We start from the raw sequence: 144,179 nt of genomic DNA on the forward strand, positions 1-144,179 counted from the left end.
GTACGCAGGAGCTTCAGATATACGCAGCCAGCCAACACGCTGCGTGCGGAGGCTATCTGCTCGGAGTCGGGCCAGAAGAAAGAGGGTAAGACTTTATTTGGTGACTATTTTTCAGGTGCATTAATAGATGTGTTGTGTCCATACGCAGTGCGCTGATTCATTGTTTTTTTTTTCAGCTGCTGAAAGCGAGGCAGAGTGTGCTAGCAGATGAGGAAGTGGAACTCTGGAAGTCCGCCTTCCTCGGCGGTGTCTCTGGATGGATTGTACGGTCGCCGCCATTTCGTAGGCCGGATCTCACTGAACTCTGTGTTAAGCTGCAGTCCCGGTTAGAAGCGATGCCGAAGTACAGTGCCACGCACAGTAGGCGTCTGCACATAGGAGCTGCCTCGGAGGGAATGCTGCCAGTTACCTCCAACCCCGAGGAAGCAAACGGACCGTTCACGGACTTGTAATTTTTAGATACGCATGTGTTTGGATACGCGTTGTATATAGTTGTGTGTGTTTTAATAAAGCTCTTTCTTTGCATAAACAGCTTCCTGCAAATGTTCATTTCCTGTATAAATTCATTCATGTCCTTGATGGTAGCATAATAATTGTGTAGTAGTGTAGGATAACATAAATACACACCATATGAGTGAATAAATATATGAATGAATATATATATGAATTAATAAATAAATATATATATATATGAATAAATATATATATGTAAATTTATATGTAAATATATATATATGCCAACCAATCACGAGCGACTTTACTTGTTTAAAAAGAAGTGGAAAATTAAAGCCTGGCGTGGCCACGTGTGGTTTTGCTGCCAATCACGAGCGATTTCATTTGTTTGAGAATAGTGGTTTCAGCCAATACTGAGTAGGTTATTCAAGCCAGACCTGGCCAGCCGCGCGGGTTTGCTGCATTCATATGCTAATTAGGGCCATTAGTACAGCTGATCGCTCTCCACATACGTCATGGTACGTTTCCGACAATTTGTGGCACGACAAACGTGGACAAGCACGGGTTGCAAATTGTCTGAAACTGACGAAAATCAGGCAGATCTGCGGGAGTTTACAGGGGTTTACGGGGACGAAAATCTCACTTTTCATGCAGTGTGGGGTACATACTGCATACTATTCCGTAGAATCGTGAGCGCACATGGGGGCGCTATTAGGAAATCCTATACACTACTGTGTAGGCTCTAAAACGTTCTAAATGACTTCGTTTCGAGTAAATTCTGGATATTACCCACTCAGGACACTTGGATTACATTGGACGAGCAGTATGGAGGAATATTGACACGTTTTTGTGGACTTTTGTGGACCTTTCTGTCTCGGGCATAAGCGTCGTTAGACCTATTTAAGGGTGGCTTCAGCCACCCTTTCTTTGGCATTAGCCACCCTATAATTATTTTGCGATTTTAAAAAATATATTTTTTTTTTCTGTATTTATTTTTTCCTCATATTTTCCCAAAACAAATGCAGTAAAGGACCGAATAAAAGCCATAAAGAAGACAAGTTAATCTGAACAATCATAGGCGTAACTTCCTTAAGGACTGGTGTGGACATGTCCCCACCAATATTTTGTACACGTATTTTGCTTTCGGTGCTGTGTATATCTGATTAAAAAAACCCATTCATGCCGCTCCTCAGAAAGAAAATAAAAAAAAAAGTTCTCCCCGCTGCTCACCGTCCACAAAACCCGACAAAAAAACTCAGAAAAAATAATCTGTTGCCTCTCGCTTTCTCCCCATCACCCCCCTCCAACCTCTCCCCATAACATTTGAATTGAAGATATCCGCGGGTGACGGGTCGGGTTCGGTCGTCATCCTAACGGGTTCGGGCGGGTGCGGGTTGGTAAAACTCGACCCATGCAGGTCTCTAAGCTACACTACATTCAGTATCGTTGCCATAGAAACAGACAGCAGCGCCAATATATCAGAATTATACTAAAACACACGCAAATAATTTCCCACATAAAAACAGGACTTTCAGTCCATTACAGTTTTCCGTTTTTAGAGGGTTGTTTATTTTGCGTTTATTAAGTGATGGCTGTGGTATATTAGCTTTCACTGCTATAAGCTTTCGCAGCAGTGATTGATTAATTTAAACACCTGCTCTACTGATGGTCTATCGGAGTTGGTGTTTAGGTTGAACATAAAGAACACCTTTTATTTGAAGCTTCTTGTAGCTACTGTTTTAATCCCGGCTTTACTTAAAACTTTTTCCTGACTTTGATAGTGTTGCCATTCAGTAGCAAGCACTGCGCCCCTTTTTCTTTTATATGTCCACGTACATTTAAGATTTAGCGTGTTAAGTTGACAACTCATGAGCAAGCTGCTTTTTGCAATCTAGCAGGAAGGTAAGGATAGGATCTTGCAGGTGTGACGTCACTCTGCAGGGGGGTCCAAAGATAAAAGCTTTAAACAATTTTGGCATTGGAATTTCAGATTTAAGGGAGTTAGAAAGTTCACTTAGTAAAAGTGCAAATAATAAATCTGATTACCGATTACTTTTAAGCTGGTTGAACATACTGCGACAGACTGGTGACCTGTCCAGGGTGATCCCACCTCTCACCCAGAACCTGGCTGGAGATATGCACCAGCACCTCCTGATCCCACTGAGGGATAAGGTTAAAGAAAATGGATGGTTGAACATAGTCCGCTCTCCCAGATTCTATCAAATCAGTATTGATACCCTAAGGGGCGGATTTAGGAAATTTGGGGCCCTAGGCAAAGACAGGCAGGGGGCCCCCCTGAGAAGTAAACCCATAAAACAGACCCATTCTACAGATAGAGAAATGTTAATAGAATAGACATCCATTATTTGTTCTAGGTTTTGTCCCTCTCTTCTTGTCCCTTTTTCCTCTCTATTTATCAGCGTTCTGATGGCATTTTAGCCAAAGGATTTTTATCAAAAACATAATTAATGTGCACAAATAAGGATTAGTTGTATTAACCATACATGGAAACAGAGTTTTATGGGGCCCCCAGAACTTGGGGCCCTGGGCAACTGCCTAGTATTGCCTAATGGTAAATCCCCCCCTGGATACCCTGCTAGTGGATGTTCTTGACAGAAAGACGGAGTTGCTTAATCATATTCTGCTTAAGGTCCCATAAGATCTTGTCCGAGTCCTGGTTTAAAAGTAAATTAATTTTAAAAAGTGACCCAAAATTGACTGTCAATAAATGTTCTACAAAATTTATATATTTATTTGATTTCTTTTATTTGTACTGTCTGTTTAGATTTATGTGATATTTTTTGCACAAAATATATAAGTGAATATTGTAACAGTTATGTTTTCAACTGTAAGCATTAAATTGATAAATGTTATTCGCATTTTTTTGGCTTTATCCTTTCCAACAAAAAAAAAAAGGCGTCGCGCAGGTAGCTCCCTTTCCTTATGAGCCGTCCCCACCAACTTTCAACACAAAGTTACACCCTTGTCTTAGACAACGCCTTAGCAGGTGCACTGAAAAAATTCGGCGCGCGCTACGCGCGCGCATTATCTTCTAGGGGCTAAGCCACCCTTGTCTCTTAAACCTAGAGACGCCCCTGGTCTCGGGCACCATAAACCTCCATTATTTGAATGTCAGCAGACAGCAAGAAGCCTCCCAGATCTCCAGATGCATTTGAGATATCAAAAAAGTACTCCAGAGTGTTGTTCAGCATGGGGGTGAGTAGAAAATGAAGGCTAATCATGTTTTGGGTGTACTATTCCTTTAAGGAGGTCCAGAGCCACCTCCACCTCCTAAAGAGGCTGAGGTCCTTTGCAGTGAGCAGGCCCCTGCTTTAAACCTTCTATGACTCTATGGTGGCATCAGCCCTTCTCTACGCTGTTTTCTTATTGCCCCATGGCAGCACAGAGTGGGACAGAATGTGACTAAACAAACTACTAAGAAAGGCTGCTTCTGTCCTCCGCTGCACTCTGGACTCAGTGGAGGAAGTGGCAGAGAGGACCCTAACCCTAACCATCACGGAAAACACCTCTCACCCTCTGCACCAGACTGCAGAGGAGCTGAGCAGCTCCTTTAGTGAAAGACTTTCACACCATGTTTGTAATAAGGTGCGCTACCTCATCCTGCTGCAACCAGACGCTACAATGCAACACTACAACAGCAATAACTCGTTTCTCTACATTTCACACTCAGTGCAAAACAATATATATATAAATATAAATATCCATCTATATAAATGATCATGTAAGCACCGTGTGCCCTGTACACCCATTTGTTATGTATACTGTGTATACAAAATGACAAAAGGAAAATGATAAAAGTTGTCTAATAAAAGTTGTCTAAGTCTAACTTAGATAAAGAAAACATCTTGCCAGTACTTACAGTTGATATGCAGAGTTGTATTCGAATGTGTCTAAACTGAGGACTCACTTCTTTAAAAACCAACAAAAGGGAAGCTGCGTTACTTAATCTGGACCACTAATTTTCTTCCTGTAACACAAAAAAACTTTGATAAGGTAGTGTTACTTTACCAAATTTTGGTCCATCAATTGCTGGTTTAAACTTGATAAATTAGAATATAAATGCTGGGGAATGTTATTATGCGTGACACCTCTAGCTGGCTTAGTGTTTCTTTTCTTCCTCTCGATAACCCCCGTGATTCTCTATCAACTTTATGTCTGTATGTGGTTGTGCCAAGCCCTACAGGAAAATGACATCACAGTCCTTGTCACCACTAGTCCTACAACAGGCTCCAGCAGCTTGTGATATGCTGCCTAAAAATTAAATTAAGAGCCTTATTAAATCAAAGAATACATTCTCTAACTCCAATGTAAAAAATAATGCTAAAATAAATTACAAATAGATTCCAGCAACACAAGGTTATCAGTAAATGCAAAACAATAGGTATTTCAAAAACTAAGTTTAACCATTTTGAAGTAAGATGATGACTTAAAGGGGAACACAGTCTTTTTTTTTTTTTTTTTACATTGGCACCCTTGATTTTATGTTATTACATCATGTTCTACTCACTCATATAAGTTTTATGTCATTTGGAGCTGTTCTGAAGATATTCGGTTTTGTTATATCCAAGTAACGTCTTCCTATGGACAAGGAGTTAAAGGCACAAACAAAACTGCTCATAATTTATTCTTATGGTACGCCAGCATTCATAATATGTAGACGAATCACTATCCCCCAGACATCCACTGTTATATGTTTTATATTTATATATTTTTTAAAACAAAGCGGACTGTGTATGTCCTCTTCCGTGCCTTCAAGTCGTTTGACCATAGGATTTTCCAAAGCGGAATATCTTCAGACAGCTTCAAGTGACACAAAACTCATATGGGTGAGTAGAACATCATGTAATAACATAAAATCAAGGGGCCAGCGTAAAAAAAAAAAAAAAAAAAAAAAAAAAAAAAAAAAAAAAAAAAACGGTGTTCCCCTTTAAGCTTCATTACCCTGCATGAGAAGCAACCCTACACTGCCGACTAGTGGACAGAATACAAAGCTAACCAGGAGGAGGACTTGCATGTTTAATAAATGTATGATTCTGCAAGATGCACAGGGATGTCTTGTAATATTTCTGTGTAGTTTTACTTGTGCATAAAATCACTAACAAAATGGTTTGCTTAATTTTGCTTATTTACACACAGAGATTGAGGAGATACCAACCAGCATTGAAGGAATTCATAAAGATATGACCAGGAACTGTGGAGATTGGACTCATTCCAGTAATGCAAACCTACATACAATAATGTCTTTATTTACAGAAATTTCTGACTGTCTTTTACCAAATTTGTGTGTTCAATAAAAAAAAAAATTGGAATCGCTTCTATTGGCCTTGTCTGTAAGCAAAAATTATGAATTTGAATTGAATTATATGCTAATTGGAATACTTTATATTTATTTAATTTCAAAGTAAATGTAGATCAAAACTGATTCGAAACCTTACAGTATATGTTGCACTCTTAACTGACCCAATAAACAGATTTTAAACATAATAAAGTTTTAATCAATTGTTTTAGTTTGTCTGGAAATGTTTAATCAGCTTTGGTATATTTGATTATTGGAATGAGATAACCTAATGTAACTATGGCTTTCATGTCAAGTAAATCTTATATTGATTTCAACAACTAAAACATAGCTGAAACACATTTTAAAGAATAACACAAGTAAATGTTTTCAAGTCTTTATTTTTGCTAAGTAGAATGATTTTCCAATTACATATAAAAAAGTACATTTGATATTAGAATAGCACATCAGATTCAAAAAAATAAAATATATTTTAATACAGTAATATGTGGTCAATGAAAAGTAAGTGTAATACCTTTTTGCAAAGGTACTTTTAATTAAATGACATTAAATGACAAATTCCAAAATATTGATATGTACCTGTATCCCAGAAAAGGATAAATAACAATATTAAATGCTTCAGTAATTTGGGATTTTTGAATCATCCTGATCCAGCAATTCTTACACAATTGAAAAAGTTTGAAAAAAAATTTATACTTCTATTAACATAAAAAAAACAACTTTTAAATGCTACAATATATATTCGTAATAAACATGTATTAAAAAAGCATATAAATACAAATTTTTTGGTCTTTCCGTTTAGTGATAGTGAGGCACTCTAAGGTGAAGATCCTAATTAGCTCAGTTACTGTATCTTCAAGAACCAAAATTGTTACAGTATATATATTAATTAAATTAATTTTCTTTCTAAAGATTTCACTTCTTCGAATTTTTTTTAAGAATTAGAGTTCTGTGATAATTTTCAGCATCCTATCGGAATCTATGGATTCTATGCCAAAATACCCCTGTGGGTTGGACAACCATGTGTCCGTTCAGGTAGGTACATTTCCTCTTCAGCTTCCTCATGAGGTAAAATGGAGACAGGTGATGAAAGATCTCCTCCAAAAACTTAGGAATTAATTTATTCTTTGCTCATCAAACAGAAAAAAGCTGGATAAGGTCAGACAAGGTAAAAACACAAATTCTATTAAAGACAGATTTACCAATTGCAATGTGCTGTCCAAGCAATACACCCTAAGCAATATATTCTATTATAGTGCAGCATGTCATTTAATCTTAAATAGACACACTGAATGAGGTCAGTTTGTAGATCACAAGTACAAACCAATGAGTTTTTGAGCCTGGTTAACTCAGTTAGTAGAGCATGAGACTTTTAATCTCAGGGTCAGGGGCTCGAGTCCCATGTAGGCAAGCCGATATTAGGGAAGTGTCAGTCTAGTGGTTAGGGCATTGCACTTGGACTCCAGAGGTTTTGAGTTTAACAGTCTGCCACTCTGGCACAATGGCAGCCAACTGCTCTCCAAGGCGATGGGTTAAATGCAGAGAGTTCATTTTGTTGCTTTGTACTTGTGACAGTGTGGTGACAATAAAGTTGAATTCTGTTCTATTCTATTCTTATATAGTGGAACATCTTATATGTTGTAACACTGCTCTTAAATTAAATGATTAATAAACCCATGTTATCCAAATCAGGATATTCTTAACTTAGCCAACTCTACTCATGATAATCCTTTAAATAAACTAATTGTGTTTTACAGTAAAAGTTTTCTTAATTTCTTTTTAACGTGTATAAATTGGTTTTAAAATAAACCTTGGAAGTAAAAAAGTGAATAAAACTCCAGATTTCGAACAATATAAGTATAACATCTCTTACATCTTTATTTATATCTGATGGCTGAAAAGGATCATTTGTGACCTTTAATCTCCTCCTTTTTAAGTCGCTCCAAGCAAGTTATTATGATTTGTTACAAATTTGGAACAATTTTCCACTAGATATCCTTTCTGATGCTAGCAGGATTTAAAACAGATCCCCTTAGATTACAGCCAGTCTTTTACCACTAAACCATAGGAATGATGGAACATTTTGAGAAAATTAAATATTCAAGAGCCTATGCACCTGAAATTGGATAACAATCATACATGGCCTAAAACTGTCTAAGACGGGTAGAAACTGGATGTAAAAAACACATTTACAGCAATCAGATTTTTAGCACATCAGCACTACATTTATCGGACCTGTAGAAATCAAAATTAGTGGTTAGTGCAGATGATCTTGGGAAACAAAGGAAAACTAAGGAAAGGAAACCTAGAAAAGATGTCATAAAGACATTTTTTGTCTATATGCATGTAAGTTCTTCTATTCTTTATAGTTCTCTTTTAAAGGTATAGTGGAGGATTTTCGTGAATTTTTTAAAAGACCCACCCTCTCCACTTTCAAAACGAAATGCACATACACAAAACTGTGCCAGAGCATGCATGAGCCCATTTCTCCTCGAGCACACTCTGTTTAAAAGCTGCTGTTTGCATCACTAATACAAGCTTACTTTCCAAAAAAGAATTTGCAGTTTTTCCACTATGTCAGACTCACCACTGATAAGTGAAAGTGGGTACGAGCACATAGGGCAGCCTTATGTAAATATATTACTAAAATGATTGACAGTTATTAGGACCACTTATTTTGACGATCCTTCTGGAAAAAGAACATCCTCCACTATACCTTTAAGCTTTTTTACAGCTCTGTTAGATATCTCTGTGTCCTTCTGGTCCAGTCAGCAGGTCTGTGTTCTCAGTGACAGCATCTCCTGCCGGCAGTGCTCTCCTGACGTTCTGCCAGAAAACCCCTGGGTGTTGTGCAGCCTGAGGCCAGCTAAGGTAGGTACGTTCCTTCACCAGCTTCCTCATTCGGTAAAATGGAGAGAGATGATGAGGAGGGATATCCTCCAAAAACAGCAGAATCAGCACATCCTTCTTCTCATCAAAGAGACGAAAGCTACAAGAAGACATACAGAGGAGAACTCATGTTGATACACCTTAATTTATGCTTTTTCCCATTTGTGCAGGAACTAGATAAGATATATGGAAACTGTCATTCATTGACTGAATGACTAATTAATATTTCAAATAATAAAACAATGCAGTTTCTCTAAACTGCATTTTTTTTTTCAAAAAGAATCCCACTATCATAAAGTTTAATAAGTCCTCTGGATGGTTTCTTCTTGTTGGAATGTTTAATCTTTTCTCCTCTTTTTCACTCTTTGGAGTAAAGGTCAAATACATCTCTTTGAAATTCATATGGGTGGCCTGACCATTCAGGATTCCCTGCAAGGGTGCCTGATTACAGTAGTTCCGACCAAGGTAGATATTTGGCCTTATTCCTATGGTCTCAAATTACAGATTTCACCATGACTGCCAAAGCCTAATTAAGAATATCCACATCAGTGAATGACTTTTTGCACTTAGTCAGAATGTGCACCAATTAAAATTTGTCAGCCTTCTTTATGGGTTTTATTTACGGTACTAAGGTTGTTGTTTCTGTAGGGCACACTTCAGCTCTTATATTTTAACTTTACGAAGGGGCTTTTGTCAATAAATCCAGAAGTTGCTGTACACTCCAGAAAAATGTTGGTCAACATCTATATTCTACAGTAGGAGGAGACTTCCACTGCATTCTCAAAATTTTAATTCACATAAAGATATTTATTTATTTGAATTGAATGGAATTGTATATAAAAGTGATACCTTGCCATTTGGATCTCTCTGGAGCACCATTCACTCTGCAAGTAGTTTCGGCTGATGACACAGATAGTCTTCCTGCTGCCATAAATGGCATCAGTAATGTTCTCGATGATAGGTTTACCTGTGCGAACCAGAAAATGTCGGACATTAGTATTTCTTTTTTTTTTTTTTCCCGTATACACACTTTGGTGGTACAATTGTGTTGCTAAAATAAATGTATTACTGTTTTACTTAAAGGATATTAAAGTATTTTATTTTATACAAAAATAATAGTGTAAAGTAACTCTCAGAATTGAACAAATTAGTTAGAAAGATAGATAGAAAGTAGTAAGTGCTCAACATGTTGCTCCAAAATAGATAATTTTTATAAATCTGATTGATGAGAACAATATTTAACCTAGTAATTTCAGGCTTTATTGATATAAAAAAACAAGTAAGTTTAGACCAAAGTTTACCTGGTTGGAAGTCTCTGTGGTGCAGACAGAGTTTCCAGCCCTGCTCTTCCTCCAACACTGGAAGCAACTCTCTGTAAACCCAGTGCTCATCATGGATGTTGTACGACACAAAGGCGTCAAAATTATGATTGTTCTGCTTCTTTTTTTTGTTCTCATAGAGATAGGCTAGGAACAGGTGGAAGGTGTAGATTAAATGCCATCTCAGGAAGTTATATATAAAAGATGTAAGAAGAGTAAGAACAACCAGAGAAGTGCTAGAAATGAAGTAGACAAAGCTGAAATCCTTCCAACAAGACTGGATGTCAAAGTCTAGCAATAAGTTTCCCTGCTTGTTTAATGGATAGGAACATTTATACTGATGTGCGTTTACCACCTGTGTTTGCTTGTTGTTCATTAACCATTGAATGAAACCTATGTTCGAGCAGTCGCATGTGAATGGGTTGTTGCTAAGGTTCAGGTATGTTAGAGAAGGGAGAAATTGGAAGACTGCATCATCAATCACATTGATATCATTGCCAGTCATTTTCAGATATCTAAGTGCAGAAAGATTGGCAAGTTTCAAGAAATCCAAAGACTTTATATTTGTCTCTGAGAGATCAAGAGTCTTTAGATGTGGGATTGGGTGAAAGAGGTCAGAATCCAAATTTGACAAATCAGTCATTGTTAGAGCCAAGCTCTCGAGGTGTTTGTTGAACCTAAATGTGTCATTATTTGGATCCTTTAAATTAACATTCACAGCCCTAAAACCCTGTAAATATTTCATAGTCTTAAGCAGTCTAACTGGTAAACTGCACAAAATGGGATATTTGTTGCCTTTGCAGATCATACTGAGTGATTTCAAAGACTTTATGTTGAAAAAAAATCTATTCCCATTTGATTGAAGAGTTTCATCACCAGCAAATAAATGGATTGTCATATTTTCCAAATGGTTTAGTCCCCTAAATGTGGGTTCAATTTGAAAAAGAGATACATTAAGAGTTTCCAGGTTTTTCAGCTCCTGAAATGATCTATGTTTCACTCTCCCCATTGTATCTGTAACCACATTTAAAACTTTTAGATTACCCAACGCTTGAAAATAACCATAGTCAATATAAGATAGTTTGTTGTCACTTATATCCAAGATCTCTAGGTTAAAGAGGGAAAATTGAAAGGTCTCTCCAACAGCCTTCAGCTGATTGTTACTTAGATTTAGAAGCTTTAGTTCATTAAGATTCTCTAAGACGCATCTTTCAAGTTTGCCAATGCGGTTACTGTGAAGGTAAAGCTCGATAAGTTGTGTTGTGTTTAAAAAATCATCGCAATTCAAATCTGAAATAATATTGTTATCTAATTTTAAGATTTGAAGTGAAGAGAGGCTTCTTATGTCATATGGCACTTTGCTGAGCTGGTTGGTGCTCACATTTAGGGAACGCAGTTGCCTCATTGATCGTACCGAGCCTTCTGACAGTTCATCTATTTCTGTAAAAAACAGATCAAGCTCTGTAAGCTGTGAGCATGGGGCAAGTTTTGATGTGGAACCATGTAGAATGCTGTAAATATCAAGCTTCCTCAGAGTTGGTATTTTGCAAACTGCGGACAATAATCCATCCCTAATCCACTCATGCAAGAATTGCAGTCTGAGATGTCTCAGTGACTGGAAGCTCTTTAGGACCTTGTGCACTCCTTTAAAGGAAAGCACAGGTTCAACAAGAAACAGTGTGTTTACATGTCTGAGTATAGTTTTGTCAGGTATGTTCCATTTAAGGACATCATATTGTCCAGCAGCAGAAAGGTTGATCTTTTCAAGGTAAGGAAAAACTGGAGTTGTGATACTGAACATTTTTAGGTTACAACCAGAAATAGCAAACTCTTTCAGACTTGAGGAGAAGTTTAGGGTGAGGTCTTTGGTCTCAAAGGTAAAATTCATATATCCTTTTAAGCTAAGTATCTGTAATTGTGGTAGCTGTAGGATGGGCTGAATATAAATAACTTGACCAATGAAGTTGTTTTGCAAATCCAGAGTTTGTAACCTGGTCAGAAACTGGAAGGAACAGTTGTGAATGAACTCAATTAAATTGTTACTGAGGTCAAGCACTGTAAGGTTGGACAGCCCCTGGAACATGTTAGCCTCTAGGTTGACTAATTTGTTATCGCCCATGGTAAGTGTTTCAAGTGAAACTAAGTCATTGAATGAACCATCTTCCACAGAGGAAATCTGATTGTGTCCCAGATTTAAAATTCTTAGCTTTGACATCTCAGATAAATCCTCTTTGTTAATTTTCTGAATCAAATTATTTGATAGTTGGACTGAAACTGCATCTTTGGGAATGCTAGTAGGAATGGTCACTAGTTCCTGGTAGGCACAATCAAAGTAAACATCAGAAGAGGGGCTCTCCTTGTAAAGTATAGTACAATTTCTCAGTGTATATCCGAATGAAGGGTCAGTAGGAAATAATAAACAAAGAAGTATTGGAATAAATTGTGAAGGCAGGCCATGCGTAATGAACATCCTTAATGGCGTAGTGAGGATGCTGTTGAAGTGGTATCTGTTTCACTGGTGATCTGCGTAAGACATAAATAAAAACACATTAATAACATATATACAGTCATATTCAATAAACGACAAAACTATGTAAATGATTTCTTGCTCTACAACATAAATAACTGTATAGATTAGCTACATCTAGAATAATGTTGGTGATGTTTTCAGGCTTTTTTTCTGTAAATTAAGATGATTTCACTCGTCTTTCAAATAAAAAAAAAATATATATAGGTAGATAGATAGAATACTACAGTATATATCAAATAAAAATATTTTCTTAATTCATAAAATTTGGTTGAAAGAGAAGTTTTTAATCCACTGTGAATTTCTGAACATGGTCTAAGACAGTCATCTGTTGAGGTGTGGGTGGGGCTAATTAACTACCAACCAGCTAGGCCAATCAAATTGACAGAACATTTCAAAATGCAGGACACAGAGTTTTGGGAAGCGGGAGAGGCAAAGAGAGAAGAAGTGGACCTATAAGCAAAAAAGGAAGAGGATTATGTGGAACTGAGACGACTTGCATAACATGGTGTTGATCCCCAAGGTTGTGAGATGTTAAGTAAAAACTTTTCCTTTTCATCCCCTGCTGGATTGTTTTAAATTAAACATATTTCAAGGAATACGAATACTCTTTTGGACTTTTAGGTGAAGAATCTGTTTTTATTATAAAGAGCCCTATCACTTGACATGCCTTTCTATGCCAATAGCAATAGCTACATTGAGCTGGTGGCTGCACGGAATGGTAGGGGAGCAGGGGAGTCCTCCATGTTGGCGTTGCATGGTCTAGCTGCTGGGGATTAGACATGGAGATCAGTTTCCAGGCTTGGCCTGTCTGACTAAATCCGGTCAGGGTAGTTCATTTCTCCACAACTTATTCTGTGCTTCTGTCCTGAGGGCTGCCACTTCTGTGTGTCTACCATGAACTACCTCTGTACTAGAGACTGACACGGGAGTGGATTTTCACTCCTGTCCTGTCCCACTCCCACAGAAAAAAATGGTGTCCCGTCCCGGGCCAGAGTAGAAATCTAAATCCTGTCCCGTCCCACTCCTGGTGAAATTACTCCCACTCCCATCCTGCTCCCATCCAGAATGACTCCCGCTCCCGCACAACTCCCATTCTTGTTGTTTTTGAGCGCGGGTGAAAAACTCAGAGCGGAAGTTACTATTGGTTTGCTCCCGCTCTCGTCTGCTCCCGTTAATGTTTAATCCTGTACCATCCCAATCCCGTGATCGTTACTAATACTGACTCCCATCCCACGGGAATCCCACGGGAATCCCGTGACCCGTGGGATTCCCAAAAAAATGTCAGTCTCTACTCTGTACAGGGCATAGGGCTGGCTTTGGGTAATTCCTTGTGTCTGGCAGCCTGGGGCTGAAGCATCCTTTAACGAATAGATCTACCTGCTCCTTGCTGCTCTTAGGTGGTGTGGATTACAAGTGTAGCACCATGATTTATGATCAGTCAGTTTCTTTTCAATAAAAGCATTGCCTATCTGTGTTTCATCGACTCTGCCTATGTCATGGAGCATCTCTTTTTTCCACTTCTTATAACTCTTCCTTAAGCAGTAGTGCTAATATATATTACTGCTTAGTTTTAGGGGTGTGTAAAAAAACAAACAATTAATAAAAAGATTTTCCAATTCTAAATCAATTCTGATAAAATTCCTGAAGATCAACAAATTCAACCAGGATAAAAAAAAAAAGATTTTTCCATCATCCTTACAGCTGCCATTAGCTAAAATGACTGATTAATTTGTTGTTGGATGTCCATACTAGTAGTATCAATATTTTGCATAAAACACAGTCATGAAATTTGGCTGAAAGCTGAAAATATCCAATTTGAGATTAGATGGGATTGGATCTGATTGAAACATTTAGAAAAAAAATTCTATATCTATCGATTTAACTGATAAGATTTGAATCTATATTGATTTAATGACTTTAGTGATCTTACAGTGGAGAAATGTACTCGTTACATCAGCTCAAATCGTCAAAAGATAAGAAGAATATGCCAAAGAAAGAAAAAGGTGCATGGGATATATCTAGTAGCCAGCTTTTTTTCAATAGCAGGATTATATTGCACAGGGTGTTTACATGGGTGTTTTTATAGATGTATATATATATAGTGTTATCACACTGGGTTTAACATTTAGAAAAACGGGTTATTTCACAGGGTATCACATAGTAATTATACAATAAATCTGGCATAAACCAGATTGAGACATGTAGTTCAATCAAATTCTAATTGGTATCAATCTGGAAAGCCTCATGCAGGAAGTGTTCGCAAAAGGGAATCCCATTCAGTACAATTCTTCAAGCTTATTGTGTACCTGCCTCCAATGTTGAGGTTTTAGCCAATCAGAGCAGGAGTAACAGCTGAGATGTATCACATTCTTTATTAGTTTCATAAGTAGGGAAGTTAACTGATAAATCAAACTCTTTCTAAATCCAGTCAGGAGCAATGCACAGACATATTACCATCCACAAAGACACAAATCGTGTCCTTTTCCTCAGTAAAAAAAAAAAAGAAATAGTATTGTCTGAACCATTTCTATATCGAGCATAATGATCTAGTTGGGCTCTGACAAGGTTTATTTTAAGAGGTTTGTGATTGAAATCTTGTGAGAATTAATTTTGCTTCCAAGGAAATCTGTACACAGCCCTGCTTAGTTTGTCCTAAAAGCCAATAGTAGTTTAACTTGTATGTAACTGTATTAAATCTAGCATATTGGCCAAAACTGCCCTGGAATATTTTGGCAACCATTAGTGAATTTATTACTGGAAACACCATGGTAGGATATAAAAAAAATTTGTAACAATAAATATTGAATTCATTAGCGAATATAAATTTATGTGATGAAGACTTTTTGTCTCACAATAAGGTCTACTTTCCAGGTCAAAAGTTATTGGGCAGTAGCACGGAATGGAACTGTGAAGAGTGGAAACATGCTATTTAAGCTACTTGGTAATCATAAATATAGTTTAGTTGCTGTAATAATATGTTTCGTGTTGTGTTAAGGCATTCCTTCATAAACAGTGTTTCTATTGATAATAAAGAAGGACATAAATTATTTCCCTCATTCTATTTTTGAATTAAAATAGAATAAGAAAATCAATAAATTCTATGTTTAACTGTATTGTTTTTTTTTGTTTTTTTTTACAATATTTTCTTATCTTTCAAAAGGTACCAGGTTTCCATGAAAAAAAAGAAAAACTTGAAAAATGTTTCAGTTAAAATAATAATTTAAATCCACCAGGAGGGGAAATAATTTAGCTTTTAAAAGTTTCTAATTAAAAGCTTTCCATACAAGGGTTAACAATAGAATTTTATGACATTTCAAAGAAGACTTCATTCTTTAATTCTGTCAATCCCGTCAACTTTGCCAGGGGACAGAAACCCCCTCAGGTCTATTCAAGATGGGTAAGCATATCAGAAAAAAATCTATTCAGACATAATTGGTAAATTAACTGTAATCAAACACTGCAGGGTGAAAGGGCAAAATAATGTTACTGAAGGACAAGAAAAGTAGGAAGAAATATTTTGTTTAAATTATTTCAAACACAGAATCATTGCAGTTTATTAAATCATCTAATCTGTATATCTTCAGTTGCTTACAATTAGTGTTGGAGAGAAACTAACTTAATGAAGAAGCTGTAGGAGTCTTTGAAAAAGTATGCATTAACAGATAAGCAAATGTTTCCAATACTTACTGTAGGACATCAGATCTGCATCTTCTTCCAAGCCAGTTTGATCAGTGATGTCCTAAGTTCAGTTGTTTTGAACTTGGAAAAAAACCCTAAAAGCCGTTGTCGTCTTGTTCCTCATCATTGTAATTACTTCAGTTTTTTGGGGTCAACACATAGAAGGCATTTTAACAAAAAATGTATTGTCACATGAAAGTACATGGCTTGAGGTGTTTTATGAAATAAGTTCCTTTGTCTTTAAAACGGATCAGCTATGTTGTTCCCCTCGGGACAATCTGGTATTTCATTGGCAGATTTCAGTAATAAATATTGGTTAAAATATGGTTAAAACTAAAATACATTATGGTGTTATTTTTTCCCTCATGTCTTAAAGCATTATTGTTGTCTACTTTTGATTTAAGTACAAAATAATGCAGAACAAAATTTTCAAGGTGTGGTGTCATCAGTGACTTGGATCTGATAAAGTATTTGATGAGGAGTAAAAAAAATGAATAACTTAAGAGGGGCAGCAAATCTGTTTACCACCTTAGCACATCTTATGAGGTATCCTGAGCTATATTTACTGTTTTAAGACAAAATGTGAGCATCATATTATAACATGAATAGATGTTTCTCAAACTGGCTGTTTATCTAGCATTATCCCGAGTGTAAATGTAACCTTTATCAAGGTTTCTAATAGTTATCTAAAAGAAAAATGTATGGCAGTTGTGGAGAATCTGGGGCTGAATTTGTTAAATCTCAGTTCATCTAATCTCTCAAAATTTCAAGTGTTCAATCTTTGCTTTACACATACCAGCCACATCCAAATCTACATTAATAAGGTTATGATTTTAATTTCTTTCACAATTAGCATGGTAGTTATCACCTAGTACTGCAACATATCATGTGATATGCCCTGGCTTCCCCTTTAATTTAAAACACAAGATTTAAATGCACCATATATTAATGTGCTTCATTGTTCTGTCTGTGGTTTTCTCTTAATTGTATTGATTAGTTCCTCAAAAAAAAAAAAAAAAAAAAAACTTGGCCAACATGAGTTGGTAAAAATACAAACTTCCTACCTATGTATGAGTTTGTGAAGCAATTGTTTTTCAACTGAAATATATGCAAAGCATCCATAATTCAGAGATGAGGAAGATAAAGATACAAAAGCTATAGTAAAGGTAACTTTGTTGATTTTTGTTGTTTTTTCTTAGAAACTTTATTCCAATCAGATTTTATGATCTGATTGAATAGTCTCTGTAAAGTGTATTGAGATGATGTGTTGGAAATTGGCATTATATTTAAAAACTCTGTTTAATTAAATTTAGTATTTTATGTATCACAAACCATCTTTCATCTTAACGACTCACTGAATCAATGTAGTGATGGGCCGTGGAGTTATTAGTGTGGCATCTGAGCTGGATTACTTGAATGAACTAAAAAAAAAATTTTGTGTGTAAAGATTCATTTATCAAATCATTAAAACTAAATTTTTGGTTTTACAGTTAAACTGGGCAATAAGCTTAGTTTCTTCAGGCAAACTGAATGTGCCACTGAGCTTAAACTATTTTCTGTTGCTTTAAATTTAAAACAAGCAATAAGCATAGGTTTATTGACATTAGGTGTGCTAATCATAAAAACTTCAGCCTTTTACATTCCTTACAGGTAACAATGTAACAAAGATCACAAAGATTTTTTTCTCAAATGATCTTATTTTTAACATCTGGCAACTGCAATTTTGTTAACTCAAGTGAAAATGACAATCGAATTTCAGATCTTAAAGATACATTTCCAGATATCTATAGCATGAATCATTCTATTTTCTATTCCAGACCATGTCTATCCATCTCATTTAATTGGAGTCGTGTAATAGTAAGTGACACAGCATTGGTTTCAGTGTGATTCACTCACTGCACGAATCAGGGCATTATTTGTTCCTCCACTGACTTGTTCTAGCACACAGCTTTAGCTTAAGGACAAGCAAAACAGCGCGATTCGTACAATAGGTGAGCCAGACAGTGAAACTCCACTCAGCACCAGTCTAAATGAATCAGCACTTAAATTGTGCAACTGAATCATCACTGTCTTAAAATAAAGCAACAAATCATTACTGATCAGTGCAGTAAAAGACTGAGTAAATCAGCACCATTACATGTAAATATTACTAGGCAAATCACTATTTTCCCCTGTGTCCAGTAGGTCGGCTTGCTGAATCTTGGGTTAGGCCGATAAAATGTTGTATGTTGACTTGGAGTAACAAATGTCATGTTGTGATATGCTGATTATCAAAGTTTCACTCACTTTGACATACCTAACCTGAAAAAGTAATGTATCAGTAAATGACAGTGATTCAGATCATTTTTCTCACAAAAATTATTTTATGTTTAAACATCTTATTAATGGATTGTCACACACTAAAATCTTTATCCATTTATAGGTAGATTTTTGCAGCAGTGACTTATTTTGGTCCTAAGACTTTTATGGTCCTAATTCAGTTGAATGCCTTTAAGATTTTATTTCAGTTCATATATAAAATTGGATGCAATGCACTGGCCACCTGACAGTGTCAGGTTTGGTAGAAGTCAGTTGAAAACCCAAATGCATAGATAAGAAGGCAGATTAAATTTAGATGCAGATGGCAACAGAAGCACAAATCTCACTGCTCAAAAGGGCGCAAAAGCACATGTACTTCCTGTGGAGGATTAGGAGAGCCAAACTTCCCCACCCATCCTCACAACCTTCTACAGAAGCTCCATAGAGAGAGTTCTGACCAGCTATATCTATGAGGCTGTAGCGTCCCAGCGCCGCGTGCCCAGAGCCCGGAACATCATCATTCCCTCACACCCCCACCATGGACTGTTCTCCCTGCTGCCCTCTGGGAAGAGGCCTCGCAGCATTCGATGCAGGTCCAGCAGATTTTGAAACTTCTTCCCCACCGCCATTAAACATTTGAACTGATGAGAAAACTCTAAATCATGTCACAGACTCTGCATCACACTGACAACACCAAACCACAACACTGCATATTTGCAACATATATATTTAATGCTCTGAACTTCCATGTCAATGCGTTTTGTGTTTTTTCCCCCACACTGTTTACTTTTGATCACTGCTGCACTTTAAGAAATGGAAATGTCATCAAAAATTTTGTTTTGTATACAATCTGTATATACAAAATGACAATAAAAGTTGTCTAAGTCAAGAAATATTGTAGCTATCTCCCGAATTCTACAATAGTGTCCTCTGTATTGTTTACATTGAAAAAGTGAACTTTTTGTTATATTTACCAAATGAAAATGTGTGAAAAGGATAATCACTCTATAAAAAAATTTAAAAAAGAAGATCTGTTTAGTGTTCATTTATTTTGTAAATATGCCTTAATAACAAAATGAACTGCTTAAATTACCTACTTACGGTTTACTACTTAATGACACTTTAAATTCTCAGGTTGTTTTGTGTAAATCGGGAAGCTTTTTTAATATGATTTAAAATGAAAGTAAAAATTTAAAATAGTTTTTCAGGTTTCATGAAATCTATGGAAAACTGTTTAGGACACAGAGATCATAAATCAGAAAGTAGCAGGTCTGTCTAGTGGGACTCAAGGAACCGGTTAGAAAAACCAAATGAATGGTTTGCAGTCATTTTTTATTTTAACACTACATTTCTTTCAAAACATTACATTAAGAAAATAAGTACACAAAAACTTAGAAAACTTGGTACTTTAAAAAAGTTTTGATATTGACATGAATGATTTCATAATATCCATGAAATATCATCTGTTTATTAGAAAATGCAAAATTCTGTTCCTTGAAAGAGTAGAATAGTCAGAATGGATGCTCAAAAGCTTAACAAATCATGTAGAATAATTATATATAGTACACATTATATAAACATGAGAAAAAGAAAAAAAAACATTTAAACAAGATGACACAAATCTTTACTAAATTGTACATAGATTTCGGTCAAATTAGCCTAAATTATGCCCAAGTCAATAATTAACTGCTGTTCAATGACAAAAAGCAAGATGTTCTGCACTTCCTTGTTAAGCCAAACCTGTTGAATATTTTCAATTGAAGTTATAATTAGATCAAAGCATTTTTTCATTTAAATGTGAATTTTACCTTGTGGTTCTTCCATATATATATCAAAGCAAAACAACCTTCTTCTCTTGATCTCTCACTATGAAAATCTTTTTTTTTTTTGCTGCAAACTATTACGATTGGCTTTTAATAACCTTTCAGGTTTGCTGCTGTTCTTAGCAAATCGTCGGTCTACGCAGCAAATCTGAGCCCTAGGTAACCCTGTCCCCTGCTTGCAGCGCTCTCATGACGTTCTGCCAGAAGACTCCTGGGTGCTGCACAGTCTTAGGCCAGCTTAGGTAGGTGCATTTCTTTACCAGCTGTCTCACACCATAATACAGAGACAGATGATTAGAAGGGATGTCCTCCAAAAACAGCAGGATCAGCACATTCTTCTGCTCATCAAACAGTCGAAAACTTGAATTGGAAGAAAGAGAAACTTTATTTGTACTACAGATGACTCAATGCTTATAGTTTTTTTTATAATGTAAGACCTCTAAACAGAAAACCTCTGACAGATGTTTTCTTTATGCATGTTACCAAGTTGTTGAAATCTATCAGTCTATAGAGGGTACACAGTTCCTGAGTTTTTTCTATGGCTTTGCAACAATAAGAGGACACAGTATCAATATATTATATACATAAACATATAATTATTAATGGAAGAAACATGAAAAAGGGGCAAACCATGTGAAAAGTGGCTGACCTGTCATGATAACTCCAAGCCTACATCAACTAAGTGAAGAGGTCACCAAAGAACCCAGAGCAATGTCTTAATGCACTGATTAATGTTGACCAAAACTGAGGCCAAAATCATCAAACACTTGAATAAAAACGCCTTTAAGGCGGATATGCAAAGCTAACACTTCTGTTGACCACAAAAACAGTTTTTCTCCATCCACTACCGGCCTTATCAACAAGGCCCAGAGACCCCCGTGACACTGACACTGCCTCTCTCCCTCCCCTGTTCAGGACTTAGAAGCTACACCAATATATTGTACATAGTGTATTGTATGTTTTATATTGTATATAACTATAGATTTTGTATTCTGTATACATATCTAACTTGTCTGCACCATAATTCTGATTCTGACAAAACAGATGTATTAATTTTTCTTAGGCAAGGCAGCTTAGTACAGTCAGTGAAATCAAAACTGCTCTATAAAATCCTAAAGAAGACTGACTTGCAATTGGTTTGTGATTTTTAGCAGAAGCATAAAGGACAAGGGATCCCAGCAAATCTTCCACTTGCAAACTCTAAAGATTATAGAGTGACAATGACTAAGTCAAATCACCCCAATCAGCACTTTAGGCTGTCCTCCTTGTGTTTGCCTTTTTATGTCAACTTACCTCCTTAGTAGTGAAATAAGGCTTTCATTATATGAACTCCCAATAACATGAACTTTGATGGAAAAAAAAAAATCAGGCCCAAGCTTTAACTTTGCTGTTCATGTCTAGAGCTTCAATGTCTTTACAAAATGTTGTCTTTTTGCTGCCATGTATTTTGAAAAGTGCACCCTCATACCATCAGAATTTATGTCACTGACCCCAAGGCAGTGTTTTTAAAACCTGAAGTAGTCATTTCTAAGAGTTTTGTTGAAAAACAGGAATGTGCACTTTTTTAAACATATAAATGTTATCTGAAGGCAGTAGCCTAACCTTGCCATTTGAATCTCACTTGAGCACCATTCACTCTTGAGGTAGTGGCGGCTGATCACACAGATGGTCTTCCTGCTGCCATAGATTGCATCTGTGATGTTTTCTATGATAGGTTTACCTGTGAAAACAACCGCTACAGTAAATTTGCTGTCTTTTAAAATAGCATTCATTGTCTTATGTTAAAAAACAAACATATGTTAAAAAAGAGTGATTTAAGTTTGTATCTATATTTACCCCACAATGAGAGGTATTATTCTCCCTATTTAAGAAAGTACTTATTAACAAAAAAAAAAAAAAATCACATCAACTTTAAAAGAATATCTTTTGAGATCAAGGGTAGCTATTTACACTTTGCTGATAGATAAAGATATTTTTTTCATTGCAAAGCTGTGCTTTGCAATCTGTTACATTTGCTATAGGAAGTCCCTCCGATTCGCAGTGAGTTTGAGGTTTTATATAGACTCACTGCGAATCCAGACATTTGAATTGAGTGAGCTTCCTGGACGGGAAGCGAAATGTCTTCAAACCTTGGAAACCAAGTCCAGTGTATTGTTTTTTAAACTTTTACACAATGACTATGACCTGGATGACTGAGAATCTTGATCAGCATATTGCTATAGGAAGGTTTTAGCACACAAAGGCTTATAGCTCCTGTCCATGTGTCTCTCCATTATTTACTTCAGATCTCCATCTCACTGCTGACAGCAGCAAAGCTCACCCAGTGTGATGTCATCATCAGACATGCAGTGGTGGGGGACAGTGGCCATGCAGCTTGCCATCAGGGGGTTAGACACTTGGCTTTTCACTCAAATGGGAAAAGAGCCAAAAGCCCATTGTTAGCGGCTTAATCCGATAAAAAAAAGGTATGAAAGAAGATTTGTCTTAGAGATTAAGTGTTCAGATTCATCGAAAATTATTTAATTGATGGCTGGCATTCTTGCACAAAAAATATTAAAATCAATAGACCCTGGCCAGAAATTAAGTTTAATTCACTAGTAAGTACTGTTTAAATTTTTTTAATTCTAAAATATGTACAGTCAAAAACATAAAGGCAGGGACATCTTGTTTGGACACTTTACGGCTTCTCTAGGTGAAATGTAAAATTATCGGTGGAGGCATTTTCTGCATAGATTTTTATTTTTATTTTTTATTTAACCTTTATTTAACCAGGAAAGTCCCATTGAGTTAAAGTAACTCTTCTTCCAGGGAGTCCTGGCCAAGAAGGCGGCTTAAAAAGTTACATTAACATAAAACCACAGGAGACAAGACAACCACAGATACATATCATCTAGGCAAAATTAAACACAACACAAGATTGGGCATACACATACAACCAAAAAGCAAACAGCAAACAAGGCATCCAATCAAAAACAGTTGCATCTGTCAGTTAATGATGATTTTAACAGGTCTTTAAAAGAATTTATGGATGGAAGTACTTCAAGATTTAAAGTGGCTTGAAGTTCATTCCATGCTTTAGGTGCAAATGATGAAAATGCTGTTTTTCCTAGTTCAGTTCTTGTAAATGGAGTATGTAAAAGTATTTTTTCTGATGACCTAGTCCTGTAAATACTATCTTGAATGGAAAGTAAATTAAAAATTTATAAAGGTAGTTTACCCATAAGGGCTTTGGCAATAAAAGTCAGTACATGAATTTTTGTCCTCATGTAAAGAGAAGACCACTGTACAGTTTCATAGAGAGTGCAGTGGTGAGTCCTAGCTGATGCACCTGTGATAAAACGTAAGGCAGAGTGGTACAGTACATCCAGTTTTTTAAGTAAGAATAAACTGGAGTGAATATACAGTGTATCGCCATAGTCAAGCACTGACAGGAATGTGCTCTGAACTAGCCTTTTCCTCGCAAGATAGGGAAAGCACTTCCTCATTCTAAAGAAAAAACCCAACTTTGGTCTAAGTTTCTTACAGAGGCTCTCAATATGGACACCAAAGGACATCTTATCATCCAACCAGATGCCTAAATACTTGTAAGATGATACTCCTTCTATTTTAGTGCCATCTTGTGTTGAAACACTAATGTTAGGTGAGGATCGTGAATGTGTAAATGTCATTGTTTTAGTTTTTTAGCATTCAGTACCAACTTTAATTCAATAAGAAATGTTTGTACATGATTAAAAGTAGACTGCAATTGTGCAAATGCAGCACAAACAGCCGTTGGACATCTTCCACCACATAATCCACTTTCCTGCCTTTAAGCCCTAAACTCAATTAGAACATCCACAATGCTTCACTCTTGCCTGCAGGCATGTATTGTACCACTCTCCAGCCAGTTGGCAAGCAGCCTTGCTTCTTTTACACATAAATACTTCCAATTTTTACTCATTAGTTGAGAGAAACTGCTGCTATCTTTCTTCATCGCAGTTCTTATGTACTTTGTTTCCATTTTGACATTTTGCTTCCCACTGAAGAAGCTTTTTCAATTCTAAATGTCTGGAATAGCGTTGAGTACGTGGTTTTATACAGTAGCCCAACAATGTTTCTGTGCATAGTTAAGTCCCCTTTCCTCGTTTAACTGTCCAATATTTGGCTTTTTGGCTTCAACTCCTCTATGAAGACTACCTCTTGCTGGACATACTCAGACAGTAGATGAATGTACTTGAGTCCAACTGAATTATTCCTGTTGTAAGTTGATGGCCTTATACTGGACATCATAAGACTTTGAAGGAAAAACACATTACATGGTTTTGATGTAACTTTCATCTGTTTAGTCTTGTAGACATCTGTTTCCTTGTCTTATCACTATGTTCTATGTTCCTTTGTGCATTTTTAAAAATGTTACAGTAAACATTATATCTTAAAACATTCTACTTTGAAAAACTTTTCTGGGAGAGACTTCTTTGTTGATGCAGTGTGACTGGCTTGTGTTTTGTTGTCTTCCTATACTGCACTGAGCCACCTAACATTGGTAATGCAGTTTTGCTGTTCAACAACTTGATTTAATCTTCATACACAGCTTTTTTCGGTTTCAGTAAATACCTTTGCTTTAACTTTCATGTCACTTTCATGAGCATTAGCACTTGATTGGTGTCAATGGATGATCATAGACCTGACAAATATCCTGAAGTAGCGCAGAGTATATTACTTTACAAGCATAGGGTAGTAACATAAGCTATCAGTTTAATTTAGATTTAATTAGTATGTCTGGAATAAATTATCAGCATGTCTTCAAGCATGCCTTAAACCTTTGCACAGTACTTTTAATCTAGTCATTCTAGTGTCATATCTGTAAATTACAGTGAACTTAAACAGGATCCATTCATGATACATGAAGCCTTGTATAAGAAGTACAAATGACAGATAATTAATTTGAAATCTTATCACCTTAACTCATTTCCCCTTGTATTTTTGTTTCCCTTAAAAAAATTAAATATTCACCAAAACTAAAAGAAAATGTGAATTAGATTTTTTTTTTCTTACATGTTTATTTGGACTTATTAGACAAGACAAGAAAGACCAGAGATAAATCCAGAGCTTACCTGGTTGGAAGTCTCTGTGATGTAGGCAAAGTTTCCAGCCCTGCTCTCCCTCCAACACCGGAAGCATCTCTTTGTAAACCCATTCCTCATTGTGAGCATTGTAAGACACAAAGGCATCGTATTGATAAGAGTCTCTATTCGTTCTCTTCCTGGTGTCGTAGAGGAAGGCCAGGAAGCGTTGAAATGTGTAGATCAGTCGCTGCCTCAGGAAGCGGTAGAGCAAGGATGCAAGGAGAGTTAGAACAACGAGACAAGTGCTGAAGATGAAGCAGAAAAAGCCGGGTTCCTCCCAGCACGATTGAACCTGAAAATCTAGCAACAATGTGCCTTGTTTATTTGGAGGAAAGGAGCATTCATACTGATGAGCATTTACTACCTGTGTTTGCTTGTTGTCCTTTACCCATATAATAAAAAGTGCATTTGAGCAGTCACAGGTGAACTGGTTATTGCTCAAGTCCAAGTATGTTAGAGAGGTTAGAGAAGTGAAGAAAGTCTCATTGATTGTAAGAATCTCATTGTCGGTCAGTTTCAGATATCTGAGTGCAGAAAGATTAGCATGCGCCAGAAAATTTAGAGACTTCAGCTTCGAGTAAGAAAGATCTAAGCTCTGCAGTTTTTGGATTGGTCGAAGAAGCTCAGGTTTCAAATCAGACATATCGGTGTTTGATAATGTCAGACTTTTGAGCTGGGGGTTGAATTGAAATGTATCAACATCTGGAGCTTGCTGATAGACATTAACAGCCTTGAATATTTCCAAATAAGTCATTGTGTGTAGCATTTTCATAGCTTCTTTGAGGTAAGTGCTGTAATATTGGCTGCTAGTCACTGTAAGACGTTTTAACAATGTTAGATTCTTTATATTGCCATTTTTATTTGGATAAGCATCTCTAAAAGTAAACCCTTTTCCAAAGTAAGCAGTAAGGTTTTCCAAGTGCTGCAGTCCTTGGAGGTCAGGTTTGTGCCCCAATGGAAATGATACATTTAGGTCCTCCAGGTTTCTCATTTCAGGAAATGTGTTATTTTGCATTAATAGTACATTATCAGATGCCATCTTTAAATGTCTTAAGGACCGTAAACCTTCAAAAGAATTTTCCTCTAGTGCATTTATGTCATTTTCACTAATGTCCAAAAACTCAAGCTTATGCAGGGAAACTTTAAATGTATCTCCAAATGACCGCAGTTCATTATAACTCAGATCTAAATGTTTTAGTTCAGCAAGATGCTCAAAGACACATTTATCCAGATTTGCAATTTGGTTTGTGTTCAGATTAAGCTCTGTAAGACGTGTTGTGTTCTCAAAATCCTCACAGTTCAACTTTGAGATGTAATTGTTATCCAAGTGCAAGATTCTAAGGAATGTCAGGCTCCTAATGTCATATGAAACCCTGTTGAGGTTAATGCTGCTTAATTTTAAGACCATCAGCATTTTCAAAGAATGTATAGTGCCTTCTGGCAGTTCCTTTAATTTAGTTTCCTGCAGGTAAAGCTCTGTAAGCTGAGAGCATGGCCCAAGTTTTAAAGTCAGGTCTTCCAGACTGTTCTGGAACAAATCGAGCCTCCTCAGTGATTTCAGTTTGCAGCCAGAGGGGAACAATCCTTCCCTTATCCATTCAAATACCATATTAATTCTCAGATGTCTCAATGAGATCAGATTTTTTAGGACTTTTAGCATGTCTTTGAAGGAAAGCACACCCTCCTCAACAAAAAGTTGTGTTACATTCTCCAGTAACATTTTGTCAGATATTTCCCATTTTAGCTCATTCAATCCAATCCCACAATGTGATAGATCTATCATCTGAAGGTAAGGAAAGATTGGTGTTGTGATGCTGAACTTTTTCAGGTACTGACCAGAAATAATAAGCTGTTCTAAATTGGAGGTTTCATTTAGCAGCAACATTTTGGTTTCAAAGGAAGACAGGTCATTACATCTAAGACTGAGGGTCTGTATTTGTGGTAGTTGAATCAGGGGCCGAATGTAAGCAATGTTTTTGAGCATATTGTGATCTAAATCCAAATATTTTAAGCTTGTAAGGAACTGGAAAGTTGAGTTGTGGATAAATCCAATACCATTATAACTTAGATCAAGAATCATGATATTAGACAAGCCCTGAAACATGTTTCTTGTCAGGGAGAAGAGCTCATTATGTCTCATGATAAGCGTTTTCAAAGAAACCAAATCAATAAAAGATCCATCATCCACGTAACTAATGACATTATTCTGCAGACCCAGGTATTTCAACCTATACATGTAATGGAATTCCTCTTTAATTTTCTGAAGCAGATTACCTCGGAATTCTATTGAAACAGCGTCTTTTGGGATTTTTTCAGGAAGAGTCTCAAGTTTTCCGTTAGTGCAGTCCACAGAAACACCAGAGGAGGGGTTTGCCTGATAAAGTATTACACAGTTTTTTAGTGAAAAAGTCAGAGAGGGGTTAATATGAAGAAAGAAACAGAAAAGTCCTAGAATAAAGTGTAAACACCAACTTCCTGCAGCAGCCATATTATCCAGTTTATGAAAGCCTCATGAAGTTGTTCTGTGAAAATCATCTGTAGAGAACAATAAACAATACATTTTAATTATCAATCAATATAATAATAAGTTACAACAGAAGAGCAACCGGGAATTAGGGTTTGAAGGCAAATCCTGAAAGGGTAATAAAATGTCTTGAAAGATTCTGACTAACCTTTTAATTTACAAAGGGAAGGTATGACTGCCTTTATTAAAAAAGGTTTTAATGCTTTTTGCAAAAGTAAATGAGAATAACAGCACAGAAATAGAGACATAAATTACCAGGAGCAGATACTTAAAAATGTGAAAACACCACATGGTGTGACAACACCAATTAAATTTCTTGACTAAAAAGACACAAATCCAAAATACAATTTAGCAATGACATTTGCGTATATCTGATATAACACAAACTAAATAATTGCTAGCGTATTTGGTCACTTTACAGATTTGATCGTATACAATCTAAATATTCTTTTTTTGTGAAAGAATATTTTAACTTGCACTAGGGTATTAATACTTTCAAATACTTCGCATTAATTATATTCCTCATGGCTCAGTGCCCTCCACCTTGTGTAGTGATCATGGGAGCTGTCCGTCATGCTAGTAATATGTAGAAATACGTAATGCTACAACACGACAAGGTAAACAGGCCTGGACATGGTTGAGTTCTGCTGTGGCAGAAATCTGAACTGGTGAAAGTTCACTAATGGGATGATCAGTCATCCACGAGAAAGTATAAACAATTTGGTGTACGGTAGCTATGATATTCCATCAAAAAGATGTAGCTGCCTAAATTTTCTAGGAAACACAGTTGATCCAAATTCCAATTCATTTCAAATTGAACTTTTGAAAGGTTGCCAGAGATGATTTAATAAACAGAGCTCTGCAACTAAAATGTATGATATCAAAGCTTACTGCTAAGCCATTCAGTATGGCCAACATAACTTTTCAGAAACTGATTAAACATCACAAATTAGTAACAAATTTTATTTCAGACATACAAGTATATAATAAGGACAGTATATGTCCATATAACATAAACTAAAACTGTCTGAAAAAAGGTGTATTGGCAGAAGCAAGAAGCTTATAATGCCCACCCTCCAAAGCCAATTTACATTGGACTTGAAAGCAAAAGAAAAAATAAATAAAAAGATAGCTACTGTTTATAATACATACATGATTTATCGAAAAAATGTTATTCTACGATAATAACAACACCACAACAGTTTAAAACATGTATAAGGGAAAGAAGAATAAAGGGAAATCCCCAAGCAAAACAAGTCACTCTGCTGCTGCTCACTTCTTCCTTCTTTAAAGTTGCAGTGTCAAAGAACTCATACTGTTCTGGGAGCATACTGTTACCTTTTCTAAAACTGAAAGCATTTCTGGATCAGTGCTTCTTGTTCCTCTTGCATTTCCACTTCTCATTTCTTGAACCCCAGAAGCCCTTTGAACAGGGCCACTCACACCGAGCCTGGTTCAGCTAGAGGTTTCTTCCTATAAAGTTTTAATTCCTGTATGCTTGGTGTCAGGGGCTCGTCAATAAGTCAATCACCTAATGCAAGCAAATATATACGTACTTTCACCACATGCTCATCCAGGAGCAGTTTGTCCTGCAAAGTCAATGACTCGATGCAATCACTTGGTTTTCCTTAGATAGAAAACCTTTTACCGATCTGACCGTATGATCTGATTGTCTCCGTACATTACCTTGATTGGTTAATTGGTGAGATATAAATTAACAAAAGAAGCCAAACGATCCACATTCCAAAGTGGTGGACCCCTTCCTGTGTTTCTATTTGCATGTTTTTAAAACAAAAGCAAGGTTTTTATTGGCTACTCAATGGAGCCTGGAACTTGACAAAATTTCTGACATTTTGAATTGAAATAGCTTCCTTGATGGAAAGTGAAACATCTTCAAACTTGGAAACAAAGTCCAGTGGATTGTTTTTTATTTTTTATTTTTTGGAATGACTATGAGCTGGATGACTAAGAATCTTAACCAGCATATATAAATTAACTGAACTAAAATGTTTCCAAACCAAACAGACTCAATTGAATTATACATAAATCATTTTTGAATTTTCTTACAGTTTAAATTCAAGACTAACAAGAAGCTTTACAATCAAAAAAACTTTTTTCTTTAAAGAAACAGAAACAATATACTTTTATTAGATTTTTCAGTTTATCTGAAATTAAGAAATGTAATTGATACTCACAGATGTTCCTCGTGTTTTTTTTTTACGTTCAATCTCTGTAGCCTAAATGGAGAAATGAAAACTGACAGAACAGTTCTATTCACTTTAGACTTCCCTGTAAAAAAATAAAAATAAGAAGACGTGGAGTTCACGATGGTGATCAACTTCAGGAGAAGACCCCCACCTCACAAAAATATGCTTAGTTTTCCTTTCCTTGCTCCGCTAGATTTCTGTGTGACAGGAAGCGGATAAAAGACCAAAGAGGAACAACACAGGCTGCTGTTAGTAACAATGCACTTTGAAAAGGAATGATAAAAACAAAAGCATCATTTTCAAACAATTATTAATCTAATAAGTAATGTGAGTCGAACGTCTGAGGTTTTACTCTTTTTTTATCACCCTATTTACAAAATGGATGACATTTCACCCGCATGAAATCCCAACAGCTGACACACTGCTGTAAAATACCAGGTTTTCGCAGATGTTATGTTTGTAGTTTTTTTTTAATCAAATGCACGAATAATCTATGAGTTTTAACGTTTTATTTACAAAGCAACAAAAATATGGAAGCAGTGAACTGCAGGAAGTGAGTTGAACTTTGTAATTGGTCTGAGGGGAGAAGGCAGGCTGATCAGGAAGGATTTGGTTCATGACAACTGATGACTGATGGATTTGCTTACGTGAGAGATAAAGGGGAGGTAGCATCGACCGGTATGCGTTTGATTCACTGGGCTTTGCAGACTGAACCCCAGAGGTGCAGCAGAATGTGAGGGAGATCCAAAAACTTTGGTACTTGCAAGAGAGGTCATGCTGGAGAGTTGGGAGAGAGGTGATGAAGACTGAGGACTGCTGGACACAGTTGAGACCTTTTCCATGAAGATCAGAGACAGACTGAAGTTTACAGGTTGTCCGGAAAAATAACGTAATCCACATTAACAAGATTTACATGAGGACAAATTTCAACAAGAAAGATATTCCTGGTTTAGATCTTCGGCTGGAATAACAAAAGGGGTAATCATCCTGCGAAGAGAGATGATCCCTCACCTCATATGTTTCTTTGTGTCCCGCTCTGCACTGCCAGGGGCCCATCAGACAACAGCGTAGAGGAGGGTGCTTGCAAGGATACTTTTAAACGTTTAAGACTAGCAGCTCATCAACAAATACAATTTGAAAAAGCAGTGGAAAGACACTCAAACAACTCAAATTTAACAATAATATATATATATATATATATATATATATATATATATATATATATATATATATATATATATATATATACCGGTACTAAAGAAAAAAAAGCTTTATTAAATGAAACACAGTGTGATTTTTTAATGAAGTGACTCATATCAGAATTACACAAACTTAACTGATAAGAAGAAGGGTAAGAATCCAATACGTTCACATTATAGCTAATATATCTTGTTCCTTATGCTGATGAAGATTCTCAGTCATCCAGGTCATAGTCATTCCGTAAAAGTTCAAAAAATAATTTTTTTGAATATCTTGTTCCTTCTTTTTATCTTGTCATCAGGAACTATATATAATCAATTTCATACTTTTTTTCAGTAAATGTTTATTTTCAGATTCATTTATTCTGTTGCTTCAACAAATTTCACTTCTGCTTCCGAAGTCAAAAAGACAGAGCAGGTTTCAGCCATGGTCAGAGGTTAGGAGGTGGTGACCACAAAGCATTTACTGTTTTAAACAAATACAATGTTGATGCAATCGTATACTCGGACACTTTAGATCTATACGGTAAAAAAAAAAGTTACATTTGTTATAATTATATGTTCATAAACCAGTCAGAACTATAAGCTTAAAGGTAAAGTGAAGGGTTTTCTTTTTTTGGTGGATCTTTAAAATAAGTGGTCCTCCTATTTGTCAATCATTCTGGTGATATGTTTACGTAAGGCCATCCAACGTGCTCGTCTCCGTTTACACTTACCAGTGGTGAGTCTGACATAGTGAAAAAAATTGCAGATCTTCTTTTGCAAAGTAAGCTTGTATAAGTGATGCAAACAGCAACTTTTAAACAGAGCATGCATGAGGAGAAATGGGCTTGTGCACACTCTCAGACGCGTTTAATATGCGTTCCCTTTTGGGAAGGGTATAGGGTTGTGCATTTGCAGGGGAGAGGCCAGGTCTTTTCAAAAATCCTCCAGTTGAAAGCACTGAGTTAAAATTTTGGCCATTGAGAAATCTTTTGCATAAAATGAAGAACCAGGTGGTTTCTGTATCTTTCTTGATAATATTTATTATGACTCAACATTACAATTATTCGACACACTTAAAGAATAAAGAACAATTGCAAAACACAGCGATCACTGAAACCAATAATTCAATTTAACTCAAATCTAACAATGATTAATTTAAAAAGCTATACAAAATATTGATTAAGCATCATAAACTAGGCTACAACCTGACAACTAAAGGTAAAATTCAATAAAAGTTTACCACTGATTTAAACTAAAGGTTTATCAAGAGCAGGCCAGTTTCTAGAGCTCCAACATACTGTAGCTTCAGATAAAATAACAGACATGACTCCTAAGTGGCACTGTTTCTACAGGATAAAGCGATACTTTTATAATTTTGTTTTACAAAATTAAATTCAGTAGTATTAAAGTTTCCCAGATGCAACTTGAATGGTTAGTTGGAAAATGTATAAAACAAAGAGAAGAATTTAAATCAACGTGCATAAGAGCAGGACTTCATGTTGAATAGTAAATTCTAAAATTTTCAAATTGAGCAGTGATGGCTGTTCAGGTCTCACTTCTTTACACAGCTATTTCTTTTACTGTCACATTGGTTTCCAATAATAAAGGAACTTTTTAATGTAAAGTAACAGTACAGACTATCATACATGATCATTTCTGAAATACACATCTTAAACTGTGTCAGTAAAGGAAAACAAAGTTCTATTTCATTGATATGAACATTGCAAGAAACAGGGTTCGGTTTTTTTGACATCTCTATATTAAGAATATCTCACCAGCATAATTTGTGAGCCAATTCTGCACATGCCCTGTGTTGGTAAGAAATAAACACTGGGAGGAGCTGTTGATCCTTCACTGGTACTTTGGAGAGGAACAGAAAGAAAATCCAACATCCGTTTTTTTTTGTGTGTTTTTTTTTTAAATAGTTAAAAAGTATGTTATAAATATTATATGTCTTTTTTATTTTTATAAAAAATATATAAAAACACTCAATGAGATATAATATTTATCCTCAAGATGTTGAGGCTACCTAACTGTTTGGATTAAGGGTTCTAATAGCAAAGCAAGCCCTGAATCAGAAAGGTTTCTATATTAATGAATCCCAACTGGTGGCATTATTGCTCCTCTACAAATTTGATATTCAATCTTTATATTTTTTTTTCAAACTCTACAACTTAGCTTTCTGTTTTGCTTATGAAACAAATACTTGTTTAAAGCTAATATAATCTAAAAGGCTAATAATAAACATGTGCAATCATTGGCATGGTTTTCTTAACTAATATTATCTGCTTTAAATACTGTAGGTTTCTTCAAATTGACAGTGGGATTATTTCCTCATTTACTTCAGTTATTTTTGTTTCTCATGATACACTGTTGGTCCTTTATTTCTCTCAGCAGCCTCCTGGTCCGGGCAGCAGGTCATTGTTCTCAGTGAGAACATCCCCTGTTTGCAGAGCTCTCTGGACATTTTGCCAGAAGACTCCTGGGTGTTGCACAGCCTGAGGCCAGCTCAGATAGGTGCATCTTTTCACCAGCTTCCTCATTCGGTAATACGGAGACAGATGATGGCTAGGGATCTCCTCCAAAAACAGCAGGATAAGCACATCCTTCTGCTCATCAAAGAGACGGAAGCTACGGAAAAAAACAGGTGAAAGAAAGTAGATGTTGAATTATTCACACCTTATTACAATGATTTTAAGCATGACAAGCAGTTTCAGTCTATAATTCAGCATCTTTTTATGGCTGTAAAAGCAAGCAGTTTGGCGGATGTAGGAAGACGTTCCACATGTAATTTTACAGTCAGTGAATGTACTAACCAAGAAAATCCATATAAGCCATTGAATCCTATAGTATAGCATGTAGAGTAACATTAGTCTGACTATCTTGGACTGACTCGAAGATATTGACAAAATTAGCCATTGACATTTTTTCTCAAGTAAGAAAATACAAAGTAGAGAAAATAGAAAGTAATTCACTGTGAAATGTCAATGTAGTAATCCCTTATTAAGTGGATGATGCTGTCGTTTTGAAGTGTTTGTGGTATTTCTCATTTGAAAAAGTCATGTGCTGACATGTATTGCATGCCATTACCGTAACAATATATTAAATACATGTATAATATATGTACATCACCAATTTAGCACTTTTGGCACATCTGTATTATTGTACTCTATTAACACATTGATTTTATTGTGATGGATTTGTATAACATGTTGTATTACATGATATAAAGCCTTCATTGAGTTCATAATGAGTATGCGATCTGATGTGCCTATTTTTTATTATAAGTTAAACACATGAATATAAGGTTAAGTTGGGGAAAAAGTATGGTGGAGACAATTCTTGCAATCATGCTCCATGTTAAATCTATCTAAAAATTATGCATGTATGACTTTTGAAAAATAATCAAAAATATTGAAATGCAGTGACGTGCGGTGAGGTTCATAGCTGGTGAGGCACTGACGTCATCAGAATCAGATTTGCAAATAGATGCATAGATTGACAGCAGTTTACATGTTATGTTTCACTTCTGCATCCTTACACATACAAACTGTAGCTCACAAAACACACATTTCCTTAAAAAACAAAACAAAATAAATGTTATTACTGTCTTACCTTTACTTATAAATGAATAGAAGTCCTCCTTATCTTCCTTCAGTTTTAAAAGTCTCTCTGTCTCAATGGAGATCACTGCCAGGGAAGAAAGCCTTCCTTGATCCGTCCTGTTCCTGCCTTATGTTTTCAGTCTCTTGAGCACCCCCTGCCATGAGGCAAGAGAACTGCCTGCCTCACCTCGAACTTGTTCTCTGCCGTTTATAATCGCTCATTACACGAAACACGTTACACAAACACAGTTGGTGACAAAAAGCTCTGTACATTATATACATAAGCCAAATTATTAGAAATAAGTTCACATATTACATTTGTTTAAACCATTTTATTGACGCCGTACAGCAACATGCTCTCTCCGCTTTGCAGCCAGCGCAGAGCCAGGGGTTGCGCAATCCAAGGTGAGGCAGAGCTCGCTGCTGCCTCACCGGCATCGCTTCCAAGCATTTGAATGGGAAAATAAGAAAATTCAGCGATTTTGAACAAATAAAAATCGAAATTGGTGAAGCTACATGAAAAATGAATATTTTTTAGTACAAACCACCGGATGAATATAACAATTTAAATTACTTTATGATTATATATTTTCTTTCTTTCCATGATGGCTGGTGAGGCACTGCCTCACCTGCCTCCCCTGACCGCACGTCACTGTTGAAATGCATCTTTAAATGAGTCAGTATTGGAAACATAGAGACAGTGTTGGCCATAAAAAATGTGTTTTAATTTATTACAGTATAAGATGCTAATGGTGTTTAAAGGAATAGTACACCCAAAACATGATTAGCCTTCATTTTCTACTCACCCCCATGCTGAACAACACTCTGGAGTACTTTTTTGATATCTCAAATGCATCTGGAGATCTGGGAGGCTTCTTGCTGTCTGCTGACATTCAAATAATGGAGGTCTATTGTGCCCGAGACAGAAAGGTCCATAAAAGTCCACAAAAACGTGTCAATATTCCTCCATACTGCTCGTCCAATGTATTCCAAGTGTCCTGAGTGGGTAGCATCCAGAATTTACTCGAAACGAAGTCATTTAGAATGTTTTTAGAGCATAAACAGTAGTGTATAGGATTTCCTGAAAGCGCGCACATGCGCGTTCATGACGCTAGGGAAGCCGACAGACCAAACCAGATGAAAGTGCGCATTCAGCATCTGCTCTGCCAATAATGCAAGCGTAGAAGAAGAAATGTGCTGTTTACCTGTGCAAAGAAAGAAACAACGAAAGAAAAATGTCTGAGGACTTCAGTGTTGAGGAAGAGCATGAGTTCTTTGCCGAGCTGAATGCGCTGGTTTGGTCTGCCGGCTTCCGTAGCGTCGTGAGCGCGCTTTCAGGAAATCCTAAACACTACTGTTTATGCTCTAAAAACATTCTAAATGACTTCGTTTCGAGTAAATTCTGGATGCTACCCACTCAGGACACTTGGAATACATTGGACGAGCAGTATGGAGGAATATTGACACGTTTTTGTGGACTTTTATGGACCTTTCTGTCTCGGGCGCCATAGACCTCCATTATTTGAATGTCAGCAGACAGCAAGAAGCCTCCCAGATCTCCAGATGCATTTGAGATATCAAAAAAGTACTCCAGAGTGTTGTTCAGCATGGGGGTGAGTAGAAAATGAAGGCTAATCATGTTTTGGGTGTACTATTCCGTTAACTCCTGTTGACCTCCTTAAAATACTGTATTGAAGAACAGCACCCCCACCTGGCCATTTGAATCTCACTGGAGCACCATTCACTCTGAAGGTACTGTCGACTGATCACGCAGATGGTCTTCCTGCTGCCATATATGGCTTCTGTGATGTTATCTAAGATGGGTTTGCCTGCAGATATGAAACATACAGAAATTTAGCTGTTTGCTGGAGATAATTTTCTTGTTTTCAATTAAACACCAACATACAAAAAAGATGATTATCAAGACTATGTTTAGAAAAACTACCCTTGCTGATGAGATCTGAAAGAATCTGTCTGCCCAAAATCAACACTTAACTAAAAGTCATAAAACAGAAGTTCTTGCTCTTAAAAAAGCAACACAAATTCATTAATAAAACACTATTTGCTTTGTACAAAAGGAAGACACAGAACCATGATTGTATACAGTTAACTCTTTATGTAAAGTTGATTGTTCCTTTACCTATCTTTAAAAATGCCCTAATTACATCTGATTTAGACTTCAAGTTGACTGTTCTGCAATTTGTATTGACTTAGTCAGAGGTCAGGATAAAGCAAATTGTAGAAGGCCACAATCATGGCAGAAAAACATCTATAGCACATGAGCTGGTAGGGACCAAACATCAATGTTAAGCTTTAGGTCCTTTCCCAATCAGTGGGTACCCCCTTCCCCTACTCACTATGCTCTACACTTTTTGTGAAGCACCCTCAACGCTAATCTGAGTCCCTTTGATGGCTCTAGAGGGTATGAATGCATCCTTTGCTTTTGAGATGGCCTTTCCTCACATAACCGGAATAGGAAGCTGTCGTCACCATTGCAAAGGTCCAAGCTCTGGCTGTGACTATTGCCATGATACACCAGCTGCTGCAGACCAAACCCTTAAGATTGTAACGATGGTCATGCTGTGAAATGTGAAATTAGATTTGTTGGTGAGGTGTTTCTTTACTTTGTGAATGTGTACAACACATCACAGAACATACATTTATATCTCATGTCCTTCACGATGAACACAATTTCGTGCTCCACATGCTGCTTGAGTGACCAACAGGTCCTCATTCACTGTAGAGGGCCTTATAAGCCACTTGCACATGATCGGTTTCAGATGGGATTTAATTTTGTCAGCCCTCTGTGGGCATGCACAAATGTAGTGAAGAGTGAGTAGGGGGAGGGAGTAGTCACTGATTAGGAAAGGCCCTTGCATTGGCACACAGGTGCACTGCTGCAGCACATCAGCCAACAATCTTGAGCTTTAGTAATGTTATGCACTGTGCAGGGTAGGGATGTGAGCACTGTTGCAAATTCATCAGCAAGAGAAATAACTTGAAGTTTCCAGACTACATCATGACCAAATTTAGCCAAGCTTCGATCTAGCTGAAGGACGGAGGAATGTCAACATCCGCAAGACAGAGTGATTAAACATTCTTACTATTGAGTAGACAAAATAATATATAATATAGTTTATTAATTCAATTAATTTTTCATCTATTCAATAGTATCTTACCTGAACCAAAACTAAATCAATCTTGTCTTAAAATCAAATTTGACTTAAAGACGATTAACAGAGGCACACAGTGGATGAGGGTTTGTATGAAGTAAAAGCAGATAGAATCTATTTTACTTCAACAGTTTAAAAAAAAAAGCCCCAAAACAACAACATATCATGTTAGCTGTTATATTTACACAACTTTCAACGGGGGAAACAGAGTGAAGTCATTCTTCTCTCTTTCACTGCAGGCGCGAATTGCTGCTGTCTCTGACTACCTACTAGGGCTTTGGAGTTGCTTGCAGCAGCCTTCACTACTTACTGAACACGATAAGAGCTCCGTGATTTCACATTGCCGCCAAATGTTCAGCAACACTGATTGTTGGCACAGCTGCTGAGTCTGACTGCCTGTCATTGCTTTGGAGGAGGGATTTGCACACTTGTTGCTCACTGCAGTCAGTAAACTTGTTGGTTGGTTCTGATCAGGAGTGGTGTATTCTTGCAAAAGTCAGTAGAATCTGAGAAGAGGTTGAGGGGCCTTATTTCTTTCCACAGATTTTCTATCTTATATTCTACGTTTAGGACATGCTGACAATTATTTAAAACATAAATATTTTCAAAAGTTACCTACTGCACCTTTAACTGGCCATTAATACACATTCATCCTAAAATCTACATATTTATACTAATATGCAGGACTCTTGGAATATCCCCATCCTCTGTTTGAACTATCTTCTGCATACAACACTCGCTTTACAATTTTTACTTTGCTGGTGATTTAAAAAACACATTTCATTACCTGAATAAAACTTCCTAAAACTTGACTCTTTCACTTCCAAAATGAAAAAATATGGGTAATATTTTGGAACATTCAATGGAAAAAAAAAATTCTGCATGTCTATCTAAATTACTTTTAGTGTCAAAGTGGTTTTGTTAGTTTATTTATATTTAGTTAGCTTTTTATTTCCCTCTTCCTAATTCCTCCACATCATTTTACTATAAAAGGCCCTGTCTTCACTCATGTGGCAGTTGTAGGTTGTTCTTTTATGTTCTGTTTTAGTCAAGGTTAAATAGAAAAAAAGATTATGTATGTTAATGATGTTTTTGCATTCTCTGCTTAACACCGATACAGGAAGTAGACAAATGGCAGGAAGCAGATAAGAATCCAAAAAGAGAACAGAGAAGCTGAGCATGTGGAACAGCACAGTTGAAAACAGGCAATGAGAGAGAATCATGCTATAACTTTGATACATTTCTTTAAGTTATGTTGTATTGGTCAAGTCATTAATGTCATTGGTGTTAAAATGTCAATGAAAAAGCATTTCAAGTTGACTTGTCCTCTGATTCTGTTTCTGAAGCAAAAGTCTTTACTGTTGCTCAATGGTTCACATAACATACAAATAGATATGAAAGAAAAGCAGGTTATATTGCTATTATATGCTCTTCTTTAATTATTATCAGACATTAATCAGATTTTTTTTTTAAAGCAAGGTATTACTTTATTCAAATATTAAAAAGTGGTTTCAAGTTTTGTGTAAAATATGTGGAATTCTAATTTATAATACTATCTAATATAAATATAGTATTTATTTCAATAAAAAGTATTTTTGAAAGTGTAAACATGTTAAAATACAGCTTCACCAACATGTCTATTTCTCCATACATGTGTAAACTGATGAGAACACACAGTGTTAGCAAACAAAAAAGAAAAAAAAAATCACTGTGGATTCTTTAATAAGTAGTAGTGGGACTTTGTTGGTGAATAGTGTGAAATAATTACATTTAATCATTTTTTAAGCAATTATTAATGCTGTAAAAGATGCAGGAGTTATTAGTTTGTTGTGACAGTTGAAAAATAAAGTTGCAGATTATTGGTAATTCTACATTCACATTCTGAAAACCATGAAAACAACAGAAAAGCTTTTCAAAGTTCTCCTTTCTTTGAGCATCAACAGCAAGTTAAATTCTAAAGACAAAATGCAACCAGCAAACTCTTGAATCTAGCCCGCAACACTTTTCCATATGCTGATATCCACTCATCAACTATCAACTATCCAATAAGCTGAGCTTCATGCAGTCATACAAACCTAAGGATGAACAACAACGTCTTCCTAGAGTTAGTTACCTGAGCCTCTTGTCCGCCCCATCCTTCTTTCTACACCTCAATCGCATCCATTGGACACCAGATACTGGACAAGCTATTTGGAAACATTGACGCAACTCCATACACTTTAAGAATGTTAAGGTTTGGATCAAAAGTGACCTCCTTGCAACTTTCATTCAGAAGAAGGTCTTTAACAAGAACAATCTTTAGAATCAATCCTTGCAGCACACCAGCCCATCAGTAAAATCACACTTAGTATTAAAGGTATCAATTATAAATTGTTTCTCAAATTAAATGATCAACACTTAGATCATTCAACCTGATCCAAGTCAGCAGAATAGTTTGCTGGTTCAATTTATTTATGTTTTTCTTTGGGTAACTAATATTTTTTGGTATATATAATTTAATATGGGCTACAAAATGGCCAGTTACTAATTAGTAATTAGCTTGAGAAGCACAATTCAGTACAAAGACTATTCAAAATGCTTTACATGAATTCAACAATAAAATAGATGTAAATAAAAGCAGAATAAATGCTTGTAAGATACAACATAAAATTGCAGTTTTAAACAAATGCATTTTTACATTGATTTAAAAGAACTACTTTCAGCACATTAACAGTCTTCTGGAAGTTATTTTCAGATAAGTGGAGCATAGGAAATAAATGCTGCTTCTCTATGTTTAGTTCTAGTTCTGGGGTACAGAGCAGCCTGGAACTAGAAGATCTGAGTGTTCTGGGAGGTCGACACACGGACTTAGTAACTACCTTTATGCAGTGTTGGGAAAGTTCTCTTTCTACGTGAACTAGTTCAAAGTTCAGTTCACACATTTTAAAATGAACTAGTTCAGTTCATAGTTCACAATTCCAAAAAACGAACTAGTTCATAGTTCTTTTTTTTCTTTTTCTTTTTTTTCATATATTGCTCAATTACACCATAGCCTATTGTAGAACCACAGACAGCAATTATTTTATCAGTTGTAACACTGAAACTGTGCGTCAGATTTAATCTTCATATCCAGCTTTGAATCCTTATCCAACCAGGGTTTACATTAGCATTGAGGGGACAGCATTTCCCCATTGTTGCTTTAATGCTTTGTTGCTGTCCATTCACTTCACACTAGTAGCAGCTGCAGCTTTCACCCCTACAGTATATTCTCAAAAACATCAGGAAAAATGTGCTGCTTGAATGGTCTTTTTTATGAGTAATTATTAAAAGAAAAATAGGAAAGTAGTCTTTAAGGTGCAAATGTTTTTTTTTTTTTTTTTTATAATTTTTTCCATTTGAAATTCCATTTCAATACATACTAAAAAGGAATACTGGAATCCTGGAAAATTATACCAGGCAGGTTTAACAAACAAGTTACATGGATAGTAAAACCCTCAAGAACAGGGGTCTTCTATGTTTTCCAGACCAAGGACCCCCAAACTGATGGCGAGATGGAGCGGGGACCCCCTAACTATATATATTGTATGAAATTGTGTCCTATAGTCACTCTATTACAGATGGAGTAATGTAAAGAAATTAATTTCTCTCTGGGATTATTAAAGTTTTTCTGATTCTGATTCCTGGTTGATGGGACAGGTGTTGTGAAGGAAACGGTGCCCAGCTTGAAAGAGCTCCTGTGTGTCTCTGAATGTGAGCATTGATGACTGAAAGACATCTTCTGCCTCCATTTATCTGTTTACTACAGTGTGTTGATTTCATGTTAATGAGTATTTAAAGACATTTCAATTAATGGGGAAAAAAAATGCAGGGGGGAATATAAAAATATCAACTAACCATGCAGACCCTCATGCAGTACCTCCATAGACCCCCTAGGGGTCGCGGATCCCCTGTTGAAGACCTCCGCTCAAGAAGATTTTACTAACACAAACTGAGGGACCAGGCTGAGGTAGGAATTTAAGGTTACTGAAGTGCGGATTTTTTTACTGAAAGCCGGCGGGCAAACTTGTTGCCATCATCCTCACCGACCACCTGGTCATAAAACTGTTTTAAGTCGCCTCCATGCTGCTGTGGCTTCCACGCTGAATTTTGTTTTGATGACGCACGCGGCTGTAGGCTACGACGCTGGTAGCTGGTGTTGCCAGATTGGGTGTTTTTCCCGCTACATATTAAGGCCTGTTTACGGTGTGATTTAGCCGGGGTTTCGCCTGGAGGGCTTTATAGAAATCTGGCAACCTATTGAACGGAGTTGAACTGAGAGAGCGTGCCGTTCACAGACGCCAGAATGAACGAGTTCACAATAACGTTCATCAGGCAATAATGCAGTACGTTCAGTTCACGTTCGCCCAAAATATGAACGAGTTCATGAACTTTCGTTCAATGAACGCGTTCAGGCACAACACTGCCTTTATGCACCAAGGAATGTTAAGGTCTGAATACATCATGACACATAGATTTTGGCCATAGTCAATGATTTCTAGCTTTTGTAGCTGAAGCTGTGAGCTAACTCTGGATTTCACCTCCTTTGCTCCAAAATGTCCTCAGTTTTGTTTTTATTAATTTGGGGAAAATTATGGCACATATTGATCTGTTCTTGTTACATCATGTAGATTAAGCACTTCTGTTATTTTCCATATAATTTTTTTTGTAGCACATAGTGTTGGTTGTCATTTATTTGGCTCTTATTTTTCCATGTGATACCATCTACGAAATGTGTCTTTCTCACATACAGTTGGTTTATAACACAAACAAAAGAAATAAAGTATGAGTTTACCTGGTTGGAAGTCTCTGTGATGCAGACAAAGTCTCCAGCCCTGCTCTCCCTCTAGCACTGGAACCATCTTGCTGTAAACCCAGTCCTCATCATGGGCATTGTAGGAAATAAAGGCATCAAATTTATGAGGGCCTTCCTTCATCCTCTTCCTACTGTCATACAGATAGGCCTTGAATAGGTAGAATGCATAGACTAGGTGCGACTTCAGGAAGTGGTGGATGAAGGATATAAGGAGAGTAAGAACAACCAGAAAAGTGCTGGAAATGAAGTAAAAAAAGCTGCCATTGTTCAAACAGTAGTGAATGTCAAAATCTAGTAAAAAATGTCCTTGCTCGTTGACAGGGAAGGAACATATGTACTGATGCGTGTTTGCCACTTGTGTTTGCTTGTTGCTTTTTGCCCATCTGATAAAACCTGCATTTGAACAATCACAAGTAAACGGGTTTTTGCTCAGGTCCAAGTACGTTAGAGAGGGGAGAGACTGGAAGACAGTCTCATTAATCACAGTAAGCTCATTGTTGCTCAGTTTTAGGAATCTGAGAGCAGAAAGATTGGCCTTTACAAGGAAATCCAAAGATATCAACTTAGAATTGGAAAGATCCAAAGCCTGTAAGTTCTGGATTGGATGAAATAACTCAGGATTCATTTTTGACAGATCCGTTTCGGCAAATGATAGACTCTTGAGTTTTGTATTAAACATAAACATATCAACATATGGAGGGAAAGCATAGATATTCACAGCTGTAAAAGTCTCCAAATTTTCCATTCCATTAAGCATTTCTGTTGGTATGTTGAAGGGAAGGCCGGTATGATCCCCGAAACAAGCAGCTGTCAGTCTTTTCATTGACTTGAAAGGAATATTTTCAGCCTTATAACTGCTTAAATTGGGAACTGTCAAAGCGTCTTCATAGGTGAATTCTATTGTAAAGTTTTCTAGCTGCTGTAATCCACGAATGACAGGTTCTTTTTGTAAAAGAGCTTTTTTAGGTTTCGTCTTAGTAAAAAAGTATGTAGCAACATTTAACTGCTTAAGTGACTCCAAACTCTGAAAGTCCTTTGTCTTTAAAGACAATATATGGCTATCTGTCAAATCCAAGAACTCCAGTTTTTTTAAAGCAACTTTAAATGTGTCTCCAAATTTCCGGAGCAGATTATTACTCAAATCTAAACGCTTTAAATCTGTGAGATTTTGAACAACACACTTATCAAGTTTGACAATACGGTTTTCGTTTAGGTAAAGCTCTGTAAGATTTGTTGCGTTCATAAAATCTTCGCAGGTTAACTCCAAGATGCGATTGGAATTCAAGTCTAAGATTTTAAGGCAGGCAAGGCTTCGGACATCGTGGGGAACTTTGGAAAGAAGGTTGTGACTCACGTTTAAGGACTGCAGTAGCTCCATTTGTTGTATCGACCCTTTTGGTAATTCAGCTATCCTGTTCTTTGACAGATCCAGTGTTGTGAGCTGATAGCATGTTGAAAGCTCAGTGGAGAAATTGTCAAGATCATTGTCAAACAAATCCAGTCTCTTAACTTTTGTTATTTTGCAGACTTTTGACAGCAGTCCTTTTCTAATATATTCCTCCATTTTACTTAACTGCAAATGATGCAAAGATAAAAGATTTGTGAGGAGTTGTTCAATGCATTCATAGGACACTGCTTTTAAGATAAGCTGTGTGATATTTTTAACTAAAGCTTTGTCAGGTACATCACACTTTGCTGGTACTGGGCACCCACATCTGGAAACATCGAACTTCTGGAGGAAGGGAAAGATTGATGTTGTTATGCTGAAAAAATCTAGGCTAGAACTAGAAACCTTCAACTCATTTAGGCTTGAAGACAGATTCATCGGTAGGTCCTGGGTCTCAAAAGTAGAAAAATGATTACAATCTAGGCTAAGCCTCCTTATTTGCGGTAGCTGTAGGATAGGTATAATGTCGGTGATTTTGCAAAGCTGATTGTCACTCAAATCTAAGAACTCTAAGCTGATTAGAAACTTTAAAGCAGAGTTTTCAATAAGATTAATTTGGTTTTCATGAAGGTCAAGTACAGTGAGGTTGAACAGGCCCTGAAACATATTGTTTGTCAGGTTGGTTAGTCTATTACTACGAATGGAGAGAATTTTCAATGAGGTCAAGTCATTAAAAGATCTATCATCCACATGAGAAATTTCATTACTTCTTAGATTCAGGTTTTTCAGATTAGACATCTCACTTAAATCTTCCCTGTTAATTCTTTTAACGTCATTGTATAAGAGATCTAATGAAGTAGCATATTTAGGGATATCATCAGGAAAAGTTATAAGTTTCCTGTTTGCACAATCCACCAAAACATCAGCGGATGAATTCTCCTGATATATTATGGTGCATTTTTTCAGCGAATATGTGATAGAGGGATTAACGTATAGCAAAAGCCAAAAAAATCTCCAAAGCAAAAAGAAAGTTCCTTTGACAGTCATGTTTTTTCCAGCTGCAGTTAATGTTCCTCAAAATTGATCATCTGCAAGTGACAGACATACACACAAATTAGTTATTTTTAGCAATCATTTATACAACTATCCAAGAAGATTTTTGTTTCTGAATTCTGCAATTAACTGTACCCTATGGAAGTAACTATTTTAAGTACATAGGTAACCAGAAAAATGTAACTTAGTAGGGTCACATATATTTTTTTTTGGACATTTTCAAGGTTGATTTCAGCTTTCCCCTGTCTCTGCAGACTGAAATGGAAATGAGGTGTGTCAGCTTGGCATAAATGGTAGTACACAGAATTTCATTTAAACAATTAGCTTTTTATTGAGATGAAAATAAAGGGATGATGAGGTATTTCAAAACTCAAAGTGTTTTTGCCTGTACTTGTATTTTTCTATATACAATCCAAACCCCTTATATATGAATTCTGCCTTAAAACAAGGAAAATTAATTATTAAACAGGGGGTCTACACATATATTTAAATAGTGCAAATCATGTTATTTATATCATTGAAGTGTAAAAATCTTTGAAGTAATATTTCTGAAGTCATAACCTACTTTCCATACATATTTCAGAAAACATTAGGATGAAATAATTTACATGACTACATTACTTTCAGCAGACAAAAATAATATAAAAATAATTTGCTAATAAATTACTGCATCATTGAGAAGGACTGTAAAATGTTAAAACATGGAGACCCACGTAATGCTGAAATTAAGTTTAAAAACATTTTGGCATTTATTCTTAATTGTTGTAAAGATATAGAAAACTGATTTCAAGGAAAGCATAAAAATTGTTGCCTTCAGGAAATGTCATCAGTTCATTTACCCTTCACGCACATAGGCGACTTATCTCACAGTCTCACAATTTGTCAAAACTCGAAGCTTTTAATGAAAAACAAAATATATATTAGTTAGTATTCCTTTAGTATATCTTTTTCAATCAAAGATATACTAAAAGTAATAAATACATATTTCTGATACTTACAGTTATCAGATCTTCGTTTTTTCCAGTTGACTATGAACGTCCTTCTGAGTTGTTTTCACTTCTCTAAAACTCTAAGAGTGTAACTACAACCCCCTACTAGCTGTTACAGCAGAAGGATGTTCACAGTTTAAAAACACTCAAAGAAAATCATTTGAAAACTGATGGCAGTATAAAAGCAATAGGAACTGTAATAAAAACATATTGAAAGTCGGCATTGATATAGAATTTGAATTGACCTGGATCCTTTAAATAACACAATATATTTAAATAAATATATTCAATTTCTTTAAATTTAAAGACCGAATAAGTTTTTCTGTCATCATTTAATCAAAAATTATACTTTAACACATGCCATTGAAGCCACCATTTTTGAATGCTAATTTTTCTTATTGTGATCTTTGGTATTTTAGTTATTTTTGGTGACAGACCCCAATAGGGTTATTCTAAATCTGCAACTTTACAATGCCAGAATCAACAAACTAGTCTTCACTCATTTTCTGCTAGAGCGTTTCTCTGTTCCTCTTTGTTGGCACATGCTGGCTCACAATTTGCAATTGCTGTGTTCCCCAGTGCAGTCACCACTTTATTAATTAGTATTAAAAGGTCCAATGAAATCTACTGTATACATTGGATATAATCCAACTGTATGAATGTTGTGTATGTTGTGAATAACCGGATTTATTTGACTGTTGTTTTTAGTGCTGCAACAAACTTGTTGATTATTTTTCTGATTAATCGAATAATAATCGGATAACCATTAAGAAAGGGAAGTTGTTTTCAAATATTTAAAGCTGGATGGAGGAACCTAGAGGTCACTGGAGGTCACTCTGTGCACGCTAAAGAGAAAAGGTAAGAGGATTTTAGTAGATGCATATTCCAAAAAAGTAGAAAAAAAAAAAAAGCCAATCCACTGGACTTTGTTTCCAAGTTTGAAGACGATGCACTTCTCATCTAGGAAGCTTTTTCAATTCAAAATCTCATTTTGAATTGAAAAAGCTTCCATGATTTTAAGCTGGATTTATGAGCTTATTGTTTGAAAGACAAAGTTATATTCAGGAAAGGACCTGGCTTCTCTCTGTTGGGATATATTGCCAAAATGGAGCTAAATCAGTGGGGTGTGCCATCTGAACCATCCCCCTTTGTTAGCCACCTGGAACCCATCCCCCTTCTCTTCTCCACAAGGGAGAACAAAGGATTCCCTCCAAAACAAGAACAAAGAAGACCCGGCCCACTGCGGGAGGCGGCCACCTCAAATGGACCAATCAGCCGAATACTCCAACAGGAAGTTCCACCATGTCACTCATGGCACAGACAAATCAGCCGTTACTTCCACAGGAAGTGCTCCCGTGTCACACATGGTTTAAAAGCCGGCTCGAGAAGACTTTCTTCCTCTTTTTCCATGGGTTTGCAGCCCGTCAGGAGAGGCCCATTTCACGTGAAATATCAGAAGAAAGCTGACTGGAAGTAGCTTTCGTTTTCCTGCATCGAAAGTCACGGATCGCAGTGTTCCATCGTGCATAGCAACAGCGCTGACTGGGAGATAGAAAGCCTTTGAAGCTGACCGCGGAGTTTCGTTCTCCCCTTCCTTGGACCAATCGGCTAAGAGGACGCTCTTTGCCGATCACCTCCTAAGATCACCTCCTAAGATCACCTCCTGAAATCCCTCCCTTCCAACTCGTGAGCAGATCAACCCCTCTGCTGCGGCCCGAGCTGACTGAACTTTCCCGAGGGGCGGACCGGTGGCAGAGAAGCGCTGCCCGACAGAAACCAAGCTGCGGTTGCCGTGGAAACGCCAACCTCCCTCGGACGACGCATCTCACAGTAAAATCAATTTACTTTCTTTTGATGCATCAGAATTGCTGTGCTCAGGCGAGAGAAAGGCAGTTTAGGGTTTTTTTTAATTAATGCTGATGTTCTTTTTTTTTTCTGTGCTGATTAAGGGTTTGTTTATTTGGTTAAAATAAGTGTGTGCTTTTTCTTTCTTTCTTGGCTTTCCTGTCCCCTCCGTTGTTTTTGCTTTGAGATAGAGATAAAGTTATCACATTCAGCCACGTGGGGTCCCGTGGTCGCCGCCATCTTGATCACAGGTCGCCCCCCCCCCCATTTCTCTTTGTTCCCCTCACCGCGTGGAGAACAAAGGGGGGTGGTCCCCATTTAGCCACAACCATTCACACACATCACTACATTGAACGCTGCTATTGTTAATACATGTTCAATAATTTACCAATACTAAGCTGGATGTATTAATGTTCATGATCGATTGCACTGTTATCATTACATCTGCTGCTTGTTAATGCATTTAATCTACCTCGTGTTTATTTTTCTAGTAGTGTGTAGTGTTTGCATAGATGTTAGATTTCTGTAATCCTGAATTATTAGAATAAAGACATCATTGGTTAATCTGTAGTGGTTTTGGTCGTTCATATAACGGAGGGTTAATCACTCAGAGCAAACTCAATCCCTTTTGGTAATAGTGCGAATAAACAGAGATAGAAGGTTCTTTATTGATAATTTAATAGCTTTGCTGATAACTTAACCGGGGCCACTAGACTGGTGGATACCTGGATTTTAACAGCCGGTCCCGGAACCCTCCAGTTGTGGATCAACAACCGGTAAGTAGATAACTCAGGGCTATAGTTATCCACCTAAGAACACTAAATTGATTTTGCCTTTGATGCTGAATAGGATAATAATTAACTATAACTCCAGTTCTAGTTAACCATCTATTCATTATCTGCAGGACATTATTTTTGCACAACATATTGGCGTTGTCCCTGGGTGGGCCTGAGACTGAAACTTCCGTTATATGAATAACAGATAAATCATCCAGAAATTAAAAACAGCTAAAAGCGCTACTACTGCTAAAATAGACCGGGTGTATTTGTGGTGTTGCAGTGACGGAGTCCAGCGGGTTTGAGTAGATTTAACGGCCAGTTATTTGAATCTCAGACTTATAATCCAATAGAGAATTGGTGATTTGGGACTTCAGCTGCGTTGTTTGTTGGTTGCTGCTATTCTGAAGCCGTGAGATCAAATTGTGGATTGGTGCAGCACAAAAGGGTTCTTAAAGTCACAGCGACTGGGTCAGTGTAGGCCACGTTGGCAGAGATTGTCATCTCCCCCTAGTGGTAGCTTATGTAATTACAATTACTCAGCTGGTTCCAGTGGTTGAGACCCAAATTGTGTAGTGCTCTCTTTGGCGCCATCTGGTGGCGTAAGCGTGATATTGCAACAACAGTTTGAAAATTCCCAGGCGAAGGCACCTTGTCTCCCCCTGGTGGTGGCTTCTGAAATTGCAGCTGAATGGTGTAGAGAAGGAGTGACTTGTTTTTCCTTTTTTTTTTTCTTCTTAAATTTTATTTTTCTTTCTTTCATGCTGTTTCACTATTGCTTTCTGTGCTGTGGACAAACAGTGTTTTAACAATTGGAGAGTGGTTAAACTTAAACTGCAGGTATAAAGAAACAAAACCTCAGGTTTAATTGTGCAGCTGCTGCCACCTTTTACCACTTCTGCCAGGTTTTCTAACACTGCGTTATCCATTTTGTGTGCAAGAGTGGTTTGTTAACAGTGTTCTACACATATATACATACACACGCACACATCTATACACATATACACACTTTCGAACCAGCCAATCTTACTTACTGAAAGGTGAGTGACTCAAACCATTAGAAACCCACAGATTTAAAAGCAAATCGGCAACCTGTCAAATTAAAGAGGAGGTCGCACGTTGAAAGCAACCTGCGTATTGTTTTATCCGCACGTTCTACACCTGCCGTATAGGTAACGAACCTATAGTAAACGGAGCGTGTTTGTTTAGTGCGTGTAGTGCTAACACGGTTAGCGATTTGTAGCCAGTGCGCTGCGTTTCCTGCTTTGTGTTCCCCCCCTAGCGAATCAAATGGATAGGGATCAGGATCAGCAAGCAGTGGATGCTTCTGCGGCCTCCATCGAAATGGACGCCCAGAACTTAATAAGTTCATTGATTTCGTTGTCAGAAGACGAACACAGAGCCCTTGGCAGTTTGGATCTAGAGGCTTGTGAAAGCGAGATTGAGAAGCTAATGGAGTCAACTAAAAAGCCAGGGAAAGAGATGCTTATTGCAAACGTGCTTGGTCAACTTGCGTTGCTGTATCAGAGGAAGTCCCAGTTAGAAACAGAACTGCGCGTGAAGGCCGAAAAACTGCGTGCAGAAGCCGAAAAACTGCGTGCAGAAGCTGAAGAAATGCGTGCAGAAGCTGAAGAAATGCGTGCGGAAGCTGAAGGAAGGGCAAGAAGAGCAAAAGAGGATAGGATGGTGACCTCTAACTTCCTGGAAGAACGGCAAAGGGGGGTTGCTCCCTGCCCACAGGATGAAGGGTCAGACGAGGGGTCAGACGAAGAGTCAGACGAAAGATCAGAAGAAAGAACAGAAGGTTCTCTTAAGAGAGAAGAAAGTGAACCCATCCCTGCTTTAGATACGTTGGATAAATGGGGTACCAGGGGAGATCCTCCTCTGGCAGCCACAGAGCAGAGAGCTAGCATGAGGGAGCAGGGAAGGTTCGGTTGTGTAGTGCGTAGTTCCACAGAGCAGAACAGCTTTAGACCGCAGAGGATGCCGGACCTGAGCGGCATGCCAGGTCCTAGTTATAGAGCGACAAGCAGGTCAGACCAAACGCGAAGCACGATCTGCTATGACACACCCTTGCCACAAAGGCAGCTGTACGACCAACCATGGGACACTGATGAGCGACCCCGCACTGAGCCGCGGCCATGGCCTAGCGGCTATGGAGCAACAGGCCCACCAGTGTACCATGAGCGGTCTCACCCGCCTCCAAGGAGGTCAGAGCAGAGCTTTCCACCCTACCGCGACCGTAGCTGGCTAGAGCTCTCAGATGAGGATTCAGATGGTCCAGCCCCAGTCCCAGAACAGGGATTACGGATGCGACAACTCGAATCCCTCGCCCACGACATAGAACGTTTTGACCCCAGCAACACGGAATCCACCATTGAGGACTACCTTAGAGAGGTAGAACGCTGTCTTTTAGACTTACCTCGTCCCTCCGCCCGGGAAAAGTTAAAGCTAATATGGAAGACGACCTCAAGGAGCGTGCATGTGTTCATAGAAAGCCTTAGGCCCGCGATCCGAGACACTTATTCCTCTCTTTGTCAAGCACTGAGAGAGGAATACTCTGTACACACTGATCCAGGCTCCGCGATGTTCAGTGCTTTCGGCATACAACAGAAAAGAAATGAGTCGCCGAGAGATTATTCCCGTCGATTGCGAGCCGCATATTTTCAGGGGCGCAGCGCCCCTGGGCTGGAGGAAGACCACTCGCTGAAATATCTTTTCCTCCACAATCTTCATGACAGCATAAGATATGAGGAAATATGCACAGATTGCACAGATTGCATGGGAAACGCGCGTCCGCACCAGCAAGGGTACAGATAGCGAACACAGGGTCCTACAGGTTCAGGCAGAATCAGGGAGAAAGTTAGAGTTGGAGGGACAAGAGGTTCCTCCTTCCAAAGCCAGACTTAAGAAGGGACCACGCAACCGTGATCCCGGCCCACAAGAAAGGAGAGCTTTCCAGGATTGGAGGAGTTCACAGAATAGAGAGGACAGTGGGTTCCAAACGAGGTACAGATCAGAGATGAGCCGATATGACAGACAGCCTGACCAGAGGAAGCTTAAGAAGGAGTATGAAGGAAGAGATCAGGATGAGAAGCTAGAGCAGTCAGCCATGAAGGAGATGGAAGCTAACCTCCGTAGGTTGTTAACAGAAATGGTTCGTCAGATCAACAACCCCTCTCAAGACCCAGTTGGACATGAAAATCCTCCAGGAAAACCTGACCCGAAGCCTCCATCAGCATGACTAGCCGGGGACTTACCTTCCACAGCTTCCTTATTACACTTAGTGGAAAAGGAAGGTCCAGGTGGTGAGCCCCCAGAATCCCCTCAGATCTCCTCAGGAAGAACCTTTATTTTGGTCCACCTCTTTTCAGAAGAGACCAATCCCCACTCAGAAAAACATCCCTACCAGGAAGTCAGTAACATTTATCAGGATGTAAGATCAGGAAATGGATCTTACTTAGACTGTAGAACCGGTTCTGGCCTGTTCCGGTCAGCTGCTGCCCATGGCTCACCTGCAGAGGTCCAGGGAGGCTGCAAAGCAACCCGACACGCTCTCCAGCAGGTGACCCATCAATCGTCTCCATCATTTGACAACAAACAGGGGTGTTCCTCAGAACATTCCACCTGTTGTCAGCTCCAATCATCAGCCCTTTTGGAACTAACTCCTCCTAAGCAAAGGGGGGTTACATCCATTTGGCCCAATTTACAGATGAACTGGATCGGACCAGTTCTCATCCCGATAGAACGTACTCAACATCTTGCATTTGTAGCATTCTTCTCCATAGAACAGGTAGACAGAATGAAATGCAACCCAGAATCCACTTCCGCCCGTGGAATGGAGTGCACCTCCATTCTTAAGAACACATGTGCATAGTACCAGTCAGATTGAGTGTATGTTAACACACAGGAAAACATGCACTGATCTCATAAGGTTTCATTTCCACATTTCAAAATTTCACAGCTTTTGAACTAGCCTCCTTCTTAAGGGAAGGACTACAATGTCATAATATCCATAAACCATTTGTGAGCATAATGCACTGGACAGATCCAACAGAAGTGGTAAAACTTGACATGATATCCTCTGAAGTTGTCAGAAATGTATGCAGATTAGACGGCTCATCTGGAACCAGCTTGCTAAAAGGAGTGATCACACGCATCTGATTCCCTTTCTAGTTTGGTAAAGATTTAAAGTTGAACAGTCTCTAATGTCTGCAACACCTGCAAATTCACCTGGCTTATGACTTAGTCGTTCCAGTTTTTGTAAACTCTGATAGCTTAGAAATTGGATTCATGCTAAATCTCCTTATCATTCAGAGAGCTAATGCATATAGGCTTATTCCGCGTTTAACATGAGTTTTGAAAGATAAACCCATGTCCACCTAAACCTCCTCAATATTTGCCTATATTGACATCGATCACAAGCTCAATCTAATGCATAGAAATGACCGCACAGATGCTATGCAATGTCCATTCCATGGTTCTTATTCCCAGGATCATCACAACGGCGATGGCACACACAGCGTGCTAGGGAATAAGAACTAGAAACTAGACACCTTCACCCTTTTCCCCTGGATTCATAGCGCCACGGATTCAGAACCCCTGAAAGAAAGAGCTATGAATCATAGTTAGCATTTTTCACCTATCTCTGTCCTCTTTGCATGCTTCTTTCCTTTCTTCTCTTGTTTAACACTAGATGTCCCAGAGATTTTCAGTTTTCCTGCAAGCCCCCCTCCCCTCTGCAAGTTTGTGTATTCACTCTGCCTTGCTAAATGTCCCTAGTGTAATGCAAATAACCTGTGATATGACCAGCCCTTCTACATTAAGACTGGATAAAGGCTGAAACAAACTGGCATCAAGACCATGTTCCAAGCACTTTTCAGTACCTGCCCCTGCAACATCATACCTTTTTGCAGGAATATATTTATATGTCATATCTAAATTTTTATTTAGGCAAACCTATTGAACAACCAGATATCATAGTGGTCCTAGTTCCTGAGCTGAGAACAAGTCATAACCAGCTTTTCCAACAAGGCAAGACAGAGCCTATTTCTATTGTCCATTCACCAACAGACTCATTTATATTGCAAAGCTCAAAGAATAATTGTATTTTGTCTTGTCTCACCTTTTTATGTCATTCAAAATTTAATCTTAGAGAATGACAAACAGTATGCCTTTAGTATTGGAGTAACATTTATGTCACAAAAGGAACAGCCGTAGTCTCTTCTCACAATGCTGTCTCATGCGTTCTTCCTTTATTGCCTTTTCTTGCATACAAATGTTACGAAGTTCATTTACAAGTAGCAGAATTAACGGGTTTCCAGCACAAAACCGGCTTTCCGCTGGAAATCGTGAGCGGATGATGTTTGTTTGTTTGCCCTCTAGTAAATAGGGCAGATGGTCATTGTTGTATAAATATTCTTGTCAGCTGATGGAGATGTTTTCATTGTACAGATCAGTTGGGGGGACTGGAGCCCAATTCCCACCCCAAACAGCTCAATTTTGAAAAACAACAGACAGAAGGTATAGCCTCAGAAAGTTTTTTTTTTTTTTATTTCAGATAAAGAAAAACAGTCTACATATGGATAAAGCACTAAATATAATGTGGAAAAATGTAAAAAATGCAATTGTCCCTTCTAGCAGTTTCCACATTCCCATGGTGAGCCTTTCCTACATTTGCCACAGGTAAATTTGCCGCAGTGGACACAACGTTCAGTACTTCTGTTGTTATTGCAGAGTATGCGCACATGGCATTGAGTCTTTTTCTGCTGGGAAACTCTCATCTCACGACGTAGCTGTTTTTGCTCTTCCTCTTGTGTCTTTTCCTACAGGAGCCTGTTTTTGAGTTCCTCTGAAAGCTCCAGCATGAACAGTCGACAACTTTCTTTGGATCCTGTACACGCTGTGTACAAAACATGTGCATTTGTGGTGGCCATGTCAAGCAGGTTATAAAACACAGCCATAGGCCACCCCCGTGTTCCTGCACGCACAGAGTAGTTGCACAGTTTCTGGTCCATAGTATCAACACCACATTTGAGATGGTTGTAATCAACCACAGTGTTTGGTTTTTGTTTTTGAATGTCCACAATTTCCACTCTGTGATTTATGGTACTCAGAAGACAGACAGATTTCTTTTTTTTTTGTCGCATACACCGTCAGCAAGGCACTTCCAGATTTGAGGACCTGCGTGGAGTGCAACTGGCGCCCCGAGGTTTCCTTTGCAGTTGTTGGTAGCTCCCGACGAATTTTGTTGATGGTGCCAAGCAGAGTTGTATTTCGCTGAAGGAGCCTGTTAGCCAAAGACAGAGAGGTGAAGAAATTGTCTATAGCTACAGTCCTCCCCTTGTCCAAAAATGGTTCCATCAATTTCAGAACAATGTTCTCTGACAACCTCTCTCCTTTTGGACGAGTGGGATCCTTTCCCAAGTAAGGGATGGCATTACACATGTATTTTGTGTCCAGATCTGCTGCAATCCAAAACTTGATTCCAAACTTGTCAGGCTTGGATGCAATGTACTGCAAAAAGGGGCACCGAACCTTGGACGGAAACAGCTGCTCATCCACAGTAACATGCTGTCCTGGACTGTAGGACGACACACAGTTCTGAACAAACCGCACCCAGATGTCAGACATTGCTGCAAATTTGTCATTGTGTATGCGTTCCTTGCGGGTGTCCTTGTTGTCAAAACGAAGGTACCGTCTTATTAAAAAAAAACGGTTACGAGGCATTATGGGTTTGATATCTGCGTTTCCGAATTTATTGGCCCACATGTGTCGCATGGGACCAATGTAACCCATGGCAGCCCTTCGAAAAAGGATTGCGAGGAAAGCCATCAGCTCGTAGACACTCATCTGCCAGCTGGGGTTTGTTCTGCGGGCCTCGTGGACTGTGCAGTCTCTGATGGTCAGCAACATGTTCATATCCAACAAACACAGGAAGCTGCGAAGGCGGCTTGTGATTTTGCGTTTCGCAGAATCTGTTGGCCCTCCTGATCCATTGAAGGCAGTCTGTGGGGTTTCAGGAACAGAAAAGTCTTCAACTTTCCAGTGGGACCAAACAGTGTTATCTTTCGCCTTCTCTGTGGATCCAGGCATTGTGCCAACATCAGCAGTTTTTTGTTTTTTGCAAGGGGGGGAGTTGCCGCGCACTGTGTCTTCCTCTTCATCTGATGTAGCCTCAGTGTTTGAACTGTCCCGCTCAATCATATAATTGACCACTCGGCCCCTGGTGCGTCTTTGGAGGGGAGGATTTGCTGGTGCAAAAGCAGTCGCATTCTCATATGAATCATCCTCTTCACTTGAAGAATCGGTTGCGCCGTTTTCATTCTGAAATGCTAAGTCTCCAATAGATCCACCATCAGATTCGTAGTCTGGCATGCTCTGAAGCATGGCTAAAGCCTCTTGAGCGTTCATCCTTCTTGGTCGCCTTGGTTGTGCCATGGTGAATTCCGGGTGAATTCTGAGTCGGTGTGCTGTGCCTGCTCTATTTATCCCCACAGAAATTCTGTAAATTACTCAACTCCTTGAAAAAGCTCATTTACAACACAAAGGGAGGCAACTTTAACAAAGGAACCCCAGCACAGCAGCTGAAGTCACCAAACCACATTCCTACATTTGCATTTGATTTGAAAATGGAGCACCAGAGGAGAGCCGTTAACACCTTTGGGGGGATACTTGATACAAACTAGGTGCAGACTAAAGTCTGCACTTTGGGACTTCTAGTGTTAAGCATAAACGCTGAACCAAGAATGCTACGTGGTTGCTAATGTACAACAAATGTCTGTGTTTCAATGTTTGGTAACATTGCAATGAGGTTAGTTAGCTAGCTAGCAATACACTCGCCGAGCACCTGCCTCCTCTCCCTGAGCTAGCACCCACCTCTAACGAACGGCCAACTACACATTGGACATCTAAACGCAACCTTGTTGGCAATATGGATTAATGAACCTGGTTAGCTTTAAAGACTGAGACGGATACCCAATCTTCAAAGCTAAAAGGGGGGAATATGTTGGGATATATTGCCAAAATGGAGCTAAATCAGTGGGGTGTGCCATCTGAACCATCCCCCTTTGTTAGCCACCTGGAACCCATCCCCCTTCTCTTCTCCACAAGGGAGAACAAAGGATTCCCTCCAAAACAAGAACAAAGAAGACCCGGCCCACTGCGGGAGGGGCCACCTCAAATGGACCAATCAGCCGAATACTCCAACAGGAAGTTCCACCATGTCACTCATGGCACAGACAAATCAGCCGTTACTTCCACAGGAAGTGCTCCCGTGTCACACATGGTTTAAAAGCCGGCTCGAGAAGACTTTCTTCCTCTTTTTCCATGGGTTTGCAGCCCGTCAGGAGAGGCCCATTTCACGTGAAATATCAGAAGAAAGCTGACTGGAAGTAGCTTTCGTTTTCCTGCATCGAAAGTCACGGATCGCAGTGTTCCATCGTGCATAGCAACAGCGCTGACTGGGAGATAGAAAGCCTTTGAAGCTGACCGCGGAGTTTCGTTCTCCCCTTCCTTGGACCAATCGGCTAAGAGGACGCTCTTTGCCGATCACCTCCTAAGATCACCTCCTAAGATCACCTCCTGAAATCCCTCCCTTCCAACTCGTGAGCAGATCAACCCCTCTGCTGCGGCCCGAGCTGACTGAACTTTCCCGAGGGGCGGACCGGTGGCAGAGAAGCGCTGCCCGACAGAAACCAAGCTGCGGTTGCCGTGGAAACGCCAACCTCCCTCGGACGACGCATCTCACAGTAAAATCAATTTACTTTCTTTTGATGCATCAGAATTGCTGTGCTCAGGCGAGAGAAAGGCAGTTTAGGGTTTTTTTTAATTAATGCTGATGTTCTTTTTTTTTTTCTGTGCTGATTAAGGGTTTGTTTATTTGGTTAAAATAAGTGTGTGCTTTTTCTTTCTTTCTTGGCTTTCCTGTCCCCTCCGTTGTTTCTGCTTTGAGATAGAGATAAAGTTATCACATTCAGCCACGTGGGGTCCCGTGGTCGCCGCCATCTTGATCACAGGTCGCCCCCCCCCCCCCCATTTCTCTTTGTTCCCCTCACCGCGTGGAGAACAAAGGGGGGTGGTCCCCATTTAGCCACAACCATTCACACACATCACTACATTGAACGCTGCTATTGTTAATACATGTTCAATAATTTACCAATACTAAGCTGGATGTATTAATGTTCATGATCGATTGCACTGTTATCATTACATCTGCTGCTTGTTAATGCATTTAATCTACCTCGTGTTTATTTTTCTAGTAGTGTGTAGTGTTTGCATAGATGTTAGATTTCTGTAATCCTGAATTATTAGAATAAAGACATCATTGGTTAATCTGTAGTGATTTTGCTCGTTCATATAACGGAGGGTTAATCACTCAGAGCAAACTCAATCCCTTTTGGTAATAGTGCGAATAAACAGAGATAGAAGGTTCTTTATTGATAATTTAATAGCTTTGCTGATAACTTAACCGGGGCCACTAGACTGGTGGATACCTGGATTTTAACAGCCGGTCCCGGAACCCTCCAGTTGTGGATCAACAACCGGTAAGTAGATAACTCAGGGCTATAGTTATCCACCTAAGAACACTAAATTGATTTTGCCTTTGATGCTGAATAGGATAATAATTAACTATAACTCCAGTTAACTATAACTCTAGTTAACCATCTATTCATTATCTGCAGGACATTATTTTTGCACAACATCTCTAAAGAAAGCTCAGATAAAGGAATTAGATTGGAAAGGCAGGCAATGGGTAGTGATGGTAAATCTGAAGCCAGCCTTCTAGGCTTGTATCGAGTAAAATAGGGGCGTGTCTAATAAAGCCCCCACTTCCATGCTTGTCTTTTCTTGTGTGAAAGGCACAATGAATTGTCCTGCTTTAGAGACCTGTACTGTAGGTAGTTTGTACAATTAGGACACCACATCAATGCTTAGACATTACAGAACCATACATGAGAAATCATACACTACAAACAGACACCACCCTATTTATCTTTCTTATTTGAATTCTGTTGGGTTTAAATGTCGATTATGTAACTGGAATTACTCCCCTATGAAGGCACAACCCTCCAGCAGAGTTTTTAAAAATTACTACTTCCCCTTCAACTTCTTCTTGGTGGCTTGTGGCTGCTGAAGTCTATGTTGAGTAGCTACCCACTCCTTCCGGAGAGGTCTGTGCTCACTGGACTAGCTCAGACTACCTTTTTTTAAGATTCAGAAGGAGCTGATTGTAGTGGCTGTTTTTTTTTTTTTTTCCTGAGATTCAAACTGCGGGCCGAATTGCTGTTTGTAGAGTAGCTGTTAGAAGCAGATGACCGGTGCTATACTGATCCTGCCTGAGAGGAACCAACCCTAACCCACGGGTACCAGCTAACCGCTGTAGCTAAAGGGAGATGATACTGTGAGTTGTGAAATTAACCCCTACAAGTTGTCTCTTGACATTGCATCGGATTAATCCAAATCTTTCCGAGAACTGCAATTAGATGAACGAACTGAAATGAAGACAGGGCCTGCAAGGACAGAGGGGAGGGCCTTCCATTCCACCAAACCAAAACAGTAACAGCCAACCATCCCTCTTTCCATCAGATGCTTAAAAGATGCTCTGATTGAGTGAATTAAGTAGAGTAGACAGTTGTGTTTCTGTTTTATTTGAAAAAAGCTTTCTGGTTCAACTGCATTTAAGAATTTTAACTGAATGCTAATGCTCAGTGAACAAACTGAACGAGCAACCAGGGTCTGAAGATTTCTACAGCATTGTTAACCTTTCCTTTGTTTCAATTTTTTCCCCCCCCACCTTTTTTATTGTCACTACACTGTCACAAGTACAGAGCAACGAAATTAACTCTCTGCATTTAACCCATCCCCATTGGGGAGATGTGGGCTGCCATTAAGCGATGCCCGGAGAGTGGTGTGGGGTTAAGGGTCTTTGCTCGAGGAGTGGCAGTTGGTGGGAGTTGGGCTCAAATTCAGAACCACTGGATTCCATGCACAATGCCCTAACAGCGAAGCCGCCACTCCTCTTGATCCACCCAGACCAGCTCCCCTTGGCCAAGCAAAGCTAACCCATTCTCTTTTGGCCTTCTCAAATTTTAATGCATTCCTGAGTCATTATTAATTTTTCACTATAACACCGAATGAAACTGCACTGTTTTGACTCCATGTAACAAACTCTAAAGGACACTTTTAAAGCATTAAGCCATAAAATTTGACCATTCCGCAGAAACTCTTGGACAGACTCTTAAACCCCTCTTATTTGTGTATTTGTGCTTAATTTTAGTAGTGTCTGCGTAGTTAATAGATATTGATACTACGTTATTAGTAGCTAATAAAGGTACCATTGTATTTTAAACCTTGGTTTTTTGTATTAATTTTACACAGTGAACGATTTATCTCCCAGGCTGGATTCACTCTTCTTTCAATAGCATCCCAGTGAAAAGAGACAGATGTATTTGGTTGGGGGAAATTAAGTATGCTGATAGCGACAGTCTAAATTAATAAATTTGTTAAAGACAACTGAATTTAAACAGATTCAGGAACCCTACCTTTATAAAAGAGACTCAGAACCCTGGTCACTAAGCAAATTACACTTATAATAATTCAGCTGAAAATAAATTATTAGATTTACCATTGAATTGAATAACCAATTAACTATAACTTCCAGTTATAGTTATTTGATATATACATAAACGTCTGGTAAACTTTCAATAAGCAGAGGAAGAAACCGCCTTAAACAAGACACTGAAAAATGTCCCATTCTTTGATAAAACTAACCAAATACCACCCAAATACTCATCCACTAGAAAGTTGACTTTTTGTTGTTTGACCAGCTATCACATAGTAGAAACAGATTTAATGCTGTTGGAAGAATGAAATGTTGTTTTTCAGAAATAGAAAGCATATAGTCCAAATTCTTTGCAAAAACTACTCCATGACATAAACTAAAACAATTGCAACATACAGTTAACATGCTAGAAGAATTATTTTGGTATAAATCATTTTAATAGACAGTAATGACAAGTGTGTTAGAAAAAAAATTGATTTTTGACTCTGATTTTTGCAATATGAGGGCTGTCACTGCATCTGTGCTGCAGCAGATGTCACTGGTGAGCGATGAATAAAGCATAAAGTAATGAGCCTTCAGGCAAAGCATAGGTTTGGAAGGCCTCATTGCTTTGTGAGGCTTTATTTGGCCATCACTTGCAATGGGACTAGACTCAGGAACTCGAGAAAACCTGAATAACTTTAGGACATTCGAGGAAAATTCAAAGAAGGAGGAAAAACTCAAGAACTATAAGAACTATAAGAACTCAAGAACTACTCTGATGCTAGTCCTGTCCTGCTAACAAGGAGTTGACAAGGAACACCTGCCCACTTGCATCTGCCAATTACGCCCTACAGAGAGAGGTGGGGGGAGCAGACACAATGAAAACTGCACTCTCTTCAAACCCAATACACATGTACATAGAGGAGAATAGGTGTAACCACAAATATTTTTAATTTTTTAAGCCGTAAATCCAAACTTAGTAAGGTTTTGCACCCAAAGAAGGAATAATCAATATACAGCTGTGGACATTTTTACAGTGTTGATATGGGAAATAGCAGCAACACCAGTGAGGTGCATAATGACAGCAGCATGTTATGTAGGTGACAAAGACAGAAATTGTGCAAAAAATCAGCATGAATGCAACTTATGGTTTAGAAAAGTGATGGTTATATAGTCATACAGCTGGTGGTAGGAGGGATCTTTGATAACCTAGCCAAATAGCACAGCAATAACAGCAGATCTTTACCCTGCATTGGACTTCTTTGTTATCTCCTATCATGGTTTTAGTTTTCATGGTTTTAGTTTTCACATGTTATACCTTTGTGTTTATCTCATCTAAACATCCTGCACCAATTATGTGAAGTGGCTCATATCTAGAGTATCTAATATCCTCACTCAGTTTATTTTGTTGTTATTGCACTATGTTAGGAATAAAAGTTGGTTTGAGTCTCACTTGTTGCACGAGTGCTGCTATTGTTAGCCATCACTGTATCACTTACATGCTTGTTTCTTTTTTAATTACTGTTTTAAAATGGATTCCATTATTCAACAGGTTGAAGATTTCTTGTCAATTGAGGCAAGGAATGAACAATATCTAATTTTCCTGCTGCCCGATAGGCACCTACTGCTGCTTGGTGTTATTGCCACTGCTTTCAAATGGCCCAGCCTTGTGTTAAAGGGGATATTCTGTGAAGAGGCTGATAAAATGTATCAATTCAGTTCAGTACAGTTGATGTATATAGCGCCAATTCACAACATATGTCATCTCAAGGCACTTTACAGTTCACCAGATCATACAGTCAAATTGATTCAAAGTTTTCTAAGGAAAACCAGTTGATTGCATCTGTCATGATCTGGCCTGTTTGCTCTCCCCTAATAAGTAATTCCTCTCACCTGCCCTCTTCCTTCCCAGCCTCAATTATAATTTATTCCCCTCACCTGATTCCTCTGGTTTATATTCAGTTCGGCCTGAGCATTCAGTGCCAGATCATTACTTGTCTTTCTGTTAGTCTGTCTGTTTGGTTTTTTGTCATGGTTCCTGTCCTGGATCCTAGCTGCCAGTGGAAAGAGGGTTTTGGTGTTTGTCTCGTCTCCTGATCGTCCACTGTTCCTCCCCCGCGGAGTCCTCTGGGTTTTTGGCTCATTATGGGGGGAGGTTCAGTTTTTATCAAAGTAAGCCTGGCTCCAGGGAGGAGACCAGTTTAAAGTCCAGCTTCAAGTTCCGGTTCCTATGTCCTGTCTCGGCTACCCTCTTCCACTGAGCTTGTCTGTCTTCACCCGATCCTGTCTGCTCCTGTGCGTGACCACCTAGTCATGCTTCTGGTCCCAGTGTGACTCTGAACCCTCCTGGAAGCCTGTGCATGCCTGGAAGTGTGGATCCTGCCACCTGTCTCTGTTCCTGTCTGATCTGGATCCTGCCTGTTCCTGTCTGTTCTGGATCCCTCACCAGGATCAGCTTCCAGCATAACCTCTGGGACTGCAGCACTGGGGACACTCATGGTCTGGAGTGTTAAACCAGGTAAGTGACCAACCCAGATAATCATATATCAGTTTATCATGGTCACTTACCTGTGTTTCCTCCCCTAGAGTGTCTGAGATTGGGCGGTGCCCCCCCCCCCGCCTGCAGTGTCCGCAAACCACAGCTCCGTTTTTGTTTTGTTTTTATTTTAATTAACCTTTTGAACTTTCCTACTGACTGTCTCTCCTGAATACTGGGTCCATCTGTCCGCGATTCATGACACCATCGGCTCAATGAAGGCACAATTGTCACACACAGGCTGATATGTGACTATGTTCAATGCACAAGGGTTATACACTTGTCATCTCACTGAGGGAGGTCTCTATACAGTAGTAAGTGCTGTCCTGTCATCATTCAGATTCTCCTGATCCGCAAAAGAAGCTGGCTAAGAGGGCTCTGGAGAACTTTAGCCATTCCAAAAAAGTTAAAAAACAATCCATTGGACTTTGTTTCCAAGTTTGAAGATGTTTTGCTTCCCATTGATGACCCTTTTCTATTCAAAATGTCAAAAATAGCGCAATTTCTGACATTTTGAATTGAAAAAACTTAGTGCATAGGAAGCAAAATATCTTCATACTCGGAAAAAAAGTGCAGGGGAAAGTTTTTTATCTTTTCTGGAATTTGAAAGAGGTGCTTCCCTCTCGTCAGGGCAACAGATACCATACAGTATATTGTAGAAGGAGCTGAAAACAAGGATGGCTCAGCTCAAGAGAAGGGCATACAAAGAGAAACTTGTACAGTTTGGAATATTTCTTACGTAAAAAGGTTTATAATTTTTTTGTTTATTTAATGAAATTAAATCTTCTTTGACACCTATCGAGAAGTGTCTGATGAGTCTGGGAGCTCACACTAGCACAACCTGTAGTTGGAGGGCTCTTATTTATAAGCACATGGAGTCATACTGTTTCGCCTTAGGTACACTCCAGGTCACTCACGGATCTTTGACCCATCTGTTGTTCTCCTAGTTCATTGCAGTCTGTTTTTTGGTGTGAGTTTGAACTGTTTATGTAAGTTCTTTGGAATCATTTAAGAAAGGGTTAAATATGTTTGGAAGTTGATGCTGCAATCCCCTCCCTCTATCTTTTGACAAAGATGGCTTCCTTCACCTCTCTTTTAAACTGTCTTTCCTCTCTGTCCAACATTTGGATCATAATATTTGTCAAGAAGTGTTTCCTTTGACAACCATAATGTTCAACTCATTCCTAAGAAACCATATAATGCAGTAATCGGTCATTGGCAAACCTTTTGTCTCTGAGACCAGGCTCTTTCTGCAAGCCTTTTTTAAATGTGTCTGTTTGTGTGAAAGCCACATCAAAATGTGTGGCAGCATAAGGGTCAAGAGAGCTGGCTATGTCTACACAGAGCGAAAGAGAGCAGCTACAGTACAGAGTGCAGACACAGCAAAGTACAATTCTTCCCTCCCCACCTTTTGACACACTGAGTGCTTAAAAGAACCTGCTGTTTTTAGTGAGCTGATCCAAAAGAACCAGCTCTTTTAAAATAGCTGAAATTCCCAACATTTATAAGATTCAACTCACAACAAACAACAGACTCCATTGACCCAAGAGAAAAAAAATACCCCAATGGCAATTTAAACATCTAAGCAAGAAAACAACTAAAGGAAATAAGAAAATGAAAAGGTGATCTTTCAAAAACTATACAACAAATTTGGAAGTGTTAATTCAGCTCCCACAAAGTTGAATTAAACATTCTTAGAGTGTTTATATAGTTCCACATGACTTCATATTCTAAATTCAACATTTATCAGGGTTGGATTTATGTAAAAATCTGACTGTATTATCTGATTGAACTGCCTGTGTCATCTTCCACACCCATCCAACCTTCTTCCACACCCTACAGTACTTCACAACTCCAAAAGCCACCAATGTTGTTGTTAGCACATGTATTTTAAGAAATAAGCATATATAGAGAGGTTGGCATTCTGAAAGAAACTCTGCCAATTACTTATTTTTAAATAAACCCTAATAAGAATGGTTTGAAGTTAACTTAAAATAACACTGATTTTTGAGGAACCAACTCTGGGTGGTGTGCAGAAACCACAAAAATACAGAAAATCAGAAAACTCACTTGAAGGGAAAGAAATTATGACAAACCAGCAAACAGTGACTGAGCAGGAGATGTATGGATGGGAAACTGAAACAAAGACCAGGCTAATCAGCAGATTGGGAGCAGGTTTTGGACAGAGAAGTCTAGAAGGGAGCAAGGGAAAAGGAGACTGAACCAAGAGGTCAACAAAGGGCAAACAAGAAATACCCAAGAACTCAAATACAATTAAAAATAACTAGAATAACACAAAATGGAATAGAACCAATATCATTACACTTAACACCATACTCTCAGCAGATAGCACCAACAAGCAATTTAACTTATTTGATTTTGCTGTATAAAAAAAATACTTTTCCATAGTTTTCTCCATAGTCTTGACATGTTCTTATCTGATGCTCTAATTTTGAATATGTCCACAACCCTTTAATAAAGTATTAGAGCATCTGGTAACGTGATCCTTCCAAATGTGTCCCACCTTTCTTTTTCTCTGCTTTCAATACCTTCTGCTAGGCTGAAACCTTGGATGTATTAATTAAATGAACTGGTAACCTTTAAGATATCCATATCAACAAAAGGTCCTGTGAGACTGTGGCTGGCAGCAAAACACGTTTGTAAGCAACTTGTTAAAAATCCCCCTAAGAGGAAAGTCTGTGATCAAGAACAAGAACGTTAAACCAGTTTACTGACTGGTGTCTATCAAAATTGTATAAATTGAAATTTATGTATTGGGTCTCTTTGGTAGACCTGATGCCAGGTAGACCACGTCAGAGCAGGGGCATTTTGGTTTTTAATGACCTTTTGAGACAAAGGAGTCAGAAATTGTTGAGATCTGTGTAAATTGTCCTTAAAAAATATAAATAAATTATAAACAATTAAAGAAATTTAGTAATTCAAAACTTATAACTAAAAGGTCTTCAGTTCTCTGCAAAGATTTCTACACTTGACAGATACTCAACACTCTTGAGTGACCAAAGAATGGCTGCTTTCGGTCAGGTTCGGTGGTGACTTTGAGGACCCAATGCAGAGAGGAGTAGGCATATATGAGTTTGATTAATATAACGAAAATCCAAGGGGATCAGAGGCAAAAATCTACTGATGTTATGAGATGAGTTGAGGCTTCGAGGCACATGTCGATTAATGGAGGGGGTGTTTCCCCGGAGCTCGTGTCAAGGTGTGATTCATTTAGGGGAGGGGCCAAAGCTGATGATGTCCAAAGCCTCCCCACCGTGATACCACGTGACCACTTTGGGAAGTAGTTCAGAAAGCGCAAGAACTTCTGCAGGCATTTAAATAACCTCACTACTCAGTCAAGATGTGTCTTAGACAGATTTGTCATTTTATTTACAAAAGTGTAAAACAAAAAGAAATTTAATTTGGAACAGCTCTCTGGAAAATGTCATCTTTTTAAAAGTGCAGCATTAAAAAATAGTTAAAATATATATATAAAAACAGTAATATAAACATACGACTGTAAATTTACAGTTCTAACATTTTCATTTTTTTAAATATATAATGATAAAATATAATAAATATTATAAAATACAATACAATAACCCATTTTACCAAACATTCAGCAGTCTAATGGCAGTGGGGAAGAAACTGTTGTGAAATCTGCTCTCTTCCCCGAGGGCAGCAGGGACAACAGTCCATGGTGGGGGTGTCAGGGGTCATTTATGATGTTACAGGCTTGGGACACGCAGCGCTGGGATGAATTGTCTTTTATGGAGAGAAGAGGAGCCCCGATGATGATCTCTGTTCTCACCACTCTCCTCACCTTCATCCAGCCTGAGGCGCTGCAGTCTCCACACCACACAGTGAGACAGCTGGTCAGAACGCTCTCCATGGTGCTTCTGTAGAAGGTGGTGAGGATGGGTGGGGGCAGGTGGGCTTTCCTCATCCACCGCAAGAAGTACATGGGCTCTGTTCGAAAACCTGGGCTGCATCCTCCAAGGACGCGGTCTACCTAGACTGGATCCTTCGAATCCACCAGGATCAGGCTGTTATCTTTGCACCAGTCCACCAGCTGCTCCACCTCCTCGCTGTAGTCTAGGTCGTTGTAATTTCTGATGAGGACCACCACCATGGTGTCGTCTGCAAACTTCACGATGGGCTTGGTGGTGAACCTGAGGATGCAGTCATGTGTCATCAGGATGAACAGCACGGGGCTCAGGACGCAGCCGTGAGGGGAGCCTGTGCTTAGACTGATGACATCAGAGGTGTTCTGTCCGACTGACTGAGGTCTGTTTGTGAGGAAGTCTACTGTAGCAGCCAATTGCGGAGGGGTGTATTGAATCCCAGCTGTTTCAGTTTGCCCATCAGATGCTGTGGGATGATGGTGTTGAAAGCTGAACTGAAGTCCAGAAGCAGAATCCGCATGTGGGTGTTCTTCTCCTCCAGGTGTGCCAGGCTCAGGTGGAGAGCAGCAGAGATGGCGTCCTCATTGGAGCTGTTTCGTCGGTAGGCAAACTGGAACGGGCAGACTGGAGATTATGTGTTCTTTAACCAGCCTTTCAAAGCACTTCATCATTCATGATGTGGGCGTTTGTAGGAGTGTTGCTGTTAGTTGGATAGATTCTAAAATAGATTGGTTGTTTTTCCAACCAATCTAGTTGCTTAAAACCGTTTTAGTTAGATTGAAAAATGTAAGATCAAAATCTTAGCAAGCCACAGGACACAGCTGTAACTTTAGTGTTAAGTACTATTGCTGTGAGTATAACAGTTATTAATGCCGGTGGCGTCAGCTGTAAGACATTGTCTTTCACTTCTGAGGTTGTTGGTTCAAGACCCACCTTAGAGTTTTGAAAGTTGCAATTATACTTACGTATTTTGGCTAATGAGACTGAATTCTATTGGTTCGCCTTAGTGAAAATATAGATATAGACATAATTACCAACCCGATTAGAACCAAAAACTATGGAAAAAAATATGTTTGAATAAAAATGACTAACACCTTTCAGTTGCTCATCATTGCCCAATTTTCACAAACACTTTTACTGTCTGCTTGAGCTTATTTCACCAAAATGGCAGAAAAATAGTGTACCTAAAATGATTATTCTCTTCTAAGACGTTTTACACCAAAAAAAACTTACAAAAGATTTCATTATACAAACCAATCATTAACAATGCAAAGGAACTTAAATGGGGGGAAAAAAACAAGAAAAACCAACTGCAAAAAATTGCAGTTTTTATAACTAACTGTAGTTCGGCACTCCACCAGTAGGTGATGAAATGTTTACATGAAGCTTCATGAACTGTGGGGATCTTGAAGCAATTTAGCCAAATGGTTCAAACGCCTAATGAGGTTTATCTCACATCACTACAAAAATCCCAAATCCCAAAATACGGAAAACCAAACAAAAACCAATAAACATCAGGGAAAACAATCAGGGGAAGCGAGACACTAGAAAGCAATGAAACAACATCAACAACACACGAAACCAACACTGAGTGAAGGCTCTTCTGCTCTTTTAAGCCCAGCACTCTGATGAGAAAGATTATATTCACCTGTGTAGGCTACCCAGATTCTCCACAAAGATCCTCTCTGGACGAGATGCATAACTCGCACTCACTCACACATGCAAAGGCTGCCGATGCTCTTTCTAAGACTTTTACTTTGACATTAAAACAGATACACTTGCGAACTAGATTTTTTTTTTACAGTTAATACTGTATAAGAGATAAAAGGAATTGTATAGAAAAAATATATATATAGTTCTCAATTACCTCAGCTAGATTAAATAATTTCTTAACAATCAAGCGGTAACTGATTTAATTTCCCATTTTTCAAATTATAGTTCACATACATATCCACAAACATCCACAAAACAGTTAAAGCAGTAACCTCTATATGATAATTTTTTTTAGCACAGACCAACTATTTTTATGTTAATATGCTCATTTTAAAGATATGCACAAATTTAGAAAGAGGAACAGAGAATAAAAGTAGTAACATATGATAAAACTGATTAACTCATTATTTAATTTGGGAGAATATTATGATTCCCCTATGGATTACTGTATGCAATTTAACAGCTTTGTGATCTCTCTCAGTGTCCTGTTGGTCCGGTCAGCCTGTTTGTGTTCTCAGTAAGGGCGTTCCTTGTGTGCAGAGCTCTCTGGACCATCTGCCAGAAGACTCCTGGGTGGTGTGCAGCCTGTGGCCAGCTCAGGTAAGTGCGTTTCTTTACCAGTTTCCTCATGCGGAAATACGGAGATAGAAGATAACCAGGAATCTCCTCCAAAAACAGCAGGATCAGCACATCCCTTTTTTCGTCAAACAGCCGAAAGCTGCAAAATTAGTCAAAAAAGTAAAAAGAGTGTTGGTACTGTACTACATCTTGACACAAACCCATTTGAATTAGTTAATTAGCGTTATGGTTACTTTGAATAAAACTAAAAGATGTTGTATTCTTATATACATGTTTTGCCAAAATATTTGAAATACATCAGCCCTTTTATCAACATTCTTTGTAATTTCTTTAATCAGAATAGAAAGTAATCAGAATACTTGGTCCTTCGTTGGAGTAGTGCCAGTAAGCTGTGCATGCATCATAATATACCTACTCTAAATGCTGTGATCAGAAACCTTGTGTATCAATTTAGATTGCTTTTAGAGGACTCAAATGATACAGTAGGGTTGATAATTGTTGTTTTACTTACATTAGGCTTTAAAATCCAGATTGAGACACTTCTTGCTATCAGAAACTCTGAAGGATGTGCCTACATGGATTGTAGTGTATTTTTTAGGTGTAGTTGTCTGTTTTTGTATTTTTGATTCTGTGTTTTGGTATTGATATTATATTGAAGCATTAATAAAGCCTTTTCCATTCCTCCCATATGTATTAAAAAAAATAGATATAATAAGAGATTTCACCTGTACCTTGCCATCTGGATCTCCCTGGAGCACCATTCACTTTGTAGGTAGCTGCGACTGATCACACAGATGGTCTTCCTGCTACTATAAATGGCGTCAGTGATGTTTTCTATGATGGGTTTACCTGTGGACGGCATACATGTGGTTTACTATCTGTATATTACACTGCGATCTTTCACAGAGCAAACAATAATAAAATTACTTCCTTTGCCAAAATATAATACTCGCTAATATTTTTTATATTCATTGCCAGAAAATAGAGATTACCTGGAAGACCAATTTCTTATAGTTTACCTGGTTGGAAATCTCTGTGGTGTAGACAAAGTCTCCAGCCCTGTTTCTCCTCCAACATGGGAAGCATCTCTCTATAAACCCAGTCTTCATCATTGATGTTGTAGGACACAAAAGCATCAAACCTGTATGAGTCTCCCTTCTTCCTTTTCTTGCTATCATAGAGAAAGGCCAAGAAGAGGTGAAAGGTGTAGCCAAGTTTCCACCTTAGGTAATGGTGGATGAAGGGAATAAGAAGAGTTAGAACGACAAGACAGGTGCTGGAAATGAAGCAGAAAAAGAAGCCATCATCCCGACAGGACAGGATATCAAAGTCTAACAGCAAGCTTCCTTGTTTGGCCAAAGGAAATTCACATATATACTGAGATGTGTTTGCTACTTGTGTTTGCTTGTTGTCTTTTGCCCAGCGGATAAAACCTGCATTTGAGCATTCACAGGAAAACGGGTTATTGCTCAGGTCCAAGTATGTTAGAGAGGGCAGGTACTGGAAGACAGTTTCATTAATGACAGTGATTTTATTCTCAGTCAGTTTTAGATATCTGAGTGCAGAAAGATTGCTTTGTGCAATAAAATCCAAATCCTTGATCTTACATTTAGAGAGATCAAGAGCCTGCAGTTTTGGGACATCTTGAAAAAGGTTTGGATTTAAATTGGACATATCAGTCTCAACAAATGTCATACTCTTGAGTTGAGGGTTAAATTGAAATATGTTGGCAAATACAGCATTTATATGTACATTTACAGCTGTAAAATGCTGCAGTTGTTTCATAGGCTGGAGCAACTGAATTGGTACACTAGGAAGGGAGCCAGAGGGATCTACTCTGGAGATGAATGTAATCCTTTTCACAGACTTTAGATGATATGAAACTGTGTAATTATCTGTCTGATTAATTTCTGAAGCATATTTAGTCACTAGATAGATTGTTATATTTTCTAAGTGCTCTAATCCGTTAACATTTAGTTCACAATTACGTGTAAGTGATACCACAAGAACCTGTATGTAGCTTAGGCCTTTAAATGTTTCACGTTTGATTGTTGTATCAATATTTGATGCCGTATTTAAATGCCTCAGAGATTGTAAAACTTGAAAGCAACCTGTTTCTAGAATCATTATTTTGTTGTCACTTATGTCCAAGACCTCAAGTCTGTGAAGGGAAACATTAAAGGTGCCTCTGATTGTCCGCAGTTGATTTTTGCTAATGTTTAAAAGCTTTAGATTTTTAACATTTTCAAATACGCATCTTTTCAGCTTAGTAATACAATTACTGTAAAGGGAAAGCTCTCTAAGACTGGTTGTATTGATAAAATCCTCACAGCTAAGATGGGAGATGAGGTTAAATTCAATGTTTAGGATCTGAAGATTTGAGAGTGTCCTAATATCATATGGAACTTCTACAAGAGTGTTGGTACTCAAACTTAATGTTACTAGATTCTTCATTGTCTGTATTGAGCCATTTGGAAGTTCATTTATATATGTTTGAGTCAGGTTTAGTTCTGTGAGCTGTGAGCAAGGTGCAAGTTTCAAAGTCATGCTATTTAGATATGTGTGAAATAAATCCAGCTTTCTTAGTTTTGGTAATTTGCAAACAGTAGATAGCAAATCTTTAATGTATTTGTCCAAGTAATTAAGTCTGAGATTACTTAATGACTCGAGATTCTGGAGGACTTGTTTGAACCTTTTCAAGGAAAGTACAGGCTGACTAATGTATAAATGCGTTATGTTCCTGAGTAAGGTTTTGTCAGGTGTTTTCCACCTCAGGGCAGAATGACTTCTATAGAGAACTAGCTTTTTGAGGTTAGGAAACACTGGTGTAGAGATACTAAAAGTTTTCATCTTATGTGTGGAAAGAATTAACTCTTCAAGATTTGAGGACAAATTTCTGAACAGTTGTGTCGTATTAAAGCATAAAAATGAATTGTGACTGAGGTTAACCCTTTGTATGTGGGGTAGCTGGAAGATCGGCTGAAAGTGAACAATTTGCTGGAGTTTATTATAATCTAAATCCAGAGTTTTTAGGCTTGTCAAATCTTGGAAAGCTAATTCATGAATGAACTGAATTCTGTTATGACCGAGGTCAAGAGAAATCAGGTTGGAAAGGCCCTGAAATATGTTTTTAGGCAGGTTGGTGAGGGTATTTGATGCTATTCTAAGTGTTGCCAGTATGACTAAATCCTTGAAGGAACCTTCATCGACATCAGAAATGTTATTTTCTCCTACATCCAGAATTTTCAGCTTTGACATGTCAAGAAAATCTCCTTTGTTAATCTTTTTTAGCTGATTGCTGTTGAGTTTAACCAAAACCGCATCTTTTGGAATTTCATCGGGAATAGTTACAAGCTTCTTGTTTGCACAGTCCAAAGAAAGATCATTAGAGAGATTATCCTGATAAAGTATTGTGCACTTTTTCAGGGCAAAAGCCAGTGAAGGGTTAAAGCAAAGCAGAAGACAAAAAATTTGCAGAATCAGGTATGAAGAGTAACTTTCGGCTGCAGCCTTGTTTTTTTTCATGGTTGTGAAGCTGTTTCTGTTTTTCATGGGTGTTAATCTGAAAAAGAAAGGGATATACAAATCAATAAAATCTAGTCCGTGCTAAAGTTCAAAAAGCAACTTTTCAGTGTTTGATATGGATGAAATATATTTAAGGAGAGGAGTAAGGGAAGACATCTCTCAGCGAACAAGGCTAACCAGAATGCGATGCGCTTTTGATAGAGGGAGTTCAGTCTGCATTAGAATTTAGATCTGCATCACAGCCCTTCTCAAGTTTCAAACCAGTTGGGTTGTTTGGTATTGTTTTTTGGAATCTTAATAAATACACATCACCAAAACTGTGTCTGTGACTAAATCAAAGCAAACTCTTCTTCAAAAATTTTCATTGGAAATTTTAATTAATAAAATCTCCAGAAGTTTGTGAAAGTCAAAAGCGATTTGTAAGTATAAATTTTATTTACACAGTTCTGAAAAAGCTGAGTGACAGACTTTCCATAAATTGCAGTCTCAATCGCAAATTCAATAAAGTATAATAAATCTAAATCAATAGAACTTTTTATTATGATTATTATTATTATGTTGCTAATGCTAAATTTTAAGTTAAATATATAGACAGTTGTGAAAATTTAGTCAGCAATTTTTCTATATTACTTTTTTCTTCTAGTACCCTTTAATAGATATTTTCACTAATATTTGTTTCCCATATTTTATTTAAGATCTGGTTCAAGCAAGAACAATAGCTTTTGCATGATGCAGCTAGATCCTCTATTTCAAATACAGCATGATGCATCTTAACTAATGAAAATGTACCTCATAACTCTAAACATGTACAGAGTTTGTTCAATTTTACATTAGAATTGAGTCTTCACTTTTTATTTTTTAATTTTTTTATTTTTTTATTTTTATCAAGTGAAACCTTAGTCAAGAAGTCTGAAAAGACACATTGTAATATAAAATATCCAAACAGAGAGGAAAAATATATGTTTGGACCATTGTTAGACCATGGCAAATGTTGCCTATCAGTGTCCGCTGCACTGTTCTGGGTCAATTTCTTCACACGCTGATCCATCTTTTTCCTGTATACTAACCAAAATGAAATATCTTCAAACCTGTACTAAAACATCAAAGAAATAGACCATTTATGTTGTGGAGCATCTTCAGGCATGTATGGACTGTATAAACTGGGGTATTGTCATATCAACCAGATACCTAATCCAGATGAGCCTAAAGAGGCTGCAGAATCTTATATCAACTCCTTTGCACACAGCTGTATTCCAAAGTAAACAATGGAGAGCAACATGAAAGGGAGCCAGGCCGTCGTCATTGTGCTTCGTTTCACTCCTTTGTCCGACAGGATGTCTCTTTGCTAGTTAATCGAATGCCCGCAGAGTTGTTTTAGGTTGTTTTATCAGATGCGTCTGACACAATGTTGTGACTTACGTTCTTCGTGCTCAATGGTATTACGTAAGTTAGCGAGTCGACCTGGGTCTGATGTTCCCACTGTTCGTGATCGGGGGCCAGGCCGTTTGAAGTTGATTTTTACCCATGTTGTTTGCAGAGGTGTTTGACACCGGTTTCCACTCCCACTAAAAGCCGATTGTTTGTAGGTTTATATGGATTTCTTGGCAAGTGGAAAAGGGGTATTTGAAAGCTCATGGAGAGATCAGCACACAAAAACATGATAGATAAGTCACAGCTTCTACTGGGGTTCTGGGGTACACCCACAGATATCTAATAATTTGACTAATAAATATCACTCCGAACAATAGGTTTCTACATCTCCATGTTGTGTTGTGTTGCAACCTTGCAGCCTATAAATAAAAGCTCCAGACATGTCTGCACAACCCCACAAAAATCAACAAACAAAAATTAACAACAAAAAGCAGACATCCTTATATGTGTATATGTATAATGTGTATATGCTCTGATTTAATATTGTGGTTCATGTTCAACTACTGCCACTGTGCTCCTATGCTGTAAAGCTTGCATTTCTTAATTCTAAAATGTTATATTTTGGTATTTAATTATGTTAACTTTTAAGCACCTCATCATAATAACAAATTCCTTGTATGTGTAAACAATACTACTTGGCAATAAAATAAAGTATTTTTGATTCTGATTGGCTGAGAGCCCTGATAAGGAATGCTAGAATAACTAAGAAAAGAATGACAGGATTAGGAGTAAAAATGAGAAACTTGCTTTGTGAATGCTGATATTAACTTTTAAACAAAAATAGTTTTACTGATTATGGTGACCATAAACAAGTATTCAGTATAAACAGCTTTCAACGTAATGTTGCCAGAGTGGTCTAGACTGTGTATACTTTGTATTTAACAAGATGCTTTAAACATATAGGACAAGAAAACATTTTCATATCAATAAGCACATACTAGTCAGGTTGGTCAGCTGAGATACGAAAAAACACAATTGAAAAGTCAGTGTCTTTTTTCTAACCGCCTTATGATGTTAAAAAAAAATACTTCCCTTCTTTGCTTGGTTAGTTTATGCCCTTACATTTATATTATTGCTGGTTATGCTAACCTTAATACACTGACAAAGTTAGTAAAATGTATTATGAAAAAGATGCATTTCTGCAACTTACTGTCAATGATGATATCTTCATGCTTCATCTTTCATGGCAAAAGCACAAACTGTTTCAGTTCTTCATTTTTTCCTTCAGAGAGATGATCTGTGGGCTGCAGCCTTACACATTTGCGTTAAATACGCAGAAAGCAAACAGGAAACTGTCATTTAGCTTCCAGTTATAGCCTACTGACTTGTACTGTTGTTCAACCTGAACAATTCTGAGAACTTTTTAGTGTATGTGGGTGTGTAGCCACGATTGTGTTACCCTGGGGGATATGGTCACAGATACACTATATTGCCAAAAGTATTTGCTCACCTGCCTTGACTCACATATGAGCTTAAGTGACATCCCGTTCCTAATCCATAGGGTTCAATATGACGTCGGTCCACCCTTTGCAGCTAGAACAGCTTCAACTCTTCTGGGAAGGCTGTCCACAAGGTTTAGGAGTGTGTTTATGGGAATTTTTGACCATTCTTCCAGAAGCGCATTTGTGAGGTCGCACACTGATGTTGGACGAGAAGGCCTGGCTCTCAGTCTCCGCTCTAATTCATCCCAAAGGTGTTCTATCGGGTTGAGGTCAGGACTCTGTGCAGGCCAGTCAAGTTCATCCACACCAGACTCTGTCATCCATGTCTTTATGGACCTTGCTTTGTGCACTGGTGCACAGTCATGTTGGAAGAGGAAGGGGCCAGCTCCAAACTGTTCCCACAAAGTTGGGAGCATGGAATTGTCCAAAATGTCTTGGTATGCTGAAGCATTCAGAGTTCCTTTCACTGGAACTAAGGGGCCAAGCCCAGCTCCTGAAAAACAACCCCACACCATAATCCCCCCTCCACCAAACTTTACACTTGGCACAATGCAGTCAGACAAGTACCGTTCTCCTGGCAACCGCCAAACCCAGACCCGTCCATCAGATTGCCAGATGGAGAAGCGCGATTCGTCACTCCAGAGAACGCGTCTCCACTGCTCTAGAGTCCAGTGGCGGCGTGCTTTACACCACCGCATCCGACGCTTTGCATTGCACTTGGTGATGTATGGCTTGGATGCAGCTGCTCGACCATGGAAACCCATTCCATGAAGCTCTCTGCGCACTGTTCTTGAGCTAATCTGAAGGCCACATGAAGTTTGGAGGTCTGTAGTGATTGACTCTGCAGAAAGTTGGCGACCTCTTCGCACTATGCGCGTCAGCATCCGCTGACCCCGCTCCGTCAGTTTACGTGGCCTACCACTTCGTGGCTGAGTTGCTGTCGTTCCCAAACACTTCCATTTTCTTATAATACAGCTGACAGTTGACTGTGGAATATTTAGGAGCGAGGAAATTTCACGACTGGATTTGTTGCACAGGTGGCATCCTATCACAGTTCCACGCTGGAATTCACTGAGCTCCTGAGAGCGACCCATTCTTTCACAAATGTTTGTAAAAACAGTCTGCATGCCTAGGTGCTTGAATTTATACACCTGTGGCCATGGAAGTGATTGGAACACCTGATTCCAATAATTTGGATGGGTGAGCAAATACTTTTGGCAATATAGTGTATATGCTACATTTCTTGGTAAAGCCATAGAAATAAATGCAATATGAATTGAAGTCAATAGAAAATCCCTACAAGAATAGTATTACACAACTGTGTGTTTGTGTATGTGTACTTGTCAAGGCAACAGAACGAGGACAATTTTTACAATTTCACCATCACAATCAGGAACAGTTGTTGTAAAGTGAGGACATTTTGCTGGTCCTTACAAGCTATTTTGCTAATGGTTAGGTTTAGGGCTAAGGTGTCAATTAGGTTAGGGTTAGGGTGAGGTATGCATTGGTGATGGTTAGGTTTAGAGTTAGTTTCAGGGTTAGGGCTAGAAAGGGATAACCTGACAACAGCCTGATGCATGTCTCGCTCCGCCCAGCTCCACTCACATACATCTGGGAACCCGCTCATTGAAAGTGATTTCCCCAACCAAATTTATGGTCTGTCCAATCAGGACGCAGGGTGGGTGTGTCCTGGAGTGGAGAAGCGACCGTGAGATTCCAACAACAATGGCGGCTCGCATTGAGGAAGCAAGCGTTAGCATTGATGCTGCTATTTCTTCTGTGTTGTCCAATCTATCTGATATTGTTTCATTAAAAGAACATCAGAGAACGGCTTTGAAGGCTTTTGTTGGTGGAAACAATGTTTTCGCCCTTCTCCCGACCGGATTTGGCAAGAGCTTGATCTACCAAATGGCTCCTCCTCTCACAGCGTCACGGGTTAGCTTCGGTGTGAGTGGTTGAAATAGCAAGTCAATAAAGATGACAGACAAGTGGCTTATCCAATCATATGCAAGGAGTTTTTATAAGGCCCAGCCTTCAGTAAAGGCAATTCCTATGGCGGGTTCCCAGATGTATGTGAGTGGAGCTAGGCGGAGCGAGACATGCATCTGGCTGTTGTCAGGTTAAGAAAGGGATAGAAAGAGTTGAAAATGACTGAAAATCAATGGAAGTCTAAACTATTTAATATTATTTTCCATGTGAATCCCAGATTGTTCATGCATCTTTGGCTTTTCTAAAAAGTCCTTAAAATCAGTCCTATCTGTCTTTATCCATGCTGGGTCAGATCCTGATGTTTGAAAAAGAAGGCAGGCAGTCAAGACAGCAGAATAAAGTGTTAGCCTCACTGCATGCTGTTAGCCAGGCCAATTTTGATGTCCGGCTGATTAGGTCCAAACAATTTCACCTCCAGCTTCTCTTGCTTCTTATGAAGTCAAAATTGGTGTCAATCACCTCCAGCATGTTTGTGCAGCAAATTTTTTCAGCTGTGATCCTGTAATTCTGAAAATATAAAGAAAAATGATATCCAGGGGTCTTCAGAGGTCAACCACTCCAGTTGAACGTGGAGTGACGGGATAAAAAGTATTTTACGGAGGGGAGTGGAGCCCCGATGATCCTCTGTGCTATTCTTACCATTCTTCTCGCATTCTTCCAGTCTGAGGCGCTGCAGCCTCCACACCAAACAGTGAGACAGCTGGTCAGAACGCTCTCTATGGTGCTTCTGTAGAAGGTGGTGAGGATGGGTGGGAGCAGGTAGAATCTTCTCATCCTCCGCAGGAAGTACAGTTAGGGCCAGAAATATTTGGACAGTGACACAAGTTTTGTTATTTTAGCTGTTTACAAAAACATGTTCAGAAATACAATTATATATATAATATGGGCTAAAAGTGCATACTCCTAGCTGCAATATGAGAGTTTCCACATCCAAATCAGGGAAAGGGTTTAGGAATCATAGCTCTGTAATGCATAGCCTCCTCTTTTTCAAGGGACCAAAAGTAATTGGACAATGGACTCTAAAGGCTGCAATTAACTCAGAAGGCGTCTCCCTCGTTAACCTGATATCAATTAAGTAGTTAAAAGGTCTGGGGTTGATTCCAGGTGTGGGGTTTTGCATTTGGAAGCTGTTGCTGTGACCAGACAACATGCAGTCAAAGGAACTCTCAATTGAGGTGAAGCAGAACATCCTGAGGCTGAAAAAAAGAAAAAATCCATCAGAGAGATAGCAGAGATGATTGGAGTGGCAAAATCAACAGTCGGGTACATTCTGAGAAAAAAGGAATTCACTGGTGAGCTTGGGAACTCAAAAAGGCCTGGGCGTCCACGGAAGACAACGGTGGTGGATGATCGCCGCATACTTTCTTTGGTGAAGAAGTTCCCATTCACAACATCAAATGAAGTCCAGAACACTCTCAGGGAAGTAGGTGTATCTGTCTCTAAGTCAACAGTAAAGAGAAAACTCCATGAAAGTAAATACAAAGGGTTCACATCTAAATGCAAACCATTCATTAATTCCAAAAATAGACAGGCCAGAGTTAAATTTGCCAAAAACACCTCAAGAAGCCAGCCCAGTTCTGGAAAAGTATTCTATGGACAGATGAGACAAAGATCAACCTGTACCAGAATGATGAGAAAGAAAAAGTTGGGAGAAGAAAGGGAACGGCGCATGATCCAAGGCACACCACATCCTCTGTAAAACATGGTGGAGGCAAAGTAATGGCATGGGCATGCATGGCTTTCAATGGCACTGGGTCACTTGTGATTATTGATGACATAACAACAGACAAGAGTAGCCGGATGAATTCTGAAGTGTACCGCAATATACTTTCAGCCCAGGTTCAGCCAAATGCTGCAAAGTTGATCGGACGGCGTTTCACAGTACAGATGGACAATGACCCCAAGCATAAAGCCAAAGCTACCCAGGAGTTCATGAGTGCAAAAAAGTGGAACATTCTGCAATGACCAAGTCAATCACCAAATCTTAACCCAATTGAGCATGCATTTCACTTACACAAATCCAGACTTCAAACGGAAAGACCCACAAACAAGCAAGACCTGAAGGCTGCGGCTGTAAAGGCCTGGCAAAGCATTAAGAAGGAGGAAACCCAGCGTTTGGTGATGTCCATGGGTTCCAGACTAAAGGCAGTGATTGGATCCAAAGGATTCGCCACAAAATATTGAAAAAAACTATTTTGTTTTGGTTATGTTTATTTGTCCAATTACTTTTGAGCTCCTAAAATGTGAAGTGTTTGTAAAGAAATGTGTACAATTCCCACATTTTCTATCAGATATTTTTGTTTAACCCTTTAAATTAAACGTTACAATATGCACTTGAATTCTGCTGTAGAGGTTTCATTTCAAATCCAATGCGGTGGCATGCAGAGCCCAGCTCGCGAAAATTGTGTTACTGTCCAAATATTTCTGACCCTAACTGTACAAGCACTTCTGTGCCCTTTTGAGGTTGTGTTCATAGACCAAGTGAGGTCTGAGATGTGCACCCCCAGGAATTTGGTGCTGCTGAACATCTCTACAGCTGAGCTGTTGATAAGAAGTGGAGCGTGGTTAAGCTGGTTCTTCCTGAAGTCGACGATGATCTCCTTCTTCTTCTCCACGTTCAGGATCAGGCTGTCATCTCTGCACAAACCCATCGGTTGCTTAACTTCCTCACTGTAGTCCTGGTTGTTGTCTTCTCTGATGAGGCCCACCACTGTAGTGTCATCAGCAAACTTCACAATTTCTGGACTGGATTTCGGCTTTGGATTATCCCCAACGGACATTGTTGCTTGCTATGTGTCGGCTGGTGCCAGCTCCCCCACACGCTGTGCTCTGAAGCGGTAATGGCCGCAAGCAGCGGTCCCTGGGTTTCTCCTCTTTTTGAATCAGGCTGAACTCTCAACCAGGTCAATGACTTTTTGTAGTCTTTTTCCACTCAGAATTCTTGTTACTGACCCAAGATTCCTGTCTCAGCAGAGAATCCAAGAACCCACTCCAATGAGTCTCTGTCGCTCTCTTTTTGTTTGTTTTTCAATTGACTTGTTTGAAACATTCAGTTTGACTGCTGAATATTGGGTCCAAGGTTCAGTGTCCATTACAATGTGTCCTTTCTGTAGGCAATGCAGACACCTGACCTGCAGGTTGTTTATGAGTTGGTGCTGGGACTTCTTCGGGAGAAGTGTTCACGTTGTGATAACCTACTGTGTGGTACTGCAAACACAGAGGGAGTTTTCTGACACATCAGGGCAATAAACTGGCTTCAGACCTTCCCTTGACTGAAGCAGGACACATGTGCAGCTACAGCTTAATCCAATGCAGGTCTTTTATACTGAGCAGACAGTGGAGGAGGCAATGGAATATTCTTAGCATCATCCGAGAACGGCCAGGGTACAGAGAACCTGGACAAACACCAGATCAGTCAAGTTGCAGACATTGTCTGATGTCTGTAATAACAGAACTTTATTACACATTTGCTCTGTATGACTTTGTAAATTTAATAGATTATTTTTACAGTATAAGTCAATAGAAACATCAATTTAAACTTACAAATTGTTGATTCTGTCTTTGCTCTTTTTAATGTATGCCTAAAAGACTGTACACCATTTTGCCCTATGATGTTTTTTTATGTGTGCGAGATACAATCTGTAAAAGTACAAAGGGGAAGTGGGGTGTGGAGAAAAAAATACTTGACATGACCAAAGTGCAGACATGATAATGACTGTGAGTTTAAAGAGGTGCAAAAGAAAAATCCCAGGTCTAGACTGGAAGAGTAACCTGAAAGATGATTTTGTATCATTTAAGTTACAAATGCAAATCTAATGAACTTAGATATAATCAAGCAAAGTTACAGGGCAGTATGAATCTATAAACTTAAAAGTATTTATACATAATCAGGATTGAAAGTATTTTTTAATTCTTGCCAACATTCTCAAAATGAAAGTAAGACTCATTATTTTCTAACTCCCGTTAAAGGCTTAGACATTATCTAAAAAACAATCCTCATCAATCCTCATTATGCTAGCAATTCCCAGTTGACACCCATCTTTTTATATTTAACAGTAAATGCCCCATAACAAATTTCAGAACTTTTTAAGATAATATTTTTAAAAGTCTTCATTTGGTATTATAGTAATAAAACTTGCCATGGATTTAATTACATTTTTTTTTTATCTAAACGACAATACCTACAGTACAGTACTGTTTTTAAAAGATATGTACACATTTAGCAGTTATTTTATTCTGAATTAAAAAGCTAAACTGATATGGTTCTTGCATTCTGGCTCTTGTTGAAATCTTTCGATGACCTCAGAGAGACTGATACAAATTAGTTGCAAAGACTGTCTCATAATGTCAAGAATATTCAGAATTTCATTTAGAAAATATAAATTAAAATACTTTTAACAACAATAAAAATAAAACACAGCTATTACCAGAAATAAACACAAAGGAACTATGAAAGAGAAGTAGTTACAGAGAGTCTTTGTGCCTTTTTGTCTGGGTCTATATCATAAAGTCGACAATCAAATAATTAAATAATTTTTTTCTGGATATAGTATGGGGGTGAATGGGATTATTACTTTAAATCTTGAAGAAAGAAAAAAATGTCTGAAATAAATGCATTTTAATACTTGGCTGTTGTGTGTGTTTTTTTCTTTTAGTTTATTTATCTCATTTTTATTTTTTAAATGTATTTAAATATTTAGCTACTTCTTCATTTTTTTTCTGTTTGTTAGAGTTTAAAGAACAACCTGCTTCTATTGATAATTAAACTGCACACGAAAGACATTCCAGATCCACTTTATTGTTAAAATTACCATTACAGAAGGAAACTGCATGTTTGGTTGTGCATATACCTGCATAGCATTGCAATGTAGGTGAAAATTACATTCTTGGAAACAAAATGCAAAAAGACACTGCGGAAGGACTGCAAGGCAGATGTCTGGTAGGGTAAAGACCCTCTCCAGTCAGTTTAATGCAGCATGACCTAAGCCAAACACCAGAAGTAAAATTAAACTGAAAATCTGAATATATATTACAAGATCATTAACCCCTAGCTTCTACAGTTCAGCATACTGACCTATTTCAACCAATTGCTGGAATCCTTTCATAATTTTGTCCTATGCAAACACTTGGGGTAAGCAGGATCTGAATGAAGGTGTACGTATATCTTGAACCATGAGATTTCCAGTTTATGGTTTTCTCATCCCCAGAAGAACAACCAACGGCACTCCTGTGAAGGTGGTTGACAATGCTCTAATGCCACTTCTTTATCTGGCCACAGTCCTTGTTTTTGCCTAACTGGTCCAGGTTTTTTGATAAACCTAAAGAATTGACAATAGCATAGCAAAACAAAAATACATTATTGGTGGGCTGCAAGAAAACTATAGTCTAACGGATAAGATGAATGCCAAAAAAAGGTTTACAGTACATAATTCTAAGTATTCATATTCAGAATGCAAATTTTGTAAACAAAGTTCTGATGTCATATACTATACTGTATGAGAAATGTTGTAGGTGATTTAATTTTTGACATAATTTACTAACATGTTGATAAAACAGTATTTTTATACAAAAATATACTTATGGATGTATATATATAGCCAAATGGTGAACAATAAAAAAGCCACATATTTTGACCAATAAAACTACTCTTTGTGTAATCTCTGGCTGAGTTGCCTATAATAGCCAGTTTCACACTGCACTATTTATGCGTTGATCCGTTGTTGCTTGTTATGACGCGCTGTAAAGGAAGAAAATATTCTAACATAGTTAACTTTGGAAAAAGATTGGCTTCTGATTCTTCCCTTCCCCAGGTCCACTCGGCGAGCTGCGTTTGGTAATAAAACCAACATTGCGTGTTGACGTCACAGAATTACAGAGTTTAATCCAATATAAGACAATGCATACACTTTAGAAATAAGACAATGCACAAACCTACACCAGAAACTGCAGAACAACAGAGACATACATTCCATTACCTGACATAGGAGGAAAGAAAGCAAAGAGTACAGAGACATCTTTGGAGAGTTGCAAGGGCAAATCTGATCTTTTTCTTCTATGTAGAAAGCTTTATCCTCTTGTATCTAATCCATTCAAAAAGGGCTGGCCCTCGGTCCTCCAACCAAACGCCATCTCTGACACTGCTAGGGCTTCCCCTTATTTACTGCAAACATCTGGGGTCATTTGCTTCTTTGTTTTAACAAGAAAAGGCGGAAAGCTTGTCCTGGCATCTAGAATTCCTAAAGTCATAAAACACAAGATAAGCTCTCACAGACAGCTTGTGGAATGCGGGGGGCCTCACCATAAATTCTCAGGAACAACCTTAAATTTAGTAATCTGGTTCAAGGAAAGGTTATCTTCACAAACTTGTTCAAAATAAGAAATATGAGAAAAGGAGAGTATACAACATACCTTTTACACATGCCATAAGATTAACTGTATTAAAGTCTAAAAAATAATCATTTTTCTTTAACAGTCCCCGTTTTGAGGTCTGAGACATACAGACCTCACAAATAAAATGATTAAGCCTTCTAATAGAGGAACCAAAAAATTATTTAGTATACTAAAAAACTAAAACATTAGCCCAATTTTATAACAGTCCCCTTTTTAAACAACACCTCCTAGGTCCCCTGCCAGGCCATGTGTCTAAAGCTGAACTCCATAATCTAAACTTATCAAATGTATCTTGCGCTGTCCAACAATTTAATACTCACCTGATGAACCACAAAATTTTAACCAGTAAAAACTAAACTAAAAATACATTTCACTTATCAAATATGAAAAATCATAAAACTCAGTTATCTGAAAGAGAAGCAAACACACAATAGGAATATCAGCCCAGAATATGAAATAAAAAATAAAAAATAAAAGTAAGATATCTCAAAATTACTAAAAAATGCTCAGCAGACTTAAAAGACAATATTCACCACAAAAACTACAATTTGTCAATAAAAAACAATAACAACATCAAGAAATACATCATAAACACATAAAAATTACAAAATAGCATAAACACATAAAAATTACAAAATAGTTTTTTTTTTTTTTTTCACAATTCAATAATAAGAAGTTAGAGTTCGTCTCTATGCTCCTTCGATAGTCTTTCAAAAATGAATATGAATTCTTCGTCAGGAAACGATCCAAAAATACGCGCAAAAAGAAACGAATGTTCTTGAAGAGTTCGCAAAAACGAAAACACGCAATAAAAAGAAGATAAGTTAATGATGATCTTGTAGCTGGATCCTTCACGTGTTCCTCCTCGGTTGTAAACCTCAGGTTTTCCACCTGAGTGTCCGTTGCTCACTGAAAATTGGAGTATTATGCCAATTTAACAGTGAGTTTAAGGAGAGGGTGCAATCTCCTTTTCTCAATGGAAGGACACCGGAACAGGATTATTGTGCCTGTCTGGGCCTTTTAAGCCTTGTAATTCAGGAAAATGAAGTGGTTTTGGCAGACTTCTGCCCGGAAATGCAGATCCTCCTCCGCGCTGTGATGGCCCTCAGACACTCCTCGACCGCAGGTTGAGACTGTAGATTCTCCTGTATGCCCTGCAGCTTGCGCCGTGGCTCCTCAGCTGATGTGCACTGACTCCAATGGAACCACGTGTCTCTTTCTCTCTTGTAGACGGACAGCCTGAGATGTACTCTCCACGACTCGGTATGGTCTGGCGAAGCGAGGTTCAGACCACTTTCTTTTGATGACCATCAGGCGCACCCAGTCGATTCCCCGAACTGATCCCGAGCCTGGACGTTCCTGTGACGTCTGGTATTTTGTAAATTCTGCTGCCAGGACCTGTAACTCATTGAAGAAATCTTTATGAGATAAATGTGCAAGCTTACCTTTCCATCCTGGAATGCGGGTAGCAGGTCCTGGAAACATCCGTCCTGTCTGGAGCTCATATGGAGAGAACCCTGTTGATTGGTTAATGATTGATCCTACACTTTATGACAGCTTCACTGTCTTCTTTTTGTATTATAAATCTGCTACTTTGGAGTTGTATTTTATCAATCCTTTGACCCTCTTTTTATATAAGGCCTACATGAGAAATGAAAGTTTCCTATCATGTTAAACCCAAAACTTAACTGTATTTTAGAAGCAGTTCCATAACTGTTAATTTGTAAATCTCCAATTTAGACCAATTTAATTTCAATCATCATATTTTCTATTTTTTAAAACCTTAAAGAATGATCAGCCTGCTTTACATGAGTCACTAAATATAAAAATGACCTACTTTATTCCAATCATATTTTAAATCCCAAAAATTTCAACCATTTTTACCTTTGATCCATTTATTCATTTTGAAAACCTATTTATAAAATATTTAATTGAATAATGTATTACCCTTTTTATATTGTTTATCAATTATCAATGCCTTTTCAGTTTTGGAGAGAGATTCAATACAGCTAAATTTATTAAATGATGTAAATCTTTAGTTTAGACCTTCCTGGATGTCTTAGTTAAACAACTTATTTTAAAACATATGAATAGCGATACAACAATCCAATGATCACCTTCCTTAGTTTAAGAACACTATTTTATGTAAATTATTTGATAGTCAATATTTTGTTTAGTATATTCAATTTATACATTTTACTTATTTCATATCCAAATAGTTAGCTCATCTTTAATGCTGGTAATACACCATAAAACATTTAATGTATTTTGATTTAACTTCAATAACCTCTTTTTCCGAAAAGTAAATGCAGAGATCCAAACTAAAAATTTGCCTATCAGATCAATTCCATTCATGTCCCCCTGTTTCTATAACAGAACAAATGTTCTGTCATAGAATACAATAAAAATCCTATACAACTCATTGAGATGAAATCCGCTATCACCACTAACTTTAGTCTCATGTAACACAGTTGGATGCAATTCAAACATGGTGTCCCAGTTACTGTTACAATCTGCACACCTCAATCAAAGAATTTAATGTTTGATTAAATTTATGAAATCAACACAGAACTTGGTGTCATTTGCTCAGTAAGTCAGTCTATAGACACCCAATCCACTTTAACACCTTAATTGTAAATTCAATTTAAATTTAAATTTAGTTTTACTGAATGATAGCCACTATACTATGTAAATAAAATTTAGATCATCTTCCTTAGTAGATGAAGCGTAACACACAATGCAATTCAGCTATAGTTAAAAAAAATGTAATTGCAATCGTTAGTCCCTGCCCATTCTTTTCAGGCAGGAAAGGAAAAAAACACACTAGCATTTTGTGAGACAAACAGAGTGAATCATGGAGGAATGCAGTGTCGTAACAGTTGGTGCACACCAACCCCTAACTGCATCGTAAAACCTCTGACCCCAGGAGATGGGGTTGTCCTCAACACCTAGAATTACACTGCAGGGCTGCAGGACGTGAAGAAAACAGGGCGCCTCAGTGCTATATCTAAAATAAGAAGAGAACAATGGCATCACACACTACAAAAATTTAAAGAAAAGAACTTATTCACCACTACCAAGTTGTGTTGGCACCCATTTCGTCTCCAACCTGCAGACTGAAGGGAACCCCAGGAGTGGGCCTTGGCGCCCAGGTCACATGATCAGAGGTGAGAATCCAGGATCAAACATGAGAACACACAACAGGACCACCGCTGAGCGACTTGCCATGCCCCAATTCTGTATCTGCTGAATCAGAACGTGTCTAGAGAAGCAGTCATTCCAGCAGTGCAGAAACATCTGGATACAGTCCCGCTTTGATGAACTTTGGTCAGCCTTTCGTGGTCGACAGAGCAGGACATAGAAACCAGCAGACCAGTCATCTACTGAAGCCCCCGTCCGGGTTTGTCTATGATCTTTGTGGTTCCGACTCACTGCTGATCTCCAGCCATAGAAGACTCCCACAGATAACGCCTGAGTCCCTTTTGTTATCAGCCAGGCATGAAAAGCAACAGTCAAAGGAGACATCTGTTGCCAGGTAACAGTTCGCCTTCACTGACCTTCGTAATCGCTCAACAGCGTTTGGCTTTCATACAGCAGTCCAGCAGAAGATGGGCACAGTTCAGCATCATCATGTCTTTGTTCAGCAACAACAGCGGCCTGATGCGGTAATCAAGAAGATCCCTTCAAATACATCTTCCCATGATCTCTGAGCTCAAAAGACCCTTCCCCCAAGATTGCCATCAAGTCAGAAGGAAGGAGAACTGCCAGAGAAAAAATAATACAAAGTAATTAAAAAGCAAAACTTATATTTGCCACATTTTGTTACTTTCACTACTATAAATAAAATTTATCTTGTGATGCCTCCTCCCGTGTGGCGCTAGATTTGTTGTTGTTATAGCACAAACGACCAACTGCCCCAAATCCTGAACTGCAAAAAGAATAGATAGAAATTTGTTAAAATAGTCCACGATCGGATGTGCCAGAATTAAGAAAATAATGACACTTACTGTTCAAAATCAATAAACGTCAATACCTCGATGACATTCACTCTGCTTGTGCCAAATATCAACTACAAATTCTAAAATCACAACCTCACAAACTCATTAAAGAATTAGAACAAACTCTAGAATGTCCAAGTACTGATACTTATAAAAGTTGTGATGGAATTGCCCTTGGTCAAATAATTATGAATTGCATATTGTTCTACTAAATACCAAACATCCTTATCATTGTCCCACGCTTCAAGACAAAGTCCTATTTCAAAATTTCAGAAATCCTTTACATTTTATCTGAATTTCATAGCAGTTTTAACCAAAATTTTCCTCAAAATTAACAATTTACACCCAACTGTATATAATCAAAGTCAGCAGTGATTCAGAAATCTATCAACAATTTTAAATGTAAATAGACATGGCATAGATGTTATTTGAAACCGTTCAATTTGAGATGATCAAATCTAATTTAGTAGAAGCTTCTATATCACATACACCATATTGTAGTAAAGCAGGAAGGCCATATGACTTAACTAATTTACCATTAACCATATCCAAAAATTTACCAGGAATTAGGGTCTACTTCTGCTTCTCCCCCTGTTGATATAATAAAATTACCATTTTGAAAACAATTTGGAATCTATGTCACTTTTATATAATAATTTGCTGAAAAACCAAAATATCATAAGATGTTCCACCATTTCTCCAAATCTTCCATCTAGTATTCAAACTAGACTGAGATTATGTAAATTTCAAAGTTCCATCTGTAATGTCTTATCTTTATAACATCCCCCTGTGTTTTCTTATTTCCAAAAGAAAAACAATTTAGAGGTGGAAAAACAAAAATGGAAGAACTTACCCCCATTATGCTAAAATTTCAACATGTCCAATCAGTCACCCATATGAAATATAAACCAAGTTTATTTAGTTAGAATTTAGGTTAGTTTGTTAGTGTTGTTAGTCAAAGTGGATAACACAATTTCCTAATAACTACATCTATCTGCTTTAAGCCAAGGCTGAATTCTCGTTTCATATTAATTTCACTGCACAAGCAGAAGATTCAGCTTCAACCAGATTGTGACACCAAAATTTGAAATCGTCATTACCTTAAAATTGTCCCTTAAAGCAGTAATAAAAACATATTTATGAAACAAAACCTTCAGTGTACCTAAATAGTTTAAAATAAGAAAAATATCACACAGCTACACACTAAACTGAGGTCATATTTACATAGAGCATCCTAAAACCCATCAAAGGCCATCAGCCTACACATTCACTCTCATTCACACTCAAGCACTCATCAACACCCCATTGTAAGAAAGATGCAGGATGTTACCCCAGATTTCAAACCAAAATTCATCCTGTAAAAGTCTTAAACACAAATATTATAACACCATGGTTGAAAAAAATAATAAAAAAAAACCCTTATTTTTTCCAATATTTTTTTAATATTGTTCAGTTTTGAAATGAAAACCTTTTTTTAAAAAAAACCAAAAAATTTAAAACCCCCTTTCCTCAAAAGCCCACTGGTTTAAATTAAAAAGGCTAAACCCTTTTCCCCCCTGTAGGAAAACCCAAAAAACCGGGTTTATTGGTCCCTTTTAAAAATGCGAAATGGGGGGTTCAAAAAAAAATCCCTCCCAAAAAGAAACAAAGTCATTCATTAGCGTTTCAAAAAAGTCCCACATTAACGTGGGAAAAAAAAACTGGTTTTCGCAAAAAACATCCATATGTTCTCTTTTTGGGTTTTCCCTTTCAATCAGTGAAAAGGGGGATCCATCCTGTCAGGAAACCTAGAAAATTTTAAATGATTGTCAATTTTTTACAATATTATAATAAACAATTGGGGTCCTTCCAGGCTCAAGCCTTAACCCGATGGGAAACACATTTTTACGCCCCCTGAAAAGTTAAAAAAAATCTGTAAATCTGTTATTTTGAAATTTTCATTTCAACACCCAAAAAACATTTCCCAAAAACAAATTTACCCCTCAAAAACCAAGAATCCGGGAAAACGGGCTTAAGGGAACCCCCAAAATGCAAATAAGGGGGGGCAATCAGTCCCCCCGCTGTGAAACAAAACTTGCATCCAAAACGGAGACAACCCCCGCCCCCAGAAGCACATTTTAACAGAAAGTTAGTAATACAACATCCAGCAAAAATAATTTTAAAAATAATTTTAGAACACAATCTTGAAACCAAAACACTTCCGCACAACTCAGCACCAAATTTAGACACAGCCCAAAAGAATGACAGCAGCGCGTTGGGGGGGAAATAGGGAAAAAAAAACGGGGGGAAAACAAACACCCCGCCCCACAAAACTAAAAAACCCTACAAACCCCAGGGAAACACCCCCAACCCCAAAATTCTTTTAGTAGGGAAAAACCAGAAAAAAAGAGAAAAAAAACACCCCAACCGGGTTGTTTTTTTAGCTCAAAATTGTCCCCCCCCCAACCCCAAACCCTTTAACCCAATCAACCCCTTTTCCCAGTCCCTACAACCCCCTTTTAAAACTTCCCAAAACTTTAGGGGAAAAAAAGTTAAATTTAAAATTTTTTTCAAAAATCCTAAAGGGCCATACAAAAGGGGGTTTTTTTTTTATGGGATTAGGAATTTAACCCGTTTAAAAAAAAAAAATTTATTTTAGGGGGTTTTTTAATTTTAAGAATTTTGGGGGGGAAAGGGATGGGTTAAAACCTCTTTTGGCCCCTTTAAATTTCCAGAATTTAAACCAAAACCCCCCAAAAAATTAATTTTTGAAGGGGTTTATTTTTAGGTGGGTGAAATTTGGTTTAAAAAGGGAAAATTTAAAATTAAAAATTTTTAAAAATTTTAAATTTTTTTGGGGGATTTTATTGGGGTTTTAAAAAAGGTTTTTTAATTTTTTTAAAAAATTTTTGGGGGGGGAATTAAGAAAGGTTTTTTTTGAATGGGGGTTTTTAAAATTGGATTTTATTTTTTAAATTTTAAACAATTGGGTTTTTTAGGAAGGGAGGGGTTTTTTTATTAAAATTTAATTGTGAGGGGGAAAGAAATAGGGGGAATAAAGGTGTAAAATAAAAAATTTTTTTTAATTTTTTGTTTAAAAAGAGAGGGGGAAAGGTTAATTTTGGAAAAAAGGGGCCGAGAATCCAAAACCCCACGAGCCCCCAAAAGGGTTAAAAAAAAAATATTCTAAAATTTTTTAACTTTTTAAAAAGTTTGGGTTTTGATTCTTTTCCCCTTTCCCCCGGTCCCCTCGGCGAGCTGCGTTTGTAATAAAAACCCAAAATTGGGGTGGGTTTACCCTCAAGAATTACAGGGGTTTAATCCAATTAAGACCCAAAGCATACACTTTTGAAATTTAAACAATGCACAAACCTACACCAGAAACCGCAGAACCAAAAGAGACATACATTCCATTACCTGACAAAGGAGGGAAAAAAAGAAAGAGTACAGAGACATCTTTTTGGGGAGTTCAAAAGGGGAAAAACTTGATCTTTTTCTTCTATGTAGAAAGCTTTATCCTCTTGTATCTAATCCATTCAAAAAGGGCTGGCCCTCGGTCCTCCAACCAAACGCCATCTCTGACACTGCTAGGGCTTCCCCTTATTTACTGCAAACATCTGGGGTCATTTGCTTCTTTGTTTTAACAAGAAAAGGCGGAAAGCTTGTCCTGGCATCTAGAATTCCTAAAGTCATAAAACACAAGATAAGCTCTCACAGACAGCTTGTGGAATGCGGGGGGCCTCACCATAAATTCTCAGGAACAACCTTAAATTTAGTAATCTGGTTCAAGGAAAGGTTATCTTCACAAACTTGTTCAAAATAAGAAATATGAGAAAAGGAGAGTATACAACATACCTTTTACACATGCCATAAGATTAACTGTATTAAAGTCTAAAAAATAATAATTTTTCTTTAACAGCGCCTAGCTGATTACGTTGTACCTGTTGATCGAGTGTAAACGATCAACAGGTACAAAGATTTCCTCGTAGTATAAAAGTTGTTCCAGCCAGATGAACCATTTGTGAAGAAAAATCATTTATTCCACGATGCACAGCTACAGGGATAACAATGACTCTGCCATAGCAGTCAAAAACTTGTATGCCCTTCCGTACTCAACACCTGTCAACTACCTGTCACCGCTTGGTTGATATACTGGAGCCGACAGCCCCATCTAGTGATCACAAAAAAAAGTAAGAAACAAAAACACACATATTTGGCTCCAATATAGCCATTAGCACCCATGGTTCTGTTTTCAAATATAAGTCCGTTTGTGATTATTTTTAGTGTGTAAAACTTAATTCAAATGCTACCTGTAGTATGGCAAACTAGAGCAGCTGCACTTGGCAGGGGTAAATTATTAGGTTTTTATATATTTGATGATTCTCATTAAAATAAAACTTACAGATGTTGTTTCACAGTCAGTGGAAATAGCTCATCTCAGGCTCAGAACAAGAGGACCCAGTTTTTGAGGCAGAGTGACAGTTAAGTTTCCCAAAATGTTTATTTAAGATGGAACTGTAGAGAATGGCGTCGGTTTCTGAGGTACAACAGAGGCTAGTGACTTATTGGGTGGAGGATAATAATAACCGTGTGAGTCACTAACCTGGTCTTAAAATTCAGTCGTTGCTCGGAGGATGAAGCCCGCTTCGGTGGATTGTTTTCTAAGTACAGGGTTGGGTAGTTTGATGGGTGCTGTCTCATCCTTATGTCTGCCCTCTGTGTGTCCCTCAGATCCTGGGCCCTGTAGGGGATCACACCTGCTACTGAGCATATTTTGTTTTTGAGGAGCTTTGTAAATCTTTTTTTTTTAAACACAGACATGGCCATGCATACACATCATTGGATTTTGGTGCCAGTTGTTCAGAGATACAGACGAATACTAAATACCAAGTTGCAGGTACAGATATATATTACCCTGTATAAGATTGTTTAATCACCGCTTTTGCCTTCTGCATGGATATCTAAGGGATATCCCCTGCTCTTAAAGCTTTTTTTATGTTTACTTCGGTTGATTGTTGCTTTCTTTTTGCTGTTGTTATGTTCTCTGATTTATGTCCCTCTTGTCTCATGCAGTAACTGTTTATCTTCTTTGTTGTCTATTTATGCTTTTTTGTTTTACAGTATTTCCTTCATTGGGCTACTATCTATATCTATCCATGCGATATTCCCAGAGCAATATTGGAAAAACAGGATACAAAAAACAAAATCAAGTCTTCCATTACTGTAAACAAAGTGCTTGATTTTGTGGTGCTTAAGCCTCAATTAGTTGAGGTCCTGATGGAGTGGCCTGGACCTGCTCACAAAATACTTGAAATGCAAAACAAAGACGGAGATTTCTTCACTCCAAAACATCACAACACTTCAGATATCTAAGGGCTGCTTCAGCTTTTTTTTTAATTAGGAAGTTTCAACTCCTCTTAGCAAAAAAGGATATATTTTCTGTCTGATGTGAACAAAGACCTAGAATGCTCCTTAAAAGAATGGCATATAACTTGAAAACATGCTTATCTTATTAAAGTTTTAATTTTATTTGAATTTGTAAATTGTTGGTTTGTATGAATTTGTTAAGGAGTAATGCACATGTTACCCCGAATACATTATAACAGTTCTAAGCAAGGCAAAGAAGGGGAAGTTTGTTAATATAGCAAAATTCAATACCAAGACAATAATTTTTTTTTTTACATAAATTAAACTGTAAAATAGAACCCAAATAAAATTACAATAAAAGCAAATAAAGATAAAAAGATTGTAGAGCAGGTAGTTAAGCAAACAAAACAGTTGGACCAAAAACTTAAACTAATGATACCTCAGTTAAAAGTTTACTATAGTACATTAGAGTCTTTGTAGCTAATGTTATCTGAATTTTGAGTTTGATTATGTACATGTCACTTTTGATAGCTATTTTATGAGTATGTAAAGTCTATAAAAATCTGACTTTGTCTTATATAGATACAAATGAAATACAAATAAAATAGGATCTATCAAAAAGAAGAAGGCTTTATATTTTGTGAGAGTTACTGCATATATAAAGTGCCAAAAGGGGGCAACACATGTGTCATTTCCAAGGACTTTGTAGAGCTAATTCAATGACATTACATTGAATACTAGGTTGTTTTCATGATGTACTGGTCACCCACAGAAACACCTTCAGTCAGAGACTTATTTCATCACTCTGCACCAAAGAGCACCTCAGGAAGTAATTCTTGTTTGTGGCCATCAAACTGTTCAATTCATCTGAAAGTCATTTTATTTCATTACTTCTTATTTATTTCATTACTTCAATATGTGCAATAACCCAGTCATGTGCAATAAATGTAATATGGTACAGAGCAGCATTATAAATTGTTAATGGTTTTGATTGTATATATTGTGATAAATATCTTTTCGTATTTTATCCTTATCTTATTTTATTATTACATCTTGTTTGTGCTTACAATCTTATTTTTATCACATTTGTAAATGGTTGCACTGCAAAAAAAGAATTTCCTGCAAGGGATTGATAAAATGATTCTAAGGAAACCCAGCTGACTACATTTAGTACTCCTCTTATTTGATTAGGAAAATGACAGAGCTTGTGGCTAACTGTCATGAATCACTTTCCTTTGGTAGTTTAATATTAAAGATTTTATCTCAAGGAATGTATCTAAATAATTTCAACTTAGCTCTAGTCCTTTTACCTTTGCTCATGATCTAACAGAAGATAACATAATTCCGTATGCTGTGTATCTCTGTTTCTTTAATATCTTTTTTTTGGTTTTGTGGTTCTGTCTGCATTCAGTCTGGATCAGATTAGCATTTCCTCCTAATCTACAGTAGTCATGCTGCACCTCCTCCATTTCTCACTGCTAATATGTATGTTTATCACCACTAAAGCAATGTAAACGAAGTATGGTATTATAGCAAATTTTCTAACCAAAAACACTCTACTTTATAAAAACAGAGTGATAAAGAAAACACAATTACTGTCAGAGAAAGTAAAACTCTGTAGTCCTACACATCAAATATCTGACAGTGAAGGCATGAAAGGGCTCCACAGGTAAAGATCCTGCATAACTATAAATAAAGAGCTTGTTTTTTTATGGCGATGTAGCCTCAAATAGTTAAGATTCTGATGGAGTCATGTGGGCCTGCTCAAATAAATATTTGAAATACAAAAAAAATTGTGATGGTCCTTCTCTACATAAAAATCACAACATAAGATATTCAAGAGATGCTTAAGGTGAAAAAAAAAAGTTTTAGGAAGTTTCTAATTTCATTTATGTAATTAATTTCATTTTTGTAATTTGAGCAAAAGACTTCGACATCTAATTTTACAACCTGTTGCCCATTTAAAAAAAAAAAAAAAGAATGCAAATGTATGCGGGAAAATCTCTTCCAAACTTTTGAGACGGCTATGGTATCTCTTGTAAGGGCGTATATAGCCCTTTCATAAGTAAGTTCAACAATAATTATGTAGTGTAGGTGTTACACTACATAATTATCTACGGTGTAGATGCCTCTGTTTACCAAGCACCTAGTTCTACCTCATTCCTTCCCTTGGACCTTACATTGGATGCTTCTTTAGCAAAACTATCAAGTAAATAGTCTTTTCCATCATTCAGCAGACCATAAAACGCCTATAACAGAATCAAAAATAATTTTTTAGTTGGTTAAACCTTGGTGATATCATGTCCTCTGAGTGGTGCACATGTTTTGTTGTGCTCTTCTCTGCAGGCACAAAAGCAGGTCCCTCTCCAACGTTGTCCCCAACCAGAACCTCATTAGCAGATCTTCTGAAGGGGCTTAGATTGGCTTCTTCCAGCAAATTAGCCAAACCACGTGTTCTTGCCACTGTTTTCTAAATCAGCTCCTGCTTTCAACTTCTGAGTCTGACTGCCAAACTGTTTCACTGTTTGCACTCATTAGTAGTCTTCCTTCCAGCCTGTGTGCTCTTCTGTAGGAAGCCTGGTCCACCTCTGCCCGCACCTGCCTGTCCTCCCTCCATCCCTCCCTGAATTCTCTACACGCCAACCCTCTCTGTATTCGTAACCACCTATTGTCAACAGCCCCATTGCTAACATTCAGAACATTTCCTGACAACCCCACAGTACACGAGGAAGTGGAAAACAACACTATTTAACAATCTGTTGATAGTGGTGAGATTTATGAGCTAAATCACAGGATGTGACCCGTTAATGTTAACTTTTCTGAACCCTCGCCATCAGGAGCTGCCGCTTGCTTGCAGTGTCTTCTGCACAGATCTGTCTGCTTAGTTACACCTAGTTGCATGATGTGCAGAAATTCTATCTTCACGGAAGCCACTAAGAGGGGGTTGGAAGCCCAGAGTGACGTACTGTAGGCCGCTTCTCATTTCACAAGAACGTGAGTACGGACTCATATCCTCGCCAAGTATGTTGTTGAGTATGTTGTTGACTAGAACACAGAAAAGTATGGACTTGGGAAGAACAGGAGCATGCAGAATAAATATGGGTCAATTGGAATAGAAGCATACCCGTGATGTCACCACACACTAGGCTCGTCTAGAGCTGCATTTCACCTTCTGTTATTATTAGTCTCTTGGTAATATAAAATTCTTACTTTTTTCATTTAGTGGCGGAATAATAATGAACACAGTCAGATAAACACAATCAAATGAAAATTTTGCCAAATAAAACCAAAAAATCTCCATCACAGCTAGCAGTCCTTCATACACGGCTATGCGGAGAGAGGGGTGCTGCAGACCGGCTAAGGTTAGCCCTGGTTGCCATGGTCCTCTCAACATCTGAACTTTTTTTTTTTTTATTAGGCACTAAATCAGTATTTGGGCCATACAGTAAAGCTTAAAACTATTTATATCTTAAAACATACTATGATAGAACAACAGCAACAGAAAAGAAAAATGTGAACTTTTCTGAGCAATGCCAGCACTCCTCTGGAAGCTGTTGCAGAGGAGTGCACACTGGTAAAGCTGTCAATCCTGCAAATGGACAAGTCAGCTTTGATGCATACTCGGTAAAGAGGGAGGGGCGACAGCAACATCTGGGGACTTTGTTCGTTCTCAGTCTTGTGTTCTTTTGAATTGGAACAGTATAGGCCTGAGGCTGATGATGTTTCACGAGCACATGAGAACGCACATAGTACATATCTTGAGAAACGGACGTAATTTGGCCACACAGGTCGCGCATAAACCAAGCTTTAAATGGGTCAGCCCTCCATCATACTAGAAAAACTTACATTAAATGTGTGAAGTGACAGTCAGTTTTTGACAGTTGTAGCTGAGTAAAGTGAAGTTTTTTTTTCTTTTTTGGTAAAATTTTCTGTCCATCACCTGATTAAAACATCATGAGCTCAGAACTTAGGACCCAATATTCAAGGCGAAACAGACAGTGGGAAGATTTAAAGCATTTATTAAAAAGAAGATAGAAAGAGCAGTGGATCTGCAGCAGCTGTGGGGGAAGGCGGGGCCCTTCCTATCATGGGCAACTCTGGTTTAGAGAGAAACACAAATCGGTGACCATGATAATCTGACGGAAGATGATTATCCATTTGAGACGTGGTTTATCAGTTCAGTCCAACTCTTAAGAACTAGGCAGCATCCAGCCAATCGACTGCCAACGAGATGCGGTGGATGCTGCCCAGAGTGAAACCAGATGCAGCAGCCCCAGTGAACAGGGAGCACTCCAAGCAAGGTCAGGGAAACAGTTCAGAACAGGAAGGTTCTGAGACCCAGGAGTCCGTAACACGGTCAAGTGTTCCAATCAGAACAGGAATAGACAGGTCCAGGAATCCACCGAGACTTCAGGCATGTTCAGTTCAACAGAAAGTTCAGGCTGGGACACAATGATCTGACTCCGACAGCTGGGCTGAGCTGTATATAAAGCAGGAGCAGGTGGATAAGATGAGTGACAATTAGAGACCAGGCAGAGTTAGGAAGGTGAATGAAATGAGCAACGAGGTCAGCAATCAGGGTAGTGATCATGACATAAAACTCTAACAGATGTTTATTTATTTATACTTTGTTGAATCCTACTTGTTAGCTTGCTTGCTAGCTCCTATTTTTCTCTTTTAATTTCTGAAGCTCATCTACTAACCTGATAAAGATCCACCAAATCAATCCTTGCTCTTAAGATTATGATAAGGAGTCTTTTTAATATTCATTTAATACAATTTTTATGAAAAAAGTAAAGATTTCATTCACTTTAATCAATAGCATAATAGAGAGAGATAACCCTCAGTTTGCAACATATTACATGAAATATATAAATTTCAATTTTCAACATCTCCCAAATTTACCAAAATAATCTAATTAATTTTTTTAGAATTTCTTTGTTGACATCTTAAAGCCCTTCCAAGTCTATTGTCAGAGAAAGCATTAATAATACTTATACACATTAATTTTGCAACAGATCTATGACAGTCTTGGAAAATCTGGAACATATTTAAATAAATCCATAGCCTTAAGCTTTTTGATAACAATTGTCTGTTCAGCAAAAATAAAACAGGCTTTTTTTTAAGCTTCCTGCTGATAATGAGATCACATCCCAATAGGCACTACCTTGTTCAGTTTGGTGCTGTTGAAACATGAGTTATTCAAGTTTCATTAGATAGCAAAGACTCGAAGGATTAAAAGATTAGGGAACTGCATGAAACATCAATGTTACAAATACATGAATTGTAAATTGTTCAATCCCATGAGGTAAAACAGCAGGGAGTATTGGCTACTCAGTCCGCTTTCTACTTCTTTTTAAACTCAAGGTTAGGCCAAGGATGGAATCATCCGTCTCTGATCCATATTTAATTTAATTGAACTTTCAGTGCGTATCAGTTCACACAGACAGATATTCTCTCAACATTAAGTCCTCTTTGCCCTTAATCGCCTTTTCTCAGACCACTTTCTCATAATCTCCCTCAGAAATAGACCAGGATCTGTGCAACACCCCTTTACTCTGCCATAAAGTCATCCTCTTTCTTGACCCACATTTCCTGTGAGTCCCTGGTTATCAGTTATCAATGAGGAGCACATTTCAGGATCCTCACCTTGTCAGCAGTCTGCTGCTGGCCTGCTGACACTAACAAAATCATTTTGCTCAAATCCTCTTTGACTCTTACAGTGCAAGCCAATGAGGGCTGCATAGACACGAAATAGGAGCCTATTGGGTTGCAGGCCCTTTTTCATACAAATATTTAACACATCATCTACCTGCCTACTCTTTGTCTTATAAAAAACATCATTGTCTGCAACAACAGACAAAGATTTTAAAATAAAATAGGTATTTTCTCATATATAATACACTCTTAAAAGAAAATGTCATTCCAAATTAAATGAATTGCTTCAATTGGTGACAAGTAAATGAATCAAGTTGATCCAACTTAATTTATTAAGTTTATGAGTTAGGATCTGCAATAACTTATTAACTTAATTCAATAACTTTTTAACAATAAAGCCTTTTGTCTATGTTAGAGTGCAAATAAACTTGGGCAATTCAAGAGTTTACATTTTGTAATTCTTTCTGTAAAATCTTTAAAGCAAGTATTTTTTTAAACAGATTTGTAATAATATAATATTTTGTCTCTTTAAAAAAGAGGCTTAACCGAAACCTAGACTCACTGCAAAACAAAAGGTTTCAGGGTTAATATCAGAAGTTGTTAGCATTTCATCTCAATATTTTTTCTATATAACAGAGAACAGTAGAAAAACATCACTTGCTCCAAATTAGACAGACCAGAAAATAGAAAAAAGCAAAGAAAGTGTTAAAAAGTTAAATTAGGATGCAAGGTCCTCTGAGTTACCCATGTGCCTTAAAGAGAAAATGAAACAACTACTGTAATGACACTTGAGGCTTTCTTTTGACAGTTCTGAAGTATCTAGTTCCCAGATCACACTGTTAGTTGAAACATTTGGCATATTGGATATGAATAGGTGACTTTATTCTGCTTCAGTGACCTGCTAACCGAGTGAATGTCAGGGCATAAGGTTTCCAAACTGAACTTTATGATCAGTATTATTCCCTTTACTTGTTCTAGAGGGAGGGACAGAACTGTTCCAACACTGTCTTGCATTATAAGCAGAAAGAATCTCTGGTCCCAATTCACTTCCTTCATGTATCGTACTTCATTTTATGTTTTCATCCTCCTGGCCCTTGCTTTCATTTCTTATTAATCCTGTTTCTGCCTTTGATTCTGGTCCCCTTTGATTTTGGCATTAATCATGATGGACGGCAGAGGCTGGAGCAGATGACCTCAGAAGATGCAGCACTCACTCTCCTCAAGTACTCAAGCCTGCAGTTCAGTTCAGAAAGAGCTGAGCTCCATTTTTACCAACAAGAGATGTATTGAGACTTCAAGTGTTTTACATCTTGTTGCCTTATGATCATGCAAACCTTAAAGTATTCTCATTGTTTCAAAATGGTTTTCCAAAGACAAGATTTCTTTTTCAGTTCTGTTAATTTATTTTTTTGTCAGTATATTGTGAAAATAGTAGTTGAGTTGCACCATTTCACAATTTATACTTTAACTCTTCCCAGAGATTCTCGTTTTAGTTAAGGCCTGGAGTCTTTTATGGCCAATGCATATGTAAAAGAGATGATTTACCGTACTGTATGCAACTCGAAACACTCTTGTCTAACGAGCTTGTGATTCCTCACATTGTAATCAATGAATAATATGAACTGATTGAATAATCTGGTCATTCTGTACATTAAGGTGGTTAGTTGGCCTTTTTTATTTCTTTGGACACATAGCTCTACTATGCCTTTACTGAAATTAATGCTAAACAGCCTACAAAGGCCTGTGACACTAGAGATGCTGGGAGCATTTCTTTATGCACCTTATTACCCTATGAATTCCTTTATTTGTTTATTACTCTAGGAAAGCTGCACAATGTGGACTCATCAGTCTGCATAACCGTTTGCTTCCCATCTGCTGAATTTTAACTGCCTTCCAGTTAATCTGAGTGGGTTCATTAACAGGTTGAGTCTGGGCAGAGAAAATTAGTTTAGGATAAAAGAAAAACAACATTTTGTTAATTTCATTGTGCATTTCTTAATCCTGATTCATAAACTGCGTAAGGCCAAAGCAGACCTAACGCAAGTCTGCAGACCTGATTGCTTAAAGGACAGGTGACTTACCACATGAGCTAGCCAGTTGCAAAAAAAAAAAATTATATATATATATATATATATATATATATATATATATATATATATATATATATATATATATATATATATATATATATATATATTAAATTGCCTGTTTAAGTTAGCAAACAACAGAAATATTAAAGATCCTCTCTGAATGTGCCAGAAAATATATACACCATATTTGAGTAAAGAAATACGAAATTTAGGAGATAAATTATAGAGCAATATATATATATGTATATATATATATATATATATATATATATATATATATATATATATATATATATATATATATATATATATATATATATATATATATATATATATATATATATATATATATATATGTATATATAAAACTTGGTGCATCTCTACTAGCCAGCTCCTTATTTTAGATATTTCATTTTAGAGTGACACAGTTTTGGCACAGTTGGCTAAACTGCCAAAAACTGTGACAAAAAAATAGCTCTGCCTGTTGAAGTGTCCACTAAAATCTTTAGAAAACTATGGTTAATATGTATTAAGTTTTCCTTTTTTGCAGTTGTTAACATCTTGATTCATAACATCTGAAGCATCTCATGGGTTTTCAAGAAGGAAAAAGGAATTGAAATAAAGCCATTCAGTTCAGTTTCTTTATACATTGTCAGGTCACAACACATTTTATCTCAAGACACTTCACAGAATAATAGCAATAGTCACACTTAAAAGTTTCTATCAAAGAAAACCAGTTGATTGTATTGAGAGATTGACTTGCAAGACATGCCCCTCTGGATAAGTTTGCGGCGACAATTTTTACCAGCGTTTTGTCGTTGACTTAATACTTGACTAAACACTTAGATTTTATTTCAAATACACCAAATACATAAGCAAAGGTTCTATTAAGAAATTTAAAGAAAATTTAATCTGGATTAAAGATTGGATGATACATTATCACAAATAACTTAATTTTTGGACATCTATGGTTTTTTTTTTGTATGTGTGGATTGCATCGACTGTTACCGACATCTGGTGAATATGTCATATCAATATCCCCTTTAGGAATATATCTACTGAGAATAATGGAGGCATGTTCAATACTAATTTCACCCGCTGTATGCTGCAGTTAGAGTTCATACCTTTACTTTTAAAATATGTGGTCGAACCTCAAAAGAGATGTGGAAGAAAAGACATGCAAAGGTAAAGTTGCTAAAAGAATATATTGCCCCCAGTAAAGTAAGAAGACAAAACTATAACTGCTAAAAGGATTACACAACCTGCTGATGTGTATCAATTATTCAGTGACTGCAAACTGTCTTGGTAATGTAAAACCCTCAATGAAAAGGTGCGTTAGAATGATGTCTGAAATCTTTTCCTGACAACTCGGAATTATAAATTTTTTCAATTTGCAAACCCATTTTCATGTAAAGACTTTACCAGACTTTTTAAAAGTGGCAATGTTTTTTGAGATTTTTCTGCTAAATATAGACATGCCATGTTTTTTTTTTCTCCACATACAATCGTACTGTCGAGATCTAATGTCTATGTGTTATAAAAATAATTAAAAAAAAGCTCATATTTTAAGACTTTTACAGAGTGGCCATTTGGCTCAAGATGCTGTACTTTAGTTAACTTAAAGTGCTGTAGCTAGTTAAAACAAAACAAGTCAGATCTTTTTGAAACTCTGAAAATAAAGACTTGTATTAATGGCTACAATGGCTATACCTTCTTCAACCTTTGTCTGTAAAGGTCTTTGCTCCTTCCCCTTCCATACTAATGAAGCTCTTTTAGTTTCTGGGTGCATCTTTTGGGATTTACCAACCACCAGTGCAGATTTTCGGCTCCTCCTCCCTGAAAGACAGATTACTTCCACCACGTCATGCCCCTGACCTTTCGGTGATGTATGGGGTCATTGGATCTTTTGCTCTGTCTTTCAGATTTATGAGGCTATCTGCAAAAAAAAATCCACATGACCTATTCAAAAAACAAGAAATCTGTAGCTTCTGAGAGATTGGCCAACAGGTCAATTTAAGTGATTATGAACTTATAAGGATTTAAGCTAATAGATCTGTATTTCATTTTTTCCCCAAAATTTTCTCTGCACATTATTTTTTTTTCACAAGACTGGTTTCCAAGTGATCTAGTACCCTTTTAAAAAGTACATTTATTTCAATAGATTTTAACATAAAACTAATCAACATGAGGTAACCAGCCAAAAGCAAGCTAGCTACAAAAGATGGAATATCTGTTATTAGGAAAATAAAGCAGTCTGGTTACTACAGGTCATTCTGGAGAAGTTACAGCAACTCATTTAGCAATGGATCTCAAGCCTGCAATGAGCATTGACACATTCTCAGTGCTCTATTTTGACCCCAAAACTAATGCAATATATCACAAATTAAGCTAACAGCTGGGTCAAAACACATTCTTGGTTTAAGTCAATTTAAACATGGGGTTGTCCCTTTAATTGCAAATTTAATCTTAAAAAATGGAAGCAGCAAAAATTAAAAACAACATATTGATATAAAAAAAAACATTGGCCAACACAATGTCAACTGTGCAATAAACTATTACGGCTTAACATGATTCCCAGTGTATATTTGCAGCTGGTCTCAACATAATTAAAAGATGTAGCAGTTCTGTGGAGTAATGGTGCATTGATAAAAAAATCTCTAATGACTTTCATGAATAACTCAAATGTCCAGTACTGTATATAGCTTGTAGATATTCCATAATATCCTCCAAATCAGTGCAAGAATAAGCAACATTTATTATACTATATTACTATATATGGAAGAGTTATAAATGAGCTGAAACTTTTACAGGTTTTGGCAGTATTGCACATTATTTGGTTGTTTGTGTAGTCCTTTTGCTTAGTCAAGAAGGATCCTTCTGAAGATCTTTTTGCCAGCATAGTCCTTAACACCATCTGCACTGTAGAGTCCAGGGAACTGACCTCAACCAGGGAGAAAGAGGAAAGGCTGATGGAAAGTTTCTTGATTAGCATTTTTGCTACCATATCTGACACACAGTGTGGCCAGGCCTGAGCTTAGGCCACAGAGACTCAGTCTGATTAATCTCCTTTTATCACCTCTAAGCTACCTTTTTATAGAGTGTTATATCTTGGAACTCTATCGCCACAGTTGTTGCTCCTTCCCTTTCTTATTTCTGAATCATGAACTTCTACCTTCATGGTGGTAAATAGCCCTCTGAAGCTTAGCGTGCTGTTCTATGTGCTGTTGTAAACTCCTAGATAAATCATAATTACTTTTCCTTGTTCACCAAAATTTCATGGCCTTAGAAAGGGCTTTTTTCAGAGGGATTCATCACAGAGAGTTTTTTATTTTCTGTTGCAGAATTTCTATGGATTAGGAAATAAAAAATGTTTTATTATATATTCTAATTCAATGATTTCTTGATCGTACCAATACAATCAATAATCAGGCACAGGAGTGGCAAGTCAAACTGAACATTTAATTGTAGAAAATTACAGTTATTTTAATATTTAGCAAACAAATTTCCACATAAGGTACATTTGGTTTGGATACATTTTTTTCCCTTCTAAAATCAAATAACTAAGTGAAAAGTTATTAGGTTACATTTGGCTGATTTTAAAGCTAGTTTGCTGATAAAGTTAAAGAGTGAAAGAAATTTAGAAACTTTATAAACCTGTATCAATTGCTTTTCCCCCAGCAGTGTAGCTCACTCATAGAGTACATTATGCACTTCACATTCTTTAAAAAAAAAAGTATGAACTTTCTGCCAGAGCACTTCATCTGTTTTCACTTTTTTTTTTTTTTTTTACATTCAAAAGTCTTATCTGAAGTCTTAGCTACAAACCAAGCATCTGCATATTCCGGCTTCCCGGCATCCTTCCATTTTGCGGGTGACGGCTCCATGAATTTAATCAGAGAGCAGATGTTTTAAATTCGTTATTCATATATCAACACATTTTGTCTCTTGATCTGTTGTCGACTGTGAATCATTGTGCACCACTTGTTTTTAAATTAACATTTCTTCATTGCGATTGATCTTCACTTTTCAATGGTTTGTTCAAACACAGTTGTGACAGTAACATGTTGAAGCATCAATAATTCTGCCATGAATATGTATGAAACCGTGATCCATCAGCCTCCTCAATCCTGATTCCTGCAGCTTCATCAGAGGTGAAGATTAAAGGCTTTGAGTTTGTCTCTGCACACCTGAGCCTCATTCTTCAGCAACAGCAGTGGCTAATCACAAATCCTTTATGAGACAGAAGATGGGAAAAGTAGAGGTGTGCTCAGGAATCTGAATGGCACTGATTAGTTTCCAGAGAAAATGATTTTTAAGAGCCTCGCCTATGCTTGTCCTTACCTGAATAAGCACTGAAGGAACTGTTTAAAGAAACAGGATTGTAATCAGAAGATTTAAGCAGTTTGTAGGCATGAAACAAAATTCACGTCACAAATTGTCCACCAAGAATAAGATTTCTTTCCCTGTGCTGCTATTTGTTCTAATTTAGATTCCAGCTTTACATTTACTGAATTACTTTTTTTCCCCAGAAGGTAGTAAAAAGGGGCGACAGCAGCCTGGGTTTTTAGACAAAGGGGGAGAGTGACTTAGCCTACCTCTGCTGCTGAATAATCCAATAAATCCAGCACACAGCTGCAGAAAGAGGATGAGAGGAGAACAGAGGTGGTGGAAGAGTGGATCTGTAAAAGGTGGAGGGCAGGAAGTCCTCAGTAAAAGTAAATAGACCTTTTTATTGATCCTGTGCAGGTGATTGCTGAGCTGTTAGACTGAAACTGAGACACAAAGACTCCTTGAGCTCATTGAATTCATAGAAAATCAAAATGTAATTGACATTTCTTCATTAACATACTAGCTGTAGAAATATAGAAGTACACAGTTGTGTATAAAAAGAAAAGCAAACTTTATTTAAGTTCATTCAATTACACTTACAACATAAAGACTGCGTGCAAACATTTAGTTTACCTTCTAAATCAAATGTAATACATAACTCACTGTGATGGCTGCAAGTACTCACACAAAGTGGTAAATATCTGTCAAATTTCATATCAATACAATAGGGAACTACAAATTTCACTAAACTTCAATCATGCTTTATTTAAACATATCCTAAATATTCAACAATGGAGAAGAATACAATCTGAAAGGAGAATTAGTATTGAAAAGGTATGTATACAAAATGACAATAAAAGTTGTCAAAGTCTAATCTTCTACATACCTATATGGCATATCTGATGTCTGTCTTTGGTATACAAGAAAGTGAATGGCAAATCCATTGAGATGGTCATGTTGTCAGATTCCCTAAGGTCATATAGCAAATTGGGATAGTAACCGGGACGGATGTGTTTGGTGACATCTGCATGGTGAAAAGTTAAGACAGTCCATAGTTGCAGAAATCCCACTGCAAAGTAGGGTTGACTACATTAATAAGAGTAGGTTATATCTATGAGGAGAAAGCTGAATTAGTGTTTGGAGGGCAAATGACAACTTTGCATAATGAAGATATATATACCTGATAAGTGCAACTGATGCCAAGATGTAATGGAACTGTATCTTGCATCTGAAAATAGCAATTCCATTCATTTAGTCTGGTAGCAGAGTTTAAACACACAATAACCATTGGTTCCCTTGTTAAGTTCTGTTTGTTTTGTACAGAGGGTAATAATGGATCTTTCCATATCAGCTTTGATACCAATATTTCTTTGCTTACTTTTTTAATAAAAATGCATCTAAGCCTTGCCGGTACAGCTGCTGCTGCTAGTCAAACTGCCGCCCAGCCTTGATTGCTGCTAGGATGATAATGAACCACTCAGTGTCTCACCGTGGGAGTTAGAAAACCCAACTTGTGCATGTCTGAGATAACAGGCATTATCTAATTCTCTACACTTTTAACGGTGAACATATTTTGCCCTTGATAAACACCAAAAGGTCCTTCCTAGATTCTGAAGAAATATCAAAATTATGGCTGATTTTCCTTGTCTGTGTGCAGTCTTTCCACTCCATATTAATATCTACCATAAACCTTTCTGATTTTTGTCCCAATAATGGTGTTTAAGCTGGTATTTTACATATACAGTCATTCTCAAATTGTAATTAAATTCAAGAAAAAAAAAATGAAGCTCATTCGGACCTCTTTTTAAACTCGCTTTATTTCTTGTGAGAATTTGACTGGTGTGTTCATATTTGTGTACTCTAAATTCATTACATGGAATGTTAAGTTATCAACATTAGTAGTTTCCAATAGTTCATTTACTGTCATATCCCGTTCTCTTATACACTAAAGGCCAATTTATGCTTCTGACGCATGGCCTCTGCAAACGTCAAATCTGTCTCTGTGCATGACCAAGCCCCCCACGCAGAGGTCCTGCAACCGTCGTCGCGCACCTCAAAAAAATCCTGACTACACTTCGGACGGTCGCAAACCCGCACAGACCTCAAGCGGAAAAAGCCGCTGTGATTGGTCCTTGGTATGCCTTTCCGGCTGTCTGCGTGGTTGTCTCTCTCGATTCGGTGCCGGGGCGCACCATTTATAAAAACCGAGGAACCACTACAATGGACAACTACTACAAAAGGCTAATCGGCCTTTTTGCCAACTCCATTAACAGGACCTGTTCCCCTTCGATGTCTATCAACTTTAGGTCCATCTCTGTAATATCTTTCAGACGCGCCATTGTTGTTTTGGAAGATAAACACCCCTGCTGGCGCCGCCGAAGTTCTTTTGACCATCCGCCGAGGTTCTCACGAGTTCAGGAATAGGCTCCCCCTTGCGCTTTGGAGGGAAACTGCTGTGCGTCACTAGAAATTCCAGACCGACGGTGCAGAAACATACCAGCAAAACTGGTTCACCACCAGACCCAAGCGACATTTTATGTGTGCGGTTGCAGAACTATGATCTGCCCTTAACACAATACACAAGCAGCAACACTTGAAGAGGGAGGGGTCAAAATCAAGCTTTGTGGTTAGTGAGCTCCTGTGGACTATTCTGGTTTGAAGAAAAAACACACAGAGAAACCAGGGCACTTTCAAACTCCAAATTATCATAGGTTTTAACCGAGCCCCACACAAATATAACATGTCACCTTTACTTGATTTTCAAAATTTCCTGAAAATATGCTGAGACAAGTAAAATGTTTGGCCAACAAATTACAAGTAAAAAAGGTTTGGATTTAAACAGGAGAAATCTGCCTCAGCAGGTCTGATCCTGCAATCAAATTAACTCAGTTTATGAATGTTTGAAAAAGCTTAAACCTTCCCACAGGTATTTCTGTTGTTGAGTCTTTTAGTGGCTGCAAAACAAGCAATAACTGAGGACTGTTACAGGAACATCTCGGAACAACCATGGTATGATGAAATGTTTCTTTTTAGTTGTCAAACTTTCAGCAAAATGCTTTTCTAGTAAATAGCAGCAATCCCACTCAGCTTAACTCAGTGTGAAATCCTGAGCCTCTGAGAGAGCTGAGAGAAAAATAATAGGAGGAAATAGGAAGCACAGCTTTAGCCAGTTTACAAAAGTTTTGACCTCATTGGGGGTGCTATTTTAGAAAGAGTCTTTGCTTTGCTCAACATATTTTTTTTTACAGAAAATGTACATTGACTTTCTGATTAACTTAAGTGATTGAAAATGTTTTTACAGACCAGCTTACCTTAGAAAAACAAAATCAAGATAGTCAGATTGTGTATAAGAGATATCTTCATTTCTGATTTTTGCATTATCATTTATCGAATAATTTAAAGTTAAAGGGAAGGTTTGTCTGTTCAACAAAAGTTCAATGAAAAATTGAAGTTTTTTAGCCATGAAATCAGAAACTTAGTTGTCCGTTTCAGGAAGAGAGGTCACTCAATCCTCTGTCTCCACCCTCCTTAACGCCAATCATGCTGTCTCATTTCCTGATTCAGTCAGGAGAGTCCTGTCTTAAAAATAAAAAATGTCATCCGGTCCGTAAGACACATTAGGTGTTAAAAGAAAAACAAATATTGAATATATTTTTAAGAGGATCCATTCAATGAAGAAGTGGCATTAATTCACAGGTAATAAATATTTGTCAGGAGAAGGTTCTCACACCATGTATAGATGTTCTTTCAGATTCAGAAAGTTATCTTTATAAGCAAAATATTAACTCCTTTGCAAAGCTTCAATGTTCAGCACTACTGTGTCTAAAATGCCTTCACTTTGTGCAACAAATAGCTAACATTAGATGTGATTTTCAAACACAGTCATCTTTTTCTCTGTTGGCTCCCCACAGTGTGGGAGCCGTTCCTTCCTCTTCTTTTTCCTTTTCTCTCTGGGAGGTTCAAACTGTCCAGAAGTCTCTCAATTGCCACTTTCTTGTCCTTGACTTTGAACTTGAAATGGCTTCCTGTCAGCAGAGGAAGGATTGGCCATAAGACAGAATTTAATAGAAAATGAAAAAGAATGTAACAAAAAGGAATCAGTTCATGTGTAAATGTTAAAGGAGGTTGGTCATTATGTTCATAGTTACTTTTCATAGTAATGCAAACATTACTTCCCTATTTACCTCAATGTCAACCTTTAATAAAGAGGTTTTTGAATTTTTATAAATATCAAAACCAAATAAATGTATAATTTTCAAGGTTAACATACATTCTATTTACTAAAGTGCTTAAATTTTAGAGAAATTGTTTCCACATAGTGTGGAAAAAAGAAGATTAATTCAATCATGTGAAAAACATGTAGTTAGAAAACTAGCCATTAAAAAACAAAAATTTGAAGGTCCATCCGTAAAGAAATCAAGGAGCATATATGATATAAAAATAGCAGCCTGTGAATTTTAAAATATTAAATTTATGAGAAAATAGGCCAAAGGATAGAAGTACTCAGTTATTTTGTTCTTCATTGGTTGTCTTACTCTATTGGTTGTCTGTTTTTACCCTCAGGCCATGTCATTGAAGTGAATCTTTATTTCAGCTGGTTGTCATCTATACATCTTCAGTTGGTCTCTCTGCCCTCTCCAGAGCTTTGATATGGTTTGATAATGTAGCACCCAACCCAAGTAGTTAGGCATTAACTCTGTATTAATGTTATGGTACTACTATAGGTGGGGCCCTGGGTACGTTACTTACAACTAATATTGTTAAACAGGAGAAATAATAGTAAATAGTCTTTTAACTGTATGTAGTAATTTAGAGTTTTTGATATTGACGGTGCCTCCACTTAGCAGGATTTATATATGCAACTCTGTATTTAAACCCACTAAGAATAATGAATTTATCTTTTAACCCCTTTCATCTTTCCTTTTTTATCCTTGAATGCAACCATTACTTTTAAATCTTGGTAAATAATTATGACACAACAGAAATAAATTTAAATATATGGGTAAATTTTAGTAAAAACTTAAATTATGATTAGGGAAAAAAATAAAAGAGAAAATATTGAAAAGAAAGTGTCCAAGTTTTTTTTTTAAAGTGTCTCAGTACACTTACAATACTTCAAATGTCTTCACAGACTCAAAATAACAATTTAGAAAATGATATTCTATAAATTTCTTCCCTTAACCAGTCCAGATACGTAATTTATCTGAGCTCAGATTTAATAAACCGTTGCAGGCCTGGTTGTTGCTTGGGTTCGTTGGGACCAGAAAACAGAAAAAGGCCGCTTCACTTGTTGAACAAGCAGAAAAAAAAATGCACGTGCTTACTCACGAAATCCTTTTGCAATAGGTACGATATCTGATGGAGGTCAAGCCATGTCCATGCCAAACTGAAACTCTTCAAGTTGGTTGGAGTTAGCTTCACACTCGAGAGTTGGAAGTACACCTCGAAGAAACTGCGACAGGTCTATCCACAGCAGAAGAGTCCAGAGAATTCCTCCCGGTCCATCATCAAAGGATAAAACAGTCCAAAAACAGGAATGTAGACTCTGCATCCACGGCTATTTTTTTTATGATTCTCCCCTTAGCTCTGATGAACAGCCTCCTCCGGCAAACCGAGTGCTATAACCTAGATCCCGCCCTCTAACACATCTGATTGGATATTCAGTTTACATCATCCAATGTGATAAGAGAAATTACAAGATTGACAACTTAACAAGTCAGGTTGTAAACAAGATTCAAGGCAAACAAACTTAAGGCAACATTAACATTAGTATTCAACAAATAAATTGACAAAAAAAAAAAAAAAAAACGTTGTTTGGATTTAAACTATTTATGAACACTTTTTAATAATTGATGAACTTTTATTTATTGTTATTTTAAACAGATTTTAAACGCATTTTAACTTGATTTTTAATATATTTAACCTAGTAGTCTGAAATAGATTTTTTTTTTAGACCAGGCTACATCCTCCCCCTTCTAAAAGGTTTAGATGTCCTCATCTAACTCCAAGTTTAAACTTAGGTCCAGAGGGATGAGTCTTATAATGTTTAGAACATTTTAAAGGATTTGTTTCATCTCTAGTGTTACTGAGGTTGACTTGTATTACCATTCCTTGGTGCACAATTGTCACAGGTTCCTCAGTTTGTGTTCCAGGTTTGTCATAAGTCAAACGGATGACTGGTTTCACTTCTCGCGCTGACTTTCTGGTTTTGGGACTTGTGCGAGTTCTCAACTCCACTTCGGCATCTTCAGATGTATCACTGGCTTCTGGTTCTAAAGTTGAAGGTTGACATTCCTCTTGTGAACTTTCAGATGGTCCTTCCTTAAACTCAGGTTCACTCTCAGGTGAGGAAGACTCTTCAGAAGAAGCAGATTGGACATCAGGTCTGCCTAGTATAGGTACATGTCTCCTGACATGGTCAGTGTTTTTGGTTTGATACTCATACGCATATTCATACTCAGATTCTGAGGCTGAAGAAGCATCCGATTTTTGAGCATTTCGGTCACGTGTTTGACTTTGTAGAGCATGTTGTCGTCTAGTAACCGGTAGTCTGACTCTTTCAGGTGTTTCTAAGGTCTCTGAGATTCGGACGAGATAACCGATAGGTAGTAGATGATCTCTGTGTAGAGTTTTAACATTTCCAGTTCCTTGTTCTGATTTGACTTTGTATACCGGTAAGTTCGGTAACTTTTGAATTACAATGTATGGGGTTGATCTCCATCTGTCTTGTAGTTTGTGTTTACCAGTTAAACCAACGTTTCTTATCAGTACCCTGTCTCCTTCTTGCAAGGGTTGGTCTCGTACTCTTTGGTCATAACGGGACTTGTTTCTCCGGTGGTTCTTTGTTGCACTCTCGGTAGCTAGATGGTAAGCTTGTTTTAGTTCTTTTCTCATTTTGTCAACGTACTGCAAGTGAGTTTTCTCTGAATCACTTTCAAGAACTGCATTGAAACAAAGGTCAATCGGCAACCTAGCATTGCGTCCAAACATTAAATAGTAGGGAGAATATCCGGTAGATTCATTTTTCGTGCAGTTATACGCATGTACTAACTGACTAATATGTTGACTCCAATTTTGTTTTTTAACATCCTCAAGAGTTCCAAGCATCGAAAGAAGCGTTCTGTTGAAACGTTCCGGTTGGGCATCCCCTTGTGGATGGTAAGGTGAGGTGCGTGATTTTCGGATACCAAGCATCAACAGAAGCTCTTTGATAAGGCGGCTTTCAAAGTCTCTGCCTTGATCTGAATGTATTCTGGCGGGCAGTCCGTAGTGAACAAAGTATTTCTCCCACAATACTTTTGCAACTGTGACTGACTTTTGATCCTTTGTAGGGAACGCTTGAGCGTACCTTGTGTAATGATCAGTTACTACTAGTACATTGGCAACTCCTTTGCTGTCTGGCTCTATTTGTAGGAAATCAATACAAACTAGATCTAAGGGGCCATTGCTAGTGATTTGATTGAGTGGAGACGAACGTTGTGGTAGTGTTTTTCGGGCGATACAACGTCCACAAGTTTTTATATACTGTTCCACATCGGTGTTCATTCTAGGCCAGTAGAAACGATCTTTGAGCAATTCTGTTGTTTTCTCAATGCCTAAATGTCCACAGTCATCATGTAACGATCTCATTACACTTGTTCTGTATCTTTCCGGTAGAACCAGTTGTTTATTCACTGTGCCATTGGGCATTTTTCTTTGTCGGTAAAGTATTTGGTTGTCCAACTCAAGTTTTGAGCTCTCTCGACTTAACAATGTCACATCAGGTGGATAATTTTTGGATGGAATAAGCTGCTCTCCAGTTTGGATGGTTTGTTTAACTGGACCAATAATTGGGTCAAGATCTTGAGCAACTTGCAAGTCTTTAGAAGTAAACTGCTCATACAAGGTTGCTCTCAGACTCACTGGAAAAACGTAAGCTTCCGGAATCACTGATGGAGGGACACCAAGTTGGTCTACTAGCTTAGTAGTTCCATTAATGGATTCCTTTTTACAGATGGCTTTTATGGCAGATTGCGGCACATCTAACCATTGTTCAGTTTCATTTGTGTACTGCCGAGATAATAGATCTGCGTCTACATTGTGACGACCAGGACGATACTGGATGTTGAAGTCATATGTAGCTAAAGCTGCAAGCCAACGATGTCCAACAGCATTTAGTTTTGCTGTTGTCAACACGTACGTTAAAGGATTGTTGTCTGTTCTAACTGTGAACTTAACTCCATAGAGGTAGTCGTGAAATTTATCAACGACAGCCCACTTCAGCGCTAGGAACTCAAGTTGATGAACAGGATAGTTTCGTTCTGAGTCACTGAGTTTTCGACTAGCGAAGGCAACAGGCTTAAGGCCCTCAGGGTACTCTTGGTTGAGTACTGCACCTAAACCATTCATGCTCGCATCCACATGCAGGACATACGGTTTGGTGGGATCTGCGAATGCTAGTACAGGAGCATTAGTCAAACAGTCAATGATCTTTTTGAATGCTTGTTGACAGGAATTGTCCCATCCGTCTTTAAAAGGTTCAGAAGGTTTGAGGTAAGTTTTGGTTGGGTCTTTGGCTCGAATTTTCTTGCTTTTCTGAGTAGGTGGGTAACCTTTGGTAAGTTCTGTTAATGGACGGACTATGCTAGAGTAGTTTGCAATAAATCTGCGATAGTACCCACAGAAACCAAGGAATGAGCGAAGGGACTTAAGATCTGTTGGCTCCGGCCAGTTTCTAACAACAGCGACCTTTTCTGGATCTGTGGCTATGCCGGCTTCTGAAACAATATGGCCAACATACACTATATTGCCAAAAGTATTTGCTCACCCATCCAAATTATTGGAATCAGGTGTTCCAATCACTTCCATGGCCACAGGTGTATAAATTCAAGCACCTAGGCATGCAGACTGTTTTTACAAACATTTGTGAAAGAATGGGTCGCTCTCAGGAGCTCAGTGAATTCCAGCGTGGAACTGTGATAGGATGCCACCTGTGCAACAAATCCAGTCGTGAAATTTCCTCGCTCCTAAATATTCCACAGTCAACTGTCAGCTGTATTATAAGAAAATGGAAGTGTTTGGGAACGACAGCAACTCAGCCACGAAGTGGTAGGCCACGTAAACTGACGGAGCGGGGTCAGCGGATGCTGACGCGCATAGTGCGAAGAGGTCGCCAACTTTCTGCAGAGTCAATCACTACAGACCTCCAAACTTCATGTGGCCTTCAGATTAGCTCAAGAACAGTGCGCAGAGAGCTTCATGGAATGGGTTTCCATGGTCGAGCAGCTGCATCCAAGCCATACATCACCAAGTGCAATGCAAAGCGTCGGATGCGGTGGTGTAAAGCACGCCGCCACTGGACTCTAGAGCAGTGGAGACGCGTTCTCTGGAGTGACGAATCGCGCTTCTCCATCTGGCAATCTGATGGACGGGTCTGGGTTTGGCGGTTGCCAGGAGAACGGTACTTGTCTGACTGCATTGTGCCAAGTGTAAAGTTTGGTGGAGGGGGGATTATGGTGTGAGGTTGTTTTTCAGGAGCTGGGCTTGGCCCCTTAGTTCCAGTGAAAGGAACTCTGAATGCTTCAGCATACCAAGACATTTTGGACAATTCCATGCTCCCAACTTTGTGGGAACAGTTTGGAGCTGGCCCCTTCCTCTTCCAACATGACTGTGCACCAGTGCACAAAGCAAGGTCCATAAAGACATGGATGACAGAGTCTGGTGTGGATGAACTTGACTGGCCTGCACAGAGTCCTGACCTCAACCCGATAGAACACCTTTGGGATGAATTAGAGCGGAGACTGAGAGCCAGGCCTTCTCGTCCAACATCAGTGTGCGACCTCACAAATGCGCTTCTGGAAGAATGGTCAAAAATTCCCATAAACACACTCCTAAACCTTGTGGACAGCCTTCCCAGAAGAGTTGAAGCTGTTCTAGCTGCAAAGGGTGGACCGACGTCATATTGAACCCTATGGATTAGGAACGGGATGTCACTTAAGCTCATATGTGAGTCAAGGCAGGTGAGCAAATACTTTTGGCAATATAGTGTATTTTACTTGGGACTGACAGAACTGACATTTGTCTATCAACACTTTCAGACCAAATTCCTCAAGGCGATCTAAGACTTTAAGGAGACGTTGCTCATGTTCTTCAAGTGTTCTGCCAAAAACAATTATGTCGTCGAGGTACACTATCACTTGGAGAAGGTGCATATCCCCCACAGCTTTCTCCATAAGCCGCTGAAAAGTGGCAGGTGCTCCAGTGATACCTTGCGGCATTCTTTCCAATTGGTAGAACCCAAGAGGGCAGATAAATGCAGTCTTCTCCTTATCTTGCTCGGACATGGAAATTTGATAATATCCACTCCTAAGATCAAGGACTGAAAACCATTTGCTGCCTGTGAGACAATCCAAGGCATCGTCAATACGAGGGATGGTGTACTGGTCTGGGATGGTACGACTGTTCAAAGTCCTGTAGTCAATGCAGATTCTAACTGAACCATTCTTTTTCCGTACAACTACAATAGGTGAAGCAAATGGGCTACGCGACTCTTTAATGATACCCGCAGCTAACAACTGTTGTAAGTGTTGTCGCACATCTTCAATGTCTGCTGGAGCTAAACGACGTGATCGTTCTCTAAAGGGAGTAAAGTCACTAAGGCGGATGTGGTGTTCTACATTCTTAGCTAAACCCACGTCCCATTCACCTAGAGAGAAAACATTTCGCCTCTGAGCTAGCTTTTGCTGTAACCTTTCCTTCCACTCTTTGGGGACCGGTGAATCACCAAAATCAAAGAGTTTGGGATCTAAAGTACTAGTCTCAGGCTCTAGAGCTTTAGGGTCAGTGACTATGTCTACTTCATGCATCTCAGCGAGAACTGTGCCAACTTGGATAGAGGTAGGTTTCTGTGACTCATTATGCAATAGAACTGTGAAACTGTTCTCATCTATGTCACTCTCTGGGAGAACACTTGGCTGCACTAGCACGCCAGATGGTAATTGCGACATAGCTGGTGCCTCAACAACGATGAAATTGTGAGACTTGGTAGCTTTCTGCTCTACTTTGCAAGTGGCATAGAACTTTTCATTAGCAGCAATGGTAAGTGGCCCTGGACCTTGCCATTTCACTTGTCCTATGGGATTGTCTGCTGCATGGGACTTCAAAGACTGAGTTTGGATTTGGTCATAAACTGCTTGTATTTTCATGGAGCTGACTTTACAATCACTACCGCTTTCTTTATACAACTGGAATAGACGGCGGAACAGGAAAGCATTTGTACCCACCACTACAGGGGTTTCATGACCTTGTGGGGGCTCAGGACAGATGAGAGCAAGGACGTTAAGTGGCCCTTTAACGCCTACTACATCCTCAGGGAATTCCATGTCTACTATTACATACCCACAGTATGGATAAGACTCAGCTGATAAACCCCAGATAGCTAGACTGGAAATAGGATGTATTGGAACTGTTGGTATGTTGGCGTTATACCAGTCCTCAAAGATGATTGTCACTGTTGACCCAGAATCCATAAGTCCGTTGCAGGAGATGTTATTAACTTTAATAGGTGCGATCGATGAGGGACCAATTAGACCTTCAGGTATGTCTGCATTTTGAGTCGGGACACTGGCGGTATTGACATGAGCGACACACTGATCTTGATCCTCTGTACTTTTATTTTGTCCATCTTTACTTCCATGTACCTGATGAATTAGCTTTTTGATCACCTTTTGAGCATTTTCCGGAGCTGTGCATTTATTTGCAAAATGCCCGTTTTCTCCACACCTGTAGCAAAAATAATCTCCACCTTTGCTACTCTTTGAATTATAGGAAGGTGACTTTGGACTGAAGTCTGCTTTGAACTTGCGGTAGGGGCCTTGGTCTTTTGCATATTGCTTTGGCTTTACTGACATTACACTTAACTGTGTTTTTAACTCTGAAACTTCTTTCCTTAACTGTTGCACTTCTTTGTTTGCGTCTGATTTGTCTTTTTTCTGTTCTCTGAACTCTTTCTTTTGACTTGACTCTGTGGGCTTAGACTGCTTGTTAAGCTCTTTAAGCTTTGCTTTTAGCTCTTGAACTTCAGACTGAAGATCAACTTGCTGACACCCTTTCGATTCTGTCTCACTTATGGTCTTCACTGCATGCACATACTGTCTTTGTGCTGGTTTTTTAAATTTTTGTCTGGCTGCTTCACGCTCCTCTTCTTCACGAATCTCTTTCAGTAGGTTTAGAAATGATGGTGGGTCACTTCGCCTATCTCTTAGATTTAGCTGAAGAATCATGAGATCAGATTCAGTTGCACCTTTAATGAGTTGCTCTAACCTTGCTTTATTGGCTTCACTTACTGTTAAGCCTCCTTTTTGAAGCACTTTATTTAGCGTTCTTTCCAATCTCAGCAAAAAATCCGACAAGCACTCATGTTGTCTTTGGTGCATGGATCTGAATGTGAAGTACAGTTCTTCTCCGGATTCTGAGGTTCCAAATGTACTTTCTAATGCCTGTATATAATCTATATGGCTGGCATTGGGATTGGACAATCGTACTGCTTGTATTATCTCCAAAGCTGGTCCTTTGAGACTCTCAATAATCCTCCGGCGCTTTTCTTTGTCTGACCATTCATATTCTTCACTCATGAATTTTGCTTGTTCTAGCCAACTGTCTAAATTGTCTTCTCCAGGCGGAGTAGGATGGACTCCAGAGAAGGTTCTTAGACGCCTGTAAGAACTACTTTCATTTGGCTGCAAAACATCACCTACTGCACGAATAATTGACTCTGGATTGCTGTTCCATGAAGTTGCAGGAGAACATAGTCTTTCAATGTCATCCATCGTTTTCCCTTCATCCCGTAGAAATTTGGTTAATTTCTCTGTGAATGGGTCTGAGTTTGTTTCTTCTTTTGCAATCACTATTGCCCATTTTCTTCCTTCTATAGGTGAGATCACTTCTAGTGGAACTTTAGTGGAGTCTACTTCTTCACGGCATTCACATAACATGGTTAGGGTTTGGTTATTAGCATCAAACATCTTGCCCCTCACTCTTACCTTGCCCAAGGCTTTTATTTGCTCAAGTGTTGCTTCGACTGTGGATATCTCCTCATCTTCAGGTACTCCAAGCACTAGAATGGCATGTGACGGATCCAGCCCTTCACCCCTGCACCAGTTAGCAAGATCGGGTTGTGCGCTCTGTTTTTTAGTGGCCATAGTTTAATCAGTTTCTTTCTTTCTTAATTATTTTATCTTAATTTTTTTTTTCTTCAAGGGATTACAGTAAAGGTGGCTTTTTAAAACTAAGATTAAGTTTACTAACTTATAAGCATACCATAGATTAAGACTGACGAAAACTGGTATTAAACAAAAAAATTTTATTATCCCAGCGGTGCCTCCAATTTGTGTAGCACCCAACCCAAGTAGTTAGGCATTAACTCTGTATTAATGTTATGGTACTACTATAGGTGGGGCCCTGGGTACGTTACTTACAACTAATATTGTTAAACAGGAGAAATAATAGTAAATAGTCTTTTAACTGTATGTAGTAATTTAGAGTTTTTGATATTGACGGTGCCTCCACTTAGCAGGATTTATATATGCAACTCTGTATTTAAACCCACTAAGAATAATGAATTTATCTTTTAACCCCTTTCATCTTTCCTTTTTTATCCTTGAATGCAACCATTACTTTTAAATCTTGGTAAATAATTATGACACAACAGAAATAAATTTAAATATATGGGTAAATTTTAGTAAAAACTTAAATTATGATTAGGGAAAAAAATAAAAGAGAAAATATTGAAAAGAAAGTGTCCAAGTTTTTTTTTAAAGTGTCTCAGTACACTTACAATACTTCAAATGTCTTCACAGACTCAAAATAACAATTTAGAAAATGATATTCTATAAATTTCTTCCCTTAACCAGTCCAGATACGTAATTTATCTGAGCTCAGATTTAATAAACCGTTGCAGGCCTGGTTGTTGCTTGGGTTCGTTGGGACCAGAAAACAGAAAAAGGCCGCTTCACTTGTTGAACAAGCAGAAAAAAAAATGCACGTGCTTACTCACGAAATCCTTTTGCAATAGGTACGATATCTGATGGAGGTCAAGCCATGTCCATGCCAAACTGAAACTCTTCAAGTTGGTTGGAGTTAGCTTCACACTCGAGAGTTGGAAGTACACCTCGAAGAAACTGCGACAGGTCTATCCACAGCAGAAGAGTCCAGAGAATTCCTCCCGGTCCATCATCAAAGGATAAAACAGTCCAAAAACAGGAACGTAGACTCTGCATCCACGGCTATTTTTTTTATGATTCTCCCCTTAGCTCTGATGAACAGCCTCCTCCGGCAAACCGAGTGCTATAACCTAGATCCCGCCCTCTAACACATCTGATTGGATATTCAGTTTACATCATCCAATGTGATAAGAGAAATTACAAGATTGACAACTTAACAAGTCAGGTTGTAAACAAGATTCAAGGCAAACAAACTTAAGGCAACATTAACATTAGTATTCAACAAATAAATTGACAAAAAAACAAAAAAAAACGTTGTTTGGATTTAAACTATTTATGAACACTTTTTAATAATTGATGAACTTTTATTTATTGTTATTTTAAACAGATTTTAAACGCATTTTAACTTGATTTTTAATATATTTAACCTAGTAGTCTGAAATAGATTTTTTTTTTAGACCAGGCTACAATAAAGAAAGACAAAAAAAATAAAATAACGACAAGACCCCTAATCATCAACAACTAAATCATGAAATAAAGTGAGACAAGTTAAAGTTTGAAGTTCAAAGAAACATTGAGAAAAACACAGAATGCTCCTCTATCTATAGTGTTTGTCCAACAAAATAGTCAAGATAAGACAAGAGCTGAGGGAGATTAAAGACAAAAAAAATGTGTCCTTGAAGTGCCGAATGCCCAGTGCAGCTCCATGAAGGACTCCAGAGCCAATTAAAGATCTGCAGACATTCAGCAAATGAGAATGGCAGGATGTCAAACTCAAGAGACCACCAGCTGATACTGGATCAGAGCTGCCATCTAAAACACTGAAGGGCTTTTAGAGCAATATAATATAGAGTTGGATCTGATTTATTTCTTTGTTGAAGTGGATCTGACTGAGAGTGCTGTTAAAACAACAATGATTAGTTCAAATTAAAAAACATATCTGCAGATAGATAGATAGATAGATAGATAGATAGATAGATAGATAGATAGATAGATAGATAGATAGATAGATAGATAGATAGATAGATAGATAGATAGATAGATAGATAGATAGATAGATAGATAGATAGATAGATAGATAGATAGATAGATAGATAGATAGATAGATAGATAGATAGATAGATAGATAGATAGATAGATAGATAGATAGATAGATAGATAGATAGATAGATAGATAGATAGATAGATAGATAGAGCACAGCACATCAGCTGCAGAGTGACAGCCAGTAAGAGCACCTGGAAGCAATAAGAAAACACCCGAACTCAACTCAGACATTGGAGCAAGCCTTTGTGTTTGAGGGTTTGATATTAGAGTTTATGTGTTTATTGCATTTTCTTAGCTGTGGCTACAGCAAGTTAGAGTAAACAATCTCTAAGAGATAAGGGAAATTGTTGTACTTTTACATGTAAAACAAAAGTTGGGCTCTTATTGTCATTTTTTATGTAGTTAGCCAGGTGATTCTATAAGATTTATCATAAGCATAAGAACGGTGGGTTACAAGTAGGGCGAATGCTTTGTGTTGCCAAACAAAACATGTTAGTTAGTTAGTTAGTTAGTTAGTTAGTTAGTTAGTTAGTTGGTTAGTTAGTTACTCTCCAAGATACTTGTGCAAGAGACAAATTGTGGGGCAATTTGTCTCTAGCACAAGTTGCCTACTTTTGCATACAATGACAAAACATATACAAGAATCCTTAAAACATGGTAGACAAAAAAAGACAGATGATGCTATCAGAATTATTGTTTATTCAACCTAATTAATACCTTCCTGCCCCTGTTTCATACATGGAGATAATGTTATATTAATGTAATTCATTTTCTATACATTTACAACATACTATACGTTTACAATCTAAAACTTACTTATACAGGTTAAAACGTGTATAAGCACTGTTTGCTTTAAAACTGTTAATCTAATTGTTATAACGAGGGTAAAGATCATGTCTGCTTTTCTTCACTAATACACCTGAAAGTGACCCAATGTAAAACTCAGAGAGATGATAGAAAAGCAGATGCCCTAAAATATTATCAAATAGCAGCAGCTCTATGAAAAGAGAGAAACAGTGATGAGTTCTTTAAAAGAAATACAAGATTTTCTATCTGGGTCACGGTTAAACTGTGAACGCTGCTAAGTCTTCCTGGATAGAAGTACTTTACTTTGTTAGATCGGATCCTGCAGTTGACAGTCTCCTGGCTTTTCCTCTCACTGCCTGGAAGCAGATTATAGTTACTGTACAAAGTGCACGAATGTGTGTGTGAGAATTAATTTATTGTGTTGAATAAAGTCTAATAATACAGAGCACTCCTCTGCTGATCCCTGCAGGCTGTATAATTTTTTTTTCTGAGCAGAGTTTTTCAAGAGAGGAACACCGAGAAATCATCTGCCAGAAAAATAGAAAAATGTTGACAGGAAAAAATAAAAAAAAAATAAAACTGAACCCTGCATGGGCTGACTGTTGACAAGTTGAAATGGGTGATTTCATGTCTTTCAGGAAATTCTATTTCCTATTTTGTTTTTGTATTTATGAAACATAATCATTTTGGTAGAGAAAGATGGAGAAACTTCTGAAGAGCTGAACTAACTTTAACTGAATAAAACACAAAACAAGTAAACAACATGTGTCTTTATTGGAGATAACATAGATCGACACAGGAAGCTAAAGGGCAGGAGCTCTGGAATCATGCTCCTCATTTAGAGGCTCAGTTCCCTGTGGGCAGAGCACTGCAAAAGGCCCTTCACTAACCCCTGACCTCCAGATCTGTTAGTTCCCAGGACATGGAAGAAAAACAAAGCCCGCAGTTACATCTGTTTGTGCACGGCTGTTCTTAAACAGGGTCATCTTCAATAGTCCCAGCTTTGGAAAACTGATACATATTTGGGCAGTTATAATATCTGGTAAAAGCAGTGTGACTTTAAAATAGTTGCAATAAAAAAATAAAACATTTGTGAATATTTTTAATACAAGGTTATCTTATTTGCAAAACACTGAATATGTTTGAAGGATACAGAAAAAAAGGAGTTTGTTCAGCTGGTGAGGAAACTGTAAAGATTGTATCCAGTATAGTCGTTTTTAAGCATACACTGTATGATTTTTTGCCCTTTTCTGGATGATTGTTCAGTCGTGTGAGAATTTTTTAATCGGACCGACCTTCAGTCTGATCGTACGTCGTGCATCATGTAGTGTAAAGGGGGTAACGAGGGTTGATCAGCCTCTTAACGACCACCTCCCCATCGGGAATCATGAGGTTGAGAGAATATCAAACATGTTTGAAATTCAGTCGGCTATTGTGGGCAAATAGCTCAGTGGGCATGCGCAATCAAAGATTTTTCTCTTTCTCTCAGATAAAAACACAGAAGCATGGTGGGGGTACTGGTGAAACGGAGTTCTTTCTGGAAAATTGACAGACTGTAGTTGCCAGGTTTGCTCAGCTATGTCTTTGTCTAAATATACGTCATTGCCTTTTCTTTTTCGGGCTTTCAGCACACAAAATTGCATAAATTGCCAAGACAGCAAGTTTCTCTCTAGTGAGCTTCATATTTCTTGGCTTCCAGATAGACGAGTCCGAGTAGGTCCATCTCACTGCGGAGCTGAGTCAGACGTGGTTTTTAACTGTAGAAGGTAGATTGCATTAGAGCACCGGGTCGCAAAGTGTCAGAACATACATTGCGAGCTGTGAACTTTTAAACCCTGTGGTTTCATTGTACAGTGTAAGCTGTAACTGTGTGCAAAGATTGAAAAAATCACACAGTGTACAGTATGCCTGGCTTTAAAGACAATAACATTTGTACCATACTATGATCTAAAATCACAGCTAGATAACCGTGTGGTTGTCCATGCATAAAAGAATTTCTTGTCACAATTTTTATTTAAAGCAGCAAGAGCTGCTAATTCTGCCTTAAGTTTTTCAGTGCAGGAACATAGACCAACTGGTAAATCCAAAGCTTTGCCTTTTCACTTAGCTCCCTCTCTTCACCACAACAGCAGACCAGTTGAGTTTCTGCATTATAACAGAAGCCACTCAGATCCGTCTGTCGCTCTCCTGGTGTATTTTTTTCGTTATTCTTGAACATGAGCCCAGTATACTTCAACTCCTTCACTTGAGACAGGAATTTTCCTCCAACCTGAAGGGGACAAGTCCCCTTTTTTCAAATCGAGAACCATAGCCTTAGACTTAGAGGACCTGATTCTCATCCCTACCGCTTCACTCTCAGCAGCAAACCGCCCCAATGCATGCTGTAGGTCTTGAAATGTGGGAGTCAGCAGAACAACATTATCTGCAAAAAGCAGGGATGAGATCCACTGGTCCCTGAATCAGACCCCCTCTGGTCCTTGGCTGTGACTAGAAATCCTGTCCATAAAGGCTAAGAGCAAGACCGGTGACAGAGAAAAGCCCTGTCGGAGTACAACATGCACCGAGAACAAGTCTGACTTAATGGTGGCAATAAGAAGCAAACTCATATTCCAACTGTACAGAGACTAGATGGCCCCTATTAAAGGGCCCCCCAACTCTATACTCCTCAAACACCTACCACAGGGCAACACTCAGAATAGAGTCACTTCCCCTCCACATTGAGAGGAGTAAGCTGAAGTAGCTCAAACATCTTTTTCGGATTACCCCTGGACGCCTCCCTTAGGAGGTGTTCCAGGCATGTCCCACCGGGAGGAGGCAAAGGGGACGACCCAGGACACCATGGAGGGACAATGTCTCTCAGCAGGCCTGGGAGCGCCTCAGGTTTCCCCCAGTAGAGCTGGAGGAGGTGTCGGAGGAGGTGTCTAAGAAGAGGAAAGTTTGGGAGTCTCCACCGGGACTGCTGCTCCCGTGACCTGGTCCCAGATGTTGCAGAAGGCTACAAGCATGAGTATGAGTGTACATGAGTTAGCTTCCATCACATATTGTAAACACAAATTGAATTACAGTTAAAGTCTTTCAGCCAGATGATAAACTCCAAGCCATTACAGATATAGTAAATGGTAATTGGCATGTACTTATATACATGTAGCGCCTTTATTCAAGTCAGGAGACTTGACCAAAGCACTTCACACTACATTCAGTCATTCACGCACACACTCACACACTGATGGTGGCAAGCTACATTATAGCCACAGCTGCCCTGGGGCTCACTAACAAAAGTGAGGCTGCCGTACACTAGCGCCACCGGGCCCTCTGACCACCATCAGTAGACAATGTAGGTGAAGTTTCTTGCCGAAGGACACAACGACACTGAAAGTGGGAGCCAGGGCTTGAACCGTCAATCCTTCAATTTCAGGGCAAACTCCTACATCCGACGCCACTGTCACACAGTTGGCTGTGAATGGTGAAGCTGAAGCCGATTTTGAAGAATATAGCTTAAAACTATAAAGGGTATGAATATGTTTATATTCATGTTATAGTTTTTCCTTCTAGTACATGTTTGTGTACACCTTTGGCTAAATTGAAAAATCTACAGTTTTTCTTGTTCCATTTATGACAATTTCGCTGAGAGGATGAAAATTGTGTAGGTTTCACATAAGGGGAATGCATACTAGGGCTAAGTGCTAGAGTTCAATATAGCTGTTGATGCTTTCCAAGGAACTAAATATTTTAAGAATCCTACAAGAAAGATCAGAACTACCCTTTATATATGTTATTGTTTAACAATATGTGACATGTTTTATTTCCTAGAAATATCACTAAACACACCTGTAAACATTGACAAGAATTTAAATGTCTTGACAGTTAGAACAAAAAGTGGAGAAGAAAACAAAAGCTGAAAATATATTCTGCATTTTTGTAACTACCAGAGCTTTGTGCTGACTTCAGATGACTAATTAATGACCACTGGCTTGTGTGCTGTGTACTACATAACTATTCAGTCCAGAACTGTCAGTTTTATTTTGGTTGTCAAACTTGCAAGCAGTAAAATTCTTCCTCTGAGAGCCAGCATACAAACAAAAGAAGAAAAAAAGAAGAGTTATGGCTTGCTGCCAGTCCTCACATCGACTTCCCTGAGAACCGCAAATAAAAACACTTCCACCAGCTGGGATCTGAAAGATTTGACAGAGTCAGAGGCCATAGTGGATGGAAAAAGAGGATCAGTCAGGAAACTAAAGAATTATGAAAACAAATAGGAACTTGAGAAACAAGATGGACCATTTTGGGCTTAGATTTACACATGATGAGCATAGATGAGCAAACAAAATCCTTGATAAACAGAACATGGTAATACATCTAAAATCTGCTTCAAAATTAACATGTTCAAAATATTTTCCCAGTAAATATTTTTTTTTTCCATTATTTTGCATTTATGGTAAAAATATAAATTAATGTGAAAATTCAAGATTAACATCCCTTTAAAACTGAATTTTTGATTACTCACAGTTTGCCATTTAAATTAAGAAACACAGCTTTTCGAGTTGTTCCTTACTGTTGTTGTAGTTCTATGCTTGCTGCTTAGAATGCATTGCTGAGTGTAACTCTATGGTTGCAACAACAACACAAAAGCTGTAAAGGTTAATTGTAAAATGGAGGTCTTATGATACTAGGGGTAAACAATGGCAGGGTTGTTTAGCAGGTGAAGCTCTGCAGGCTGGAGGTGAATGGGCAGAGCAGGTGGAGAGCAGCGGATATAGATTGTTCCAGAGACTGAGCATATTGGCATGAAACAGCAGTGCAAAATTAGCAGGCAGGTGGTGGCTTGGTGGGGATTTCTGGCTGATGATTTGTTAGAAGGTGAGGCTGTAGATGAAGCTAACTGCTTTGTGGGCGACTGAGACCTGAGAAATCTTCTACACAAGGAATGAGGGGAACAAGAAATAACAAGGGAAACATTAACAGAGATGGTCATGGAATACAGTGACTCAATTTTATCAGCTAACGATGAGCAAAGTGTCAACCTCAACTCATTCGGGGGCCCGACCTGGCTTGCCTGTAAAAGGTCACATAAACACACAAAAATAAAGAAGCTGGATTAAAAAAAGAAAACATTACTAATATAAAAAGATAAAAAAGATCATTACCAAAATACTTCATTTTTTTTAAGCCCAGATATCTTTAGATCTCATTCTCATCTGAAAGAATGTATAACAAAGTTAAGCAGGTGTAGCTCAGCAGTTTAGTACGTTTATAAAGGTAGTGCATGAAATACTTTTAATGTTGCTAAATCTTTTTTTTTCAGTCCTGTGTTCCCTTCAGGTACCACGGCTTCCTCCCATAGTCCAAAAACATGATTGTCTGGTTAATTGTCATCTCTAAATTGTCCTTAAGTGTGAGTATATGTGTGCATGGTTGTGTGTCCCTGTGTTTCCCAGGCTGTACTGCACATGGGTTGTGTTTTATTCTGTCAAAATCTTCTTTTAAACCTTTTCAGGGACAATGAAATATCATATTTAATAAAAGATAAACATAATCAAGTTTTTTCAGAAAGCGTCTTCATTAAGCTTTTCGTTAAACTTTTATTGAACAAGCTACAAGGTATCATATGAAGGTGAAAATCTAGAATTTACATATATAGCATTTGAATTCAATAACCGGATACGTTTTGTATTACTTTAACTATAATGATTAAAGCAATATTCTATGAATGATACTTACAGGAAAACGCTGTAATTTCATAATCTGTGACATTGCAATACTTGGTCATTAAAGGACAACTGTATTCAGCAACGTTACAGTACAGTTATTGCATCAGTGATAAAGCAATTACGGTGATATTACCATTTATTCCTGAGGAATTGAAGCATTTTGCTTTATTTCATTGCAATAAAGCCCTATACTTTAACAGAGTGCGTTGTCAAAGTAATTTACTGGTTGATAGTAATTTACTGTGATTTTGCAATGTAATGTTAGGACTGCTCCTTTCTGTGATGGTCTGTGTGCTGCTTCTACCTGAACAGGTAATTGGATGCACCTGGAGGTCATTTGGCAGCAGGCTTAAAAAAGAGCGCGTTCGCAGAGGAAGGAAGGTAGATAATTGTGCTGTGAGTGGTAAGGAGGCCTAAACCTCCCCTGAAAGCATTCCTAGTTTTTGTCCTGTAACTCACTGTCTTCTCTTCCATGCAGAACTCCTCAATGGTTTTGGAGCGGACTCCTAAATCGTCTTTGTTCCTGTCGATCTTTGGAACCAACTGCTTTTTCCTTCCGTTTAAGCGTTCTGCTTTCAAGATAACTGGGAACTGTCAAGCTCTTTGCCACTCTCCAATGCTCTCTCAGCACAGCTTCACCTGCCAGTAGAACACCACTCAGTAAGAAGAAAGACCTAACGCTCTACCTCTGGCTCTTATCTCTCTTAGATCAGAAGTAAGCCAAACCTGTCATGGTTTTGGTTCTGTTCAACTTTTATCTCTGAGTTTTCATTGGTCTTATTTCCATCTTTATTATCTACTTATTTTTGATTATATTTGAGTTCTTAGATATTTCTTGTTTGCTCTCTTGTGTCAGTCTCCTTTTCACTAGCTCCCTTCCTGCCTTTGTTCACACCTGCTCCCAATCTGCTATTTAGCCTGGTCTTTGTTTGTCTCTCCCATTTATTCTCCTCCTTTTCAGTCACTCTTTGCTGGTTTGTCATCATTACTTTGTCCCCTGCTTGTTGTGAGTATTCCTGGTTTTCAGCAATTTTTATTTATTTTTTTTGAAGATTTGTTTTTGGATTTTTGCTTCTTTTACCCTTTGGTTATTTAAATCTTGCAAGAAACCACCTCAGCTTCAGCCTCTGCATTTGGGTCCTGTCAAACCTTCACCAAAACTGACAAAACCAAACCATAGAACATTCAGATTTTCTTTCCACTAATTGACCTTTACCTCCTTTACACTTGCTGAAGATCCAGAAGTTGTTGGAGGCTGGAGAAGTTCCACCCTTCTCCAGCAGAGTCCGCCGTGGATCCTCCTGAGCAGAGCCTCCTGCACAGCTGCTGCTCGTTACCATCATCAGAGGATCCACTACTTAAGCTGTCTTCAGACCTTGCCTCAACGCCGCAGTGTTGATCCAGTTGGTTAGCACCTAAGCCTAGAACCTCTGAGAACCTTTGTTGACTTTTGAATCCAAGCTGGATTCTAACGTTATCTCTGTCTTTCCAGGAAACCAGTTTTTTCCCGCGAAGCTCTGGAAGAGCTTAACCTGCCGAGCCTGCCCTCTGAGCCAAACCTGAAGACTCCCTCTGGTTTTCTATGAAGCTCTGGACCAAGAGCTGGAAACACTAACCCAAGGTCTGCTCCCTCCTGAGAAGCGAGACGCTGAAACAGCTTGCGGACTCTGCTACCAAACCTTCTCCAGTTCCAACAACCTTCCTCTCCAAGCCTCATTCAAGGACCCTCAAGGTACAAGCCAGAAACAATCCTAAAGACAAGTTTCTAAGTGCTCCGCTAACTAACCTGTCCTCCTCACAGACTCCGGTGTACCAGTCTCCCAGGACCAGAACCAGAACTCGTTTCATTGTGCTTGATTTGAATAAACTCTGTTAAACCTTTCAACCTGTTTCCGTCTAGTGGTGTTCTGCATTATTGGGTCACCTTAGAGAGCCAATCATGACAGAACACTGCGGCCAAACACAAGGCCCAGCAGATCACATCCGCCGTCGTTTGGAGGAGCAAGAAGCCCTAATCCAAGGACAAACCCAGACACTCCGTGAGTTGTTTTGTCTTGTTGACACTCACAATCAAATGCTTCAGAGCTATGCTAATGCCACGCCAGCAGCGCAACCATTTCCGGGTCCGGTTCCCCCTCAGAGGTCACCAGCCGTGACGTCACCCGAGTTCCGCCCATGCCTTCCTGAGAGATTCTCCGGTAATATGAAGGACTGCAAGGGATTTTTATTCCAGTGCCGGTTACTTTTTCAAAATTCGCCCAACAGTTTTTCCACGGACTATAAAAGAATAACCTTTATTCTTTCTCAACTTACAGGAAGAGCGTTGGAGTGGGCTCAGGCCAGATTCCCCACTGATGAAAGTCTCAACTGCCGTTATGATGACTTTATTTCTGAATTTTCTCAGGTCTTTAACCAGGAGTCGGACCAAACAAATGACTCTCATGCCCTATTCAGTTTAAAACAGGGAAATTCTTCTGTGGCCGATTTCTCAATCAACTTCCGGGTTAAGGCAGCAGCTTCCGGATGGAACCAAAGCACTCTAAAGGGGGCTTATTTTATGGCCTTAAACGAAAATATTAAGGATGAACTTGCTACTCTCGACGAACCAGCCTCCCTCGAAGATTTAATCAAGTTGACTATAAGATTGGACAACCGAATCCGAGCTAGGAGCAGTTCCAAGCAAAGAAATCTAGGTTCTCATTCATCTGCTTCTGCTTCAAATAACGTGACTGTTTTCTCTCCTCCCACAGAACAGTTGCCTAGGTCGAGACCTAAGGTCCAGTCTCTCCCTCTGCCTATTCAGGCTTCTCATTCTGGTGACATGGAAGTGGAACCTATGCAGGTTGGACACACTAGGCTCACTCCTGAAGAAAGACAAAGACGTTTTCTGAGTAAACTCTGCATTTATTGTGGTGAGAGTGGACACTTCATCCCTTCCTGTCCGGCTAAGTCAAAAGCCTGGGCCCGCCAGAGGATCTGAGGAGTTTGGCGGGCCGAACTAATTCTAAGAAATCTCCTCGATTGTTTCTTCCAGCCACCTTGTTTTTTGATAATCAGAACCTCTCCTTCTCTGCATTTATTGATTCAGGCTGTGAACGGAACCTCATTGATTCCAACCTCGTTCAACAATTAGGAATTGAAACTATTCCACTTTCTCAACCACTTCGTGTCTCTGCAATTGATGGGAAAAAACTCCACCAGGTTACCCATCAAACTCAACCCCTCGAGCTACTACTCTCAGGTAACCATCGTGAAACCATCACATTTTTTGTTTTTCCCTCTGCATGTTCGCCCCTGGTGCTCAGCTTCGAATGGTTGGAGAAGCACAATCCACGTATTAACTGGTCCGACCGTCACGTGGAATCCTGGTCCACATTATGTCATGAAACATGCCTTCGTGCGGCAGCCCCTATGGTGGGGCCTCCTAGAGGTGGGGGGGAGATGGACTCTCCTGACCTTTCTACAGTTCCCCCTGAGTACCATGACTTGGCTCCGGTCTTCAGTAAGGTCAGTGCTACGTCCCTTCCCCCACACAGACCATATGACTGTGCCATTGAATTACTACCTGGAGCACCGTTACCCAGCAGCCGTCTATACAACATCTCCAAGCCCGAACGAGAAACCATGGAGAAGTATATTAACGAGTCTTTAGCTGCTGGAATTATTCGCCCATCTTCTTCTCCTCTGGGTGCAGGGTTCTTCTTTGTTGGCAAGAAGGATGGTTCTTTAAGACCTTGCATTGATTACAGAGGTTTGAACCAAATAACAGTTAAGAACAAGTACCCTCTGCCTCTCCTAGCCTCTGCCTTTGAGCCTGTCCAGGGGGCTACAGTCTTTACCAAGTTGGATTTAAGAAATGCATATCATCTCCTCAGAATCAGAGAGGGAGACGAATGGAAGACTGCCTTCAAAACCCCCTTAGGTCAGTTCGAATATTTGGTGATGCCCTTTGGATTAACTAATGCCCCCGCCTGCTTCCAAGCTCTAGTGAATGACGTCCTCAGAGACTTTCTAAATGTGTTTGTGTTCGTTTATATAGACGACATACTCATTTATTCAAGAAACCTATCTGAGCATAAGAGACATGTCCGCCTGGTGTTACAGAGGTTATTGGAGAACAAGTTGTTTGTCAAGGCTGAAAAATGTGAGTTCCATCAACCTTCAGTGACCTTTTTGGGGTTTGTGCTCGAGGGCGGGCAGGTTAAGCCTTCTGAAGACAAGATAAAGGCGGTTTTGGAGTGGCCGGTTCCTGAAAATCGCAAACAGCTACAGAGATTTTTGGGATTCGCCAATTTTTACCGCTGGTTCATCAGGAACTATAGCCAAACAGCTTTACCCTTAACCTCATTAACGTCTGTTAAAAGAACTTTCCAATTGTCTCCCGAAGCTCAAACTGCTTTTGAAAAGCTGAAATCTTTGTTTTCCAGAGCACCCGTGTTAATTCAGCCTGACCCTTCTAAGCAGTTCATCCTGGAGGTTAACGCTTCTGATTCTGGCGTTGGAGCCGTTCTGTCCCAGAGACTCGACACAGACCAAAAGATCCATCCATGTGCTTTTTTCTCTCGTAGGCTCTCTTCAGCAGAACAGAACTACTGCGTCGGAGATCGTGAGTTACTGGCCATTAAGTTGGCATTGGAAGAGTGGAGACACTGGCTAGAGGGAGCTGAGCACCCGGTTCTAGTTTGGACAGATCACAAGAACCTTGCTAGCATCCACTCAGCCAAACAGGCCAACCCTCGTCAATCCAGGTGGTCCATTTTCTTCTCAAGATTTAATCTCATTATCTCCTACAGACCCGGATCTAAGAATGTGAAACCAGACTCCCTCTTGCGTCTTTACTCCGTCGATCAACCTGAGACACCTGAGCCTGTCCTTCCGGCATCATGCACTGTTGGAGTTGTGAACTGGGAGATCACTGATCTCATTAACTCCGCCCTGGCCTCGGAACCCGACCCAGGTAACGGTCCGGCTAACAGAACCTATGTTCCATCTTCCGTCAGGTCCCGATTGATACAATGGATGCATGCTGCCAAATTTTCCGCCCATCCGGGAGTCAGTAGAACCATCGCTCTCATTACAAGACGTTTCTGGTGGCCCACGCTTCACAGGGACGTAAAGGAATACGTGCTGGCCTGTCCCACTTGTGCCAGAAACAAGGCCTCGCACCAGCCACCCTCGGGTCTTCTACAGCCTCTTCCGATCCCTTCTCGCCCTTGGTCCCACATTGCTATTGATTTTGTCACCGGTCTCCCAGTCTCTCGAGGTATGTCCACTATATTCACCATTGTTGATCGTTTTTCCAAGTCATGTCATCTCATTCCTCTCAGGAAGCTCCCCTCGGCATTCCAAACGGCTCAGCTTCTTGTGAAACACGTCTTCCGGTTACACGGAATTCCCCAGGAGATTCTGTCAGACCGTGGTCCTCAATTCATATCTCAAGTCTGGAAAGCATTCTGTGCAGCTCTGGGCTGCAGGTCATCTCTGACTTCTGGCTATCACCCACAAACTAATGGTCAAACCGAACGTATGAACCAGCATCTTGAATCCACCCTCCGCTGTCTAACCTCCAGCAACCCCTCCGACTGGTGCCAATATCTACCTTGGATTGAATACGCCCATAACTCCCAGAGATCTGCATCCACCGGTCAGTCCCCGTTCCAGGTCAGTCATGGTTACCAACCTCCACTTTTTCCCGCAGATGAAAAGGAGATATCCGTCAGAACCATCAATCAGCACATCCGTCGCTGCCAGAAGATCTGGAAGGAAACCATCACCACCCTCAACAGATCCTCTGAAACCACAAAACGCTTCGCTGACTCCAGGAGATGTCCCGCTCCCGAGTACTCCATTGGACAGGAGGTATGGCTGTCTACCCGAGACATCCCCCTCAAGGGTATGTCTCGAAATTTATCCCCAAGATTCGTTGGTCCGTTTAAGGTTTCCCAGGTCATCAACCCATCTGCAGTTCGTCTCCAGTTACCTCCTACTCTACGCATACACCCCACCTTCCACGTTTCTCAGATTAAGCCCGTGGTTTCTAGCCCCCTGTGCCCACCATCCGAGTCCCCACCACCCGCCCTGGAAGTCAATGGCCATCCTGCATTCTCCGTCCGTCGCATTGTGGACTCCCGTCGGCGAGGTCGCGGCTGGCAGTACCTCGTCGACTGGGAGGGCTACGGACCAGAAGATCGTCAGTGGGTTCCTGGCTCTTACATCCTCGATCCTTCCCTGATCGAGGAGTACGAGCGTTCCTGCCCATCAACTTCCTCCGGACCGCCAAGGGGCGGTCGTTGAGGGGGGGGTACTGTTGGAGGCTGGAGAAGTTCCACCCTTCTCCAGCAGAGTCCGCCGTGGATCCTCCTGAGCAGAGCCTCCTGCACAGCTGCTGCTCGTTACCATCATCAGAGGATCCACTACTTAAGCTGTCTTCAGACCTTGCCTCAACGCCGCAGTGTTGATCCAGTTGGTTAGCACCTAAGCCTAGAACCTCTGAGAACCTTTGTTGACTTTTGAATCCAAGCTGGATTCTAACGTTATCTCTGTCTTTCCAGGAAACCAGTTTTTTCCCGCGAAGCTCTGGAAGAGCTTAACCTGCCGAGCCTGCCCTCTGAGTCAAACCTGAAGACTCCCTCTGGTTTTCTATGAAGCTCTGGACCAAGAGCTGGAAACACTAACCCAAGGTCTGCTCCCTCCTGAGAAGCGAGACGCTGAAACAGCTTGCGGACTCTGCTACCAAACCTTCTCCAGTTCCAACAACCTTCCTCTCCAAGCCTCATTCAAGGACCCTCAAGGTACAAGCCAGAAACAATCCTAAAGACAAGTTTCTAAGTGCTCCGCTAACTAACCTGTCCTCCTCACAGACTCCGGTGTACCAGTCTCCCAGGACCAGAACCAGAACTCGTTTCATTGTGCTTGATTTGAATAAACTCTGTTAAACCTTTCAACCTGTTTCCGTCTAGTGGTGTTCTGCATTATTGGGTCACCTTAGAGAGCCAATCATGACAGAAGTGTCTCATTCTTCCAGCTTCCCTTTAAGAACTGTTTGTTTTTTCCTTATTAAAAGAAAAAATATTTTTTACCTGGCTGTCGGCTCATTGTTGTGCTGACTTAAGAGTCAATTTAGATTCCCTAGATCAGGGGTGGGTAACTCCAATCCAGGAGAGCCTGTATCCTGTAACTTTTAGATATGTCCTTGACTTAACACACCTGAATCAAGTAAATAGATACTTAAAAGGACAGAAATTGATTGCATACTGGGGAGGTATTCAACCATTTGATTCTGGTTCAGCCCTGGAGTTGCCCACCCCTACCGTAGATCATGACATGTAACAATTGAAAGAGAAGCAAATGAATATATCCATCTCTTATCTCTGGCAGGGTCAAGATGGGGCTGGGAGAAAGGTGGGATTTACCCTTTACAGGTCACAGGGCAACATAGAGACACACAACTATGTGCACATACACTTAAAGTCAATTTAGAGAAAATAATTAACCTAACAGTCATGTTTTTGGACAGTGGGAGGAAGCTGGAGACCTAGAGAGAACCCTAACAGGCATGGGGAGAACATCCAACTCCACGCAGAAAGACCCCGGGTTGGGAATCAAACCCTACGACTTTAATGTTGCAAGGGAAAAGTGCTATTAATGTCGTGCAGGATATATATATATAAATAAGAGATAATGCTGAATCAAGTGTTGCTCTGAACACTGCTCAACCGGAACTGAAAAGTGAGGGGAAGACACAGTGGTTAGTTCAGGCTCAGTAGGAAATTTGGTTCTTGAACTTGAACAGGAGAATTTGGTTGCTGACTCACGTTTCCAGATAATTTGTTGACTCTTTGACTCCAGTCTGTGTGCGGTACTTCCAGTGTTTGTCTGATTTGGTGGAGGGCAGACAGGGTTTATCCAGAATGCGGTTGTTTGTAGGTGAATAGAGAAGCTGACTTCCACTCAGATTTACTGCGGTACTTGAACGGGTTGTTGTGGAGATGAATCCCTTGCTCACTGTGAAGCTCAAACGATCTCTTGAGGGGAAGTGGATTCTGATTTCCAGTTTAAATCCTCAGCTCAGTTTGAAGCTCAGATGATCCTTCCAGGGAGAGAAGGTATGAAACATCCAGTTTGCAAGATGAATTCCTGCTGAGAGGCAAAGACAAAAAACAAGATTAAGACTCAGGTTGACAAGAACTCAGTTTGACTCAGCAAAACTCAGCTTGGCTAGAGTACCCAAAACTGGCAAACACTCTGGCGTCGAGGTAGTGGCAGTCAGCAGCTTAAGAGCGCTCTGTTAACGAGGTAACCCTCTGCAGGTGTGTGGGGTGGCGGACCAGAACCAGGCGCCTCCTGGTGGAGGAAGGGAAACAAACACAGAAACACAAACACACAGACAGGAATCCTAACAGGACTCAGTGGGATTTTACAAGGGATATCATTACAACAAGTTACCGTAAGATAATTCTGTTAATTATGGTGGACAGCTGGTAATTTATAACAGTGCATGTTTCCCTTTTGGTAGCCGACATTATGGTAGGATATTGCTAATCATATAGTTAACAGAAAGTAATGCACAGTTCAAAGAGGAAATACTTTTGGAGGGAGCATTTAGCAAAGTTAACAAAAAAAATAATATAGATCTAGCGACTAAAGTTTAATCTATATTAAGGCTGGATACAATTTGTAGTTTCAGCTTGATCTTTCAAAGGACCTTTTTAACATAAATATATAATTTAAGTCATTCTAATGAAATTCTGGCTGAACATAAAGGGTTGTAATCCTGCTGGAAAGCCTTTTGCTACCACTAACTGATCCTCTTACAAGACTGTTGGATGACTCTTATGTCTAGAGACTGAGATTTTGCTTTTTATTCTTTCTTATATCAGATGTCTTGTATTTTCAGTTGGCCTCAGCTCTGAACTTTGATTAGGTCATTCCATCAGGGATATGCATGTTTAAAGTGGTTGCTCTGCTGGAAGATGAATATCCCTTAATCAGGATTCCTGCCTGGATTTACCTGGATTTAACTCCAACTATCTTCCAATCAACATGACCAGCTTCCCTGTTATCATCACATTCCTGCTCCCACCATTATTGAAGGTGATGTGCAATTTTGTTATTCAAAAATGTTTCTGAATTTTAAATAAGAGGTAAAAAAATATATATATCGCCAGACTTTATCCACATGTTTTTTTCCCTGTTGACAATGCTCCTCAAGTCCCTCCTTTATACAGGCCAGAATTTTCAGATATCTAAATAATAAGCACTTACTAAAAAAAGAGTCTTCCACCTAAACTATTAATCAGTTGTATGTAGATGTCAGATTTATACTCTCACTCTCTGACCCCTCACCACCATTGGACCTGCCATGTCTTGGTAGATGGGATAATTTTCAGTCTCAGTTTTTATGGACTGAAAAGCATGGGATATTCTTTAACAACTTAATGTCACAATAACAGGTTCAAAGGTAATTAGTCCTGTTCAGGATTTCAATAGCTTTTCATTTGTTTTGTAAGATACAATCTTATTTTGGCATCTTTATAGCTGTGTTATCATTTAAAAACTTAAAAAAGTTTGTGGGGTACATTTTTAAGACTGGAACCAGTTGAGCTGTTGTAGTAGACTATTGATTTTCACTCTTACATGAATACCATTTTCCATTGCAAAAGTAAATATCCTAAACTCCAAAGTGCTGTTGTAAAAAAGTATTGCAGACACCAAATATTCACCAAAAGTAGAGCATGCTGGGTAATTAGAGTGGTAAATGTTCATGTTTTATTTATTTGTTTTATTCAGTATTTACTCTTCTAAGAAATACATTCATTGAGATTAATATTCTGTCTCTCAAGGATGTCCTGGCCACGATCAAAAGATGCTCAAATATGTAAAACTTCAAAGAAAGAACAAACCTCTAAAGAATGAGGAATGTCATCAAAAGGCAAACCAATAACGAACAAACCATTGCATGTATTCCTATATGTATCAGTTTGTAATACATGCTACCCAAAGCTATTTAAAACGTATGAAAGTCCTCAAATGTAGAGTTTCTCTTGGCTGTACAAAACAATCACCACCAACAGTAGCAAAAGTGATATTAGTTGGGATAGATATTTACTTACCCAAGTTTGGAGACAAAAAAGGGAGTACCTGCCCAGACTTTCTGGAATGCTAATGAAATTATTATTCATGATTTCAGAGATCAAAACACAGTCAGAGAAGAAAAGAGGCAGCAATTACAAGGAAAGTTTCTGATTTAATTAAAATTATCATAATTTGAACTCTGCATAAGCTCTGTGAGTTCAAGGTAATTTAATTCCCTCTTGTTTGCTTTAATTCTGTTCTCGGCAACACTAAATAAAACAACTCCACATCAAAGAGCAAATGGTTGACCTGATTCTTAGGTGAAGAAGAGTTTGATATTTAGGTTCAGAAACATACTTTTCAACCTCACAAAGAATCTGCCTTTTTGTTGAATTGACATTCTCATTCACTCACTGGTGTTCTGCACAAAAAAGGTGTCTATATGCTTTTCATTAATCTGAATCATAATGAAAATTCATGAAATTTAAGAAACCTTTTAGTCAGGTAATTTTCTTTATCCCATCATAATGATGGATTTATTTTATTTTTTTAATAAGCCTTTTATTGAAAATATAAAAACTTGCCTTGCCTTGTCCAATGCACCTGAATCAAAGAAATGGCTGTAATCCCTCAAACTTAAAGGAATGTATCTAAATGTTGTAGGATGGTAACTTTGGAGGACTGGACTTTTGACTTCTCTGCCATTTACTATTCAAGCCATTTAATCATGGTACTCGCTGTGTTCTGCCTCTGCAAGAACATAGCAGCCAGTGATTATAAGATGGACTGCTTTAGGAAAGCCTCCAGGAATCCGTAACTTAACCTTATGTCCTGTCTGCTGATGTAGTAAAATGTGTGTGTGGGTGTGTGTGTGTGTGTGTGAATATTTATTTTTTTGTTTGTGGTTGTCCTTAAATAAGACAAACATAAATAAATAAATAAGTAAATAAATAAATAAATAAATAGTGCACACACACACACACACACACACATAAATATATATATATATATATATATATATATATATATATATATATATATATATATATATATATATATATATATATATATATAATTGAATGTCTCAATCCCAGTTACATACTCTAGGGCTGTAATAATAGGTGGATTTCTAATGCTTAAAGAAAGAAAAACATGGAATTATCAGGGGTTGGTTCTTCTGCACAGTCATGTTGTGCTTTAGAACTCTTTAAAGATCTTGCTGAGTTTTACTTGTTTATGTGATATCTGAAGAACATTGAACTGGGGACTGACAATGTATCATTACATATTTAAGAGTCAAAGCAAGAGCTCTTTTTTGTATGCATCAAAACAAACTTCAGATATATCAACTGTGCCAAAGTCCCACTGGCAGGGTGTCCCAGATTATTTAATTCTTTTTTATGTAGAATTTTAAATCTTATATGATGTTGTTTTTCAGATTAGCCAATGGCAAGCCCATAGCCAAGAATAAAATATTTAGAGAAAAAAGTGTTTTCTTTTTATTAGGTACCTCTGATAAAAGAGACATTTAAAACAAAAACTAAGAAATATAACATAAACAAAGCCCATACTGAATATGACTTGACCTTATTTTGCATGACTTGGCTTTTTTTCGCAACGATAACAAAACAGTGGGAAAAGCCTAATCTTGCACCCAACAATACAATTCCTATTTTTAGTTTTTAATAAGTCAACAAAGTCCATCGATCTATCTCTGTTCTACTGCTTATCCTTTGCAAATTTGAGTTATAAGATAACATAATGTTTGTGTAGTTGGACTGTGGGAGGAAGCCAGACTACTCAGCGAGACCCTACACAGGCATGGAACATGCAGGTTGGGAATCACACCTGTGACCTTCGTGCAGCCCAACAGTCTAAAAAGTCTTACAGTTAAAGTCAATATTATTGTTTTTCTGGACTAACATTCCTAATTTCTTCAAATAGACATGGTCATTCATCCACATGGTTTTGTTTAAGATTTAGGTCTACTCGAAAGTTTCTCTAAATTCTCCTTAGGCGTGAGTGTGTGCATGAATGGTTGTTTGTCTCTTTGTTGCCCTTCTATGGACTTGTGACCTGTCCAGGGTGTATACTGCCTCTCGTCTGTAGACAGCTGGAGATTGGCACCAGCGACGCTGCGACCCTGCTTGGGATAAGAGTGACTGAAAATGGATGGGATAACCATTTGAGTTTTGAATATGTGAAATTAATTCAGCTGTTGACGTAAAATATACTGAATTTACTTTTCTTTTTTGATTCTTATGTCTACTGAAATTAACTTATCAAAATGTGGCTCCAATGTTTTGAAATAAATCTTTCTATGATTTTAACTTGTCTTCCACATATTTACATTGGCATATTGTCAAAATGAATTCATGTGTTGACACTTCCCGGTATCTCCTCATACTTTTTAGGCTGTTTCAGTGTAATGTTCCCCTCCTCCACCCTCCGCTTGCCTCATTTACCACCGCCTCCTCATTTTCTTTTGAACTGAGAATTAATGCAGAGGTTCTAATTTCCGTCCAAATTTCACAGTTCACATTGAAATTGTATAAACTCATTAACAATCCATGAAAAATGTATGTCAGTAATTGAGGAAGGACTCAGTGAATGTCTCAGACAATGGAAGCTAGAAATAAAGGAACTGGAAGAACAATCATGGAAGGAAAAACCTATGCATAGAATGTATGACCGACATATAGCTCAAGTGACTGGTTTAACTGAATCATACTAATGGGTAGAGAGGGCCAGGCTGAAGGGCAACACAGAAGCACTAATCATGGCAGCACAGGAGCAGACCTTGAGCACCAGAACAATAGAGGCCCAAATATACAATACAAGGCAAGATTCCATGTGCAGCTGGTACTCCTTGTCGGCAATCAAAAGGGTCGTCTATATTGGAACAGTTTCCTGGAGCAAACTACTAGTTGGTTCCACTCTCTAAGTAAAACCAGACCATAAGCTTGCCTGGATCAAGCCCGTTTACTTTCTCTCATTGCTGCTCCGTAACTGTCACCACTCAGGTTGATTTCGCACTGGTCCCACCAGACTGCCTATCCACCCTCCTTCCAGCACAATACCATTCACTGGAAAAAGAACCACAAAACACAGGTTCTCCTTCGCTGCTTCAGCCCAAGTCCCGTTCCTCTCCTGTAGTGAATGGTCCGCAACCTTCTCCGCCACTTCTGAGAAAAAAAACTTCAAAATTTGCTTTGTGTCCATAGCTGCTGTTTTCTTAAGAGTCTCTGGTTCAAGCATCATGTCAGGAGCAACACCAAGTGGTTAGAGAAGAACTAGAAAGAGCCTGGAGAGCAAATCAAGCTGTAGTGCCCTTGGTCATGAGGGCACTCGGGGCATAAACCCTCACACTAGAGAGGAGGCTCCAACAGATACCTGGAGAAACATTGCACAGTTCTAAGGAAATCTAAGATACTGCAAAGTAAGCAGAAGCTCAGAGGCTTCTGGTAGAGGACCCGAAGTTGAGACAAAGAAGCAACCCACACTCCCATAGTACGAATAACGTGAAGAGCTGACATAGATGCAGCTATAAAGCCGCTGGGTTTGCTTCAGGGAAAAATTATTTTTAAGAAGCTTCCCAATGGAAACCTGAACAAGACTAAAGTTGATTGCACCTTGTGAACTTCTCATCATGCAATTCAAATGAGCCATTTTAATTTAGATCGATCTAGATTAATGCCAAGATTAAAGTGAGATTAATCTAGATTAAAGAATAATCTATGCCCACCACTAATAAATTTATGTCACCTAAGCTGTTTCTTTTAATGAATTTACAAAGCACCAGAGTTCCCATTCCTATTTTTCTGAGTTTCAATAACACCATACCTGACTTTGACCTTGCAGATATTCCTTCTGGTTTCCTCTTCCAGCTGTAAACAGTTAGATAGGAATAGTGTAAAACTTTAGAGCAGGATTCTTTCATTGTCTAGTTTTCTTGTTTTTGTTCAGTTAGCTTTTTTCCCTGCAGAGCGCCTCAGAGCGCTTTCCTCAGGGGCAGCTCCACAGTAGAGGGGAAACTTCTCAGCTCAACACTCAGAGGATGAGTTTGGGGGTAAAATAGATTATCTTTGATATTCTAATAAGGGGTTTTCACCAGGATCTAAAGGAGGCCAGGGCACAGGGGAACAAAGACATGTATATGTTTAACACAATTTGGATCTGGGGGGACGTTTTACTGCTGCATATTCAACTGTTTGTCGTCAGGCAGATTTTTTAATATATTCATGTAGAATACATTATAACAAAATTATTTTAATCGAGTCTTGCAGAATTGTTTTACAATTGGCTTGCATACATGTTAATATGATGAACTAAATATAGTTTGTGCTCTTGAAGAATAGTGCCTCAAGACTATCTGGTATGTATCCACTTAAAGGAAAAGTTTTCAAATTCTCTTAATATAATTTCTGGGCAGGTTAAGACATAAAAAAATCAAGCATTACACATTCCTATCCTCTGACCCAATCTACCTTCAGTCTATTCCAAAAAGACATCTGACCTTAAAAAGAAAAGGACATTTGTGAGACTGAAAACTCAACAAACACGGACAAGCAAACCAAACATGCAGGATGTACCCTTCCTTTCACCCATAGACTACTGCAACTAAGATGCATAATTAATAGAAAGGGATCAAGGCAATTTCGGGCAAATGGATCATTGGGTCAATGTCTGTTTTTTAATTTATTTTTTGCAATCCACATGTTGCTTCTCCCTTGCTAAAGCTTTGATTCATATTAGATATTCAATTAGATTTGCATGTTTATCACACAGACGTGCATCACAGGTGACTAGGAAAAGAGGTGTAACACATCTCTACTCCAACAGGAGCATTGCATTGCTGCCACGGAGGGCAGACCCAAGAAATGGGTCAGCATCTTTTATTTTCCGTCTTTCTTTGCAATTCACTTATCTTATCCTCTCTTGCTGCAGCCCTACAGTGGGCATCATCTCTGCATATATGAATTTGATAAACAATCAGATTCACACGTTCGCCATGATGTGCAAACTCTGCAACAGAAACAACAGCAATGAGTGCTGTGTGCATTGCAGAACATATACTAGACTCAATTGTAGGAAGGACTCGCCTTGGGTTTGAGGAAACTGCTAAATGAACAATTTTAGGCTACCATCAATACTGCAGGCTATAGTTGTATTAGCACACATAATGTAGACAATGGGTGAATATTATGTTACATCTTTGGGCTACATATGTAGTACTTTTCATATAGTGAAATACATGTTATTCTTATAGCAAGGTGAGTTTGCAGCAACAAGCAAAAGTAAGTATGGCCATGCAGCAGGTAGTGGGTAGGGTAATTAACTCTGATAGAGGGAGGGAGAAACTGAAAAACCTGAGAATGCTACTATTAAGAATACTTATAATATGGGTGATAAATCAAGACAAGCAGGAAGAAGAACTCAGTTGGTGTACTATTTCCTCAAAGTGAGAGTTATGCACCAGCTCATCTATAGAGTTGGAGTTTCTTCAGTAACTGGCTTTTCTAGACCCTTTGCAAGACAGACTGCTACATAAGCCTACAGCTGTCAACATACAGTATACAACACCTGTTTGAAAAAAGGTAACATATGAGTTACTGCAACATTTAAGTTCCCTGTTGGATTTATAAAGTATTTCTGAACTGGATCAAATTGAATTGACAAAGTCACCCTCTGGCTTATTTCCTCACTGGTGTCTGGGCCTCAGGGGGAAGACTACTCTAATCCTTTTCTGAGGTAACTTAACCAAACAAATATTGATAAACAGCATCGGAGTCTTCTAACAGGGCAAGAGAGAAAAATAAATTATTTCATTCAGAAGGATTGTGAATATTCATGAACATAGTTTGCAGGTGGGTTAATTTGTCTTTTTTTTTTTTTTTTTTTTTTTTTATTGGTTTCAGTTACTCCCTATTCTTTTAAACCAAAAAAGGTTACCTGGCCTACTTTGGATAATGAGAACAAGTGAAAATCCTTGAATTGCAATTTAAGAGGTTTTGCAATTACTTCATCTTGTATACACAAATAAATCCCATATAGCTGACCTAATTAATACCTTTATGGTATTTACAGTTAGAAATGCACATCCTTAAACAATTATGTACTATATATACAGATACAACCATCAACCATGTAAGCATCAGCTGCTGACAGCATGCCATTAAGCTTTCATATACTGCACGTTAGCAACAGCTGCAACAATGACAAACTTTATATTCACTACTTATGAATTCCACTCACAGTTCAGTCTGCTTCACCCCAAGCTCACCGACAGTTGGCATCCAAAGCAGCTCTGTCTCTGATTTTCTGATCACAGCTGAGTGGCGATGTGCAAGCTTGTATTTCTGCTACATGCAAAACTATTTGCTGAACCAGAACATGTGATTGATGCATACTAGGAAGTGCTAGTGTTGAATAGAAAAGCAGGGGCTGTTTATGCATAGGCTTAATATTGGGTTACACAAGCATTTAGCGTTTTGGACTCTACTGTAAAAAAATAAAATGTTAAAGACTTTTAGGAAGGAAATATATAGTTATTAAAAATAAGAAATATAGTTATAACGTGCCTGAAATGTTGGGTATGTGTTGGGTCTAAAAACTATTGCTTTGATAAAAAATGAAATAACTTAAAATAATATTCAATAAAGAAAGTTTATGCAGTTTTATATTTTCTCCACTTTTTGTAAAGTAAGATGGATGATTTTGAATTGTGTTGACACTTCATTACCTCCCTTTCTTGACTGCGGAGGTTCTACAATCCCTTTTTTAAGAATTTCAAGCCACATTTTGTGTCTCACCATGTTAACACTCATTAACAGTAAGCGGCACACCAAACTAAATGTCTTAAGTTTAAATAGGGTAAAAACTCCT

At 38.4% G+C, this 144,179-nt stretch overlaps 5 protein-coding genes across 7 annotated transcripts; all 5 read right to left on the reverse strand.

Moving 5' to 3' along the window:
- Nucleotides 1-6,498: 6,498 nt before the first annotated feature.
- Nucleotides 6,499-16,267, reverse strand: LOC119794792 (toll-like receptor 13). Its single transcript, XM_038302504.1, has 4 exons — nucleotides 16,196-16,267; nucleotides 9,961-12,501; nucleotides 9,509-9,626; nucleotides 6,499-8,759 (listed from the first exon to the last, which is right to left on the reverse strand). The coding sequence occupies exons 2-4, from the start codon at nucleotides 12,446-12,448 to the stop codon at nucleotides 8,510-8,512; spliced, it is 2,856 nt and encodes a 951-aa protein (XP_038158432.1). The 5' UTR covers nucleotides 12,449-12,501; nucleotides 16,196-16,267; the 3' UTR covers nucleotides 6,499-8,509.
- Nucleotides 16,268-20,361: 4,094 nt separating this feature from the next.
- On the reverse strand, nucleotides 20,362-27,923 carry LOC119794793 (toll-like receptor 13). Its single transcript, XM_038302505.1, has 3 exons — nucleotides 25,401-27,923; nucleotides 21,910-22,027; nucleotides 20,362-20,667 (listed from the first exon to the last, which is right to left on the reverse strand). The coding sequence occupies exons 1-3, from the start codon at nucleotides 27,898-27,900 to the stop codon at nucleotides 20,463-20,465; spliced, it is 2,823 nt and encodes a 940-aa protein (XP_038158433.1). The 5' UTR covers nucleotides 27,901-27,923; the 3' UTR covers nucleotides 20,362-20,462.
- A 4,432-nt stretch (nucleotides 27,924-32,355) lies between these two features.
- LOC119794801 (toll-like receptor 13) lies at nucleotides 32,356-45,391 on the reverse strand. Of its 3 annotated transcripts, XM_038302510.1 has the most exons (4): nucleotides 44,291-44,429; nucleotides 42,916-43,067; nucleotides 36,644-36,761; nucleotides 32,356-33,958 (listed from the first exon to the last, which is right to left on the reverse strand). In XM_038302510.1, the coding sequence occupies exons 2-4, from the start codon at nucleotides 43,055-43,057 to the stop codon at nucleotides 33,718-33,720; spliced, it is 501 nt and encodes a 166-aa protein (XP_038158438.1). In that variant the 5' UTR covers nucleotides 43,058-43,067; nucleotides 44,291-44,429; the 3' UTR covers nucleotides 32,356-33,717. The 3 variants fall into 3 exon arrangements, with proteins under 3 accessions (XP_038158438.1, XP_038158436.1, XP_038158437.1); XM_038302508.1 differs by having other exon boundaries at nucleotides 42,916-45,391; XM_038302509.1 differs by lacking the exons at nucleotides 32,356-33,958; nucleotides 36,644-36,761 and having other exon boundaries at nucleotides 42,973-43,067; nucleotides 44,291-45,391.
- Nucleotides 45,392-68,928: 23,537 nt separating this feature from the next.
- Nucleotides 68,929-75,411, reverse strand: LOC119794811 (toll-like receptor 13). The gene is made up of 4 exons (XM_038302515.1): nucleotides 75,371-75,411; nucleotides 70,284-72,826; nucleotides 69,996-70,113; nucleotides 68,929-69,403 (listed from the first exon to the last, which is right to left on the reverse strand). Exons 2-4 carry the CDS (start codon nucleotides 72,814-72,816, stop codon nucleotides 69,163-69,165), a joined length of 2,892 nt encoding a protein of 963 aa, XP_038158443.1. The 5' UTR covers nucleotides 72,817-72,826; nucleotides 75,371-75,411; the 3' UTR covers nucleotides 68,929-69,162.
- A 38,435-nt stretch (nucleotides 75,412-113,846) lies between these two features.
- On the reverse strand, nucleotides 113,847-118,174 carry LOC119794802. The gene is made up of 2 exons (XM_038302511.1): nucleotides 115,497-118,174; nucleotides 113,847-113,897 (listed from the first exon to the last, which is right to left on the reverse strand). The coding sequence occupies exons 1-2, from the start codon at nucleotides 118,071-118,073 to the stop codon at nucleotides 113,847-113,849; spliced, it is 2,628 nt and encodes an 875-aa protein (XP_038158439.1). The 5' UTR covers nucleotides 118,074-118,174.
- Between the last annotated feature and the right edge of the window lie 26,005 nt (nucleotides 118,175-144,179).

The sequence above is a fragment of the Cyprinodon tularosa genome, unplaced genomic scaffold, assembly GCF_016077235.1.
Source record: "Cyprinodon tularosa strain WSP-4 unplaced genomic scaffold, ASM1607723v1 ctg492, whole genome shotgun sequence".
NCBI lineage: Eukaryota > Metazoa > Chordata > Actinopteri > Cyprinodontiformes > Cyprinodontidae > Cyprinodon > Cyprinodon tularosa.

Coding starts and splice junctions, on each gene's coding strand:
- LOC119794792 (XM_038302504.1), bottom strand. CDS start 12,448: ATGTTCATTACGCATGGCCTGCCTTCACAATTTATTCCAATACTTCTT. Junction 9,627..9,960: donor CCACAGAGACTTCCAACCAG/GTAAACTTTGGT, acceptor TGGTTCGCACAG/GTAAACCTATCATCGAGAAC. Junction 8,760..9,508: donor AGAGAGATCCAAATGGCAAG/GTATCACTTTTA, acceptor GTCTTCTTGTAG/CTTTCGTCTCTTTGATGAGA.
- LOC119794811 (XM_038302515.1), bottom strand. CDS start 72,816: ATGAAAAACAGAAACAGCTTCACAACCATGAAAAAAAACAAGGCTGCA. Junction 70,114..70,283: donor CCACAGAGATTTCCAACCAG/GTAAACTATAAG, acceptor TGCCGTCCACAG/GTAAACCCATCATAGAAAAC. Junction 69,404..69,995: donor AGGGAGATCCAGATGGCAAG/GTACAGGTGAAA, acceptor CTAATTTTGCAG/CTTTCGGCTGTTTGACGAAA.
- LOC119794801 (XM_038302508.1), bottom strand. CDS start 45,370: ATGACTGTCAAAGGAACTTTCTTTTTGCTTTGGAGATTTTTTTGGCTT. Junction 36,762..42,915: donor TCACAGAGACTTCCAACCAG/GTAAACTCATAC, acceptor TCATATCTGCAG/GCAAACCCATCTTAGATAAC. Junction 33,959..36,643: donor AGTGAGATTCAAATGGCCAG/GTGGGGGTGCTG, acceptor TTTTTTCCGTAG/CTTCCGTCTCTTTGATGAGC.
- LOC119794793 (XM_038302505.1), bottom strand. CDS start 27,900: ATGGCTGCTGCAGGAAGTTGGTGTTTACACTTTATTCTAGGACTTTTC. Junction 22,028..25,400: donor TCACAGAGACTTCCAACCAG/GTAAGCTCTGGA, acceptor TTGTTTTCACAG/GTAAACCTATCATAGAAAAC. Junction 20,668..21,909: donor AGTGAGATTCAAATGGCAAG/GTTAGGCTACTG, acceptor TTCCAATTCAAG/TTTTCGACTGTTTGATGAGC.
- LOC119794802 (XM_038302511.1), bottom strand. CDS start 118,073: ATGAGTGAAGAATATGAATGGTCAGACAAAGAAAAGCGCCGGAGGATT. Junction 113,898..115,496: donor GTCAGTTCTGTCAGTCCCAA/GTAAAATACACT, acceptor CTCCTGTACTAG/CATTCGCAGATCCCACCAAA.